At 54.1% G+C, this 130162-nt stretch overlaps 1 protein-coding gene across 2 annotated transcripts; it reads left to right on the top strand.

Moving 5' to 3' along the window:
• The first annotated feature begins 23033 nt into the window (after positions 1–23033).
• Positions 23034–129837, top strand: GTF2IRD1 (GTF2I repeat domain containing 1). 2 transcript variants are annotated; one of them, XM_054589711.1, is made up of 27 exons: positions 23034–23081; positions 53842–53970; positions 56936–57077; positions 59511–59666; positions 61498–61681; positions 62409–62719; positions 63759–63848; positions 65515–65598; positions 68679–68862; positions 72543–72568; positions 73707–73815; positions 74504–74541; positions 75040–75120; positions 75750–75839; positions 82197–82244; positions 83160–83225; positions 84288–84471; positions 89740–89789; positions 89991–90047; positions 91445–91528; positions 95582–95765; positions 96300–96328; positions 121587–121664; positions 123412–123604; positions 125897–125934; positions 128233–128369; positions 129649–129837. In XM_054589711.1, exons 2-27 carry the CDS (start codon positions 53848–53850, stop codon positions 129715–129717), a joined length of 2835 nt encoding a protein of 944 aa, XP_054445686.1. In that variant the 5' UTR covers positions 23034–23081; positions 53842–53847; the 3' UTR covers positions 129718–129837. The 2 variants fall into 2 exon arrangements, with proteins under 2 accessions (XP_054445686.1, XP_054445687.1); XM_054589712.1 differs by lacking the exon at positions 89991–90047.
• Positions 129838–130162: the final 325 nt, after the last annotated feature.

The following is a 130162-nucleotide window of genomic DNA, read 5'->3' as shown; positions in this document are numbered from 1 at the left end:
TCCCCAGGAAGATAAGATAACCTTGGAGCAGCCGTGTTCAGGCGTGGATGGGGCTGATTCACTGTGGACTGCAGCGAGGGTGAGGCGTGCTCATGACGCCTCTACCCCTGAGAGCGACCCTGTGGGACGTGAAAGGCACCTGATCGGCTTACGGATGAGGCAATCTGGGTTTGAATTCCGGCTCAGCCAATTACCTGATTTATGACCTTCACCAGCCCCTTAAACTTCCCTGGCCTCCCGCTTCCTACCTCCTGTAGGGCCAGGACAATCAAATACACTGCCTGGGGCTGTTGTGGTCATCGAATGCCACATTCTCTCCCCCCAGCACAGGGCCTGTCTCCCAGACGGTGGGTTGTCTCAGGCACTGGGACCTCACTTACCCCACTTGTCTGCTTTGCTCTGCCTGCCCTGGGAGACACCAGTCAGACCATCTAGGTCAAATGGAGGCCTTGAACTTCTCCTCCTGAGGGAACTGGGTGTGAAGCTGGAGGCTGGGGCAAGCACCCCGGCTCCATGGTGACTCATCAGCCAACTTTCGCTGGTGATGCTGCCACTCACCACCAGGTGTCACTCTCAGCCCTCTCACCACTGAGTTTCAAGCCACCACCGGTGAATGCAGAGGGGAGACAGAGGCCCACAGCACAGAAGGCAACAGGCCAAGTTCACAGGCCAGAACTAGATGGGGACCCAGACATCCCAGCTTGTAGCCCTAGAACACTCTGCCCCTATGGCCTCTCAGACTTGGTTCTGGCCTCTACATGGGTATCATCTGGGACAGGCCAACTGGGGGTGGATATGCATTCCGTGGTGGCTTTCCCACCCTGCAGGTCTTAGGAGCCCCTCCTGGTTTCAGGCTCTGCTCCCCTCCATGGAGCTGCCTCCTGGGCCTGGGTCTCTGCCCTGAACCCTATCTTCACCTCCCACTGGCCAACCCCAACCTGGGCACTCACCCTGGCCCCTCTCCTACTCCCCAAAAGTGTCTGAAAATGTCAGAAGACTGAAGTTTGCGTTCCAGTGCAAATTCAGGAAGCAACATGGGATAGAGCAAATAACCAAAAAGACTTCTGGAGTCTTCTCTGAAACCTTGGGCAAAGCTTTCTGCTCTTTTCCTCAAGCAAACTAACAGAGGGAAGGACCTTCTATCTCATCAGCTGCCCCACATCCATCTAAACACCCCACATCCACCTAAACACCCCTTCCAGCCTCCCTCCCCTCTGCAGAGACCACCTCCCCTCTACCCCACACAGACAGCTGAGGATCTGATTCCCAGAAGCCTGGAACCTGAAATTTACCAGGGGCATCTTCATTTCCTCCCTCTGGGTGCATGTATCAGGACTTCATGTGTCCTTCACCCCCTCCTGCCTGGATCCTCCTGGGGTATCCCCACCCCCCTTCTCTTGGCTCAGCCCTCAGACCCTGGCTCAAATCCAACATCCTCTAAGAAGCCTTTCCAAGTGAACACACACACACACACACACACACACACACACACACCCTTTTCTCCCTCTGCACACTTCCACCCCCTCATGGCATGCATCACAGTCTGAAGAGATATTCTTTCTCCAGGGGGCAGTTACCATGTTTGGCTCACTCAGACCCCTAGCTTTTAGCTCAGTGTCTGGCACATAGTAGGTGCCCAATAAACAGTTCCTGGATCTATTCCTCTACACACGCACACCCACCCCTAAATCTTTAACCTCGCCCTCCTCTTTGCCGTCTTCTCTGAGTTCCAAACAGTCCCGGATTTGCCCTCCATTATAAAAGAAAAGTTCCTTCTCCTGTAGCCTTTTACAACTCACTTAATTGTCCTCATTTTTTTTGTAATCTGAGTTTACTTGACAATCTGCATGTTCAAGCTTTTTGCTATTGCTTCCTTTAAAATAGATTTCTCTTAATTGTCTTTAAAGTTTACTCCTTGTTTAGAAGATACACATAACTCTCTTCATTCCTAATGTGAGTTTCGCATGCACTGTGCTGTCCTCTTGAAACTCTCTTCATCTCCTGGGTGGTCGTCTGCATCTTCTTAAACTCTTACATCTTTAACTTTCATATGTTTAATCTTTTAATCTCAGACTTTAGGCTTTGATCTTCTAACTTAAATTATATTCATTTTGTTGCTTTATTTTATCAATATTTTAAGCCTCTTAACTTTCATCTCTTGTTAAAGGTAATTTTTAAATCCGACTTCCTGGTTTTTCAATTTCATTTTGTATTTGCTAATTTTAACTTTGCATTATATTTTAGTTCGTCTTATATTTATATTTTAAAGTTGCCATGTCATTGGGCCTAGCCTTTTATTTCTTTCATGTTAAAATTTTCTCGTTATTTAAAAGGAAAATTCTTGACTTTAAGTCTTTGCTGGCTTTTGATTTTCTCAGTTTCAAATCCTTATTTCTCTCAGTCATTACTTCTCCTTAATCTTCCAGGCATTCAGTCCTCACGCATGCACCGGGTGTTCAACGATCTTCATCGGCCTTGTTCCACAGATGAGCAATGAGACCCACAGAGGGTAAGCACCCTTGATTCACTGAAGCACATGCCGCCTCGAATCTCACGCCACCTGGGCCTTCTCCAAACACCTGCATGTTTTAGAATCTGTGGTCTCTGACACCCGTGGCTGTTGGAGTCAGGGTGGACTACGCCAGGAGAATGCCGGGAACCCAGAGGGAACACTGGGCATGAGGTCCCACCCATGTCCTGGCCCTCTGGGGGGAGCCCGGTCTGACCCGACGCTGGAGTCCTGAGAGGCGGCATGAGGGAGAACAGGAGAGTGCCTACCCCAGGCCAGTGGCCCACCTTTACTTCTGGCCGCCCTGACACACTGATTTCCTGGATGGTCCGGTCCTGTTCTCTGGAAAGCTTTGTGACAACCGGGCCACCATATTGCACAACTCCAGGGGTGCTATTCACGTAGCGCCGTGTCACGATCCCCTTAATGTGCGAGGGTCCTCCTAATGAGCTTAGGGTCAAGGAGCGCTTGACTCTTGCAGAATTTATCCTAAACAGGGATCATCTTTAGGATCACCTATGATTGGTTCATATGCGACTCATGGCTCAGGCCAGCCGTTAGATACCCCGTCCCAGCTCTTTCCTGCCAGGACCAACACCTGTCCCAGCATCCTCTAGAATGTCTACCTGTCAAGCTCATTCAGCTCTTTCCTACCGTCCCCCAGCCCCAGCTATAAAGAACAGAAAACTAGTAGACAATGGAAAAAACAGTGCATGCCGTAGGAGTCCATGTTTGTAGGGAATAAAACAGACAACAGTAATCTATGCTGTTAGAAGTGCAGGTACTTTTCCTCCAGGGTGGTGACTAGCAGGGGGTGTGAGTGGACTTCTGGGGACCTGGCACATTCTACTTCCTGGCCTGGGTGCCGGATACGTGGAGCTGTTCAATTTATGAAACCCAGCCTGCTGCACAGTTATGATTTGTGTACTTTTCTGTACATAATACCTCAGAAAAACTTCTTTTTAAAAAAGGAAGGAAGGAAGGAAGGAAGGAAGGAAGGAAGGAAGGAAGGAAGGAAGGAAGGAAGGAAAGAAGGAAGGAAGGAAGGGAGGGAGGGAGGGAGGGAGGAGGCATTCCCCTGCAGGCAGAGGATATGGCTTCCCCAAGGCCTGGCCCAGGTCTGGCCTGACTCCAAATTGTCACCGTCAGAGAGCTCAGACCTGCCATTCCAACTGGGAAATGCTCAGAGTTTACGGACTTTTAGGTAGTGGCCCACCGAATTCCCCAGGCTTGATTTAGAGTCAGTTGATTACACAGGCCTGCCAGGAAGCCGTACGTTCACACCCACACACCTATGATGCCTTCCGGGGTGTTCTTCTTTGTTCCCCTTTTATTTTTAAACAGCTTTCTTGAAATAAAATTCACACACCATATAATTCAGAGGTTTTTCAGATAGCCACAGAGTTGTGCAAAACATCACAATCAATTTTAGGACACTTTCATCAGCCCCAAAAGAAACCCCGTGTCCCTTAGCCTGCATCCCCCAATCCTTCTGCCAATCCCAGGAACAGCTCTGTTTACCTGGTAATGATGTGCTTCTGTCTTTTAGATAAAAATTCGTCATATTCCCCTCTGTGTATCAGTTGCCAAAAGTTTAAATGGAAAATGTGTGGCTCACCTAGGACAATTACGCTTCTGGCTTCATCTTATTTTCCTTACCTTATTCTTCCTAATTTTCTAGCTTGTCTTTTTTATTTTTTTAAATTTTATCCTTGCATATAACTTGAAAAACCAACAGCAGGATTTGGTTGGGGTGGCACTGAATTTATAGATTGGTTCAGGAAAGAAGGATCTTCCCATCCTTGAGCATGGTATGCCTTTTCATTTATTTAAGCATTTAAAAAACTTGCATTTCTAAGTTAATTTTACAATGTTATCCATAAAGGTCTTAAGCAAGTTTTACTAAATTTATTCCAAAATACCTTCTATTTTGTTTTGGACTATTCAATAAATGATGCTAGGATTAGTTGTACAATACATATGGAAAAAGAATAAAATTAGATTCCCACCTCCCACATAAGCAAAAATCAATTCCAGATGTATTAAAGAACTATGTGTGAGAAGTAAAGTTGTGATTTCAAAGAAAATGGAAAATCGGAAAGTGTGTTACATAGGAAAACCTATAAGCAATAGTGGCTTAAGTAAGCTCTCTTTATTTAGGATCATATCTATCTCGGGTATGATCATTCTAGAGGTAGGGAACAATAACAACAACAGCCAAAAAAAAAAAAAAAAAAAAAAAACAAACCACAAAAAAAGAAACAGAAAAACTGTTAAGACTGATTTACAATGATATCAAGAAATAGGCTTCTAACTTTCTGCTCTGCCATTACTCAGCACACTGCTTTCATACTAAAGTTACCTCCAAGTCCAGGATGACTGCTGGAGCTCCAACCATCACGTTTAACTTCTAGATGGCAGAATGAAGAAGGTGAGGGAGGGACATATCCTAGAAGTTCCACAAAACACTTTATTTACATTTAATTGGTCAGATGTCTGTCTAAAAACCACACCCAGCTGGAAAGGAAATGCATTCTTATAGCCAGGTGGCTATAAGTCCTGCTAACACCTGGAATTTTGTTACTAAGGAAAATGAGTAGAGTGAATATTGGACACCACCAACAGAATTGGACATAGAAAGTTTTTCTGAAAAAAAGATACAAAAAGCACAAATGTTAAAGGAAAATATTGACAAATGTGACTGAATGAAAATCTAAAATTTCTAATAAATAGAATATTTGAATCCTCTTAATAAGTAAATATTGAGAAAAACATGAAAGAAAAATCTTAGTTTGGGAAAAGATTTGCAGTGCACATAACTGACAAGGAATTTGGATCTAGCAAATGTAAAGAATTCCTACAAATCAATAAGAAAAAGATAAAAACCCAATACATGCAACTTCCCCTCATGCACGCACCAGAGACCAGAGAGGATGGCTGCGGCCAGACAAGCCAGTGGTGCTAGCCCTGAGCCTCTGTGTGTGAGCAGCACGAGGCTGAAGTGGTGACCTTAAGGACCGAGCCCCTGCAAAGGGTCACTGTTGCTTCATAAGGCACAGGATGACCCCACATGACATGAGTGTTAAAAGTGGCTTCACCCTGACCAGTGTGGCTCCTTTGGTCAGGCGCCCCACAAAGCGAGAGTTTGCCGGTTTGATTCCTGGTCCAGGAACATGTCTGGGTTTTGGGTTTGGTTCCCGGATGGGGTGGTGCAAGAGGCAACCAATGGATGTTTCTCTCCCCCTCTCTAAAAATAAATTTTTAAAGTTTAAAAAAAAATGTTTTTAAGTGACTTTAAGTCCTGTCTGAAACAAGGTGCAGTCCAGATCCCAGAATAAATGAAAGGGTGAAGGTGCTGCTGTGTCCACAGACTCTTACATCCGGGGTGTCTCAGCCTTTATAGCTGCAGACACCCCCTTCCCCGGGGCTCCGGCCGCCCCTCCCTCCCGAGCTGCTTCTCCCACCTGTCTGCAGTGCCTGTTCCCCTTCCTGGCCGAGTCAATCCCAGAGAGATAGGAAAAGTCACTGTCTTCACTCGGACTCCCCAAGATTTGGGCGCGAGTGATCGGAATGCTCGCTGGGATGCTCGTGAGGTGCGGGAGGGAGGAACTCAGTGAAGAATGCGTTAGAGAGCAGGTGGCCTTTGGGGCTCTGTCCTGTCCAGGACCCTCTGGAAGCTGAGGAACATTCCTCAGGATTGTCCCCCTCAGTGGAGGCAGCCAGCAGGTTAGGTTACCAGCTCCTGCCCCTGCACATGGAGGGTCCCCGAGGGCAGTAGGCACTCACTTGGGGCCAGACATCGCCCTCAAGCAGAGTCACAGGAAGCTGCTGGCACATGACTTCAGGTTGTCCACGGGCATGTGGGAAAGACACCAATAGCCTCAGCCACGTGGGTAAAAGTACCACAAACCCCTGCCATGTCCCCTCCGATGTTACAACTGAGCCCCTCCCCCACTTCGAGCCCCTCCCCCACTTCAGGCCCCTCCCAGTGGGTCTGCAACTTCTCTTTCCTGCCTTTTCTTCCTGGTTTGGATCAAGCCGGACAACTCACTGCTCTGTCTCCTGGTTGTGCCCAGGCTTCCCCCTCCTCCTGGTCTGGCCTCCTCCTCCTCCCATCACTACGTCAAGCGCAGACACCAGGGTCTCTCCCAGCCCCTCCCTCAGAGCCCCGCGGCCTGCTACTTGTCCTCCTCAGAGCACCGATCTAATTACCTGGTACTTTTCCTAGATGTGTTGGCCTCCCAATGAAACTTAGGTTCCAAGAGGACAGAGATGGTCAGCTCTGCTCGTTCTGTGGGTCCCAGGGTCTATCACTGTGCCCTGCACAAAGCAGACGCTCCGTAAATCACTTGTGAATTCTCATTTTCCAGATAGGAGACACGGACCTGAGAAGCAAAGTGACCTGAGCCCCCTGATGTTTTACTGAGCACCAACAGTAAACAGCACAATGGGGTAGGACTTGCGGCTGAAAGGAGAAAACACAGCCCCTGCCCTCAGGGCACATCCAGTCCCCCCGAGGAAAGGGTGACCTGTGTCTACACCCCGTCACCAGGCACTCACTCATGAGTCCAGAGCACGCGGAGTGTCCTGCCATGTGTGGGAAATGCAGGCATCTGGGGACAGCCAGCCTGTTCGCTAAGCCACACCTGGGACTAGAAGGCAAGAAGGGTAGGAGCAAAGGGGGTTCCACCCTGCCCTGGGTGAAGCCTTAGCCCAGTGAGGTGATAAGAGCATCCTGGGAAAAGAGGACAACCTGAGGGATCAGGTAATGGTGGGCAGCAGGCACAGCAAGGAACAAAGTAGTTCAAAGAGTCAAGAGATCTGGGAAGACGTCTTGGGGCTGAGACCTGGGGAACAAAAAGGAAAGATTTCCTGGCTGTCCCAGCCCTTAGGGACTGCGCCCTGGCCTGCCTCATCTTTCCTTTCATCGTTTTCCGATGGGGCTTGGTCTCCCCAAATAACCTGGGAGCCCATAGCGCTCCGGAGACCCTACTAGGTGAGGTGGTAGGACTGGGTGTGATTCTGCCACCAAAGCCCTGAGTGACATCAGGAAAATCCCTCCCTTTCGCTGGGTCTGTTTTCTCATCTGTTAAATGGGTTCATCATCTTCACCAGTTTTCTGGGAGGGAAGGAGACTGTGTGTGTTTTCTGAGCCCGGAGTGCACGGAGCTCCTTGGGGGTCATGTTGCCAGCCACCGCAGTTCAAAAATGGGGAAACTGAGGCCTAGAGAGGCCAAGGGCACATCCAACAGCATTCAGTCAAGCTCAACAAGCCCCGGTCTGGGCGGACTCGGCTTTCAGGGTGCCGGCAGTGTGCTCCTCTCCTGAGAAGCCAGTTGGGGTTGTGTGCCGCCTTCTTTGGCATCTTGGAAATGTTAATTGAGGGAAATTATGCAAAGGAGCCCAGATCGGAGATGCTCATTTGAATCTAAACAAGGTGCTACATTAAAAATAGCAGGAGGGAGGAGGTAACTGTGGGAGTGGAAGGAGGCTGTCAGGCCCTATGCCCCAAGGTCCAGGCCCCTGGGCCCCTGGTGGGGGGGCGGTGATCAGGCCTAAGAGCCAGAACCTCCAACAGCCAGGGACCTCTGCACAGTCCTGCTCCCACTAGTCCCTTTCATCCACTGGACACCTGAGCAGTGATTCCCACAATCAGATCGGACCGCATTGTGCCTCTGTACGTACCTGCGAGGCTGTCTGGTGCCCTCAGGATAAAGCTCGGCTCCTAGCCCTGCGCTCGAGCCCCTCCTGCCTGGCCTCCTCATCTCCAACCGCGTCCTGAGAGCTCCCCAGTTCTCTAGCTAAGAGAATACCTGCTCTGATCAGCCTGACCTCGCCCCGACTCTGAGCCTTTGCATAGGCCATTCCTGCTGCCTGGATCAGCAGCGTCTCCTCTTTTCCAGCAGGAGAGCTACGGTCAGCCTTCCAGCATCCGCTCAGGGGCACCTCCCCAGGGCCTCCAGGCTGAGCTGGTTGTTTCTGGCTCTGCTCTTCCAGAGACTTCTGCTGTAGCACCTGCTCTTGGTATCAGTGTGTCTGTGGGCCTGGCCACCCTGGGCTACTTGTTCCCAAGGTCGTGGCCACATATGAACCCCCGCCCCCGGTCCTGGCCTCACCCAGAGCTGGCTCTTCCAACCTGCAAAGGGAAGGTCTGGGGTACATGTGGGCGAATGACCAAGAGCCACCTTCCTGTGCCCTGCCACACACCCCTCCCTCCAGAGATAATCGAACAGGCTTGGGCAACTCTGTCCTCAAGGACAACAGGGGGAGGGGAGGGGAGTGAGGAGGGAGACTGGTTATTAATTAAAAAGCAAGTCATGTGCAGGTCCTGCTTCGTTCCAATAAAAACCATCAAGAGTATTAATTACCAGATCTGGAGATAGACACAGGGTAGGTTTACTCAGGCTAGGTACAGAGCCTGGTGGTCAGAATGTCAATGAGAACCCAGCTGCTAAGGCTCGGTCTGGGCTGAGGGGCTGGCAGGTGAGGGGCACCTCGCGTGGATGACCAGTAACAAATACAACATCGCTACCACCAGTTACCTCTTGCAGAATAGTTTCCGAGTCACCAGGTAGGGGTCATGTGACCACTTTCACATGTCTTCTGTTACCTCCCAGTAGTCTCTTGAGATTGGTCCTATTTTTATCTCCATTTTGCAACTGGGGACATCTGGGCACAGGGAGGTTTTGTAACTTGACGGGGTCACACGACTGGCCAGTGGAAGCTTGTGCTCTTAATCACAAGGACACAAGAACCTGGACATGCTGGCTGGCATCATCAAAACTGTGTCCTTCATGACACAGGTGAGGAAACTGAGGCAGGAGAGGGTGTCACCTGCCACAGTCATACTGCACATTGGTGGAACATAAACCATGTTCCCTCATCTCCAGATACGTGTGTGTCAGGGGTGTCCACCGGGAAGGGGCAAGGTGATGAGGCTTTAGATGGGCCAGAACTTGGGGGCTGAAGCCACCTACCCCTTCCTATCTCCCTCCCCCGTCCCTCTGCCACCTCCCCAAACTTTGGCAGTTCAGTTGTGTTACGCCAACGCAGTACCTCTCTGCGTCAGCTCCGGAAGGTGATCTCAGCCCAGCACCAGTCCCAGCAGAATTAAAATAGGCCTGACCTAGTCCTGACTGCTATGGTTCAGTGGGTTGGGCATCGTCCTGCGAACTGGAAGGTCGCCGGTTCAATTCCCAGTTAGAGCACATGCCTGGGTGGCTGGCCAGGTCCCATTTTGGGGGTGTGTGAGAGGCAACCGATCCATGTTTCTCTTGCACATTGATGTTCCTCTCCCCCTCTTTCTTTCTCTCTCCCTCCCCTCTCTCTCAAAATAAATAAATAAAATCTTTTGAAAAAATAGGCCTGACCTAAATACAAACAGTGCCAGTGCTGAAAATACAGCTGTGCCAGTGGAAGCTCCAGCTGGGAAGGAAACCAACGCACCGTGGGACAAATGCCCCTGCCCCTAAACTGCAAAGGAGCTGGGCTGCCCCAGACCCAGGGTCAGTGAAATCTGCATGAATGACCTTGAACAGACCTTTCCCTACACTGTCCTCAAGTAGAGCAAAGAGGTGGAGGAGAGAGAAGGAGGACAGCTCTTCCTGCCTGGCTGATAATGAGCTCACAGAGCAAGTCAGGGAGCCCGTGGCATCGCCCGTCCAAGACTCAGAGATGGGACGCACCCACCTAAGGTTGCGCAGATCGTTAGCAGCAGGGGTGGGGAGCCAGGTTGCTGGTTTCTGGGTGGGAGGAGGTCTGGGAGAAGGGGATAACAAATGGGCTCTGGAAGCCGAAGCTTGGGCCCATGAACAAGGGAGACCATGCTGGGGACAGTGGCTTTGACCGGCCTCAGGTGGGGGCCCCAGGCAGGCCTGGGCCGGTCCCCTAGGGATCTGGCAGGAAAATGCAGTCCAGTGGGTACACGTGCAAACAGGCGAATGAGCAAATTTTGCTCCCCTCGGCAGGGCCACTGCTTGGGCCGCACAGAGCCTTGTGCTCAGAAGGGCTCCATGCTTGGTTAAGTGCTCTGCTGTTGCTATCTTGAAAATTCTTAGTAATTTCCTCTTTGACTGTGTGTTCTCTAAATGAAGTCCAATAAGACAATGAGGAACGGGAACAGAGGGGTACCCAGCACACGTGTGTCCTTGTTCCATGCCACCAGATCCACATACAGGCTGGTGATGCCCCAAGGACACGGAATCCTGGTGGACCCAGGACAAGCGGGAGTTCAGCAAGACGAAGCAAGCCCAAGGTGAGCACATGATCTCAGGGGGCCAGAGAGCCTTGAGAGGCCCCTCTTTCTGCTCAAAGCAGACCCTGCTCTGAATGCAGAAAGGCAATGGCTTTCCAAGAACCACAAAGGACTGAGGATCCCTACCATGTCCTTACTAAGCTGTTACTTACTGATATTAGCAAAAATGATTACATAGAAGGAAAAGGAAAGATGGGGAACTCATACATTCTTTTCCTTTCAGTCCTTACACCTCATTAGCCAAAGGTAGAGGGAGTTGGGTAAAACCAGTCACATCAGTTTTGTGCAGTGTTTCCATTATTGGGGTGAGACTGTAACACATATGCACGTGCAAGCCGCAATATGAGGTGTGTAAACTGGATGATTCCATGTGCAAGTTAAATGCTCTTATAGCTGCATTCAAGCCTGGCATTGAACAACATAAAGACAAATGGTAAAGGATGAGATGTCAAAATGCAAATAATTAAAATTTTTCATTTTCCTTTACTTAGAATGACATCCAATAGCAAATTGAAAAAAAAAAACAAAAAAACAAAAAAACACAAACACCATGAGAAGTTGAAAAAGACACCACAGAAGAAAGGAAGAAAATGTTATGCTTTAGTACTTAAAGGAACATTTTTCCAGCTTGTTGAACCATGTGCCACACGTTCTTGTCCTGCAGTTATACAGCTGGGCCCAGCCCCTTGTGGGAACCATTCAGGGGCCAGGCAGGAAGAGAGGCGTGTCTTGTGCGGTGTTCTTTTTCTTCCTTTATCCAGTTCTCTGCAAAGAAGATTGAGCAGAGCCAGAGTCCTCGGGGCCTGCGGGGGCCCAGACAGGCAGCTGACCAGCCTGGGGTTGGGGACCTCTTCCTGGAGGCAGTGGCAGGAGAGCTGCACCTGGAGAGGAGAACAGAATGTTGGCAGGCAGACAAGGGGCTTTTGAGGACACCCAGGGATCATCCGTCAGGAGCCTCGGGGTCCTCTGAGTGCCTGGATGCCCTGGCACGTGTTCTAGGAGGACTGCGGCACTGGCCCCAGCGGGCCCATCGCAAGGCAAGCCTGGAAGATCATGCCTCAGAGATGGGGGGCCCAGGGCTCTAGGTCTAGCCCCTCGATAGTAGGCCTACCCACCCTTCATTCAATGAACACACATCTACTGAGCTCCTTCAGGTGTTCTGGGTGCAGGACATAGAGCGGAGGGCAAGACAGACCAGAGTCCTGGCCTTGGGGGACAGCTAGCTGGGGAAGACCAGGAGTCTGGCCCTGGCTGGTGTGGCTCAGTGGACTGAGTGCCGGCCTGCAAACCAAAGGGTTGTAGGTTCAATTCCCAGTCAGGGCACACACCTGGGTTGCCAGCCAGGTCCCCAAAAGGGGGTGCACAAGATGCAACCACACAACCACACGTTGATGTTTCTCTCTTCTCTTTCTCCCTCCCTCCCCTCTCTAAAAATAAATAAATAAAATCTTAAAAAAGAGAAAAAGATCAGGAGTCTGGGGAGAGACAGTCTCAGCTGTCAACAGTGACAGGAAGGTCCAGGTCCGGCAGGGCTGCAGATGGTGTGGGCCTGGACAAACTGCTTCTCAGAGCTGGGTGTTGCTCTCAAGGAGTCTAGGCAGGAGACCCAGATGTCCAGAAGGGTTGAGGCACACCTCTAAGGAGGGCCCAGCAGGCAGGGGGTTGGTGGCTTAGGGGTGGTGAGCTCTGAAATAATTAGAAGGCAGCTCTGCTCCGGGCAGATGCCGAGCTGGGGTGCTAAGTGTGACGAGCTGACTGTGGAGGCAGCTTGGCACCACTGAGGCCCAGTAGGGCAAGCCTAGAGGTCCAGTGTGTCTGTCCTCTCGGGCCTCTGCCCCGCATCCCCACTAGGGTCCCTCAGGCTGCAGGGGGCTGGGGCCGAGGCCGGGAGTAGGGCCCTCGTAACTAATGCCGTGGAGCCTTCTACATGCCAGACAGCACATAGGAACTCATTTAGCTCCCATGGCACCTCCTTCAGGTGGGCAAGCTCCTCATCCCCTTTTGATTAATGAAGTCACTGATGCACAGAGAGGTGAAGTTATTTGCCCAAAGACACACAGCTAACAACGGGCAGAGCTGGGATTTGCACTCTTAACCACTAGGCCAATGAGGTCCTTCTCTTTATCTCTGGGTTCCCTTTGGTTCTGGTTAGATGGCCCCTTTTAGACCATTTAGAATGAAGCCAAGGGAGATTCGTTGGAATATTAGACTCTTCTCATTTTACAAAGTGACCCTAGGCTCGGAGAGGGAAGGAAACTTGCCTACAGTTGCACAGCAACTCCTGCCTCCCTGCTCCCGAATGGAGTGGATAGTCCCTGTCTGTCACCTGAAGGATACTTCCATTCTGAGATCTCAAAGGGTCCCAGCCCTCAGCCTTGGGGGACCTGGTACTTTGTGCCCGGGGCAGATGGGGCTGAAATCCAGCCCACACTCAGCTCACTGGTGTCGGGTGTGACCTGTGGCTCTGAGGAGTCGGAGAGGAGACTCAGCAGGCGAGTCCCTGGCTTCCTGCGCCTGTATGCTGCTCTCCTTGTCACCTGGGGAACAAGGACACGAGCTTTGTCGTCTCCTTGAGGGCTGGAGCTGATGAGTTAGCTGAGTGCATTGTTCCACATTCTCTCCCCGGGTGACCTCCCCGTCTCCTTCCTCACCTGAGCAGCCCAGCCCTGACAGCAGACCAATCCATACCCCGTCTAGAACTTCAGACGGGCAGTTCTCTTGCTGTTGAAACCAAGGCCATTTTCTGTGATCTTGGTCCAAAGCACTGACTTCCTTTCAAAAAATCAAAGTTGCTGTGCATTTAACTAAATAAACATTTCCATCTTTGATGCTCCCTCTGCAAAAGGTCCACCCTGGAGTTCAGGCTGTCTGTGGGTGCTGAGGGCCTCCTGGGTGGCGAGCTTCTCTGGAGGGGGGCTTGGTGGAGAAGTGCACAGGCAGCTCAGGGAGGCAGGGGGCTCTGGGGCATCTTCCACATGATGGAGGCAGCAGCATGGCGCCTCTTTATTTTTTCGGCCATAAAAGCACCAGTTAAGTGTGTAGCTGCCTGATTCTGGCAAGGAGCCAAGGCATTCTCTGGGCCTGACCAGCTTCCTAGATCCTGGAGGATCCCCAGGTTGTACCAGCTGCCCAGGAACCAACAGGTCCTAAGAGTCACAGTCACCTCAGATGTTGGAGGCTGAGCTGTCCCCAGGCCGGGACAGGAAAAGTGGGCAAAGAGGGGCACATGGCCTCAGACCCTCCTCTCGGCTTGGCCCTGCTTGCCAAGCTCATGGGTCTTGGGCCCTGCCATTCGGGGGCCTTGGGTGAAGGGACAGAAATAGGCCATCTGCAAGCTTTCCCAGGGCCCTGCGGAGTCTGGGCCCACCACCTCCATGTGTGCCGGCATTCTCTGCTCATTTATTTTCAGAGCAGGCAAGTGGATTTGAAACGCTCCTTCTGAATGTTTACCCCGGGGGGAATGTGGGGCTTATGAATAATGCAGCACATCGGGGACTGGGGCCGTGCTGGCTCGTCCTGTCGGGAGGCTCCAAGTCACCTCTAGCAGGCACTGGGCAAATCCCCCACCCTGCCACGTGCTACACTGTGCAATGGGGCAAGTCTCTTTGAGCCTTAGAGCCCCCAGATATAACACCGGGGCACTGAGCCTCTGCTCGCCACCCACAGGGTGGCCGTGGACTGCGGGTGCCATCCTGAACACTGCCTCGGCCCTACCTGTGGGCATCACTGTCCCTGCTCGTGGCCTCACTGACTCAGAGGCCTCCGGTCTTTCCTGAACATGGGCGTCAGAGCAGCAGAGACTGACGGTGATTCCAGGCTGCTGGCAGCCAGGCTGGTGATTCCGGGGCGCAGGTGGAGTGAGGGCTCAGTTCCACTGACACTGAGGGGCTCAGTTCGGAGTGGGCCGTTGGGAGGCAGCAGTGGGCACATCTCGCCATGGCCTTGGGTTATCTGGATGGGCTCTCTTAATGGGGCTATTTTTATGTCTAAGGCAGGTTGCAAACTTTGCTGCTACCCTGGGCCTCCAGCCTCACTTCTCCCAGGCAGGAAGGAGGTCTCTGGATGCTAGAAATGTCCCCTGTCCCTCAGGACCTGTGCCTAGGGCAGTGGCACTATCCTGTTCTTAGCCCTCTGCCAAGACGCCTCAGACCACCTCTCAGCTCCTGGGGGCCTGAGCCACCAGTCAAACCTAACCCAGACGTGGAAGGACCATCTTCTCTGAGCCACCTCGTCTCCCAGGTGGAAGTCACACCACAGCTCTGGAGTGCCCTCTTTTGGAGGGGCAGAAGATGACATGCCTCCATATCCAACAGCCTTCTAAATGGCTACTGCTGAACCTAAAGCAGGAATGATTTAAGTTAGACATGGGGAGGATTGTTGGTTGTTAAATGGATGAGCAAATGATGGAGCTGCAAGTGTTCTGCAGACGGCTGGGTGGGTCTGGCTGGGAGCAAAGGAGGGGCCATGTAATGGTGCAGCACTCCCATCCCCCTCGATATCTCTAAGCTCTGGGAGGCAGTGACCTCACGCTACTCTCTATCATAATATTTACCAACAGCACTGCAATTGAACCAGGCAGCTTGGCAATTATAATCATGTTATCATTATTGCTGATAATTCTGATCATAAGCATAAATTATAAACAGGAGCGGGGCACAGCGGGTAGGAGCAGAGAGGCAGGAACACCTCGGGGAGAGTGTGGGGGGGGGGTGAGACCGGCCTCCCTTCCCACTCACCTGCACCCACCCTCCTCCTGTTTCTGGCTAAGGCCAAGTGTCCCCTCCACAGCCTGGCCCAGGGGTTCTGGGGGCTCGAGGTGGCCTTTTCCTGCCAGGGTCCCAGGGTGGTCCTGGCCACCTCACACAGAGCCCCACTCTGCCTCACAGAAACTATTAAGGCACAATTATTACAGAGACAGTCATTCCAAATTGATCTTTCAGTTACTCCACAGCTGCAACCATGGAGACGGCCCCAGCTCAATTACATGCCTCTTGCTGTTCTTGAAAGATTCCGGCAAACAGAACCAGAGGAGGAGGCAGAGAGCAACAACAACGGAGACAGAGGTTCGAGGAGAGAGAGACAGAGAGCAATGGACATGGAGGTCCCCAGCAAAAGAGACAGAGCCCCAGAGACAGAAAGGACAAACCGGAGATCATTGGGAGCTAAAGGTGCAGAGAGACAGACGACAGCAAGCATCACAGGAAAGAAAGAGCTGATTTAGACAGAGAGACAAAGACAGAGACAATTGAGAGAGTCAGCTAGGATCAAACATGGAGAGAATACGTGAGGAGAGACAGAGGCTAAGGCAGTGACAAGGACATTAAATCACACCCAAGCACGTATTTTGCTGGTGAGAGCTACCTAGAAAGACAGCAACAAACAGATGGAGAGAAATAGAAAATAAAGTCCAACAAGTCACCTGAAGACAAACAAATGAATCCCATACTCATTCATTCATTCATTCATTCATTCATTCAGCAAGTGTTTGTAGAGCCCTACTGAGCGCCAGGCTGGATGCTGGGGACACCAAGATGCTTGAAAACCATGCCCAACCACCTCTCCCCTCACATGAGCTTAGAGTTTAACGGTGAGTAAGAAAGGAATCAAATAATTGTTCACCTAATGTAAAATTTTGACCAGGCCAAGTGCTCAGAGCTCCTAAGGGTCTCTGGGATCCTTGGCAGGGTGGGTGCAGTCAGGAAGGCTGAGATGGGGAGGACGAGGAGCTGGTCTGGGGGGGGCAGGCAGGGCCCTGGGTTTGGGACTGCGTGTGCAAAGACACTGGGCAAAGGCCCACTTCCGTTTGCTGATGCAAAACCAAGACCTTGGGCCAAGGCCTGGGCCGGACCGCCCCTCAGAGGGTGGAGGCTACAGAAGGCTGGTCAGGGAGAAAGGGAGACCAGTGTGGTAAGTCTTCTCCTGGGGTGAGGCGGGTGCAGCAGGGCCCTGGGTTCCCAGAAAATCCTGGGGTGGAAGAGGACTGTCTCAGCATGTGCTGGGGCCCTGAACTAGTATGTCTGGGGCATGGAGGCTGGAGTCCCGCTGGCTCACCCTCCCTCACGGGGCCCTGGAAACCCCATTCCCTCCTCTGGCTGAATTGGGTGCCCCCTCTGGCTCCAGTGCCAAGGGCCCCTTCTGCTGGCCCCGGGCTCCCAGGTATGGGATGGGTATACACGACGCCAGGTGCAGAGGGGGTGCTGGTGTGGAATTAGGGCCCTACCATCTCAGGGCCAGTCTGGCAGCCTGTGACAGAGGAGCCAGCGTCGAGGGCCCCACGGCACCAGGGAGGCGGCTGAGGGTCAGTACTGTGTGGCGATGTGGTTAGACCACACGTGCCACAGCCTAAACAGCTCTCTGAGAATATGAAAGCCAGTGCTCCCCAAACTTGAATATGTGTCAGAAAGGCCTGGGGACGCTGTTCTAAAATGCCAAGTCCCAGGCTTCTCCCCTGCCCCTCCTGTCTGAGCTGACACTTCTCCTGGAAGGGTCCAGACCTGTGCTCTCTTTTTATAAAAAATTTTTCAAAAATTGACTTCAGAGAGAAAGAGGAAGGGAGAGAAAGAAACATTGATTTGTTGTACCACTTAACACATTCATTAGCTGATTCTTGTATGTGCCCTGATTGGGGATCGAACCCACAACCTTGGAGTATTGGGATGATGCTTTAAGCAACTGAGCTACCTGGCCAGGGCTGGACCTGTGCTCTTAACAAGCACACAAAGGGAGAAAACTGAGGCCCAGGTCCCCCAAAGTCAGTCAGTGAGCTGAGATGGAAGATGCTCCCAGATGACTCCCCCCTCCACCCCGTTCTGCTGGCCCACCTGCTACATCTGGTCCCTGTCCTCAGTGCCCCAGAGGTCTCACCAGGGCTGGCGCTGAGCTCACTGTAGGCCTTGGGCTGTGGCAGAAACCCCCTCTGCAGATGAGAAAGCTGAGGCTGAGAGAAGAAACCACCCCACATGATGTTGCTGAGTTTCAGTTATGAGCAGGGAGAAGGCGCCTGGCTGCATCGTGGCCCTTCTCCCCGACCCTCCCCCGAGGCACACATCAAAAAGAAGTCCCCCAGAGCTTTCTGATAAACCTTGGTTTTTTCCAACAGTGTCTAGGGGAGTTGCTTGGAAGTGCTTTCCCCTGTTTTTCCTTTTCTGGCCCTGAAGTTGTTCCAAATATTCACTAATTTATAACTATTAATAAATATGCTTGGTAGAGCAGCTGCCTGGTACTCGCTGGAAAACCAAGCCTGCTGGTTCCTGCCAGGGTTGAGAGGCAGGCAGAGCTGGGGCCTGGGGGGCAGGGGCCCGCGTGGGGGGCGATGAAAGGGGCAATGAGTTTGTTCCCCACTTGTCCCAGCTCCTCCCAGCCAGGGGGTCCGAGGGCCCCACAGGCAGCCTCCATGAGTCCTACTGCTGGGTGGAACGTGGGATGTGGGAAGCTGACCCTCTAACCCGAGGCACCAAGCCGAGCCCATTTCTTCCTTAGAATGAGCATGACGTGAGAGGTTTAGCACCACACCTGGCTTACAGTAAGCATCCAATAAATGTCAGTTATACTATTAGCAGTATCTTCAACGTCTGCCCTCAGGAGCAGTTCTCAAAGGACCCAGCAGGTGAAGGGGCTTGAGAGGGCAGCACCAGGACCCACTCTCGCTCCCACCCCAGCAGCGCCACGTTTGTCTCTCACATGGGCTGACTGTCTACGTGAGACTCTGTTGGAAAAAGTCTCTGCGGCATAAACAGGGTTAGAAAATTATCCTCCAGACCTGCATTGTCCAGTACGCAGCCACTAGTCACATATTACCGTCTGTCTCATTCAAATTGAGATGTGTTGTGAGTGTAAAAGAGACATTCCATTTCACAGACTGAGTACAAGAGAAAAATTGTAAAATACTTCAATTTTTAAAAATATTACATGTTGAAACAAGCACATTTTGGATATCCTGGGTAAAATAAATTATTAAAATTAATGTCACCTGTTTCTTTTTACTTTTTTTTAACATGGCTACTAGGAAATTTAAAATTTCCTCTGTGGCGTGCATTTGTGGCTCATGTCCCATTTCTTTTGGCCAGCACTGCCCTAGACTACTCACCGGCGCCACCCCTAGGGCCCGCGGGCCGGGCTGCAGGCTGCGGCTCCACCTGGGTCCTAAAGGAAGACCTCCCTGCGTCCAGGTTGTCCCCGCCCCAGCTTGTCAGGCTGCTTGAAGTCCCAACAGTAGGGCTTTATTTTTCAGATTCCAGAAGGCTTGGAGGACTCTGAGAGGTTACTGTGTTTATCAAATACTCCAGTGAGGGAAACGTTTTCTGTCCTTAGCAGCCCGGACAAGCCATAGAGACAAAGCTCCAGGAAAATGAAGTGCAGGCAGGGGATGAAAGGCAATGCCAGGAGGCGTGGGGGATGGCCCCTCGTTGGGGGAGGAGGTTGGAGACTTGGTCACAGACTCTGGGACCCCCAAGCAAGCCCATCGCCTACGCTTTGCTCCCCTGTGGCCTCCACACACTTGAGCAGACTGGCTCAGGGCCTTTAACATCTAGGTTACCGTGTCGGTGGCCGCCCGTCTGCCCTTGTTTCATGGACCCTGCATGCTGCCTTGAAAACATATTTCCAAACACTGAATTTTATTTTTCCTTTGGTTTCTATGAGGGAATAGGAGATATGCTGGTCTGAAAATAGCTGTTGATTCCAGAAGCCATTTGTCTCATTTTTAAAGGATAAATAGCAATTACCAGATAAAATATAAGAAAAGCCACAGAGATGGTACAAAGGAATGACAAGCGGGGATGGGCAGTCCTGAGGTCCACCCTGCCGCTCACCCTGCGCGGCTGTGGGCCAGTCTTTCGCCTTCTGGTATTGTAGTCTCCTTATCCAGAGGGTGAGGGTTTGGGGTTCACTGTCTTTACCCTTGGTCCCTTGTGGTCACATACAGCGCAACACAACCCAAGCTCCCTCTGGGTTTGCCCTAACGTTCAGAGAAGGGTAACCTTGTTGGGGATGGCTGGGCTGTCCCTCTACCTGCCTCCCTGCTCTCTCACCCCCACATCGAATCTTACCTCCAAAGAACAAGGAGCCAGAGGGATGGGAAAGTATTCATGGGGGAGGCCAGGGGCTCAGGACTGGGACCAAATCCCTGGGGAGCAGGGGGCTGAGTCCACAGGGGCCTCTGCTAGCCAGTTTTCTGGTCAGAGAATCTGGAACATACACGCCGGGCCACGGGGAGGAGACCAGCTCCTGCAGTGGGCATCCAGGGCTGACAGGGAATATACACTCACTCACTTCTGCAAATGACCGAGTGTCCTACATTCCCATCTGTGAAGTGGGGACTCTTAGGCCTGCCTGGCTGAGTGAACGAGGGCTTAGAAAGGGTTTTGCAACAGGAGAAGTCCTATGGCTTCAAGGATGCTGAGAGGAAGGCAGCCAGAGGAGCCTGTTTCCGCACCTGCATAGTAAGGGGACCTGGTCAGGCCTGGGGGACGATGTGGCAGGGCCAGTGCTAATGTGCTTCATAGGATGGGCAGGAGAAGGCCCTGAATGTGGGGAAGCCCAGCCACTGGCAAGGACTTCTCAACCGAGCTCTCCTTGCAGCTGAGAAGCCGCTGCTGCCTTTCTCAGGAGAAGGAACCGAACTGGACAAAACTGTGTATGTCCATGACCTTGTCCTTAGCATTTCTACCTCCCCAGGAAGAGCAGTTCAAGCAAAGACTCTGAGTCTGACTTCGTCCCTAGGTGAAGCCAACAAATTAAAACAACTGAGAACTGTACTTTACTGAGCACCCAGAATGCTGCAGGCACTACACTAAACATTTTCCTGTATTATATGTCACTTAATCCTCACAGCAATCTTATGAAGGACTATTTTAGCTCCATTTTACAGATGAGGGAGCTGAGGCTCGGAGAGGCCTAGGGCACAGCCAGTGAACCAGGAGCCAGTTGTCATGCCCCGGTCACATGTGGCTGAATGGGGCCTAGACATGCCAGGCCAGGGTCTTCTGGGGTACCACACTGCTCCCAGTCTCTGCTTGTACAGGGTTAGGGTCAGGCTGTCTGTTCCCAAAGGGAACAGAGACCAGAGGCAGAAGGGTGGCTTCCACCCCCAAAGGTCCACTTGTATTACTGCTGTTCAGGATTCTGCCTGCAGAGGGCAGTACTGAGCCTATACCAGGCCTCAGCTCCCCCAGGTGCTTGGCCTCAGAGGCTTTTGGCTTTCTGCCCCAGGAGTTGGGGTCTGGGAAGCATTTTGCCCAGAAACCAACACCCTAGCCAGCAAGCCCTTCCTGAGATCAACTTCCCCAGCAAGGCCCACGGAGGCTAGCCTTACTCCTAGTACCTCCTGGGTAGATGGGGATATGAAGGAGGGACCGCCAGTCAAGGGGGAAGGATGAGGGATACAGAGCCAGTCACAGCAGTGCCACCCACATGCTGTATGTCCCTAAAGCAAGTCACTTCACCTCATTGTAAAATGAGGCCAATAGGACACCCTTTGCGGGTTTAGTGTAAGAAATAGAGCTCTTATATGCAACATGCCCAGTGGTTCATAGACGCTTAACAAACGTGGCCATCATCATTTTTATCCAACTGCGGCCCCATTGCAGTTGACTGAGAGGCTTCAGGAAGGAGTATAGAGACTCAGGTGAACTGCCTTACCCAAGGTCACACAGTGGTGAGAGGAAGAACCAGTATTTGAACCTGAACAGTCAGCCTCCTGACCATAGCTCTTCTCCTCAGCCAGGTTGCAACACCAGGGACAGCACAGGGCAGGTGGTGATACGGGTCTGAGAGGGACCACACGGCAGGATACCTCAAAGTGTCCCCAGGCCTCTTGGTGACAAGGGAGATGAGGAGGTACCCCAAAAGGGCAGAGGGCAGCAGGGATGGAGGGAGCATCTGTGGCCTCATTCCTAATCCCCACTTCTCTGGCCAACACCCTCCTGTGGGTAAGGCGTCCAATGGGCACAGGAGCCCCTCTGGCTCTGCCTTGGCCTGGGCATTGCCAACATGGCCTTCCTGGGAGGAGCTCTAGGGCTGACGGGTTTGTGGGCTTGCCAGGGGGAGCCCCATCCGGCCAAGGTTAGTTAGCCTTTACCAAGTGCCCACTGTATGTCCAACAGGGCCCCAGGGGCTGGGGGTAGACCCTGTGGGCTTTGCCAGGACCTAGTAGATTCTCAATGTACATGAGGCTCTCTCCATCTAGGCCAGGAGCTCCCTGGGGATGGGGCCTATCTGGTTTGGGTCCCTCCCTGCAGTGTCCAGCAAAGCAAGGGCCAGGGTGCTTCTTGGGCTGAGTTAACATGCATGGTCTTGGAAAGAATGGGACCCATCTCCCTGATTCGGTAGGACGCCTGGTATGGGCGGGCGGGGAGGGGTGGGTACGGGGACGGGGAGGAGGGGGTTTAAGTGGTGGCAAAAACCTGAGTCAGGGGATCAGGAGGGCTGCCCAGAGAAGATGAGACCTGGTGTGTCCAATTGGATCTGCTGCAACCCTGGACATGTCACCGCCTTCCTTCATATCCCAGAGGACAAAGACTGAAAGAGGTACCTGGGCCAAGCCACCGGAAGATAACCTGGGGAAGGCTGGAGTGACCAGCTGCTCTCACTTCAGTCTCCCCAGACGACGCGCCGGGCCTATGGTCGCTCCAGGCCCTGGACTCTCCTCCTGGGATCCTCCCTGTGCCCGCTGAGTGACCTTGACCCTGCGGTCGGGTCCCCGCGCCCCTGCTTCCTAATCCGCCCTGGCCGGCGCTGAGGCGATGGAGGGGCCTCGCTGGGCAGCCAGGGGGCGCCGAGGCCGCGGACGCCCCTCCCGCAGGCCCCCCTGGCGGCGGGCACTGGGGCGGCGCGCGCTAGGGCGGCGCGCGCGTGGGGCGCGGAGATCGGGGCGGGGGAGCGGCGCTCCCCCCGCGGTGCCCAGGCCTGGGCGCGGGGCGGGCCGGGCGGGCTAATCCCGTATGTAAATGACAGCCAATGGAGGGTGGTGTTGCGCGGGGCTGGGATTAGGGCCGGGGCGAATGACTGGCAATCTTACTGGGATTACAGAACAAAGAGCCTCCCCGCGCTCCCGCTCTCGGCTCCGCTCCCCGCGCCGCGCCCCGCCCTCCGCCGCAGCCAGCGCCGGGGGTGGGGGCCGCCGAGCGCCAGCCCCCCGGCCGGCCGAGAGCCCCCGCCGCGGCCCCCTCCCCGGCCCGCGTCCCGCTCCCGCCCTCCCCCGCCGTGCGCGCCGTCCCCCATTCTCCCGGATTAATTAAGGAGGCAGCGGCAGGAGGCTGCGTCCTGGCCGCGGGCCGGGGCCGGGGCGCCGCTGGCAGGAGCGCTTGGGGATCCTCCAAGGTAGGAGAAACTTTTGCGGGGGGCGGGCGCCCAGGCCCTTCTCCCCTCTCCTCCCACCCTGGTGGCCCCCGCCCCTCCCCCTCAAGGTGTTACAGAATCTGGGTCCGGCTTTTGGGTGCATTGGGAGGCACGTGACTGGGATTATAATTTGGGCCGGGCGAGGGGAGGGAAGGGATGACCTCCCCCACCTGCCGGGAGGGGGTGGGAGCCAGGAGCTGTCACCCCTGGCCCTTCCGGAGGTGGGGGGGGCTCCCCAGGAGGGCAGCGGGCGGCCGCAAGGCTGCTGCAGTTGGCGAATGAGGTCAGTTGTGCTGCCCGCGGCGGTAGGCGCCAGTGTGGGAGCTGAGGGGGCTGGGAAGGCTGCGGCCCCCGCCCCCCCAACCTCTGCTTTCCTCGAGCTGGGCCATCTCTTGGCCCTTGCCCCCCACTTGCAGGCTGAGTCCCAGACAGCGAGTGCTGCCCCAGCACAGTGGTTCCTGTTAGAGTCTCCCGGGAGGGACTGGCCTGAGGGTGGCAGCTGAGTCCCTGGGGAGGGAGACAGAGGATGGCGGGGGGCGGTGGGGGGGGGGACGACAAAGGGTTCAGAGGAGCAAGTTGGGGTGTCCCTTCTGCGGGCAGTCTCTTGAGTTCTTGCAAATGGGCGGGGAGGCTGGGCTGGAGCACCCACAGGGTGCTTGATGCCCACCCCCAGTCCTGAGTCCCTGGGAATGATGGACTTGATGCCTCTCCTGGACTCTCCAGCCTCATCTGGGGCCAGGGAAAGGGACAATGCCCTGGTCTGGGCCCGGGGCAGAGGGGGAGCACACAGCTGAGAGTTCAGCCCTCCTGGTAGTACTGGATGGAGTAGGCTCGAGATCTGGACACCTGGCCCTGTGACCTGGACTCCCAGGACCAGATATGGGGTGGGAGGCTCCTGTGTCCCCATCACAGCTGGAATCAGGGAGCACACTTTGTAGGGAATCTGTGTGCCTGACATGTGGGTGAAACACCAGCCTTGGATGGAGGGTGGTACCTACTGATGATGTGGGGTCTGGGGCTGCCCAGGGATCACCCTGGGCCTGGCAGCTTCTAAATGCCTGGGAGTGGGCATTTGCAGAGCTTCTCTTCCTGCTCACTGCTGGAGGCAGGGGTGGTCAGAAGCTGCTCTCACCCCTCTGGACCGCATCTTCCTCTGTGTATTTGGTGACCCTGTGGCTCAGACTGCTCCCTCCTTGGCATTGGCCTTGGGCCTCAGGGCTTGGGAGGTGCCTCAGAGCAGCCCATTTGTTTCAGCAGCGTCATTCCCGAAGGGAAAGGGCACTGGCATTGATTACCTATTCGGAGCAGGAGGCAGTGACTGGGAGGCTGCTGGCTGCTGACTCGGGGTGGGGGGGGGGTGCTGGGCACAGGGCTGCAAGGATGGGGTCCATCAGGTGACCATCATGAGCCACCCATTGCAGGGCCCAGGAGCATGCGAGATGGACTCTGATCTCTTCTGAACAGGGACCGGGGGCCAAGGAACAGACCCTGCTCCAAGGCAGTAAGATGTCAGAACCCCCAACTGCTTTTAGGATGTGGGAGGCTTAAGACCACACCCCATCTGGAGCCTGCTCTCAGGGTGACCTAGAAAGTCTCAGCTCTGACTCAGAGGGTCTCAGAGGGCCCCACCAGAGGATATGGGGAAGGATTGGAACTCTGTGACCACTCATTCAAAATGTGGGAGATTTGGGGCCGAAGGTGGCAAAACTGGTCTTGAAGACAGCGTTGTAGGGGCGCACTTAACCTACTTAATAAGAGGACTGTTCTTTAGATGCTGGAGGGAGGGACGTTTATTGCAGTGAGCTAACCACAGATACTTTTTATGTGTTTATTTAAGGTGGTCTCTTAGACCGCCCCCCCACCCCCCCGGTCCCAGCCCCTGACACAGTGGCAGGTAGTGCTTGGTGCTTAGAAATAGGAAGGCAGCCGTGAATGTGAGGTCTCAGAGGCAGCTGTCCTTACGGTGCGCCTGTCTCTAGCACCCAGGGTAGCCACATCTGGTACAGGACCAGTCGTCAGAGACCCCAGATGAGAATCTCAGGTTGATGTGGTGGGTGACAGTTCAGGGAGTTCATGTCCTAAGTGTGTCCTTGGAACCACAGACCACATATCCTGTTCCACCCTCACTTGGTTCCGGTTCACCCGCAGCTTGCTTTGCTCACTTACTGAATCCTGCAGTTTTCTTGAATGTTCTTTACACATGCTATTCTCTTACCTGGAAGGTTCTTCCTAAGCTTCCCTTAAGGGGGATAGGGGCTTCCTTCAGTCGCCCTGCCTAGCCAGGATTGAGGGAGGGCAGGGGTTGTAAAACTAGTCTTTTTCCTAGCTGTCATGTCCCCAGGGCTGGCCAGAGTGCTACCTACCACTCTGTCCCAACATGAGTCTCACTCAAAAGTCACACAGCTGTCTACTCAGTTGCCTTGGGGACAGGGTAGGGCCTGAGGCTTGCTTTTGATTTCCTTGGTGCCCCAGGGTTGGTACCCAAATACTTGTCAAGTAGCTACGCAAGTGAGTGAATGAATGAATGAATGAATGCAGTCCAGCACCTGAGCCTTGGCCCACATTGCTAAGCAGACTCTCCTGTTGTTCCCAAATTTCCATCTCCGGGACAGGTCCGCCACAATGGTAGGAATTCTAGGTTCTTTTCCTGAGCTTCCTGCCCCCCATCCTACCAGGGGCCCCCTCTGTCCCCATTACCCCAGTTTGTGTCATCCCCCGAACCTGAGCCTGTGGTTTTGTTCCCCAAGTGTCATCTGTTTTGCTTCTCTCAGTCCTCTGACTGTTGGCCATCCGTGGGCATCTTTCTCTTTGCAATCCGGCAGCCAGGGACACAGTCAGGTCCTTTGGGACAAGCCAGTAATGTGTGCTGAGCACCGTGGAGCCTGCGGAGGCCTCAGGAGGTACCTGGGAACAAGACCTGCGGGGTAAATTCACAAACACTGGAGAGCGGAGCAGGGCATAGGGCTAAGGGCTTAGGACCTTTTTGAAGGATGTGGACCCAGGAGCCAGGGACCTTGAGGAGACTGGAAGGGAATTCCCAGGAGGAATTCATCAGCAGGGGTGGAGTGGTGGGAAGGGTTGGACTGTGTGGGAGAAGGAGGAGGCGAGCCTGGTCAGAAGGCAGTGGGATGTCCCCTCCGTGGTGTGGCGATGTCTGTGTGGAGGCTTTGGGGGCTTCAAGGGGTTTAAGGGGGTCTCAAGAGGTTGGCGCTTTGTCATTTCAGACTTGGTGCTGTGGGTTGCAGAAATGACAGCGAAGAGGCTCAGAGCCCTGGGGGGAGGGTGGTGTGGGGGGCTGAGCCCTTGCTCTCCGAGTTAGATTTCCTGAAGGAGCTGGTGAGGTTGTACTTTGTAGTACAACCAGGCTTGGGGGGCTGGTGGGGCTGTTTCAGGCGAAGAGCAGAACTCTCTCTCTAAACACCCTTTCCCTTGGGCTGGAGCTTGGCCTGGCTGACCCAGAGCTATTTGTGTGCCCACCTGTCTCCCTCCTTCAGGACCACCTGCTTCGGGTTGCCAGATTTAGCTAATAAAAATAGGGATGTCCAGTTAAACTTGGAGTTCAGATAAGCAATGGCTAATACGGTATTGGGGACATAACTTAAACTAAAAACTTAATCAGTGTTTACGCAAAGTTCAGACTGAACCAGGGTCTTATGTTAACCTGGCAACCCTACAGCTTTGGCCTCAGGGCAGTGAGACTGCTGAGGGCTGAGGAGGGGCTCTGAGTGGGGCCAGGGGCCGGAGTTGGGGGTCAGGGCTTTGGGGAGTCTGGAGTGAGTTTGAATCAAGCAGCTTTCATTCTCATTTCCTCGGTCGGGCATGCCCTAGTCTGTGGTCCAAGGTCCGGATCTCCTGTTAGGCCTGGAGGTATCTGGGCTCAGGGTCCCCATCCTGGGCAGCCCTGGTTTGTCTGCTGTGCCATTGTGGTCCAGGGGACCCATTAGGAGATGCTGGGAGGAGGGAAGTTGCCAGGAACACCCTGTCAGGAACCAAATCAGGATCTGCAGGCAAGATCTGCCAAGCTGGGCCTGAGTACTGGGAGGTGGTTTTTCTGATGCCAGACCAAGGTTTGGAGATCCTGCCTCTGGACCCCTGTTCAGGAAGGGTTTGAGGGGTTGTCCTCTTCAGTGGGAGGCCAGGTTAGTACAGCCTTGTGGATGCTGGAATTGCCGCTCTCCTCCTGCGCCCCCCTCCACCATGCTGCCATCGAGGCAGGTCCCCCCCACCCAGTGCCTGTGCTTCACTCAGGCCCCTATAATGTGGGGGGAGCATGGCCAGGAAGTGAGGTAGGCGGGGGTCCCGTGGCTCACATCCCTCCCCCCCAGTCCAGGCGTATGCTCGTATAAAACATGGAAATGACACCAATCCCCTGCGCCCCATCCTGCCTCGGCCCCAAGGTAGTGCTGTGGTTTTGGGGGCTCGGTGTTGCATGGTGGGGATTGCATAACTGCTAGTGGGTATGTGGGTCACCCCTGTGCAGGTCTAGAGTGGAGACAGGCTGGGAAGCCAGAGGTGAGTGATCCCAGCTTGAGGGCTGGGGTCCTGGGTCTCTCTAAGGCTCATAGCCAGGCTGTGGCTGGGGAGGGTGGTGAGCCGTGAGCTGGAGCAGCTGAGCCCTTGTCCTTCCTGGGCCCATGGCTGGCGGAGACTGTTCAGGCTGCTTCTCTCCTGGAGGCTTCAATGAGGGGCCAGGCCTGTTTGTTGGCTAGGCTCTAGCAGTATCTCAAGGTACATGTTCTGGCTACTGACAGGACTGCCATGAAGGCAGGTAGTCTTTGTCCATCTATCCTTCTGCCTGTCAATTCACCAGCTAGTGAGAAACTTGCACAGGTGCCAGATCTTCAGGGTCTCAGGTCCTGGCATCCAGCCTCAGGCCAGAGGGTAGAAGGGGCTCGGCCGCCTATTATATATGTGGTGGAGGAATGACAGACAGCCAGAGAAATGCCCACATCTTAAGTATGCTGTCCAGGGAGCTCAACCAATGCACACCCTCACATAACCCAGACCTTCTCAAGACATAGAACATTCCATCTCTCCCAAAATTTCCTCAAGCCCATTTGTAACCAGCCTCCTCCTCTCCCAGCCCCTGGCAACCACTGGTTGGTTCTCTCTCTTTATAGCATCTTCCAGAAAGTCACATAAATGCAGTCACACAGTCCGTAGCCTGTCTGGCTTCATTCACGGGGTATAATGCGTCTCCCCTTGTATCAGGAGCTGGTTCCTTTTGGTTGCTGAGTAGTATTCCATCGTATGGGTCCACCACGTAGCTCCGCCCGCTGTCTTGGGGCAGAGATGCAGCACCCCTGGCTTCCCAAGCCCTCCTGCGGCTCGGGACCACCCAGAGGAAGAGGTGCCTTTTTCTCATTTCCACAACGGCGCCACCTGCACCCCAGCCCCACCCCCACCGGGGGCTGACCTGCGCCAGGAGAGCTGCATGCCTCTGTCCCCAGAGCTGGAATTTCATCCTCCAGTTCTGGTGACTCACATATACAGCAAGCCCTGGATGAAATTACACCTGCCTGCGGCTGCCTTCAGGGCTGGATGCTCTGCCATGCAGGTGGGCTCCTGAAACAATGGATGCTCTGGGGCCAGGACAGCTGGGGGCCAGGGGCGGGCCTGGAGGGAAGGAGCAGTCTGTGCCCTGGGGTGTCTTAGCCATCTCTGCGCCTACTCCCCGAGGAGGCTGGAGGTCCCTAGCCATGTGTCTCCAGTCTCCACTCCTGTAGCTTGTTAGCTGGGGGGTAGAAGTTCTGTGTTTTCCCGAAACAAGGACAGGGCTTCTGGGGATAGGGAGGGAGAGCGGTAGGGTGCGTGTTAAGGTCAAACAAAAGGGCTGTGTGACTTTGGGGGAGTGACTTCCCGCCCCTGAACTTCTGTTTGGTCATCTGTAAGCGGGAGAACCAGAGCATCTGGTGTGCAGGGCCGGTGTGAGACTCAGCGGGGGTGACCCAAGCTGGGGGCGCTCCTCAGGGCCGCCTGCCCCGGGGAGAGGAGGTGGGGCCTGTAGGTCTCCAGCCCCCTGTGTCCCGCTTTGAGCCAGCCTGGGGCCCCTTTTACCCAGGCTATCTGTTAGGGCTCTAAATAAATGTTACCTGATAAAAACGTTTGGTTGGCCCTGTGTGAACAGTGACCTTTCTCCTAAACATTTGAGCAGCGCTAGGATTTTGGTTGGTCACAGAAGCTTCTAGCCAGACCGATTCCAGCCCTGCTGCCTGCCCGCTCCTTGTGGCTTGGGTCACAAGCTGCCCGATCAGCTGAGCCTCAGTTTGACCACCTAGAAAATGGAGGCCTCAGTCCCCTGTGGGGTTCCCGAGTGGGTGTGGCGAGCAGCAGTGCCTGAGTGAAGAAGAGCTCGGCCAGAGGTTGCCCGTCTCCCAGGGCTCGTGGCTTCCTAGGAAAAGGGAGCTCCCTGGGTGATAACCTGGCCTCTCTGGGCCCCTTCAGAGATTTGGCAGTTTCGAACTTTTTTGTGTAGAAGACATTGGCTTTTCCTGAAGCTGGGCTGCCCCCAGTACCTCCCCGCTGCACTCTACCATTCCCTCCCCGCCCCCTCCTGCCGTGTCCTCAAAGGCTGGACTCCTCAGACCGATCCACGGGCCGGACTCGGCAGGAAGCCTAGAAGGACCGTGGCAAGCCTAGAAGGGGCCTTGGGTGCTCCTGGGTGGTGCCCTGAGCAGGCAGGACCCCTGTCCACCCACCCACCCAGCTCCAGGGTGGTCCTGGCGGGCTCCAGGGGGGTCTTGTGACTGGGCCAGTCTGATGTGTCTCTCATGTTTATCCAGGAGCTGGTTTTTCAGGTGTGGCGGCTTTCAGCAGAGAGGCCCAGGTTGGGAGAGAGAGGGCATTTGGGAAGGAGGTGGATGCCCCCCGTTCTCTGTGGGCCCTGGCTCAGGGCAGGTGGGCTAACCACATCCTCCCTCTGATCCTGGGCCATCCGGCCCAGGGCCAGCTGCTCCTTGAGACACTGTTCTCAACACTTTGTAGATAGAGAGACGCTCTCAGTAGGAAGCTAGTGCCTCTCCTTGGGGGGTCCCCCCTTGGCTCCCTCAGGGCTTCGCTGCTTCGCAGTAGGGTGCCATGGAACCACCAGGACCTTTGAAGCCAGACAGACAGGTTCAAGTCTTATTCCTCCCACCGACCTACTTGGCCTCAGGCAAGTGACTTCACCTTTCTGAGCTCCATTTGAACAAATGAGGGTGGATATCCCGACACTGCAGGGTTCTTGGGAGGGTCAGCAGTTCAGTCAGGGGAAGCTGGTTGACATTTCAGTTAAGAGTCTGTCACTTAAGGAACCGCCAAACCTGTAAAGAATTTTTTTTTTTTAAATCCTCACCCGAGGGCAGGCTTATTGATTTTAGAGAGAGGGAAAGGGAGGGAGAAAGGGAGAGAAGCATCGATGTGAGAAAGAGACATCCGTTGGATACCTCTTGAATGCACCCGGAATGGGACCAACCCTGCGACCTTTCAGTCTATGGGACGATGCTCCAAACAACTGAGCCAGTGTAGCCAGGACAAGATTTTTTTTTTCTTTTTAAAGATTTTATTTATTTACTTTTAGAGAGGGGAAAGGAGGTAGAAAAAGAGATGGAGAGCAAAACATCAATGTGTGGTTGCCTCTCGCACACCCCCAACGGCAGACCTGGCCCACAACCCCAGGCGTGTGCCCCGACTGGGAATTCAACCAGGGACCTTTCCATTTGCAGGTCGGCACTCCATCCACTGAGCCACATTAGCCAGGGCAAGAAGTTTTCTTAATTAAATATTTTACTTATTGATTTCTAGAGAGAAAGGAAGGGGGAGAGAGAAACATCACCTTGTTCCACTCATTCGTGCATTCGGTGGCTGGCTCCTGTATGTGCTCCGCCCCGGGGATCAAACCCGCAGCCCTTGCGCATCGGAACAGGGCTCCAACCAGCTGAGCCACTTGGCCAGGGCTATAAGGAATTTCTATAAAATCTGATGACATATGCTGGGGAGCAAAATCTCAGATGCTCCAGAGAATAACAGTTTGCAGTTTTTTTTTATGCATTTGATGTTAAGGAGGAAACGTAAGGAATATTACAGGGAAGTAGGAGAAAGCAAGACAAGGATTGGATTACAGGACAGTTAATGAGATTACGTGTTTGATTGAGCGTGGTCTCCTTTAGAAGGAGGAGTCTGAAAGGGGTCCTTCGAAAAGTGTGCTCGTCCAGATGCACGGAAACAATGGGCGGGGCTTGCTTAAGGCAGAGGTAGGCCTTTTCCTAAAGAAGTTTTGTGTCAGAGCTTGAACCCACCATGACCTGCCCAGTTAGGAATTTATGATCAGATCACCCTGTGAGGTCACTTACCATAAAACCCCTTTTTTGTCCACAAACATTTTCTTCAACGGGTCACATAACGACTCCAGAGGGGAACTGGATGCCATCATTTCCCGCTTGACTCTTAACCCCTTCCCTAGTGGAGCCTGGGGCAGGCTGTGCCTCCGTGTCTACTTCTGCCAGCTGGGAAAGCCCCAAGGGTAGAACTGGTTAGGCCCTTGGCCTGCCCGCCCCTCAGCCCCTTGGCCTGTGGGATCAGGCCCCATCATGAGATGGCTGGGGCTACCCAGAGGACGGCCCCTGCACCTGGGTTTTGGAGAGCCCGCCCCTCCGTGTAGGTGGGACAGACCCATTCAGGGCGGCCTGCAGGAGGTGACTGCTGGGCCCTGGAATCAGGGTGGGATTGGACCCAGGGGTAGGCAGGGGTGGGCGTTACGGGGGACTGCGGGAGCGACAGTGCGTGTGTGGCCAAGGGAGTGTTCCCCTGCAGCTTAGGGTGCTGTGCTGGGTGCCGGCGAGGGCCCACGTCAGGCCGCGTCACTCCCAGGCTAGGCGTGGCCTGGCCTGTTTTCGTGCTAGCCTCCCCGACCTTCCCTCAGTTTCTAGGACATGCTGTACTCTCCCATGTACTGTTGCTTCTCCCCAAAACACATATTAATGCTCCCCCTCCAGTGGACTGATACTCCCTCGCAAGTCTCATCTTGGATGCCCTTCTTCCCAGAAGCCTTCCTGGGTGTCCCTTCTCATTCTGTATTGGGGACCCCCTTCTGTGTCCTTCCAACACCCTGCGTAGCCCTCATCACGCTCTGGGTTCCACCTGCCCTTGGACTTACCTGTCACCTTGCAGCGGGTCAGGGCCATGCTGCCTGTCCCTCCGCATGCCCAGCCCCTAGCACGCCACCTGGCACAAAGAGAACATCTAGTAAAAACTTTTGATGTGAAGTATAAGTGAGCGAGGCGTTGGGGCGTTCGGGGTGAGGCCTTGGAGGGTTGGGGAGGCTTTCTCCACCCTTCTGTGCCAACCCCTGCCGACTCATCTCTGTCTGCCCCAGGGGCTGCCTCTGCTGGCCTGGCTGTGGCTCTTAGGCGTCCAGAGGTGGGGGAGTGGTGGGGAGGGGACATGTCATGTCTACTCGGCCGGGTGCAGCCCAGTTTTGGGGGTTTTACCTCTGGGCAGGGCAGCTGGTGTGCATGAAGAGAACACAAATGTGCAGCCTCAGAACAGTTAATCCCCTGGGCTATTTGGATACACGCTCTTGTGTGCATGCACGTGTGTGTGTATATGCACGTATGTGTGGCATTCTGGAGGCCGCCGCCATGATCGTGCTGGATAACTTGACGTTTAGCTGAATCCTGACTGTCAGCCTGGGACCAGTGCTGCCCGTTGCACAGAGTCCCCTCTGGTTTCATTGGGTGACGGAGTGGGATGAGTCCATCAGTGAGGAGTGTGTTTGGCTCCAGGTAACAGAAAACCTGACTAGAGAGGCCTAAACAGAGAGGGGCTTGTGTATTCCTCAAGAAAGAGCTCATGGGTAGGTGGTCGCAGGCTGGGATGGGGGCGCAGTGATGCCTTCAGGGGTTTTCCTCCCTGGCGTGACGGTGGGATTTTTTTTTTGTTTCTGTGTTTTTGTTTAATCTTATTTTCTTTTCCGTGTCCTCTTCAGTGTATTTTTATATATTCACAAAGTTGTGCCATATTCACCACTCTATAATATCAGGACATTTTCATCGCCCCAGGAATAAATCCCGACCCCGTGGGTCACCCGCGTCCCCTCCCCTCATTCCCTAGCAACCACTGATTCACTTTCTGTCCCTACAGATTTGCCTCTTCTGGACATTTCGTAAATGGAATCATAACATGGGGTCTTTGTGTCCAGCTTCCTTCACTTAGCTTAATGTTTTCTAGGTTCGTCCATGTTACAGCATATGTCAGAATTTCATTCCTTTCCGCGGTAGAGTAGTAGTAGACTTAATGGATAGACCACATACTGTTTATCCATTTCTCAGTTGGTGAACATTGGGATTGTTTCTACCTTTTGGCTCTTGTGAATAGTGCTGCTGTGAACGCTTGTGTACAGGTTTTTCTGTGAGCTATGTTGTCAGCTGTCTTGGCTAAATAACTAGGAGTAAAATTGATGGGGTCATGATGGCAATTCTATGTTTGACGTTTTGAGGAAATGCCAGACTACTTTCCAAAGTGGCTGCACCGTTTTATATTCCCACCAGCAGTGTAATGAGGATTCCAGTTTCTTAAAATCTTTGCCAACACCTGGTATTACCCATCTTTTTGATCGTAGCCATTCTAGGAGGTGTGATGTGCTATCTCCTGTGGTTTTGAGTTAGCATTTTGTGTTTTGTCTTCATGCTTGTGCCTCATGGTCACAAGATGGCTTCACCCCCTCCAGCCCTCACACGCACAGTTCAGATGGAGATGGGGAGTTAGGGCGGAATCCTCCTCCTCTCGATATTTTGCCTTTATGCACGCCTTCCTCGGACTTCTCCAGTATCGCACAGGTTCTACCCAGCTTCCTTCACTGCAAGGGAGCTGGAAAGACATGGAGACATCAGCTACCTGGCCTGCTGGGAGAGGAACAGGGTTGGGAAGGCTAGTGGGTGAGCCAATCCTTCATCTTTGCCCTCCGCGGCCCAGGCCAGGGAGAATGCCTTCATTTCCCCAGGAGCAAGAAGAGGGCTATGGAACCCTCCCCCAAAGCGTAGGGTGGGGCCTTCCTTAGATCATGGGTGGTGCCTGGCTCCGCTGCAGCTCACAGAGTCGCCACTGCCCATCAGATGCCCCCTGCCCAGGAGTCCCGCGGAGCTCACCTTGTGGAGGGCAGTGTCAGTCACCTCCCAAGCCACCGTTACTTCCCGCCCCACGCAGAGACCTTCCTGCTCAGCCCAGGACAGGGCTCCCTCCGCCTGACTGCCTCGGGGCCTTTGCCCCTTCCTGCTTCCCAACCCAGCACGCGCCCTTCGCCCTTCACTCCGGCCCGGGCCAGAGTTCTCATGAACTGCTGCTAGCAGCGTAAAGTGCTGCTGCCATTTTTGGAAAAGAGTTTGGCAGTTATTTGTTTATTATTGTTGTTTAATGACATATCAGTCACACCGTAACATTCACCATTGTAAGGTATTCAGTGGTTTTTCGTATATTCACAAAGGTGTACAATCATCACCACCATCTAATTCCGGAACGTTTTGATCACCCCAGGAGAAACCCCACACCCACCAACAGGCGTCACCCATGCTCCCCGCACTCCCAGCCCCCTGGCAACCACTAATGGTGCCTCTGGATCTTGGCATCTCTTTATAAGCCTAAACGTGCGCTTACCATGTGACCCAGCAATTCCATCCCTAGAGATTTACCCAAGAGAAATGAAAACTTAGGTTCACATCAAAACCTCAAGAGAAATGTCTATAGTGGCTTTAATTACAATTTCCCAAACTGGATGCCATGTAAGTGTTCCACCGGTGCATGAATAAGCAAACCCTGGTACGTCCGTGCCGTGGAATGCTAGTCGGCAGGGAACACGAGTGAGCTCTTGATGCAGACGACACGGCTAAATCACAGAAGCACTGAACTGAACGGCGTACACCCAGAAGGCTACATCCTGCACGGCTACATGCATACGACATTTTGGAAAACGTAAAACTATAGGGACAGAGCAGATCGGGGTTGTCTAGGGGAAGGGGTGGGTTGGTTGACTTGGGTCACAGTGGAGTTTGGGGTGCTGATGGGACTGTTCTGTGTCTTGATGGTGGTGGCAGTGGTATGGCTCTGCCTTTGTTAAAACCGATAGAACTGTGCTACAATAAGTGAATTTAGTGTATGAGTATCACACCTGGACTTGGAACCAGCCTTCCCAGATTCACCGTGGGCGGGGTTAACCTTTCCATTTGTTCTGGTTGGTGCCACCTTCCCTTTTACGTGTAACCATCAAGTCTGAGTCTGTCTTTCCAGAGGGCCAGCGTGACCTGTGCCTAGGGCTGGGGCCAGGGGTTGCTACGGGGCCTCCTGCCACCTTCCTCAGACACCCTACTCCGTCCCGTCCTAAGCCTCCTAGACAGGATATGCCGTGTGCTTTTGGGCCCCGAACTGTTAGAGCTGGAGGGGACCTCGGAATAGGCTGACCTCTTTTCCTTTTCAGATGGGGAAACTGAAGCCCAGGGCTAGGAAGACACTTGGCTAAGTTTCCAGAGTTACAAGAATCAAGATCCAAAGGCCACATCTCATGACTCTTGATCCAAGGCTCCTTGCCCTCGTGCAGGTGCCACTGGGCCTCCCTCATCTGTTTCAGGAGGCTGGGTGGGAGCATGATGACAAAACAGCTGGCTCGGGAGCGTGCCGTGGTGGACGGGGAAGGAAGGGAGCTGAGAGCGGTCAGGGCCTCCGGGAACCTCCTAATGAGACAAGAGTCCACAGTGGGCTGGGGGGCTCAGATTCCGCCTCGGAGCAGGAGGGGGCAAGTGCTGATTGCAGGGGAGTCAGGGAATGGCCGATGGCCCCCTGGGGACAGGCAGGAGAGTGGGACGCGGATTTCTGCCCCGCCTCATTACTGTCCAGCTAAATCCCAGCAGGCGCAGTCCTCAGGGTCTGCCAAGTGGGGCTGGCGACCTCACTGTCGGAAGTACCTCCTAAAGCAGACACCGCAGGAGACTTGGTGGGGCAGGTGGACCTCTTGGGTGGTGACTTCCTGGAAGAAGTGGACCCAGTCTCAGTGACTCAGGCCCAGGTTTATCCTGCTGTTTGTGTTGAGTCACTGCCCACGTGGGCCGTGTCTGCCAGCTCAGGCTGCTGCTGAGCACCCTCAAGAGTTCAGGGAACATGGGGGGCAGGGCAGGCATGGTGCTGGACAGAGCCGGCTGGCATCCAAGTGCACGCTGCCCACCATTTCCTCGGGGAGCTGGCTTGGATTCATGGTGGCCCTGTGAGGAGGCTCCTCACTCTGTAAGCCTTGTCCTCAGAGCCCATGGGCGGGGGCATGAGGGTGCAGGGGCAGGGCCTGCGACCCTCCCCACTGACCTGCACTTCTGCAGGGATAGAACTTAGGAAGAAGAGTGACTTTCTCTTCCCAGGTTTCAGATGGGGTGTCTTTTTGGGCATGAAACTTGTTCCCTTTTTCTTGGCTTGCTGTTCACTGCTGCTGACGACGAGGACAGAAGGGGCAACCCGGAGTCGGGTCTGCTCGCAGGGCCAGCGGCTCCTGGAATTCCCCTCTGCTGTCTCCATGACCCACCCAGCGCCCCAGAGGGCCCATGATCTTGGCAGCATGGCCCCATTTTTGGTTCAGAAAATAACATCCTCATACCTTTAGGGTCCCTCTGGTTGTCAGAGCCAACGATGCCTCCAAGAAGCCCGCCTTGGACCTCACCGTGGCCCCAGAGAGGAATTCCCACCCCTGTCTAAAGCCCCTTACCCACTTTCAGGGGGACCGCCCTCAGAACCTGTAGCCCAGCTCTGATTTATAGAGGGGGAAGCAGGCCCAGAGAGGGGCTGTGCCCAGGCTTCCTTTCGGAGTGGTACATGGGGACAGAAGCCAGGTCTCCTGACCCCTTGGCCCACAGCAGGGCTCAGCCGTCCCTGGGACTCCTCCCCGCCACCCCTAGCAGCCCAGAGGTGGGCACTGGGTTGAGCAGAAGCCTGCCGGAGGAGAGGGAGCAGCACAGCTCAGGAGTGTGGGGCCGGGTTGCCAAGATTAGATCACTCACAAGGGATGAACACTGCTCTGCCCAGCCTCTTCCGACAGGAGAGGGCCTGGTGCTGCCTCATCTACATTGCTCATCGTTCTGAGGCCTGTTCCTCTCTGGCAAGGGGACTCTCCGGGACACGATTGCCCCAGCGGCTGGCACAACCCCACTACTGGCTTCCTCCCACCATATGCTGACACCCAGCCCCCAAGCACTGCACATGCTGAAAAACCAGTACATTTTTACGCACTGTGCTGATGAGCTGCTGAAGATCAGCTAGAACTTGGGGAGGGGGGTGCCGGGGTCCCCTGCCTCCCCACTGGGTGCCAGGCCTGCATTTTCCACTCATGTCCCCCACATGTAGAGGAACAGAAATGTCACTGTGCTGCCAGTCAGGACACGAGTTGAGGAGACGCAGTGAGCTCCTCAACTCACTGGGGAGGACAGAAGCTCAGCAGGTGATGTCAGCACCAAGCAATCGTTGCTGCCATTCCTTTAAAGAGCGCTCATGATCTTCAGGCCCCGTGCCAGGCACTTTTCACGCGTTAGCACCAGCCGTCTTCACGGTGCCGAGAGCAGTGGAATCTGTGGCCCCCTTTTGCTTATGAGGAAACTGAGGCATGAAGAGTTCAAGTGCCTCAGTGGACGCCACCAGCTGGTGATAGTCAGGGGGAGCACCCAGTCCAGCTGTTGCTGACTCCAATGCCCAGGCGTTTCCCCCTCCTCGGGCTGACCAGCCGTGGGCGTGTGGGGTTGGAAGTGCCAGGGGAGGGCCTTGGGTGCCAAGGACACCACGTTTGGCCCAGCTTCGTTTTGCACCTCCCCTACTCCTGGACCTCCTGTTCACTTTAGCTATTTCCTCACCACCCAGCAAGTATGTTAGGAGTGCCTGACCTGGTTCTGGGGCACACTGTGCAAATAAATCCCTTCCCATAGGTGCGCGTGTCTGCTGTGGAGGCTGGCGAGACCACAGGCTCCTTCCACCTGCCCGGGGTGGCCCTCAGTACCAGTCTCTCCATCCTGCACCCACCTCCTTGCCAGCAGAATGAAGCAGCCACAGGCTGGGTGCCCTTCCTTGTCCTGGGTTGACAGTCTGAGTGTAGGGGCTCTTGGCTCAGCGTTCGGACCTGTGTCCTGAATTTAGAGGCCTCGGGACCCATCTAGGAGCCGGCCCCCAGCTGAGAGGCTGTGTCTCCATCCGCCTCATGGGTTTGGGTTTTCTCATCATAAAGAATGAAGCCCTTTGGAGCCTTCTATACCCGTCGTCTTTCTCTACTTCCTTTCTCCAGATCCTACAGTACGCCCTGCCCCCGTTTGCCTCCCTAGCCCTTGTGTTCCTCTGGGTTTCTTGACCAGCCTCCTGACCTCAGATCTCCCTTGTCTGGGACCCCCCGCTTCCCCGCTCCCCTGACTCTCCAGCTTTCCCTTGTCCTCAGTTTCCCTCCGATTTCTCCCACTACATTCTTCCCAGAGACTCTTATTTCTTTGAGTACTGCCACACACACATGCCCCCTCCAACCTCCCCCCCCCCCCCCCGGCTCCAAATCTCAGATCTTGTCCCTTCAGCCCAGAGTCCCCGCATACTCCCAGCCCCTGACACCACAGGTTACAGGTGGCCTTCTGGATCTCAGGCTCAGCCCCCTCCCTTCTGTGCCTGCTGAGTTGGGGATGCCATCACCTACCCCGTCATTGGAGCCAGAAACTCCAGGTGCCTCCCCCTCAGGACTCCCCCACCCGCTCTCACACGGCTCTGCCCTTCCGCGTTCTGCTGCTGTCATCTGCCTCACACTTGACCATCTCTGGCACAGACTGTTGCTTGATAACCACCAGTCCTCTGGCTCCAGTCCTGCCACCTGTAGTTCTGCAGCCATATCCTGCCTGAACCCCTTAAAATGACCCTGTCTTGCCCCTGCTGTACACCTTTTGGTGGTTCCCGTCCCCTAAATGATAATCTTCCGGCCCCTGACCTGGCCCTGGCTGCTGAGTCCGTCTCTGCCCCGCCGCTTCCTGGCCTGCCCTGAATGTTTGAGCCTTGTGAGCCAGGCCCAGCGACCCGCCCCATCTACCAACCTGCCGGCGCCCAACTGCGCCATGTGGGCGGCCCAGCCTGGTGGTTGGGTTTCCTGGGCAGCCAGCAATTGGCCATGCCTTCAAATGCTTTTGCTCAGCATTTACTTCTAGGGAGATGGGTCCTGCTGGGGTCAGGAAAGTCATCCCCTGTGGAGAGGAGCAGCGTTTGGCACAGTTCCCTGGCCCTGCCCCTCCCCTGCAAACTTCTCCCCTGTAGCTTCACGTTCTACTCAGCTTAGGTGTCACCCCCTCCAAGAAGCCTCCCCAACTTCCCCACCAGCCATCCTGTGCTTGTGTGTCACTTATTTTTAACAGAAGTATAATTTACTCAGAGTAAAATGCATAAATATGAAGTGTCCAGCATAATGACTTTTTAACCTGTGTATATACTCATGTGTATACCACTCAAATCAAGATATGTCATACTGTGTTTTAATCTTTTTCCCCCCACATAGCCTATTTTATTGTAACTTCCTCTGCTCCCAGCCTGGGACTCTGTCAAGGGCAGGAGCACCTGCTGTCTGCCCTCGTGCTGTGAAGGATGAAGTGTGATGATGTTGCTCTGTGTGTGTGTGTGTGTAGCCATGTCCCCATGTCCTCGCATGTGTGACCATGAGTTGCGGGGGTCGGGGGTGGGAGGAGAGTGGCGGGGGCTGTGGGAACTTGGGTGTTTTGAGCCTGGCCAGGGGCCCCACTGCCAGGTCAGATGCCCCCTTTTCAGGGGGCAGAGGGGCTGGTCCCATTCCTCAGCCGCGGCCTCAGCTGGGAGCATCGGCCCTGCCCGGAGAGGCCCCTGCTGGCTGGCAGCCTGGAGATTAGTCTCCAAGGCCACGACGCCAGTTGCCATAGGCACGCAGGCCCCGTCAGGATTGCAGTTTCTCATCCTGATCACGCAGGCGGCGGCTGCCCCTGCCTGTCCTCCAGGAGCTGGAGCGGGGCTTTAAATAAAGGGGTAGAAACCTGACCCCAGAGAGCTGTCTGCCTACTGGAGCCAAGGCACCCCTCTCATCCCCTTTGGGGCAGCAGAGAGAACCTGAATTTGAGGGGTCCTTTCATTGTCAGAGCACCCAGGGCATAGGCCTGGCCCTGGCCTGGGGAGCCCGGTCTGAGAGGAGACAGCCTACCTTCATGAACCCCTTCTCTACCTAAGAGGGATAAAGACCAGCCTTCAGGAATCCTGAACTAGGTAAAAGGGCCTGGGGCTTCCCACAGCCAGGCCACAAACCTGCCCAGTCCCCAGGATGCAGCATCAGGCACATTCTTCCCTGGGTCTGCCTTTTGCCCCGTCAGGGGCCAATTTCCTGCCCTAGGGGTGGGGCAGCTGTGGGGTTAGTGATTTTTAATATTTTTCTAAGAGTGAGGTTTCTGTTATTTCTTTGCAAATGGCAAAAGTGATACCTCCTTATCTCAGATAGCTTATAAAATACGGAAAGGCAGAGGAAAGAAAAGCCCCTCATGATCCAGCACACTGACATGAACTGGCTGTCGGGAGCCTGCCCAGTGTGCCTCAGGTCCGCCTGCCGTGGCGGTTCAGCGGAGGTTCAGCCGCGGGGTGCTGGGAGTGTCTGCTGCTTCTTTTTTGTGTGAGCCATTTACGCATGTGTGACCTGCTGTGGTGCAGCACCTTTGCAATTTCATCTTCGTGTTTCAGATCCCTTTCTCAGGATAAATTGATAGAAGTGCTGGATCAAGGGTAGGAACTTGGTTAAACCTGTTGAGACATGTCAAGGCAACTCTCCTGTTTGCTGCCTGGCTGGAGGATCCCAGTACCTGGTGTCGTTTGAAAACTTTGTTGAGGAGAAAATGTTATTTATTGTAAGTCAGCAGCTGAGTAAATTTTAGAAGCCAAATCACCCAGGTAGCCAGCACTCAGATCAAGAACAGAACATTCCTGGCCCCTCAGAGCCCCTTTCCTGCCCCAGTCTAGTCTGCCCCATGCCCCGCAACGTGACCACCATCCAGACTTCTGACGTACCTGTGTTTGTGTACAAATAGAACCCTGCAGTGTGGCCTCTTGTGCCTGAATTCTTCGATCATATTTGAGAGATTCCGTGGTGGTGTTGCATGTAGGTGTAGTTTGTTTATACCTCTGACGTCTTTTTCAACAGATCAGGCACCAGGGAGAACACAGTAGAAGCAAACACGTGGGCAATACACTGAAAACAGAATGCTGTCTGAATTGTCGCCCATTTTCAAAGAAATAAAAGTTGGTTGGTTTCCTTAAAGGACCTGCTCCGGTGAATAGGAAAGAATCTGTAGCCAGCTCAGCAGATGGGCACACGGGAGAGCATGCTGTGTTGTGCCGCAAGCCTGCACTGGGTGTGCTGGTCTGGGCTGCAGTCCTCCCGCTCCAGGCCCTGGTTTTCCCACGTGCTTGTGGCGGTGGTTGGTTAAGGGGTCGGTCCATTCAGCTCTGAATGACATGATGCTAAATGTATCCTTAGAAGCACTAAGGGTTTATTTTCTAAAGTGGCGTTAAGTTTGCTCTTGCAGTCCTATTTACCAACTTGCCTCACTTTTTTCATAAAGCAAACTACACTGTCCTTGACCTCCGCCACATTATCCCCAGGGCACATGATTGGCGGAAGGATTCTTATAGGTAGTCCAGTCTCCTTTAAGTGCATGCACAGACTCTCTTTAAAAGATCTTAATACTTGGGTGATTTCCACTTTGAAAATCCCCAGGGATGGGACCGATGGCCCTTGAGGCAGCTTGTTCTTTCATTTGGGGATAGCCCTCCCTGGGTTGAGCCAAAGCCTGTACCCTGAAGCTTCTACCAGCGCAATGTAAATGGACCTGGACTTAGTGTGGGACTTCAGGAGCCAGTCATGGGATCTGGGATGGGGGAGCTGATACACATCACCAGACCTGGCGGAACAGGTGCCGCTTGACAGCACTCGGTAAATGGTAGCAGCTACTGTTACTATTTTTACATTGTGGTAAAATACCCATCACATAAAATTAACCATCTTCGTCATCTTTTAAGTGTATAGCTCAGAGGTGTTAGGTACATTCATACTGCTTTATAATAAAAAAAAAAAAAATCTCCAGAACTATTTCCATCTTCCCAAAGTGAAGCTATACAAATTGGACACTGTCTCCTTCTTTCCCCTTCTTGGCAGCCGCTGGCAACTTCTGTTCTACTTTCCGTCTCTGAATTTGACTGTTCTAGGTAACACATACAAGCAGAATCATACAGTTATCTGTCCTTTTTATGACTTGCTTATTCACTTAGCATGATGTTGTCAAGGTTCGTTCATGTGGCAGCATATTACAGATTTTTCTTCCTTTTGAAAGCTGAATACTATTTCATTGTATGTGTATATCACATTTTCTTTTTCCATTCATCTGTGGATGGACCCTTGAGTTGCTCTCACCTTTTGGTTATAGCAAATAATGCTGCTATGAGCATGGGTGTACAAGATTTTGGGGGGACTTACTCTTTTATTATCAACATTGCTTTAATATAAGATCCCGAACAGGGAATGGAACTGAGAAGTCACCTCTTTCAACCCGTTATCCAGTGCTCGAGTCTGCCCACCCAGCCCCCCACTGAGACTTCTGGGCTTGGGGACATGAGAGGCGCATGATGGGAGCCCCCCTGCCTTCTACCACTTCTGACTGAGGGCCAGGAACTAGGGTGGCTTAGGGTGGAGGGAGGAGCCTTCACGAGTGGGATCGTGGCCGAGGGAAGGACACCCGGGCATCCTCTTTGTCTCCAGAGACACCACTAGGAGGAAGCGGGTTGAGGGTTGTGGCAGAAGACACACAGATTTGATGCTGGGACAAGCTCTCCTCAATGGCGGGAATGGAGGGACAGTGATGTTTATCAGGAGAGCCTTGGAGGCTGAGGTCTTTCAGAATGGATTCCACTTCAGCTAACATTTAATGCCCCCATGCAGTGAGGTGGGTCTGATAAGCCCCCTTTTACACACAAGGAAAGCAAAGTTTGGGGAGATTAAATCACTTGCTCATTAAACTCATTCTCAGGAAGGCAGGACTTTCTCTCCTTGAACGGTGCCCACCACCAGGGCTCCTGAAAGGTTAGTGGCTTGATTTGTCTTTATTTATAGCCTGCCTTATCTCAGAAGTGATTTGAAAGACCGATAAACTGTAAAGGGGATCTGAATTTGAAAATGCCTGCTGTGGAATCTGTCGCCACTAGGAATGTGTTCAGTTGTAAGAAACCCGATAAGCAGAGACTGGAGAAGTGCGGGGTTGGTTTTCTCCTGTGAAGAGAAGTTGGGAGGTAGGCAGCCGAGCCCTGGGGCAGCTGCTCAGGGACATCACAGTGGCTGGCACCTCTATCCCCTGTTTCTTCCATCCTAGGCAGTGGCGTTGGCCCTCGTGGCCTAAAGGGGCAGCCAGTACCTGCTCTGTGGGCAGGGGAGCAGGGTTGAATGGGGGTTGCGTGAACCAGCGACAGTGCCTGCTACTGAATTCTAGATTCTTGCTTTGGGTAGATTACCAAATGGGGTGTACGGGTATGCACACTCTGCAGCCACCAATCAGAAAGGGGATCTTGGTCTGGTATAAAATAGACCAGGAGACAAAAACAAATGGGTGACTTTACAACTGGTGAAGTCCGATTTAACTGGGATGCTTAAAAAAAAAAAAAAAAAATCTTTAAAAAAGTGTGATGTTCAGCCTGCTGAGTTATTACCTGTATATACACCTGCAAGGAAAAGAAAGTTACACTAAAAGTGGCTTAAGCGGCACGGACTTCTGTTAGCCAGCCTGAAGCCCAGAGGCGGGGCAGCCCGGGCCGCAAAGCGTCGCATTCTTCCTCACATCCGCTCTGCTGTCCCGCCACGTGCTGGCTTCACTCATGGGCTGGCTCCTCCTGTCCTCAGATGCAGTCGTGGTTGGGAATGTCGCATCAGGAGGAGGACATCCATGGCTGGAGTCCCTTTCTGAGAGCCAGAGAAACTTTCCTGGAAGCTCCTTGTGTCTCAGTGGCCAGAACTGGGTCACCTGCTTCTCCTTACACCAGTCCCAGGTGAAGGGATGATGGGCTTGGGGAGTCACCCAGATTTGCTGGCCCAAGCACCTGCCTTTAGATGGAGGACACAACGGGGGCTCTGCTGTCAGGGTCCAGGGGCGAGGACTTGGGGTCAGGGCAGGGATTTGAATTCATTTGTCTTGACCACAAGTCTGGACTGCTACCCATTGCACTGTGGCTTGTTTAATACCCGCTCGAGCTGCCCTGTGGTGTGGTCTGCTTTGTTCTCTGCCAGCTGCAGCGATGGGTGGACAGTGGGGAGGGAGCAGGAATTAGGGCCCAGACAATCCCATCCCCACTGAGGAGACCTGAGACAGGAGATGGAGTGTCCGGTGGGGATGGGGCTTCTGGGGAGGAGGGATGCCCCTGCCCCGCCCCAGGAGGAGAGATTTCTTTTTGTTTGTTCTCTCAAGCTTCTTTTTCAAGAAACACAAGCATATGGCAGCGGCTGGTGCGGGGGCCGTGTTTGGGTGGTGTGTACGCTTGCCTTTTGCATGGTTGAGTATATTTTTTCACCAGCTCTAGCACCCAGCTGGTACACAGAGGAGTGAGACTTGAGTCAGAGGTGCTCCCCTGGCATCCGGAAAATTCTAGTTCTTTCCAGTGGTGGTTCTGGGGTTCCCAATGGGGAAGGGATTAGAGAACTTTTTGGCAAACCCAGGCCTGAGCTTTGCAGAGGTCTGAGCTGAAATCTGTGTATCCAGATGTTGAGGATGTGGACGAGGATTTGTGACTGGGGTACAGGGAGTGGAGGGGTCCTGGACTCGTTTCCTGAGGCTGTTGTGACAAATTACCATGAACTTTGTACCTTAAAACATCCAAAACTTACTCTCTCTCAATTCTGGAGGCCAGAACAAAATCAGTACTGCTCGGTCGATTCAAGGCGTCAGCAGGGCCATGCTCCATGCAGAGGTTCCCAGGAGAATCCGTCCCTTGCCTCTTCCCGCGTCTAGTGGCTGCTAGCATTCTTTGGCTTGTGGCTGCATTACTCCAGTTGAAGGCCCGTATCTTCAGATCTCTCTGCTCTGTCTTGAGCAGGCCTTCTCTTCTGTACTTGTCAGATCTCCCTCAGCCTCCTTAAAAGGACATGTGTGATGGCACTTAAAGCCCACCTGGATAATCTAGGATAACCTTCCAGTCTCATGGCCGTAATGTAATCACATCTGGAAAGTGATTTTTCCATAAAAGGTGACATTTCAGGCTCCAGGGGATTAAGGCATGAATGTCTTTTGGGATCTATTTTTAGGCCTGTCATGTCCCTAAGGGCAAATATGAGTGGCCATTCTTGTAGATGGGCTCTCCTATAGTACATATTGGCTAGGTAGATGATGGCAAATGGAAATTCCCAGCTGACCTACCCCTTCTCTTCCCATCTCAGCTCTCCCCTACACTGTGGACACCCCAAACATATATCCAAGCCCAGTCCTCCCTCCTAGCAGCTGGCCCTTGGGGGTGCACCTGCATCTGCATGGCCTGCCCTCGGGGGTGTATCAGTTATTTATCGCTGTGTAATAAGTAGCCCCAAATTTAGCAACATCAAACAACAGTCATTTCTCACTTTAATCTCTCGCTGGGGCTTTACTGGGCTCAGCTGGGTGGTTAGTTTTCAAGGTCTATCTTACAATTGCATTCAAAAGATGGCTGGGGCTGGGGCTGGGGCTGGGGCTCGTGTGGCTCAGTGGATTGAATGCCAGCCTGCAAATTGAAGTGGTCACTGGTTCAATTCCCTGTCAGAACACATGCCTGGGATGTGGGCCAGGTCCCCAGCTGGGGGTGTGCGAGAGACAACTGATTGATGTTTGTCTTACACATTGATGTTTCTCTCCCTCTCATCCCCTCTCTCTAAAAATAAATAAGTAAAATCTTAAAAAAAAAAGAAGAAGAAGAAGATGGCTGGGGCAGGGGTCATCTCAAAGACTTTCTTATTGGTCTGATAGTCAGACTGGGGAAGCGCTGGGCCTGCTCAGCTGTGTCTGGATCCACGTAGCCTGTGCAGCACGGTGGCGTCATGATAGCCAGACTTCTTACTTGTTGGCTCCCCATGGTGCGTGTCCCAAAGGGAGGAGCCTGGAGAAGCTTGGTGCCTTTTGGGACCTGGCCTTGGAGGTCACATGGCAGCACTTCCAAGCACTCTGCTGGTTAGAAGCAAGTTGTTAAGGCCCATATTTGAGGAGGGGGGTTGCATGTCACCACTTGATGAGCAAAGTGTCAAAGAGTTTGCATCATGTTTAAAGCCACTCTGGGAGGACACAACAGAGAAGAGGCCCCAGGGACCCAGGATGGGGATTTGTTTGCGCAGGGAATTCTGGGGGACTGAATACCCAGGTGATGGCCTAGGACAGGTGTGGTTCCTGTGGGGCGAGTCCTCTTAGGCTTGGGACTGCCTGCCTCTTGGAGGAGGGCTGGAGCAGGACCTTCTGAAATGCGGGCCCAGACTCTGGGGCTATAGAGGGGACAGTGCGAGGTATTTCCTACTGGACAGTCCCAGAATCTGACCACGGTCTGTGTCCACAGCGCTTCAGGGGTCTGCGCCTGCTTCCCTCTCGCCCCGGTGAGGACCCCACGCCGCATCGTGCTCGCCCATGCCTCGGCCCGTGCTTCCCCCTTTGTCCGAGGTGCCCCTTCCTCCCCGTGCACCTTCTTCACATCACCTGGTTCTCACAAACCTGCCCCTCCCCTCAAACGCCTTTCCAGGCCCAGTTCTGTATACCAGGCTGGTGCTGGGTGGACCCGGGGGCGCAGAGGAGCTGGTGGTCTTGTGGCCGCCCAGGTACCTCTGCCTCATGGCAGAGGAAGAGCTGCAAGGGAGGAGGGAAGGAGGAGCTGCGGGTGCCCCTCTAGGGGGCAGCAGGCCCCTTGGAGGGTTGGACAGAAGGCACCTTCATGCCTGCAAAAGCTAAGAGTGAGCCAGGCAAAGGGGAGGAGCATCTCTTAAAAAGGTCACAGAAGTGCTCAGATCCAGAAGCTGGAGAACAGACATGTCTAGGGACCTGGAGACTCAAGGGGCAGGACCTGGGTTCCCATTTGGGCCACTAGCTAGGGAAGGCATCTTCCCAAAGTATCCCTGGGCTCTGACTACAAGCCCTTTTCCTCCAGGCCCAGGCAGGAGGAAGACCCTTCGGGGGGTCTCCTTACCTGCTCCTGCCCCGAGACCCCATGGGCAGGGAGGCAGAGTGCTAGATGGGGTCCTCTCCCCAGCCTGCCGAGCCCACTGATACGTGGGTATTCCAGAGGGGAGTGGGCTGAAGGTTTTGTCATGGGGTGAAAGGAACGTGGGTTTAGCTGTCAAGATCTGGGGTAAGGGACTGGAGCCTCCAAATCCTCTGTAACATGAGGGTGGTTGTGAGAATTAACTGTATACCAGGGGCTTAACCAGTCCTGGATGCTTAGGAAACGGCCCTGTCGCTCCTTCCCGCCCTCCGTCCGCAGAGCCCCCCTCAGAGGGAACGGTGGTCCGGCCCACCCTTGGCACTTGCTTTTCGGCTCTCGTGCTCTTCGTGTGTTTCCATGTGCATCTCGGAGGCCCCGGGCCCATGGTGTGAAGGAAAGGCCCCTGGGCCCCCGCCCTCAAACGCGCAGACCCCGCCTCGGGTCCTTTCTGTCTCCAGCCAGGAACATGGCCTGCCCTGCCGGTGGGTCTCGCCGGCTGCCACGCTGGCCCGTCACCGCACCCGGGGTTCCACCATTAGCCCCTCAATTAGAAGCGGGCCGCGTGTTCCAAATCTCATCCTGGCTTTGTCACGCGCTTTGAGCAAGAATGTCCTGCCTCTGTGTCTTGGGTCTTCACCCTTAAAATGGGCGCAGTCCCCCTCGCCCTGGCGCGCTCCCTGGCTGGAGGTCCTGAATGTCAGAGTGCTCGGAAGCAGGACTGCTGCCTCCAAGGGGCGGGCGGGGCCCCGCTCGAGGGCGCCTGGCAGGCAGCCATGATCGGCTGGCGCGAGGGGTGGCTGTACAGCCCGGGAGAGGAGGAAGGAGCTGGCAGTGGCAGCAGGGCAAGGAGGGACGGGGGTGGGGGTGTTGAAAGCCTGGATGAAGGGGAGCATCCGAGGTGGTGGGTGGGGAAAGGGGATTTTTAAGTGGGCCAAGCTGGGAGGTTCATCTGTAGCCCTGTACCCCTTTCCCTCCCCTGATCCCATCAGCCCCATTCACTTCTGCGGGACCTCGGATCACTGGGGGTGGTCGGGTGCTCACCAGAGCAAGCACCTGTTCCCCCAGGCACTCAGGCCATCAGCAGCGGAAAGGACAGGCTGGAGGACACCTCTCAGCTGGCCCGGAGCACCCAGTGCAGGGTGTTGGGGATTGGAGACCTGGCTAAAATGATGTCTACTTGCCCTGGCCCCAGGGCTGACTGGAATGGGCTTTCTGGGCCCATCTCTGTGGGTGCCTCCCAGCTGCAGGCAGGCCTGCCTTGGGCAGTGGCAGCAACAACTCAGGCACGGACACAAGCGCCTGGCTCAGGGACCGGGCTGGCCTCCAGCTCTCACTGGCCGGCAAAGCTGCCACTGTCTAAGGAAGGAATCCAGCAAGGGAGAGAGGCGGCAGGAGGGAAAAGCTGAGGAAACTGGAGTCAGGATGTCGGCGGCGCTGGAAACATCCTCAGAGAGCAGCCTGTACCTGGCTGTCTGTCAGGATGCCCTGGGAACTTAAAAATACATTTGTCCTGGGCCCCGCTGTGGACCTGTTGGCTCTGGGCTCCTGGGACCCAGGAATCTGGGGGTTGGACTGGCAGGTGTTGGCAGCAGCTGTGCTTCCTGCTTGCTTTCCTCACAGACGGGCAAGCAGGGCTGGAAAGCTGAGTGATGGGGCAGGCTTCACACAGCAGTGCTCCCGCAGACCAGGAACCCGGCATCTCTCCACGTGACCCGGCTCTGCATTTTGAGGCTCTGTCCTCTCTGGCCCTTGCCAGACTCTCAGACACATCAAGAGAGTAGCTTCCTCCTGTGACCTCCCTGGATAAAATGGCCCTGCTGCTTGCTTTGGGAGCCCCCCCCCTTTGTCCCGTCCCTCAAGGAGCCCCCAAGCCCTTCTCTCACCTTACGAAGTGAAATTGAATGTTTCGGACCTGAAGGCAGGTCTGAATGTCCACCACTTTCTCTTCTTTATTGGTGTCTGTCCTTGTTCTCAGAGGCTGAGGGGGCATTTGGGCTCCTGGTCTTGCTGGTCCCTGTGTCCTGGGCTGACCAATCTCCCTGCTTTGCCTGGGACTAGGGCGTTTCTGGGCTAAATCCAGGAAAGTGCCGGGTGAACCAGGGCGAGTGGGTCAGCCTGAGTGTCACCTGTGGATCTGATCAGCTGGTCATTCTGTTCCCTGTGTCCTAGCAAGTGAGAGGAATATAGTCCTCCCAACAGGAAAGAGCAGGCCTAGGGACAGACAGACAGACAGGACAGGACAGGCCTCATCTCCACTACCCAGTGGCTGGGGGTCTTGGGCTAGTCCCTTCCTGTCTCTGTGGTGAAGGCAGCTCACACACAGTGATGCTTTACCCCAGACATTCTGACAGTGTCTGGGCGTTGCTCGTGCTGCAGGCCCTGGGCCCGTACTTGGGAGAGCACCTGTCCGGCCACCTGTCCGACCCAGGAGCCTCCCTCGCTTTCCGTTGCAGGACTCTTCCTCCAGGATCGAACTGTATGTGGAGCTGCAGTCTCCCACAGTGCCTCTTGTTTTCCTGAGAGCCAGGCAAGCCAAAAGTTGTCAGACACTCTGCTGATAGCTTGCAGATGTCCTGGCTCCCACCTGAAGGGGCTGACTGTCACACTCGTTAGTTCTTAAATATTCGTTAAGTGCCCGTGAAAACCCAAGCAGAATATGAGGCAGTGGGGATACGGTAAATCCGAGACGCATGGCCTCTGGACTCCCAGAGCTCACGTTCTCGTTGGGGGAAATTAGGCAAGAAGCCCGCGAACAAGTCACTTCAGATCCACAAAGAAAATAAAAGAAGACATGGGGAGTGAGTGTATGGGATGGGGACTGCCCGTGGGGCCCCATGGTCAAAGAAAGCTCCAAGGAGCTGGTGATTGGACTGAGCCACGGTGGAGCAAAGGAGGCAGTGGGAGGAGGTGGAGACCTGGAACAGCCTTCCCCAGGGAGGAACCGCGTGTAGGAGGCCCAGGGTGGGCCCAGGTCACTGAGGGCCTGCAGCCAAAGGAGGTGTTGCTTTCCATTCTGCGTGCAGTGGGGAAATCGCCAGAAGCTTCTGAGCAGGAGAGCAACATGAGATTTATGTGACTGCTGTTTGCAGGGAGGACCAGGGTGGAGGGGGCACAGAAAGGTCGGGCAGCCAGTGAAGAAGTCCACTGCCAGGGCGTGGGCAAGCGAGGGTGGCAGCCTGGGTGGGCAGGTGACAAGGAGTGGACAGATTTAAGTGCACCCTGGAGCCGAGCAGTGACACTTGCCCCAGACTGTTCTAGAAATGACAGAGAAGGAACTCCGGGATGAGGCTTCAGTTTCAGCCTGAGCACCCTGAGCAGATGACCAGAGAGAAGCAGGTCTGAGCGAGAAACAAGGGGGTGTGTTGCCTTTGAGTTGCTGGTTTGATGTTGAAGAATAATGGAGGAAGCAGGCAGGAGGTGGCATCTCGGGAGAGGAAATGACAGAGAAATCGAGTGTCCCCAGCATATGTGTGATATTTGAAGCCAAGAGATTCCCTAGCAGTAGGTGGGTTGGCAGGGATGAGGTGAGGGCCCAGGACCCAGTACCACTCGGCAGTCAGTGCCAGGAGGGGAACCCAAGAGGTGTGGCGCCCTGGCAGCCTCTGGAGGTGTATGAGGACCAAGCGGGTGCTCATGCTCTCCCTGCCTGCCTCTTGGCTCTTGCAGACCTTGCCCACGCAGGAGCCTGGGGGTGGCTGGAAGTCCCTTGTCACTGAGGGCTTCCTGGCCACTTGTGCCCCAGGTCAGGAGCGAACTGCCTGTCACCCCTCTGATGTCCTCTCCCAGGTGCTGCAGTGGTATTTAGCTGTCTCCAGCCTTGCCCCTCACCTGGCCCCGCCCTCTGTTTCCCGGGGCAGGATGGCTCAAGTTGTGGCCTTAGTTCTCACAGGTGCCCTCCTCCAGGGACTTTTCTCCTGTTCATGCTTGGGCACTTGCCTCCTGGTGATCTGCCTATCGTGCTTTGTGTTCTCTGTTCCTTAGAGTTTTTTGGTTTTATCGGGTGAGTCTCTTTCCCTCCCTCTTTTTCAGTTGAGAACTAGCCCCAGTTTAAGCAGTAGATTCAGCGTGGTCCCAGCAGCCCTGGGTCTGAGTCTCTCCTGTGCAGGGGTTGCGGTTCACGGCTCCCAGCCCCGCGCTGTTGCCCTCTTCCCCAGCCAGAGCAGCTCCTGCCACTGGGAACCTGACCTTCCCTCAGGCTGGGCCTTTGCAGGAAGATCTCCTCCCTCCTTCATTCCCAAACATACCCCCTTGCCCAGGGCTGGGCCTCCTTGGGTTCTGGCTTAGGACAGAGGGTCCCTGGGGTCCTGATGGCCAGGACAGGGAGGCTGGGGATGGCCCACAGCCCAGCCTCCCTTCACTTCCTCCATCACCCCTCCCTTTCTGACTCCTTGGATCCTTCCTAAATGGATTAGGAGTCAGCAGCTGACTGGGACGATCTGGAGACCCGGGCTGGAATGCTGTCTGGTGCCTCCTACTTTGCCTTGATTCGATTTGGGCTCCCGCAGCCGGGAGGCTGGCAGGCAGAGGCCTTTCTGGGAATGGGTCAGAGGCTGCTGAGCAGGGTTGGCTGAGAGGGGGGGACAAGCCTCAAGCGCCACAGGCTGGCAAACCTCGCGTCTGGTTGTGCTGCAGAAGGCCCCTGCCACAGCGCCGGGCTGCCTCTTGGTCCATTAGCACGTCGTCTTTGTGGCCTGTCATACCCTCGACATCCTTACTACTGTGGATTTTGAACTTTTATAGCACTGCAACCTAGGGGAAGAAGTACATCTTACAAACATCTAGAAGTGAACCCAATACACATTTGGCCCGCTGCTGTTAAAATCAGTATTTATCCACATCCAAACAGCAGACTGAGGCCAGAGCCAACTCTGATGCCTCCCTAATTTCTTTGAACGTTTCTGTAACTGATGTTGGACACCTCTCACCTTGTTATATGTGATGCGCTCGGACATTTGCTCTTCGATGTCATTGATTTCATGACCCACTTAAAGGCCTCAGTTCTCGATTTGGACCACAGTGCCTTGGTCCCTCTTCTATGTTGGGCCTTGAGCGGTGCCCTGGGCGTGCAGCAGCGACAACCAGACTGACCCCTGCGCTCACAGAGCAGAAGGTCCAGGGACAGCTGCAGTGTCAGAAGACGCTCAGGGCTTGGCGTCATTTGAGGCGCCAGGCCCAGCTGTCACCTGCCCCGTGCTGCCCCCATAGTCATGTGCACAGACTCCTTCACCCTGATGTGCTGAAGTAAAGGGGGCTTCATTCGCAGGCTCCCTCCAGCCCCGGTCTCTGCTCACTCCCCTGAACTGGCTGCCCGAGACCTGTGCACAGAGCACTAGATGGGGCTGAGCCCCGAGAGGGAAACTGACAAACCTCTGCCCTCTCTTTTGCTTGGATTGGTGAGGGGGCAGCTGCCTCAGAGGATGGCACTGGTGCTGGGGAGGCCTGTGGGTGGGCTCCCTGGACCTGTTTCCTGGGGTCAGAAAGGGAGGGGCAGGATGGAACAGGAACTGAGGGAGGCCAGCCTTTGTATCTAGTGGGTGCCCAGGCCAGGCTGGGTGGGACAGGGGCCGCAGGCCTGTTTCCTGCCTGGGGAGTTCCTGAGAGGAGGCCCTGGTCTGAGGGTGCCTCAGCAACGGGGAGGATGCAGCTCTGTTCTCCAGGGACCTCATGACAAGGGGACAAAGTCCTGTGTGGAGGAAACTCTGGTCTGAGACAAGCAACCTCTGGACCTCTGAGACTGAATTCCAACAGCCAGAGGGTAGACTGTGGCCCAGAGGCCTCGGGGTAGTGGCCTTGCCCAGGGGAGCATGTGGCTTGATACAGTGCTGTGATGGAGGAGCTCTGGGACATGTGGGAGGCCAGCAAGGGCCCCCGACCCAGCCGCGGCAGGAGGCCGGGGCAGGGGGTGCCTTCCCAACAGAGGCAGCCATGGAAAGCTGAGAGTGGGCAGTCAGTGGATGACGAAGGGCCCATGAAAGGCACTCGGGGCAGGGAGAATGGAACCTGTGACAGCTGGGGCGCCATAAGAATGTCGGTATGTTTGGGAGCTGGTGACACTTAGAATACCCGGAACATGGGAGTGTAGACCAGGAACCTTGAATACCAAGCTGAGTCAAGTACTACTGTGGGCAGTAGGGAGCCGCAGAGGGTGTGTGCAGGAGAGAGCCATGGCTAGAGCGGTGTGCACGGGGAGAGGCGATGGTTGGGGTTCTGGACACACTGGTCATGGTCTTGGGCTCAGTTCTGGGGCTGCAGACGTGGGGGACGTGCTGTGGGCACACCTCTCAGTCACCCTGCCATCTGTGCCCACACCATTAAAGACCACGTATGAGCTGTGGAGTCCAGACCTGTCAAGGCTCTAACTCCATCGTGCATATGAGACCTCAGGAGAATGGAAGGCCAGTTCGCGTTCGTCCCACGTGGGAAGGAGAGGCAGCCCTGCAGTCTGGGGCCAGGCCAGGTGGGGTGGGCACCCACCATGTGGGCCAGGCCCTGTGGCGCATGCCCATCTCTGTTTACTCCCTCTCTTTCTCTCCAGGTGACCATGGCCTTACTGGGGAAGCGCTGCGACGTCCCCACCAATGGCTGCGGGCCTGACCGCTGGAACTCCGCCTTCGCCCGCAAAGACGAGATCATCACCAGCCTCGTGTCTGCCTTAGATTCCATGGTGAGTGCCCCTGCCCGCCCCTGGAGGAGAGGGACACCCAGCTTTATTACCAGACATGGTGCTTGAGTTCCACCTCTGCCACTTAGAGCAGCCTTCATGGACCCCAGCCTCAGGGTTCCCACCTGCATCAAGGGCCTCGGCCTGTGTTGGGGTGGGAGAGCTTGAGTGAGATCAAGAACGTAAAAATCCAGTCCTGGGAATAAACCCTGGCTCCGGCCCTCATCCCCTTGTCCTCATTTCATTACCTCTTGCCGTCCAAGGCCTGTCACTGGCACGGTCACAAGTCTCCTCTGCAGCACCTGAAGGGTAATGTGTGGGCAGTGATTCATTAGAGAGCTGTAATCCCAGCATTACAGCAAGAGCTGAGACTGCATCCCGGGGCTGGGAGACAGACACGGGACTCCATACATCACACCTGTGGCACCACGGCCTACACACCTAAGCTTGTAGCCGTTTACCCCAAATGAGGAAATAGTAATGTCGTTTTCCCCTAGTCTTTTACTGGGGGAAAGTTCTGTGGTGAAGGGTAGGCAGGTGTTTTTTAAAAAAGCCTGCATTTAAGGCCCTGGCTGGTGTGGCTCAGTGGATTGAGCACCAGCCTGTGAACCAAATGGTCACCAGTTCAATTTCCAGTCAGGGCACATGCCTGGGTTGCAGACCAGGGTCCCCAGTAGGGGGCACGCGAGAGGCAACCACACGATAATGTTTCTCTCCTTCTCTCTCCCTCCCTTTCCTTCTCTCTAAAAATAAATAAAATACGTATTTTTAAAAATCAGCACTTTATGATGGTGAAGTTGAAATCCAGAGAGGGCACACAGTGTGACCAGCTTTTAAAGTGGACTCAGGTGCAAAGTCTTCAGTTCCTCTAGGACAAAGGAGCTCCTTCCAGACTGTTCCTGCTGTAGGCAGTTCTAGGGCAGCTTCGGTGGTGTTCGGGCCAGAGGCTGGAGGCACCCCGGGGAGGCCAGCTGGGTGCGCCCCTCCCACGTGCAGGAGCTCCGCCCTCTGTCCTGCAGCATGTTAGCTTGGTGGTAGTGGGACTCTAGCTGACCCAGGCAGTGATGGCCCCGCTAGTCACAGTGGCAAGTGACATTTAAATGGGAACTAGTTCAAATTAAGTACAGTAAACAATTCCGTTGCTCAGTCACACTAGCCTCATTTCAAGTGCTAGTGGCCACAGTATTGGATGGTGAAGAAACAGAACTTCTCCCTCACGCCAGAGAGTTCTTTTGGGGAGCACTGGTCCAGAGGGGTTTTCAGAGGCTCCTTAGAGCTTGGAGGAGGATGACCCTGTAGCCAGCCCGGTGACATGAATAAAACAAGCTGTCCCAGCTCTGGGGCCCTTAATGAGTTTCCTGAGGGACCTTCATGGGTGACATGGCCCTTGCTTGGAAATGACTGAACTTGAGCATCCCCCAGGGCTCAGGGCCAGGGTCCTCAGGGGGTCTGCAGGGGTGTGGGGCCAAAGTGCTGTCTGTTCATCACCACCCTCCAGCCCCTTGTCTCAGACCCCGCTCCACGCATTTCCTCACGGCCCCCATTCTCGGTGCCTTTAGGCGAGTAGGCTTTCAGCGGTGGCCTCCGCTCCTCCAGCTAAGACGTGACCCCTTAACAAGGACCCTCCTCCAGCTCTGATGGCCACTTCTTTGTTAGAAACCACCAGATCTATTTGTCTTCGTTTGTTAATATTCTACAGCATTGCTGCGGGGAAAGGGAGAGGCAGATTTTTGTTTTAATCTTAGAGAGTGGGAAACGAAAACACCCCTCAGTAGGGGGTCCATGAGGACAGGCCTGCTGGCAGCTTCCTCACCCGAGTGACCCCAGGTCGGAGCTGGCACAGGAGGCATGGGTATGGCCCACAGAGGGTGTGTGTAGGTCACATAGCTGCAGAACTGTGATTAGAAGCCAGGCTTCCTGACTGTCAGCAAAGCACTACCTAACCCATATGAAAACCAGCATTTATTGGGCACCGACTGCATGCCGCAAGTTTTACAGGCAGGGTTGTCCTGGTGAGGTAGGTCAGAGGCCTGAGATAGTGGTGGTCTTGGCTGAGGGCCCCCTATGTTAGGGCTTCCCATGCAGTGGGCCTGCCAACCCCAACTCGGGGGCTGCAAATATACCTCTTTGCCTGGATACCTGCCTGGGATGCCCCAGTTTCTAGATTCTTTCCCGCCAACCAGCCCTCCTTGAATCCCCGCAGCCAAACCCGTTGAAAACTCTTCAAGCTCTGGCTGGTGTGGCCCAGTGGGTTGAGCGCTGGCCTGCAAACCAAAGGGTGCAAGTCTCAGTCAGGGAACACGCCCGGGTTGCGGGCCAAGTCCCCAGTAGGGGGCATGTGAGAGGCAACAACACACTGATGTTTCTCTCCCCCTCTTTCTCTCTCCGTTCCCCTCTCTCTAAAATAAATAAATAAATAAATAAATAAATAAGATCTTTAAAAAATAAAAAAGGAACCCCTCCAGTTCAGCTGCTGATCTCCATTGCACAGATTGAAAACTGGGGGCCAGTGAAGGACATAACTGCTCCGGTCTTTCAGGAAATGGCTGAGGTGGGATTGAAGCCTGGATCTGTCTGAGCCTTTGTTTTCCTGGGGCCCATCCCACCTTCTCCTCATCCGGGACTTAGAGAGCCCAGGACAGGATTGTCCCTGGGGCTGGGTCCAGGCTTCCCATAGGAAGCCCACCCCAGAGCGAGGAGGATGTGGGAGGAGAGAGGGCCAGAGGCCTGTGTCTTTGTCCTCCCCAGCCTCCCTACACTTCTCCCCTGACCTTGGCCAAGCTCGAGGTGGGGGGGGGGCAGGGGTCATTCATCGACCCCCTCTGCAGAATCTAAGACTGAGAATGTTGGAGGAGCGGCCCCTCCTTGGAGTTGCTGGCGGGAACTCACATCCCACCCCCAAAGCTGCACGGAGGTGTGCGGGGATGGGGGACCTTCGCCCAGTTCACACGCCCTGCTCCTCCTGTAGTGCTCAGCGCTCTCCAAGCTGAACGCAGAAGTGGCCTGTGTCGCGGTGCATGACGAGAGCGCCTTCGTGGTGGGCACCGAAAAGGGGAGGATGTTCCTGAATGCGCGGAAGGAGCTGCAGTCAGACTTCCTCAGGTTCTGCCGTGAGTACCCCGGGACTCCGGAGGGCCAGGGCACTGCATCCCCAAAACAACATCGGGGTGACTCGGTGTGGGGGGACGCCCCGGATAGGTGGCGTTATCAGGGGCGGCCCCAGTTTTAGTTGTAATTGTACGGCAGCCCTGCAGTTGACAAAGCCTGGCTGACTGAACCCCAGGGCCAGCCAGACCCAGCCGACCCCGTCTGCTCATTGACAGGAGACACTGAGGCCCAGTGTGGTTGCCCAGTTCCTGTGCGTCTCTGACACAGGGGCCGAGCCCATTTGTTCAGCTAATACTTGTTGAGTGCCTTCTGCGTGCAGCACCCTTCACAATGCCAACACATTTATCCTGACGTCAACCTTATGAGGTAGGCACTGTCACTGTTACAGTAACATAATCTTGGAGCCACCTGGTGGCTCTTGGGGATGGAGTGACTGAGGACACGCCCAGCTGCATGTAGGAAATGCTCAGTGAACGTGAGCCGTCAGTGCTGCTGGCCCGGGCCATGTGCTGGCGCTCCGTTTACTTTTCCCAGCAGGCTTAGGGCACGGTGACCACTGGTTTACAAATGAGAAACTGAGGCTCAGTGAGCATAAATGACAAGAGAGTGCGGAGGGGTTCCAGGCCAGGCCTTTGGTTCTGAAAACCATGCCCTTCCCACTACACCCCTTCAAAATCAGGGAGATGCAGCACGGGCACCCCCAGGAGCCCTGCCACAGGGCCCTCGTTGCGCTCGGCACAGGCCAGCATTCAGGGCTTTGAGCTGGAAGCCCCGAAGCAGAGGGGTTGACCTGAAGCCCCCAACTCTTAACTGTTCCCCAAGCCTTTGGGGCCCCTACCACCCAGGCCCTGCCCCTGCATCCTGTCCTCCCGGCATTCCTTGCAGTCACCCCGGCTGTGTGGTGCTGCAGTGTTAGTTCGCCAGCCTTCTGTGTCCTGTCTCACCTCTGCCTTTGCCCCTGTTGTTCCCCACCTGGAAGGGTCTCATTCTCTCTTCTATCTGGCAGGTGCCTTCCCAGCCTCCTGCCCCAGGTCCCTTTTGGACCCCCAACCCTTTGAACCTATGCTATGGTTGCTCCCCACTCCACGCCAGCCTCCTGCGCCCTAAATTTCCACCAGTGCCTGGTGCTTCAGCTTGGCAGTACGCGGGGGGCGGGGGTCACCTTCACTTTTCTGGTGGATTAGGTCCTACAGGGTTAGGACCTGGCCCCAGCCCTGAAGGTCAGCACTCGATTGACATTCAGGCCCGCAATTTGGGACTCAGAACTCTTGGGTTAAGAACAGGCCCTGTAGTCAGACAGCTGGGGACACATCCTGGCCCTGCCACCTGCTACCGACTGGGCCTCAACCTCCTCATCTGTGAAAGGGGAGAACAGTCCTACCCTCCTCACAGGTCAGTCTAAGGATTAAATGAATTAATACATGGCAATAGAACAATGAGGATTAAATTAATTAATACATGGCAATAGAACAATGCCTGGCACTGAGTTCACACTTGGTAGATGCCAACTGTTGTCTTACCAGTACTGGGATTTTCATTACACCGCAGACCTGGACCCTAGGATCAGCCATTTCAGGGAAAGCACTGGACATGTCATTACTGGGGATCAGCTGCTTCCCCAGCCAGCCTACGCATCCCACTCAGGCCTCAGAGTCTGCACCCTAGGGTGGGGGCTGGGCCAGGGTAGGGTGGGCAGTGGCAGGGTCTGTGGCCCCTAGTTGGCCAGGCTGGGAGCCAGACTGGGGCCTGAGGAAGGTGCACCTGGCTTCCCGGAGCCAGGCAGAGCCACTATTTATAGCACTGGGAACTCAGCTGGTTTATTTCAAGCTTCACAGATCCCCGGAGGAGAGCAGGCTCCAAGCTGGGAGGGGGCCTCTGGGCCCTCCTCTCATCTCCCTTTCCCACACTGTTTCTAGCACCTTCCCCACCCCAGGACCCACTGACACTCTTGAGCTTCCGCCCCAGCCTAGCCTAGCGTGAACCTGCCTCTTTGCAGCTTCTCAGCCTCCTGGGAGTGTCCTCATCATCTCCCTTAGCAGAGCAGAAAACTAGGGCCTCGGTTGTTTAAGACAGAGCATTAATGTCAGAGCACAGGAAGGGGTGGGTGGAACAGACATTTGTTGAAACCCAGTTCCGAGCCAGGCCAGCTGATCTGCAGCGAGAGTTCACAGACTAAGGCCCAGAGAGGAAACAGACTTGCTTAAGGTCACACAGCAAGTTAGAGGTGACCAAGGATAAGACCCAGGCCCCAAGACCAGCCCTGGCCCTAGGCAGGGTTTGCTCACTCATTAATTCGTCATTTGTTTTTTCATTCATTCTTTCTTTCTTTCATTCATTCTTTTGTTCATTCATTTGCACCAGGGACATCACAGCTCACCAGGCAGGTGGGGAGATGGGTGCTCACACCGCCCTGCCGTATGCTCTGTGTCCCACAGGAGGACCCCCATGGAAGGAGCCAGAGGCAGAGCACCACAAGAAGGTGCCTCGGGGTGAGGTTGGTGGCCGGAACATCCCACGGTCTACCCTGGAGCATGGCTCAGATGTGTACCTTCTGCGGAAGATGGTAGAGGAGGTGTTTGATGTTCTTTATAGTAAGATCCTTCCTCATTCCATTTGGGGCCCCCAGGGGGGTGGGCGCCCCAGGCCCTGCCCCGATGAGGAGGCTCCCTTCCGCCCCACTACAGACCCTGGGCAGCACATTCAGGCATGGGGTGTTGCCCCCAGCTCTCCTCTAGCCCTCGTCCCTAGGCGTGGATCTTCTACCCCAGCCCCTTTTTCTGACCCCACCATCCCCTCTGCCCCTGCCTTGGCATTGCTCGCTGCCACCTCTCACCTGGAAATGGCCCAAGGCCTCCTCACCCCCCTGCTGCCCTCACCCACCTGTGACCAAGGGCATCCTCCCCAAGCATAAATCTGACCCTGCTCCTCCCTCCACTGCCTGCGGGGGCACTCTGTCACCCTCGGTGTAGCATAAGCCCCCACTGCAGCCCCTCCCTGCCTACCTCTGGCTGGGCTGACCCACCCCACAGAACCACTTCCTGTTCTCCAGCACCTCTGACTTCGTTTCACACCGCCTCGCCTTTGTGCCACTGTGCCTTTTGAGACTGCCTTCTCCTTTGTGTGATGGACACCTTGTTACTCTCTAAGGCTCAGCTCCAGGAAGCCCCCCCGGCCCCCGCACTGATCAGGGCTCCCTCTGGGAACCCACTGTGCCCTCTCCCCTCACTGCTCTCAGCTGGGTCAGAGACTGTCCGCTCCTGCCGTCTCCGGCCTGCAGGTCAGGGCCCAGCAGCAGCAGCGAGTGTTTGAAGGGCGCTTGTTGAATGACTGAGTGAAGGCTAACTGCTCAGCCAAGTCCGTCCTGGGGCATTGGGGAGGGAGAGGCCTGGCCTTTCTTGGGAAGTGTCAGGCTGCAGAGTCTCGGGACCTAGCGGTAACCTTCACACTGCCTGGGTGACCCTGGGCAAGTCCCTAAGAGTCCCCCCTCATTTACCTCTGACTTGCTTTATTCCTTTGCCTATTCACTCTTTGGTTCTACGGAGCAAAGGTCTGTGAGGAAACTCTTGCTGTTGTCTAGACGTCAGAAGGAGGCTGAGGGTGGACAGAGGCTCCAGGGGTCCTGGCCGCGCACACTGGCCACCCTGGGACAAGAGGACTTGTCACTCGTGGTTGGCTAGGCCACTGTACACGCTAGCCACCTGCAGGGCTCGTGCCCAGAGCCCCCGGTGCCCCCGCCGACTCTGCCCTGGCCCCCTTCCCCACCTCGGGCAGAATCGGGGCGATGAGGTGGTGGCCCCTTTCTGGCTCTGGGTGGGGGCTGTAGCATGGGAGCAACAGCAGCTGTTTCTGAGCCCAGGCTTCTCGGCCCTCCCACTCCCTCAATCCCCAGTCAGTCTCCCCTGTACTCACCCCTTCACTCATCCTTACCATCTTCTCAGTCTGCCTCTCCTCTCTCTTTTTCTGAATCCCCTCTGCTTCCTCTCTACTTCCTGTCTTCCTTGTCTTCTCTCCCTCTCTCTCATTCTCTCCCTTCCTCCCTGTGGTGTTTTGCTTCTCATCTCCCTGCTGTGCTCTTTCTCTCATCTCTCACACCCCTCCTCACCTCCTGCCCACTGCCCCAGGCCTCCTCTCCCCTCCACTCAGCTGCCCGGAGTGGAGAAGAGCAAGGCAGAGGAAGCCCTGGCCCTCAGACAGTGGCGCCTAACCCTCCGCCCCCATCCACCAATCCACCCACCTCCGGTGCTTATTCTGAGTGAAGTTCGCATTTAAGGAGCTGATGGGGTTCTTCCCCGCCCACCCTGAACCCAGCACCGTAGGGGGTCAGTCACTCAACATGGCCTCAGTCCTGGGGCAGCCTGGCCCCCACCGCATCCTGGCTTCCCTCTCATACGAGGCCCTCTCCTCAACCACCCGCCCCCACAGGTGAGGCCCTGGGAAGGGCCAGCGTGGTGCCACTGCCCTACGAGAGGCTACTCAGGGAGCCAGGGCTGCTTGCTGTGCAGGGGCTGCCCGAGGGTCTGGCCTTCCGGAGGCCGGCGGAGTATGACCCCAAGGCCCTCATGGCCATCCTGGAGCACAGCCACCGTATCCGCTTCAAGCTGAAGAGGTGAGTGAGGCTGCCTCTTGAGCCTGGACGTGGGCCAGGGTCTGGTGGCCGGACCATAAGGGCCGGCCCCGGAGGGTGACCTGTTTCCATGCTGCTCATCCCCCTGGGGTCACTTACCCAGCCAGCGGGGAGGGGACTTCAGATCCTCACAGGGGACCCTGGTTGTAAAAGCTCCCAATCCAGTGGTGGAGGTGAGGCCAAAGCCCTGTCATGGGAGTGACCTGAGAGGCGCTCGGTCCCTGCAGTCCTCCCAGGGGACCACTGTGTTGCAAAGAGGCTGGAAGAGCCTTGGTTGGGGGAAAAAAAGCACCAACAATACTGCAGATGTCAGGAGCGAGCCGTGTAAATGTGTGGCGGTGGGAAGCCAGCCTGAGGGCTGTCAGTGCTTGGGGCCACCGTCAGCACACAAGGCGGGAAGGAAAGAAATAGGGTGGGAGATGGGAGACAATTACCTGCAGCTGGAAAGACAGTTGGGGGACAGAGGCACAGAGGCTGCAAGCAGGCAGGGCTTGGGTCCTCTGGTGGCCCAGCCGTGTGGACTGAGCACGTCACGTCACGTCCCTCCGCAGGCCTGTGCCTGCACCTGTAAAATGGGAAATGGCTCCTGTCCTGCGTACCTCACAGGCTGTCGTCCTGCGGACAGAGGGCCGAGGGGCTACAGCGCAGGAGGTGCAGCCAGTGAGACAGGTGTACAGAGCTGTCCTGTGTCCTTCTCTCCTTTACCCAGGCCACTCGAGGATGGCGGGCGGGATTCAAAGGCTCTGGTGGAGCTGAACGGTGTCTCCCTGTTAGCCAAGGGGTCTCGGGACTGTGGCCTGCATGGCCAGGCCCCCAAGGGGCCACCCCAGGACCTGCCCCCCACTGCCACCTCTTCCTCCATGGCCAGCTTCCTGTACAGCACCGCACTCCCCAACCACACCATGAGAGAGCTCAAGCAGGAAGTGCCTGCCTGCCCGCTGGCCCCCAGCGACCTGGGCCTCGGCCGGCCTGGGCCCGAGTCCAAGACTCCTGCTGCCCAAGACTTCCCCGACTGCTGTGGTAAGCTGCTGCTGGGGCCCCCAAGTGTGGGGGCGGGGCAGAGGTCACTCATGCAGGGCAAGTCAGGGTGCTCAGGCCCTCCCAACCTGAAGGAAGAACATTAGGGCAAGGGGCTGGGGCAGGACAGATGGCATTGTAGCTTAGACCCAACCAGATTCCAGGCCTTCCCTCAGCCATCTGTGAACAGTGTCCTTGGCCTGGGACCAGGAGACACCCAGAGGACTCACAGAGGAGTCTGTGGAAAACATGCTAATCGGTCATGTGCATTTACTAAGCAACTGCTGTATACCCACTGGCTTGGGGACACTGGAAGCATCAGAGAAGGAACAGCTGGGTGTGAGAAAGACCTGTGTTCCTCTCCTGGCCTCTCTACTTAGTGGCTGAGTGTCCTGGGGCAAATCTCCATCTCTGTGAGCCTCAGTTTCCTCATCTATAAAATGGAGATGCCAGAAGTACCCACCTTGCAGTGTTGTTACCATGATTCAATGGCATAGCATGTTAGAGATGCACATCCTCAGGCCCCACCGAAGTCCAGCTGAGTCTGAAGCTTTAGGAGCGGTGTCTAGCTGTCTGCACTTTGGCAAGTCCACCAAGTGCTTGTAGTGTACACTCAAGTTAGAGAACTGCTGTATTAAAACGCATCCAAAGCTTGGTGCCTAGTGTGTGCTTCTAAGTTAAATTTACTGCCGTTATTATAGGTAGGAGAAAAAAGGATGTTTTCCCCCTACCCCTGACACAAATGTGTGGGCTGAGCAGGGGGATGGGACTTACATGTCTGAAACAAGTGTCCCCACCTGTAAAAGGTGACCTCAGACATCCTGCTCTACCTGATCTGCCATTTGGGTAGCAGACTGTTAAGGAATGTCACAGGCCTCTGGTCAGGGAACTTGCCTAGAGTTCATGGTCACAGGACTCAGTTCCGGGGTGTTTGTATTGGGTGAGATAGTTACCCCAGAGCCAGTGCCTGTGCATTGAGGCTGCATCTGGGGATCCCTCAGGAGCCCACCTTAAACCTGTACTTTTCCTCTTCCTTGTCCAGGACAGAAGCCCACCGGGCCTGGTGGGCCTCTCATTCAGAACGTCCATGCCTCTAAGCGTATTCTTTTCTCCATTGTCCATGACAAGTCAGGTAGGACAGTGCCCATGGAAGCACCCAGACGAGAGTGGGGATCCAGGGCTGGGGGTGGTGCTTGAGGAAATGGGAATCTATCCGTTGACTCTTGGTCAGAGAGAAAGGAGGAGCAGTCTGCACAAGGGACTTGTGAGTAAATATTGCTGTGTACCATACTGCACCAAAACTTAGCTCGAACCAGCAAGTACTTATATCTTACATTCTCTGTAGGACAGGAATTCAGGAGCAGCTCAGCTGAGTGGTTCTGGCTCAGGATCTCTCATGAGGTTGTCACCAAGGTGTCGGCTATGGCCGTCGCTGTCTGAAAGTAGGGGCCAGAGGACCTACTTCCTAGCCCGGTGGTGTGGCTGTTGGCAGAAGGCCGATTCTCACTATGTGGCCTCTACAGGGCTGCCTGGGCGCCCTGGCAGCGTGGCAGCTGGCCTCCTGAAGTCCGTGATCCCAGGGGAGTAAGGAGGAAGCCACGTGTGTGTTGTGGCCTAGCCTCAGAAATCATGGCCACCTCTGCCATAGTCTGCCCACCGGAAGCCAAAAGCTCAATCCAGTCCGACTCAAGGGAAGAGAGAGGAATTAAACTCCACCTCTTGAAACAAGGAGTATCCAAAAAATGTGAACAGATTTGAAAGTACCTCCCAGAGAACGGAGAGCAGGAAAATCTGGGATTCATTTATACTGAAAAGGGATGAAGTAAGACTTTCTAACGGTCTTGCCTTGTGAAGGTCTCAGCGTCACCTTCAATGAGAGGCTTTTTTAAGGAAACCTAGCCCCCTGGGCTGAGAATTGAAACCCCGCTGCCCCAAACAAAGTCCACCCCTAGCAGGGAGGGAACGTGGATATCCAGGTGAAACAGCACGGTGGGAGGCCATGGTGGGCCCAGGGGTGCAAGCTGGGATAGAACCTCACTGGGTAGGCACTAGCTGAGTGATCTCAGGCAAGATGCTGAGCCTCTCTGAGCCTCAGTGTTCCCATCTGAAAAATAGAAATAATATCTATGTTTAAATGTCATGGGGGATTAAGTAGGATATTATTTAGATATAAAGGACCTAGCACCGATTGAGCACTTAATAAATTAAAGATGTCACGGTATAACTATAATGACAAATGATCACTCTTGTCATTGAGTGAACTGAGGCAGAAGCTTTGGTTTTAGGTAAGAGGCCAGCAGGGGTAAGGGTTTGGGGGAAGCTGACAAGGCCAAGGCTCGGTGAGGCCCCAAATGTATGAGGCTTGAGGCTTAGGTCTTCGAGGTCAGGACTCGGCTTCTCCATACTCGGAGGGAGCCTTCTCCCATCCTCCCACATGTCTGCGGCACAAAGGGCCCAGGATGGACAGGCCGCGCCTGCGCAGTATCCACTGCCCATGGCGGTGGACAGAGGCAAGAGGAGAGAGCAGGTGGGGAGACCGTCAGAGCACCCTGGATTTCTGTGGGGCTGCTTCCTGGAGGAGGCTAGAGTTCGGGTCCAAGGTGGGAATGGTAGAAGGGCTGAGGCTGGTCTCTGGGGCTCTGGAGGGGAAAGCCCAGGGCCACCGGGGCCATGGAGGGAGGGTGGCTGTCCCTAGGGCACAGCCCCAGGAGGGAACAGGGCAGGGGCGCTCGTCACGAGGTAGCCAGGCCGTGGGATCACGTCTTTGGCTTTCACTTGTACCTCCTCTGTTTTGATAGAGAAGTGGGACGCCTTCATAAAGGAAACTGAGGACATCAACACACTCCGGGAGTGCGTGCAGATCCTGTTTAACAGCAGATATGGTGAGTGGGTGGCCCGGCTCACTATGTGGCCCCAGCCGCGTGTTGAGCATCTCATTACGTGACAGTCACTTGTGTTCCCTAACATGACAGCGGGAGCCATATGCTGGCACCCGCATGCCGTCAGTGCTAATGTCATCTCCTGTCTGGGCAGGGGGTGGTTGTATCAATATTTCCCTTCTAGATTCTCCAGGAGGCGGGGCCGATGGCAAAGCCCCAGACCTTGACTCACCTGCGGGAGGCAGGCCATTAAATGAAAAATGGCTGCTGTCCTCACGTGCTTGCAAATTCCCCACAGCTCCGTGCCGCTTCCAGCCCCCTTGCCTTTGCCTGTGCCGTGCCCTCTGCCTGGCATGCCCTTGGCGTCTTCTGGGAGCAAACTCCCACTTGTTCTTCAAGGCCCAGCCTGGGCTCGGTGGGCCCCCACAGCCCTGTCAGGTGTGCCTGAAAAGGGTTTATTGTTTGAATAACAAGAGATGCCCTTCTCACCTCTATCACCAAGAAATTACAAGGGTTTTATGAGCCCTGTGCCAGGAACCAGAGTTGAAGACCACATATGTACTCAGTACATCACGTAACAGTCTGGCTTTCTTCCCTTCTTTTTTCTTCACACACCTTTACTGATTTGCTCAGTTACCAGTCATGCATTTTGAGCTCCCACTTGTGCCAGGTACTCAGACCAGCTCTGGCCTCCAGGTGCTTCAGCAGTTGCCTGAAGATGTCTCCAGGAGCAGGCAGTGGTGTACAGTCACACAGCCCACTGTGCGGTAGCACACAGGGATGGGAGCCCTCAGAAAGACGGGGCAGCTCGAAGGGAGGGGAGTTCTCAACAGGCCCAGAGAGTCATTGGCGGCTGGGTGGAGGAGGTGCCCTTTGATCCAGCCTGGGGCTCAGGCGGCCTGGGCATGTGGGCTTGGCAGTCCCAGGTTGGAATGGGGGCCCTCGAGACCTGAGGGAGGAGTCTGGGATGGCCTGGGTGCCTTTGATGTGGCCACCCTGGCCCACCCACTCAGCCCCTCCGCCCAGCACTGCTGTACTGGAGGGCTGTCTGCACCTGACTCCTGTGGGCCTCAGGCAGGTGTGAGCTGGGTGGGAGGCGGGGGAGGGAGCTGGGGAGGGCTCTGCCCCAGCCTAGCTGGCACACAGCCAGCAGTCTCCTCGCCTGTTGTGGGCTCTTGATGTTTCTAGAATGTAGAACCTTTCCTAGACATCAGCACCTGGGCCTCACCATGGCCAAATCCAAGGAGCGTTGGGCTTAGCGTGGTCCAGGTCTTGCCCCCTCTCAGCTTTCCCTTTAACTGCCTTGGGACAGAGGAGGTTCTCTGGGAGTGCTGGGGCGTCCCGTGGGTGAGGACATTTGGCAACTGGAGGCACCCTGCACAGCCTGGATAAACAGATTCTGCTCCTGGTTCTCTCAGCCCAGTTCTGGGTGAGATTATGGGGCTGGGGGTGCAGAGGGGAAAAGAAAGAAAGAAAAGGTACAGAGCAGCCTTCAGGAAGCCTCAAGGACATTGCTACCTGGAAGGAGGTTGAGGCTGGACGAAGGATGTAGGATTGTGTGTGGTGGCTTGGTTCTCCCTCCCCAGCCCTGCTGCCGTGGCAGGCTGGGCGGGATCATGCCTCTCAACCGGATCTCGTTGCTACTGAGAAGACAGGGTCAGCACCTCTGATGAACTTGAGTGGAGGTGAATTCACGTAGGCTCAGGGAACCCACTGCTCAAGTGCTGGGGCTGGGGCATGGTTGGTGCTGTTGGAGGAGGGAGTAGCGGGGAGAAATGGTTTGACAGCTGTTGAGATTTCGACGGTTTAATTTGACAATGAGTTAAGTGTGACTTCACAGCGGGAGCTGGCTGCCAAAGCCACCGACGCAGACCTGGGCTGCGTCAACAGAAAAAATAATGTCGACAGCATCCCAGGGAGGCCCAGCGCAGAGCTGGTATTTGTCAGAACACGGGCAAAACCTGGTGGGGACACAGACAAGGCCAGGATGGGGAGGGGGCTGAGGAACAGTGAGGAGATGTGGGGCCCTTGGGAGAGATCAGAGTGACAAGGCAGGAGTGGATACCCAGCCCAGCTCATCCCCTGAGACCTCCCCAGCCTTGGGGAGAACAGGGACACGTGAAAACGCCATCAGGCACGCAGTGGGTGTCAAATAGTGTTTGGTGAGTGAATGAATAAACACATGGAGCTGGGGTGTAAGAGGATGATTGAAATGCACAAGACCAAACCTAATAGTCTGGAAGAAAAGAACAAGTGACCACTCATGAGCCCAGATTCTGTCTACACCGCTGTCGGCAAAGCTGTCAGCTTCATCTGCACCTCATTTATGTCACTGAAGAGTGAGAGGAGTGGGGGACCCCTCCCTGGAGGAAAAGGCACACCTGTGTGGCCAGCGGCATCCTGCCCAGAGCGTCCTCCAGGCTGGGAGCTTCCCGGAGCCCTTCCTTCACTCACTGAATATGCAGGCAGCAGCTGCTCTGCGCCGGCCCTACCTACATCCCAGACATGGAGCAGGGAGTGAACACCCTTGCTCCCACGGAGCTTAGGTTCCAGACAGTAAGCCAGTCAGCAAGATGAGTGTGTTTGTAATGTCAGGTGGTGATAAACGCAGGATGAAAAACAAAGGGGGTGGGGAAGGTGCTGTTTTAGGCTGCTGAGATGACATTTGGGGAAAAGGAGGAAAGGAAGCTTATGGTTTATCTGAGAGAAAAATATCTGAACAGATGGAAGACCAAGAGCAAAGGCCCTGGGGCAGGTGTGCGCTTGGCATGTTAGGGAAGCAACAAAGGGGCCGCAGAAACCAGGGTGAGCAAGCAGAGGGGTAAAAGGAGGGAGAGAAGGCTAGAGGCAATGGGGTCTCGGTCACATCCAGCCTTACAGGCCCAGGTAGGGCTTTGCCCATCGCTGAATGAGATGGGGGCCTGTGGGCCTTTTTTGAGAGAAGTAACATGATTCGACATTTCAGCGTGGCCGTTGGGTGGACAGAGATGCCAGGGAGGTGGAAGGTGATGATGACCGCGGCCGGGGGCCCTGCGTGTCCTGCAGCCTCCATCTTGCACTCAGCCTTGCCATTGCCCTTCCAGCGGAGGCCTTGGGCCTGGACCACATGGTCCCCGTCCCCTACAGAAAGATTGCCTGCGATCCGGAGGCTGTGGAGATCGTGGGCATCCCGGACAAGATCCCCTTTAAACGTCCCTGCACCTACGGGGTCCCCAAGCTGAAGCGGATCCTAGAGGAGCGGCACAGCATCCACTTCATCATTAAGAGGTATGGGGCCGTTGCACAGCCATGGCCTTTGCACCAGGCTGAGCCTGGGTTCAGGGTGTTCCAGTGTGAGGGCTGGACAGGAGCAGCAGCAGCACGAGGCTGGGCCATGGGGAGATGACGATGGGGCAGAGGCGGAATGAAGGGGTTCTCTGACTTAACAGAGAATCAGGCAGACCTGTGATGGCGTTCAGACCCCTTAACAGCTGTACGGCCTCCTCCTCCCTGGGGTGGGTGTTGGCCCTCATAGCTGGCAGGGGAGTTGCCCTTACAGCTACCTGTATGCACCACCAAGCCCACACCTGCATTTCCAGGTGATGCCCAGACTTCACAGTGCTCCCTCCTAAGTGGCTAGAGATGGAAGGGTAGCCAGAGACCCTGCCTCCGGGTAGCAGTGCACTGGTCCCTTCCCAGGCATCCGTTCCTGAATGTTCCCTCTCTGGGGGCACGATCCCAGTGCATTTGTGTACTCATGTGCCTGCTCACTTTTTTGTTGCCACCGGATTATAACGTACGCAGGGACTCCACACAGGGCTGTGTTTGGCTCACTGCTGAATACCCGGTGACCCTAACAGTCCCTGTTATGTAGTAGATGCCTAGTACGTACCTCTGGAATGAATGAGCGAAGGAATGAATGGACAAATACATGCTTGTCCAAACTTGGGCTCCTACCTTCTGACTACTTAGAGCTTAGGAAATAAACAGGGTAACGGGAGAAAGAGAAATGGGAATGGGGGTCTTATTTAGGGGGGTCAGGGAGCTTCTGAGATAACATCACATTTGTTAAGCCAGGGTGGGGAGTTTGAGAAGTTGGGGTGGGGGTAGGGCACCTCATGGGATTGGACAGTGTTTGGGCAAAAGGGCAGCCTAGATGCTCAGAGGTTTGTGGAGGCTGAGGCGTGAGCAGAGGTTGAGGATCCTTCTGGAGCAGAGAGTAGGACCTCTGCAGGGTTGCTGGAGGCCAGAGTCGGGGTCTGCCGGGCTCTCTGGCTACTGAGGGAGAGCAGACTTGGGGAGACTTGAGCAGAGGCGGGGAGACTTGACAGGGGGCAGCAGTGGTGGACCAGGCCAGGGCAGTGGGTGAAGGCAGAGAAGCGGCTGGATTTGGGACAGATTCTCATCTCTGATGGGGGATTCTCATCTGTGATGGGATGGGGAGTGGGAGCAGGGAGAGGAGCGGGGAGGCAAGAATCACCCCCATGTTTCAGAGTGAGTTCATTTTGGATACATTAACTCAGGGAAGCTCAGGGGATGGAATTCTCGGAGGCCAAGCTGAGATGTCAGAAGCCCTGGAGAGAGGCCTGGGTTGGAGATAGAAACCTGAGCGTTGTCGCACGGCCCGGAAGGGATCACAGGAAGGAGAGAGGAGGAGGGGAGAGGAGAAGAGGGCCCAGGTGGACCTCTCCCGCGTTTTTTCGACGTAAACTGAAGAAGTGGACATAACGCACCTGACACGTAGTAGATGCTCAATAAACATGAGTTCTTTTTGTTGACCTGACTTCAGCACTGACGGCCTGGGTTCCAATCATGGCCCTACCCAGCTGTGTGTCCTTGGGCAAGTTACTTGTCTGCTCTACGCCTCACTTTCCTCGTCTGTAAAATGGGGCTAATGGTTGTCCGTGCCACATAGTGCTGATCGGAGGCTAAATGACTTGATACAAGTAAAGTGCTTAGGACAGTGGCTGCTCCGTTCTGAGCCCTCTGTGCATGTCCCACTATTACACATCCCCACCTCATCCACAGAGCATCTGAGGTCAATCCAGCAGATGTGGGTTAGGAGAAAAGGGGACTTAGGATGCGGCCAGAAGGTGGAGCCTGCCTCAGCCGAGGCAGGGTGCAGGGAGGACAGGGTGCTCTCCTACCAAAGGGAGAAGCCCCTCGACAAGGCCTGTGGTCTTGTTATTGGTGGTAGGGGGCGCTCTGGCCCCCAGACCCATACTTGTGCTGAGCTCTGGGCTTCAAATTCCCTGTCCCTCCAGGACACAAGCCCCTAGTGAGGGCATCTGAGTTCACACCGGGGGGGGGGGGGGGGGGGCGTTGACATGTCAGTTCTACCTAAGGCAGAACTTAGGATAAAAAGAGCCTGGAGGGCCCTAGACGGGGGCGTGCTGTGGACGGTTGACGGCGTTCCTCAGTCCGCGCGCATCAAACAGCCCTTCAGGCTGCACAGCCCACGAGGATGTCATAGCCGTGGAGCCACCACTAGACCTTCTCCCTGTCGTCTGCCCCCCGACTCCACCAGGGTGCTGTGTGAGCCCCCATCCCCGTGCTCCCTGATAAATCACTAAAACCATAAACAATGAAACAGCAGGTGATACTGGCAGCCTCTGTCGTGGGAGGGGCTGAGGAAGCCGGGCTCGGGAAGCAGCCACTTTTCCCCAGAATGGCCCCCTTGGCTGCTCCTTGGCCTCTGGGACCCAGAGGAGGGTGGGCCTTGGGAGCAGAAGGGGGACCGGGGGCCTCTCAGAATGAGAATGGAAAGTCCTGCTTGAGGTGACATCCTGCTTGTGGTCTCGCTGCCTGGGTGACCCAGGCCTCGCCTCCCGTCACTGACTTTTTTGCCTTTCTTTGAATTTTCTGCTGGGCCCGTGTTAGGTGTTACCCCCTTGTATTTGGAATCAGATACCCCTTCATTTGCGCCATGTCACCTCTGCAGCCTGGGTTCAATGACCAAGACCCTGTCCCCTCGTCAAGCTGTTCCTGCCACGCAAGCTGCACTGCAGGCCCTCAGACCAGCTACCCCGGCTCGCCACCCAGCGGGTGCGGCCCTGGCTGGGGCCGGGGGCAGAACAGGGAACTCCAGGGCAGGAGACTAGTGGGCAGGTAACCCCAGCTCCCTTGCTCGCCTTTCCTCCACCCTCATCTTCCTGGCCACATTTCCAGGTATCCCACCAATGTGACTCAGAGGTCTCTCAATGGCCCCGCACTCGCATCTCTCACCTCCCCCCCATCTTCTGATGATGCTCTGACGGTGCCCTGCCCTCAGGGGCTCCCCATGGCCCACAGGGTGGAGACCGTGTGCCTGAGCACAGCCCGCCAGGTGGAGGAGCCCCCGCCCTCCCCTGTGCCCTTCCAGGAGAGCCTATCAGCTATCCCACCTGAGCTCGCGGTCCCCTCCCCTTGAAGTCCTTCCCAGCTCCCTTCCCACTTGAGCCCCCTTGGCTTCTGAGACACATGTGAGGGGGCCCATGTGTCATCTTGCATGTCTGATCTGGTGACAAGCCTGGCATGGGCAGTTGACAGAAAGCTTCCTGGGCGGAGCTTCTCGCCCCATGATTGTCCCTGAGACACAGGCGGTGTCAGGTAAAGGCCTGCAGGGCCCTGGTGGGACAGGGGTGTGAGCCATCCAGCGGCTGTGGCCAAGGAGAGCACGGGGCTGAGGAGGCCCCTGGGGCATCGTGACGAGCAGGCTGGGCCCTCCACAACCACCCAGGGGCTTGCCCATGCCTTCCCTTGCAGAGGAGAAATGGTTTGGGGTGTCAGGCTATTTGGGGGTACCCAGCTGTTCTGGACCGTGCCCTCTCCTGTCCACATGCAGCCAGCCTAGGGCCCAGGTCTGCAGCTGTAGCCATGCATGTGGGACTCAGTGGCCGTCACTGAGGGGACCTGGAGGCGGGCTCCCTGAGCCTGGGGGAGCCCTTGGGCCTGCACCGCTCTCATGCCCGTCTCTCCTCTCTCTCCAGGATGTTTGATGAGCGAATTTTCACAGGTATGTGTGGGTACCATCGTTTCTCTCTGCAGCTACCAAGCAGATGCCTCCATGAGTGCTTGAGCTGCCATTGCACTGCATCCTGGCACAGGGGGATCCTGGGTGTGGTTCTGCGTCCTGGGGCCGACGCAGGCCCCCAGCTCCAGGAGCAGACAGCCCCTCAAGACTTGGATGCTGTGAACCAGGGAATAATAAAGCTAATGTTTGCTAAGTGCATGAGGCAGGCGCTCTTCTAAGCTGTTAGAATACATGTTTTTTTAAAGATTTTATTTATTTGTTTATAGAGCAGGGAAGGGAGAGAGAAAGGAGGGAGAGAAACACCGATGTGTGAGAGACACATCGATCTGTTGCCTCTTGCACGCCCCCAGCTGAGGCCCGGCCCACAGCCCAGGCATGTGTCCTGACGCCAGCGACCTTTTGGTTCGCAGGCCGGCACTCAGTCCACTGAGCCACACCAGCCAGGGCTAGAACACATTTTAATTTAGTCTTCAACAGTCTTATAAAGTGTTTTGTTTTTGTTTTTATTTTTCTTTTCCTGAAGCCCAGCTAGTGAGCAGTGGCTTCAAACTCAGGCACTTGGCCCCAGGGCCCGCGCCGCAACCCGCAGGCGCACGTCTCTCAGGAGGAGGCCAGCTCTGCTGGGTTCAACAAAGGGAGCATGGACCTTGGGGTGCAATGGACCCAGGTCCCAGATCCAGCCCTACTTCTCACTAGCTTTGTGACTGGGCAGCGTTTTATGGACCTCAGTTTCCACATCGGTGAAGTGGGTGTGATGAGAGTACCTTCCTCTGGGTTCCTGGGGTAACTAAATGACAGAGGGTCCCGTGATGTGGCCTCAAGGGAGACCTAGCCCCTTTCCTGAGGGCTCCCTCCCTCTAGCAGCGTATGCGAGGTCAGGGCCATTGTTTTTGGTAGCCTCTTCCTGCTTCCCAGCCCTTGCAGATCCCTGGTCTGTGGCCCTGTTGCTTCTCCCAGGGACGGCATCTTTCCCTGGGACCCACTCTGGCCCCTCTGGACATAGAGGCCACAAGAAGGAGGGGCCGAGGCCAGACCACACCCAAGGGTGCTCCCGCGGGCAGGAGGAGGCTGGTGTGCCTTTGCCCTGATCTGCCCTGCCCCTCCCCGACTTTCCACCCAGGGAACAAGTTTACCAAAGATCCCACGAAACTGGAGCCAGCCAGCCCACCAGAGGACACTTCTACAGATGTCTCCCGGGCCACTGTTCTTGACCTGGCCGGGGCTGCTCGGTAAGGCCCACCCCAGCCCCTAGCCCATCGGCACCCCTAACTCTGGACTGAGGTAGTGCCACCTGTGGGTTGGAGCAAGGCCTGGGGCTGGCCCGGGGTGCTGCGTGCAGTGTCTCCCAAGCCCCCGACACCCTACACAGGCACAGGGTCATCCCACACAGACACCCTAACACACACAGCGGGTCCTCACCCCACTGGGGCCAGGGAGAACCTAAAGGGACAGAGAAGGAAGACAGAGACCGCCAATTTTCCTCCCCCTTGGAGAACTCTTGTCCCTTCTCGGGACCTGGCTACATGTCACCCGGTCTCAGAAGCCTTCCTTGGCACCCAGGCGTCTGCCCTATGTGTCCACAAGGCCCTGCACTCAGTTCATGGCCCGGTCACCATCTGCCAGTGCTCCCCGCCCATGCTGGGGGCCGGGGTGGGCCATTTATCCCAGATCCCCAAATCCAGCCCAGGCCTTCCCAACAAGCTCAGCGAATTGACTGAATCGTCCATGCCAGGGGCCCTACCCAGCTTTGCTTCCCATCGGTCTCCTCAGACTCTGGGCTGGTGCACGGGGGAGCTTAGTAGGGGAAGGGTCATTCTGTGGGGGTGGGGGTGAGTGTGGTCGGGTTGCCCTCTGAACTGGCAGTCCGGAGGGGAAAGTGGGCTGGCGCCATGTCGTTTCTCGTCTTCCTTTCCACAGGACAGACAAGAGCGGGACTTCTGAGGACTGTGGGCCAGGTAAGGAGGACCAGGTCCCTCCAGCATCCACCAGTCCCACCCAGCAGCCCAGACCAAGAGCCTAATGGGAGACTAATGCATGCCCTCTGCCCACCCTGTCCCCTCACCTCTCCCCAGGCCTCAGAGCATTCTGGGAGTTGCAGAGCATGCTGGAAGCTTACAGGCAGTGGGGTGTGGGAGGGGCAGATGGGATTTGGGTAGCACTACGAGGGAGTTGGCAGACCTGGATTCCGGCGTCACCACTGCCTCCTAGTGTGTCTGGTGAGTGGCTCTCCCCCCGTGGGTCTCAGTTGCCAGGTCTGTACGTTGGAGACACCAGGACTGACCTGACACCCTGCCTGTCCCTCCAGTCTGGGTCTGGGCAGGAGCATGGGGGCTGATGTGACTTTTCTGGGTGTTACTAACGAGTCACAGACATGAGAGTGGTTTGGAGTGGCGCGCCTTGCCCAGCCAAGCTCATGTCCACGTTTGACTGGATCCCCTGCTTCCTTCTCGCAGGAACCTCCGGGGAGCTGGGTGGGCTGAGGCCCATCAAAATTGAGCCAGAGGATCTGGATATCATTCAGGTCACCATCCCAGGTAAGGGACAAACATCTGAAGGGCTGCCCCTGCTGCCCCAACCTGAATGTATAGGAATCGGGCACCTCCCACAGCAGGGCCCCTAGACCTACAGGAACCTCTGTGCTCCCTCCTAGCGTCACTGGGCCTGTCCCCCGTCTCTCAAGGGCCTTCCCTGGCTGTTGTTCCCCTAGTGTGGTCCTGAGGATGGGGGGTATCACATATGCCGCCTGCAGCCACACCTGTCCCATGTGCCAGGAGTCAGGTCTCAGCCCCGGCTTTACCTCTCTGGCCCGGCTTCCCTGGGATTTGGGAGGCGGGAAGCAGAAGGAAGGAGAAGAAGAGTCACTGGAGTGAGGGGATCTGACTTTGACTCCAGACTTAGAACCTCTAAGCCTCAGTTTCCACATCTGTGAGGAGGAGGAGGATATACTTGGCTCTGGAGGTTCGGTGTGGGGTCACCACTGGGAGCCCCCTGGGGCCTCGGGCCCGTGCCTGGCCTCTTGTCATTAAGGCCACCCTCCCCGAGCCCAGGGAATGACTTCCTCAAGGCTCCTGCTCTGTGAGCATGCTGGGCGAGTGTCCCTGAGGGACTGTGATGAGGTGGGACAGGCAGAAGATTGTCTTGTCATTTGGAATTTTATCTCCAGATCCTTCGCCAACCTCTGAGGAAATGACAGACTCGATGCCCGGGCATCTGCCCTCAGAAGATTCTGGTTATGGGATGGAGATGCTGACTGGTAAGAATGGGCTGGGGGTTGTGACGGGAAGGGGTTCAGGAAGTCCCCAGGCTTTTCTTGGCATTGACTGATCTTGGAGGAAACCCGGAGTATACCTGATCCCCCCGTCCTGCCTTGGTTCCTTTCTGAAAACTTGACCCTGACCTTGATTTACATTAGGTCTGATTACTGATCTTTCCCAGAAGCCGTCATTCGGACTAATTTGATCATTTATTCAACAACTATTTGTTGAGCACTTGCCACGTACCAGATTCTATGTGAGGTTCCGAGGACGGAACAGTGAACCAGACATGCAAAGTCCCTGCCGTCATGGGGCTGACATCCCAGTGCAGGGAGACAGACAATACGTAAATCTGTAAGTAAAATAGAAAGTCAGGCGGCGTTTAGGTGGTCCACGGGCAGGAGGAGGCTGGAGGAGAAGTACTGGGGGCAGGAGAGGACACTGCTCTCTACAGGACTTGGGTGGTCAAAGTGGGCTTCACTGGGAAAGTGACATTGGAGCAGAGACCTGAAGGAGGGGCAGGTTGGAGCCGTGTGGACATCAGGAAAGAGCTTTCCAGCCGAGGGAACAGCGGCGCAAAGGCCCTGAGGTGGACTATGCCCAGTGTGTCCACAAGGAAACCCAGTACCTAGAACAGATTGAGGTGGGAGGGTGAGGTCAGGGAGGTGATGGGGTGGTTCTGCAGGGCAGGTACATCAGAGGAAGGGACCGGGGCCTGATTCTGAGGAAGCGGGAACACCTGGGAGCTTGGAACTAACAAGGGACAGTTTAACAGTATTTACTCTGACCGTGGGGTTGAGAATCAACTGCAGAGGAGTGGGGACAAAGACAGAAACACAGTGTTGCAATAGTCTAGGCAGGAGGAGTGGTCTTCTGTATGTTTTGTTTTTTTAAGTTGATGTTAGAACAAAACTGAAATGAATACTTTGGTGTATCTTATATGCCCAACTCCTAGCTCCAACCATTATCAACAGATGTTAATAAAGGTAATAAAAATAAGAATGATTATAGGTAGTTAAAGCTTTTAAAATGTGAATCATTGTAAAGCTAAATAATGTGTAAATTTTATAATGTAAATAGTATGTAAATTTACAAAGTATGTAAATTTAACAGAAAGTGGTGGATATGGCAGAAAATGGTACCAGTACTCAGGGGACTGAAGTTTGGAAAACTCTGCAGTAGGGCTGCAGGACCAGGCCCAGGGGACTTTAAGGAGAGCGGTGGCATTTGTTGCTCTCTCTGTGTGTGGTGTCCAGTGGGGGCTTGATCAGGAAAGGAGGGGAGGGGCAGGTACTGCTGAAGGGTACCATACAAAAGCACAGTAGGCAGCATTTAAATGAACAGTGCAAGGAGAGGTCAAAAGTGGAATGTTCCGTGTGGAAAGCAAGTGCAGATGCATATGGACAATACAGCATTTATCTAAATTTGGAAACAAAAATGGTAGTATTTTAATGTTTTATTAAAAAAGCAGGTGCAGATATGACCAAATGCTAACATGTATTGTGGGTACATGTCATTTGTGATAATATTCTGTATGCTTTTCTGTACTTTTTAATTTTTCCCTACCAAAAATAAACAAATGACTGGAAAAATACATAAGGCATCCTGCAGGCTCCGGCGGGCGGGGCCGTGTGAATTGGTGACAGAAAAAAGGCAGGACATCGCTGCCCCTCGTTTGTCTCCATCTCTGTCAGGGAGAATGGTCTGGAAGTGGAAGAGTGAGGGGGACCTGGGGGTCCCATTCATTAGGCTGCAGGAGGGACTGCAGAGCTGCTGTGGGTGGGTGCAGGTTTCCAGCTTCCGAGGAGTTCGGTTCCAGGCAGCTTGTATCCAAGACCCACCATCCCCCGCACTTGAGAAGTCGTTGGTAGATGGAAACGGAGTTGACAAAAGAAAACAAGAGTCCAAGCTGAAGGTTGGGCCGTGGCTGGTGTGGCTCAGATGGCTGGACTGGCTCAGATGGCTGGAGTGTTGTCTTGTAGACTGAGGGGTCACAGGATCAGTTCCCAGTTGGGGCAGATGCCTGGGTTGCACGTTCAGTGCCGGTCGGGGTGCATGCAGGAGGCGGCCAGTCGGTGTTTCTCTCTCCCTCCCTTCCCCTCGCTCTAGAATCAGTGGGCATGTCCTCAGGTGAGGATTAAAAAAATAAAAAAGATGAGGGTTTCCCCAAATTGCAGACAGGTAGACTGGGCATCAGTCCCAGGCACAGTTGTGGAAGAGATTTCTACAGAAATGACTGTGAGTCATCAGAAGGCACCCAGTCTGGGTCACGCATGAGGAGTGGGTTGGCTCATGGGCTGGCCCTGGGCCCGCTGGGGAAGTAAGGCTGCATGGGTACCCCCGCCTCGACCTGGGGGAGGGTTCCTGTGCCATCCTGAAGGGCTCGGACCTTCCAGAAATACTCTTCCGTTAGTTGGATAAAGGGAACTCAGGCAGCAGAATCCTGCAATTTGAAGATGCCTCGGGAAGGAACAGATAGTCCACCCAAGACTGATGTTCTTTGTGACTTTGACAGATCAGAATGCTGGGCTGAAATGCACAAGAATTCACAGCCCAAAGACGTGTGTCGTAAGTTGTATTCCCCAGGGAAGACTCTGAGGTGGAGTTTAATGTGTGGAACGTTCACTGGGGGCTGCCCCTGGGATCAACACCTACATAAAGGAGGGGACGGAAGCCCAAGGGGGCAGAGGGAAAGGTTGAGCCATGATGTGGCCCCAGTAACAGTCTCCGCCAACCCCACAGGGATCTCTGGAGCCAGAATAGCCCCCTAGAGTTGTTCTGAGTTGAATCAGGATGTCCTGGCCTTTATATCCCCTCCTTAATTAGCTATGGGATGTGGCCCCAGGAGGGCGGCCCTTGAAGGGGCAACTATCCTGCGCTGCCAGCTAACCACAGTCTCTGCCTCTGGGCGACAAGCGGGGGATCCTGGTGGTGCATCCGTGTCCACCACAACATGAATGGATGTTTATGTCGAAAAGAGACAGCGAGAAAACCAACACAGCGAATAAACAGGCACAAAGAAATGAGGGCTGGCACAGGGGCATCTCTTTCGCGCCTTTTAATTGGACAGAACTTTTGTTGAGTTTATTGGGAAGTGGGTACTCACACAATGCAAATACAAATGCACAAACTGCTTTTTAAAGAAACTTGTCAGCTTGAAGAGCCAGGAAAATGAGCTCCCCGGGTCGTTCCAGGAATCCATGCTTAGGAAAATATCTGAAATATGGACAATGTTTTCTGCACAGAGGTGTTCATGGCATTGTTACCGATGACAATGAAAAATTGGAAAGAGTCCTGGCCGGGTGGCCCAGTAGTTGGAGCCTTGTCCCATACACCAAAAGGTTGAGGATTTGATTCCTGGTCCGGGTTGTGGGTTCAGTCCCCTGTTGGGACTCAGGAGGCAGCCAACCAATGTTTCTCTTTTTCTCTCTTTCTTCCTCTGTCTCTAAAATTAATAAACATATCCTCAGGTGAGGATTTTTTTTAAAATTGGAAAGAATCAGTCCAACCACCAGGGCACCGTTAATGGTATCCTGACACAGCGACTAAAAATAGGCAACAGGGGAGAAGGCAAAAGACACAAAAATGAGTGCGCGCGCTCTGTTGACAGCTGTGTTGAAAATGTAATCACTGGTTTAAAAAAAAACAGAAAACAAAAAGAAACTATCAAAACAGTAGCTGCGTTAGGTTAGGTGCATTGTCTTCCTTGTGTCCTAAATCAGTTGTGATGTGCTTTCAATCCCGGGATAGTGAAGAAAGACTATTATTTGTCGGGCACAGGCTGGCAGCGATCAGACTTGACAGCAATGTGTGCGACTGTGGGGAGTTTGCTGGCCAGAGGCCCCGGATGAGCTGCCAGTGTGGCCTGGCCGCTAAGAGGTCCTGTGGCCCCTGGCTGCGCCCACAGCAGCAGAGGAGACCACAGGGGTCCCAACTCAGAGACCTCGAGGCTGGTGGCATGAGACGGGTGGGGGCCATGGACCGGCATGGTGCCATTTCTGTTGGAAAGGTCTCTCTCTCCTGGTTTGACAGCAGGAAACAGATCTGGCCGCACCAGTCCACCTCCCCAAAGTCACCCAGCTTGGGGCTGGAACCCAGGTTTGCCAGCTCCCTGCCCAGGGCTCCTTTCAAGGCACCTCCTTCAGAACTGATGAGTTTGGAAGATTCTGAGGTTTTCGGGACCACTGTGGGTTCCGGAGCAGGGGGGCGCTGTGGTTTTTTCTGTTTACACATGGACAGAGTTAAGATAAGTGATACGGAATTCTGTAACACGTAAAGGAAAGGCTCTTCTGCACCCCCCTCAGGCACCCCTGAGCTTAGGGTTCGTGTTCTGTGTTTTTCTGCACACGTGCTCATGCACGTGGTTACTGGGTACGCTCCGTCCCTGGTTTCCTCACCTTGGCCATCTCTGCAGAAGCCTGGTATTCTCTGTGTCAGCGTGTCCTTGATCGTTTATTGAGGTTGTTTCCAGTTTCTCCTCATTGAAACGGGGGCAGTCGGCTTGTGGACAAGTGTGTTCAGGGTAAATAGCCTAGTGGAGAACCAGGCAAGCTCCCTTCGTTTAGAATTTGGGCCCCCAGCGCACCCAGGCTGTCTCCCATTGCCTTTGAAAGGCCCCCCTCCCCAGGAGAGGACCTGGCCCAGTATGGGGATCTAACAAAGCTGGCAGAAGCCCCTCCCCGTTTGGGCCCCAGTGGATGGCTGGTTCAGGCCCTCCCGCTCCTGGTGCTCTAGAATGTTGCCTACTGGAGGGGGGTGGCATTGCACATGGGCAGCTCACAGCAGGGACAGATTCCAGGGCCATGTCTCCCCTCTCCTGTCCCTCACAGGCTGCCTGGTGAACTTAATTAGGTGTTCCAAGTGTGGCTTCTGGGTAGCTTCCTTCACCCCAGGATAAATGTGGTTCCTGAATCCTTGTCGTTGGCCTAGGAAAACCCTCCCAGGCGGCCCTGCTTGTCGCTCTGTCCCCACCAGATGCATCTCTTCCTGTCTGCTCACTATCCAGCATATTAATTAGTGGGATCCCCCAGAAGCTGACCTGAGACAAGTGCATTCGTTCATTTGGGAGGAGATGAGGGAACACCAGTACGAGGTGGGAAGTGGGACTGAGGCAGTACCGGCGTGTTACCAAGCCTGTGATTCTACAGGCAGCTGAGCTGAGGGCCCGTGAGAGCCCACTAATCACACGCCTGAGTTTACGCAAATGGATGAGGAGGGAGCTGAGGTAGTGATCTGTCAAATTGCCGCCCATTATTGTCTGAGAGCTCTTTCCAGGACATCAGCCACACACTCACAGGTAGCCGGTTCTCCAGGTAGTCAGGTGGGCCGGCAGGTACTGCCCACAGTGTGTCCATTTCCCTGAGGAAAGTTTAGGCCTAACCCTCAGGGCCAGCCTTCCACCTTTTCCAGTTGGCAACTGAGCAGAGATGAAATCTTCCAGAACCTTCCAAGCTGAACCCCAAGGCTCAAGCCTGTCTGGTGATCCCCGGTGTGCTGGTTCACCCTGTGACAGCTCCCATCTAGCTGCCACAGAGGTCAAAAGGTTGCAAGGGTTGAAAACCCCTCAGTGCCTCCTGAGCCCTGATGATAAAGGCTGCTGCCTGGGCCTGTCCCCGTCACCCCGCTCCCACTGTCCACACCTGCCTGTCATCCTCCAGCCCAAACACATCACCTGAGTTTGCCCCGCTCCCCATGCTGTTCCTCCCTCCCTGCCTGGGTCCCTCCCATCCCACTGCTTTTCCCAGATACTGGGGTCCGGCCCAGGTGCTCCCCTCCTGCAGGAAGCCTCCCCTGTGCGCTGTCCTGCATCCTTGCCACCTGTGGACAAGCATCCAGAAACAAGGTTGGATCCACTGCTGCCAGCCTGGATGCTACCTCATCAGCCCAACCCACCAGCCACCTCACCTGACCCAGGATGGCTCTGTGCCCCACACCTGCCCCTCCCTCTGTCCCCTTATGAGAATCTGTTTCTCTTAATGGCATCATCACCATGTGGCATTGTGTGTTGTGTCTGAATCACATCAGGAGGGCAGGGCTTTGTCTTGTTCCTGAGCATCCTTAGTGCCTGGAACAGAACACAGCACATTGCAGGAGGGACTGGCAGGCGCCGGGCTGGCCACCAGGGGTTGCTTACCAAATGGGATGGGATGCCTGGTCTCTGAACCCGCCTTCCCCGCATGGAGGCAAGGGTGGGGTGCCTGTACTAAATTGAGATCCCTGATCCCTGCTAGGGGTCACGGTGCTGTGCCCCAGTGTCAGAGCCCACCAGCCTGCCATTCCCCACCTGTCTGCCTGACTTTGGCAACAAGGCGCAAGGATATGAGCGTGGCTTCCCAGCATCCTCTGTTCTCTTTCAGACAAAGGCCCCAGCGAGGACCTGCGGCCCGAGGAGAGGCCCGTGGAGGGTGAGGCGAGGACCATCTCCCACATTTCACCCACCACCCCATCTCTGCTGTCCTCCCCTGCCCCTCATCTCCCCTTTGTCTTTCTCAACACCCCATTGGGGGGTGGGAGTCCTGTGAGCTGCCTGAGGTGGGAGGTTTGCAGACCTGTTTTCTAGAACCAGGAGGTACCTGGCCAGAGGTACAGCATCTCTTTCTGGTAAGGGAAATTGCAAGACTTTCTTTTTTTGTTTTTATACACATCATGCTTCTTTCCACAATCTTATGGGTGAGGTCTGAGCCAAGTCTTCTTGAGCAAATAGAAATTAGGCTTGGAAGCACAAAATTGGCTTTGTGTCGATCAGACATGCTCATTCTCAGGAATACAGCTCCTTCCCTTCCCGCTGAGAGTTGAGAGTAGGCCAGGATTGGAGATCCAGGTGAGGATGGGCCTGTTTCATCTCAGGAGTCTCTGTCCCTGAAGTGGAATGAGTGGATGTCAGAGAAGCGTCACTTCCAAACCCAGCCGCACAGGGGAACCATGAAGTGTTAACAGTCTACTGCCACCTGGTGGCGGCATGCTCAATTTGCAGGCTTAGTGTTTCCTCACCAGTTAAGTAACTTCCTGAGCTGGCCTGGAGTGACACTTACCTAGAAAGGCCCATCCATGATCATTCTTAGGCCACAAAACCTTTCAGGTCTCCACTCAGGCCTGGTGATGCCCTAGATTGGATTTCACAAGCAGATATTTGAGCCCAGGAATTGCAGGCCTGTCTGGGGGTGCCATTTCTGAGGGAAGAGGTTACCTGCCGTTGCCACCCCACCTTCCCCATTCCAAGGTCCCTCCACAGGGTCACGCTTGGTGTCAGCAGAGCTGGGCCATGCACTGAGGTGCTGCCGCCGCCAGGGAGGCTCAGCAGGCTGCTTTTTGCCTTTCAGACAGTCACGGCGATGTGATCCGGCCCCTGCGGAAGCAGGTGGAGCTGCTCTTCAACACGAGATACGGTGAGCAAGGGGCCGGACAGGGTTGGGGGTATCCCAGTCCACCCTTCAGCTGTCCTGTGTTCACAGGGACTTTGGGCCCAGCCCCCCCATCCCAGCAGCGCCCCCGGCAGGAACAAGGTTGGGGAGGGGAAGGAGGGCCTGAGACCCATTGAGAAAGGGATGTGGGCCCCCAGGGAGAAGGAAGCACTGCCAGAAAACCCCACCCTCTGCAATGCTATGCCTTGTCCTTCTTGGTCAGCGCGCTCACACTCACACACACCCCTCTGCCTCGGGTTGGAGAGGTCGTTCACTCCCCTGCCCGAACTGCCCCTGTGCTCAGGGGCAGCCCGTTCAGGGTCCTCAGGAGGACTCATGCACAGCAAGAGCTTGCCTACTGGAGGGACCAGGAAAGAGGGTGGGTGGGGAAGCAGGGTAAAAGCTGTTCTTTTTTAAGCATCTATGTTTTGCCAGGCACTGGCTCAGTGCCTCACACAGGTTCCCTCATCCCACCTCACAGAATCCCTGTGTCCTAATACCCATTTTACACGGAGGGAAGTGAGGCCTGGGGAAGTGACGTGGCATCTCTGAGGCCCCACAGCTAACGAGTGGCAGTGCCTAGCCTGGACCTCAGATCTGTCCTCCTCCCAAAGTGTGATGTTGGGCCACACAGAGTTTCGGGGTTCTTTATGGTGGCGGGGAACCTCTAGAGGGGACACAGGGACAGACACCTGGTCTTGGGTGGAGCCGACGCCAGGCCTTACCAGCCGTGAGTGGTTTCTCCTGCACTGCCTGGCTGTGAGGGCATGGAATGAGCAGGAGTTTGGGATTCACACACCTCAGTTCTGGGGCTCTGGGACCTGAAATGAGCCACATCCCATCTGAGCTCTAGATCTCTTACCTGAGACAAGGTAACAGGACTCATGTCTCAGGAAAGTTGGGAAGGTTCCACTAAAAGTGCAGACTCTAAAAGGGCTCCGGCACCTGTGGCTGCCCCAACCCCGCCCCCCTGCAGATGTGGGAGGTGGGAGTTGAGACTGGTGGCCCTACAGCTCTGGGTGGCCTATAGCAGCTGTGTCTCCACAGCCAAGGCCATTGGCATCTCGGAGCCCGTCAAGGTGCCCTACTCCAAGTTCCTGATGTACCCAGAGGAGCTGTTTGTGGTGGGGCTGCCTGAAGGCATCTCCCTCCGCAGGCCCAACTGCTTCGGGATTGCCAAGCTCCGGAAGATCCTGGAGGCCAGCAACAGCATCCAGTTTGTCATTAAGAGGTAAGGCCAGGAGCAGCACCAAAATGCTGTCTTCCTCTTCAGGTCAAGGCAGGATTTTCCTTGTTTTGTTTCTGAAGAGTGCCGTGTGAACCAGGGTTTGGGCACAGCTGAGCAGGCAAAAGGTTACCCAGGCCCAGCCCAGGTCTGCCAAACCCAGAGCAACCAGACTGATGTCCTTTTAGGCTCCAGTTTGCCAACACGTGGAATGGGAACGTGTCTGCTGGCTTGCTCTCCTGGGCCGTTCTGAGTACCCTCTGGGCAACTGGGTGGGTGTCCTGGACCAGAGGGCACGAGGACGCTGCCAAGGGCAGCGCCAATTATCCCAGGATTGGAAAAGATGGCTGGGGCATTTCCAGGTCCTTTTTGTTTCCTCAGGCATCTCAGTTTTGTCAGCGAGGGCCCAGTAGAGCCATGTGCCCAGCTCAAATATAAATTCGCTCTGGAGGAGGTGGGGACGGCTATTAATTTTTCAAAGAAGGGGGAGGACTTGGGGCGACCAGTTTTGTGTTTCCTGCTTCTGTGTGTTACTATCATGTCTTGTAACTTTAATTTTGGTTTGGTTGAAAGTGGCAAGAAAGAGGAGACTCTTAAGGGTGTGATCCCCTTAGAGGAGTAGATGGTCCCCAAGTTGGGAGAGCCATGGTATTCTTCACGTCTAGAGTGGCAGGCTGGCGATGGAGCTTGGGGCAGGGAGGTCTCCCATGGAACCTGGGTGGTATCGGAAGTAGGGAAAGTGGTGCTTCAGGAGATGAAAATAGTGGACCCCTGGTTCCTTCCTTCAACGAATGCACCTTGAGTGCCAACCATATGCCAGGCTGTGATACAACAGCAAATGCCATCAAGTCCTGCCCTTGAGTTGGCCAATCTCACTGAATAAAATGACAATATAACATCAAGTAGAGATAAATGTTGTAATGCAGGGTAAGGGGACGGGGGTGGGTAAGAAGGAACGAAGCGAGTCATGTCAGTATGGGGTGGAAGAGTGTTCAGGCAGTGGGAACAGCAGGTGCAAAGGCCCTGAGGCAGAGACATGCTTGCATGTTTGGAGACTAGCAAGGCATCGGGTGGCTGGTGCAAAGTGAGCAAGGGAAGCATGGTGAGTGGTGAGGCCCAGCAGAGAGCAGGGACCAGGTTGCAGAGAGTCTTCGGCTGGTTTAAAGAGTTTGGGTTTTATTTCAAACTTAACAAGAACTCACTGGAAGGTTTCTAGGAGAGTAACATGATCTGGTCTATTTTCTGTTTATAATTTTCCAGCTGTGAGACAGAGGGGACTTGGGGGGGTGTGGGCAAGGGATGATGCAGAGTCCAGCAAGGAGGCTTTAATCTGGCCCCCGGGGGACAGGGTACCAGCTTGAACTGGGTAAAGGTAGGGTGGGAATATGGAAAGTTGTCAGATTCAGGAAAGATTTGAAGAGTTTGCTGATATATTAGATGCGAGACCTGAGAGGCTTAGAGGCCTGAGTGACTCCCAAGGTTGCAGGCTACGCACCCAGGCTGGCGGGGTTGCCATTTTCTGAGAGGAGACAGTGGGGGTGGAGGCCGCAGCCAAGAGTCGGGTCTGACGTGTGTTAGGTTTGAGATGCGTCAGGCCTTCCAGGGAGGGACAGCAGTTGGATAGCGGGAGTCACAGTCCCAATGCTCAGTGGAAAGGTCAGGGTGGGGACAGGATGTTGGGAGCTGTCGGCACTCAGGAAAGATGTAGCCCATGGAGACAGCTTGACACACGTATCCCTCAGACCCAGAACCAAAGCACTTGGGCAGCTCGAAGCAACAGCAAGTCCCCGTGAGCTGATCTTCCTCTCCTGTGCCCCCTCTGTTGGCAGCCCTCGCCCCTGGCAGCGCTGATCCCTGTGCCATTATCATCTTGCCTCTTCTACAACGTCATGTAAATGGAGGGACACCGGCTACAGCCTTTGGCGTCTGCCTTCTTTCACTTAGCTTTGGAGATTCAGCCATGTGGTTGCCTGTATGAGGAGTTCATTTCTTTAAAAATATAGTCATTTTAAAAAGTGAATTTAACGGATTCCAGTTTCCTGAAAGCCAAGTGAAGAGAAGTGATTCAAGTAGGAGAGTGATTAACCTTGTCGAGTGCAATGGGCGGGGTGATTTTAAGAGAGGGTGGGAGGGGAGAGATTGAACATCTGAATAGCTTTATTTTGTTATTCCTCATTTTTTTAATTAGCAAAAATACCATTGGGACTATTAAGTGAAAAATAGCTACTTCTCATTAATCTTACTTTTGAAAAGGATACATTTTGGAGTTGATGTGAATGTTTTAGAATTAGGTAGAAGTGCGGCTACATAAATAACTCTGTGAATATACTAAAAACCACTGATCGGCATACTTTAAAAGTGACTTTTATGGTTATGTGAAATACCTCTTGTGTATGTATATGTGTGTACGTAAACATTAGTCTGCTGGGGCTGCCATAACAAAGTACTCCAGGCTACATTGCTTAAATAGCAACTTTCTTGCTCTCAATTCTGGAGGCTAGAAGTTCAAGATCCGAGTATTGGCAGGTTTAGTGTCTCCTGAGGCTTCTCCCCTTGGTTCACAATGGCCGCCTCCTTGCTGTGTCTTCGGATGGTCTTCTCTCTGCGAGGCACCCCTGGTGTCTCTCTCAGCATGACCTAATCTCCTCTTATAAGGACACCAGTCAGATGGATTAGGGCCCATCCCAATGTCCTCATTTAAATGTAACCAACTCTTTAAAGGCCCTATTTTCCAATATAGTCAAATTCTGAAATACTGGGGGTTAGGGCTTCAACATACGAAATTTGGGGGAACACAATTCAGCCCATAAAAATATATGTTGATATAAATGAGAAATTATCACCTGCAGGAGATATCACTAACTGATTAACACTCTTTCTGCCTGAACCTGACCTCCATATCCTCCTAAACAATACTCCAGACAACCAGTACCTGTTAATTAGAGTTGGCACAAAATCAAATTGAACTTTCTAAACCTTTGGTCAAAAAAACATTAACCCAGATTCTTCAAGTTGTATGCAAAATTTTTGTATTCCTTTGTGCATTTTTCTGGAGACAGAGTTCCTTGCTTTCATCAGATTCTCCAAAGTTAAAGAACCCTTGGGAAATTTAAAACCACAGGTGGACACCTCTCATGGGTGGACACCTCTCACGGGTGGGGGACTGATGTCCAGGGAAGTAGTTGCGGAAGGTTCTCTCTGCATGAAGTGCTGCAGTACAGTCCCGGCATTGACCACCCGGAGTGAGCAGATCCCACAGGCTCAGGGCACAGACCCCAGCAGGAACGCCCCCACCTCAGACACCAGCCACAAGTACAAGGGCCCTGGGCCACTTACACTTCTGAGCAACTGGCTTCCCATGACTCCCACAGGTTCAACAATTAGAACAATTCACAGAACTGATGACAGGCTGTATTAGGATTACAGCTTTATAGAAAGGATACAAATCAGGACCAGCCAATTGAAGAGACAGGAAGGCTGAGATCTGGGACGGCACTGGACACAGAGCTTCCACACCCTCCCCCTTGAAATCAGGGCACAATGTCACCCTCCCAGCACATTGATTTGTTCTTCGAACAGGCAGCTCCACTGAGCTTCAGTGTCCAGAGATTTTATTGGGATGCATTACGTAGGCTTGGTTGGGCTATTGGACACGTGATTGAATTCATTCTCCAGCTTCTCCCCTCCTTAGAAGCCAGGAGGTTGAGCTAATGTCATGTGGCTCCAAGCCCCAGCCCTCCAATCACATGATTGCTCTTCCTGAATCCTGAATCAGCTCAGTACAAATGTAGATGTGATCCTAGAGGCTTACCATGAATAACGAAGACACTCCAGTCATTCGAGAAATTTTAAAGATCAAGAGGTTCTCTCCCCCAGGAACCCGGGACAAAGGCCAGACAAGCCCTTGCACAGCACTGACTCTGCTCTATTTTCAGTGCAACCTTGTTCAGCTAGTGCAGGGCTGTCTGGGCGGTGGGGGCCTGGGGTCTGTGGCAGCCTGAGGGCACTGGGGGGAGGGCCGGCCAGAGGAGGCCGCGGTGGAGTGGGACAGCTAACAGAACCACTCCTTCACGTCTCCTGAAGGGAAGGGATGCTAGACCAGGTCTAGTGTGAGGATGTGTTTGTGCTCAGGCTGCCCACAAAGGCGATGAGCTCTCCACCACAGACGTGGCCAAGCGGCAACACGGGGACCCTGCCTGGGAGGGAGGCCAAAGGCCAGGCTCTCAGGGCATTCTGTCCCCCGGTCAGGCAGCCAGTGGATGGGGATTGGATGCCTGTCCTGGCAGCAGGCACCTAGGCAGAAGCTCGTTGCCTGGCACAGAGCTGGGCTCCCAGGGCCAGAGAGGGAGGAGGCACAGCCATGCCTTGGCCCATAGCCTCGGGAGCTGGAAAAGGCCTCAGACTTTGCCTCTCCATCACCACTCCTCTCCCCCTTCTCCTTCTGGGGGAACTGAGGCTCAGAAAGTGGAATGATGTCCCCTCAGGACTCCCTGCTCCCAGGCCAAAGCACCCTCCATAGCCTGGCGTCATCTCCTCACACTTGGATTTGAAGGCCTGCTCCCCTCTCTTTGAGCCAGGAACCTGGCTTTGAAAACGGGTCCAGTTGGGGAGAGGATGTCCCTCAGCTGGAGAGGCTGTGGGCGTGGAGGAGAGGGGAGTCTAATTTGAACTCTGTCCCTTGAGCTGTGAGGCCCTGGGCATGATCCCCACCTTCCTGATGCCACAGTCTCCTCATCCTGAGAAGGGGATGATGGAAATAGTACCTACCTCCAGGACGCTGGCAGGTTACCTCACGTCTGGGAAAGGCTTTGTGGAGTCTGTATAGATACAGACATTAGGGGAAAGCTGGGCCTGGTGCCCGAGGCCCCCAACTCCAAAGTGAAATGGCAGCTCTTAGGTGTCAGCCTGAAACCTCGGGCCTTCTTTATGCCTCCGAGACTATGGTGCCGCATAGTCATCCCCGACGGCTTCTGCACTTAAAGCCAGCTCTATGGGGAACCCCTCAGACCATGGGCTCTGATGCTGGACATGGCAGTGATACAACATCCTGGAACCGAGAGTAGGGTGTCAGCCCCACCGGGCCAGGACCAGGCTGGTCTCACTCCCAGCCGAATCTTGAGAGTCCAGCGCAGCACCTGCTCCCCTAGACCTGAACTGTCCAGAGGCAGAAGGGCCCATTGCACAGATGCGTAGACTGAGGCCCAGGGAGAAGGGCTGTGCAGTACAAAGGCAGTTTGGAGAGACTTTGACAATAGCCTCACTTGTATTTTCCAGGCCTGAGCTGCTCACCGAAGGAGTCAAAGAGCCCATCACGGACAGCCAAGGTACCCTGCACTGGGCCATGGGCTAAGGTGCGGGCTGGGTGTGGGAGGGGTCCCAGGCCTCTGCCACCACCCCTCCTTCTGCTTTCTCGGTCCTCCCTGGCACTCCCCCACTGCCCCCCGCATCGGGTTTGCCCCCGCCTTTGTCCCTGAGTATTAGGAGCTAGCTGCCTGCTCACCCTGGCTTCTCTCCCCCGCCCCCAGAGAGGGATTCCGGGGACCCTTTTGTGGACGAGAGCCTGAAGAGACAGGGCTTTCAAGGTAAGGTTGCAGCTCAGGATGGGGTCGACAGTCCCAGCACCACAACCTTGACCTGGCTTGAGTTTGGAGGGCCAGGCTGGGGGTGGGGCTGGCCACAACCTAGGGCCCTGGGGGCTGGATGAGGTGGGTCGGCAGTGGGGGCAGGGCTGTAGCCTGCCATCTCTGAATAAGAGGCTCCCCAGGGGCTTTGAGGGGGGTTTCCACAGAGTGCAGGAGCCACCCGCTGTCCATGTGGGGAGTCAGCTGACCTTCCTGCACGCGGCATGTTAGGCAGTCAGCCTTGCTCTTACTGCTCTGAAAACAGGTGCTGGACGTCTCCCAGAGCAAGGAGGGCTCTCTAGAGGAGGGGAACTGCAGCTGGGCCGAGAAGGGGAAGGAGGAAGTGAGGGTGCAGGGAGAAAAGGGAAAGCTTGAGCAGAGGCGTGGAGTGTGCACCGCAGCTGAGAAACAGAAGCAGGACAGGGCCAGCTCTGAGGGGGCGGCTCTGCCCCTCCCATCTGTGGGGGTGCAATATCACCTCTCAGCTTTTTGGTTGGGATCAAGCGTAGCATCAGTGAAGGGTGGAGGACAACCATCCGAGGGCCTGTAGGGCAGCCCTGGGTGTGGCTATGAAGGAGTGGGCATTTCCTAGGTGGGCCCTGGGTGGTCACTGTGGCTCTGAGGAGAAAATGGGTCAGCGAGACCAATGGCAGGAAGAGGGTGGGGGAGCCCTGAGAGACAGGACCCAGATCCCAGAGCGGTGGCTGCTTGCTGTCAAGTCTCTCACTCCTTCCCTGGCAGCTGGAACTTCTCTGACGAGGGGAGTTGAGTCTCTCACCGCACCCCAAGGCTCTTCATATCCACTCCTTTTATATGACTGGGCTCCTCACTGCCCCACCTCTCTTCCCACAAGGCAGTGCCAGGCTGTAACCTCCCCAAGGGCAGGGGCCCATCTGGGGTCCCCCTGGCATGTGCCGGCATATGGGCTCTTTAACAAACACCCGCCAGGTGAGTGAGTGACCACCGGCAGCTGCTAGGCTGGCTCCCTGCCTCTCTGGGGGCTGCCCAGTCACCTGAGCTCTTACCTCCCCTGCTCCAAGCCCCCCACGGCGCAGGAACCGATCCTCTTCCTGGTGTCTGTCACCTCCAGGGCTTATTGATCGCTGTGGTGGTGGTTTTCAAATGTCAACAATTAACTTAATTTCCAACTCATTGCTGTTGTCACAACAGCGTGCGTCCTTCCGGAAAAACACATCCCTGTCAAGATATTAGCTCTGAAGGACCGGAGGGGCCCACTCCAAGGGTCTGATAATTACCAGAGAAGGAGGTCCCTATAATTAGAAAATCATATTCCTTAAAATTCACTAAGTGCCTTTTAATTTAACAGCCCAAATCCATAATTGTTTTTCACTTTGCAGAAAATTATGACACCAGACTCTCCCGGATCGACATTGCCAACACGCTGAGGGAGCAAGTCCAAGATCTGTTCAATAAGAAATACGGTGAGCCCCGGGTGCCTGGGCAGAGGGGAGCTGGCAGGGTAGGGAGCGAGGCAGGAGCTTCCCATGTCCGTCGTGGTCACCCCTGGGAAAACCTTTCCCCCACTGACAAATATTTCTGGAGCACTTACTACGTGCCAGGCACTGGAGATACAGCAGTAAAGAAAACACATGGCCCCTGCCCTCATGGGCCCCAAAGATCAGTGAGGAGAGAGGCTTTCAACAACTACCCACAGAATCTCATAACAATGAGGAATTGTTCCACGATCATGCAGGAAAAGAGCAGGCTACTCAAGAAAGAATAACTTGGTACTTACCTCAGATTGGAGCCCAGGGAAGGCCTTTTAAGGAAAGAGCTGAAGGATAGTTAAGGACTTAATTGAGCGGAGTGTGAAGGAAGGACATTTCAGCAGAGGTAATGGGCATGTGCAAAGGCCCTGAGGCTTGTCCTGATACAGGGGGAAAGCTGAATCGTGGAGGTGGAGGTGGAGGTGGAAAGATGGGCCATGAAGGAGCTGGCCAGGAAACAAAGCAGATCATCCATGGTATAAGCTTCATATTTTGTTAGGAAGAGTGAAATGTTTGGTACCACTTTGTACTCTTGAAGTATCTTCCTGGATGGGACTTTGGCTGGTGTGGCTCAGTGGATTGAGCATCAGCCTAAAACTGAAAAGTCACCAGTTCAATTCCCAGTCAGGGCACATGCCTGGGTTGCAGGCTGGGTCCCCAGTTGGGGGTATGTGAGAGCCAACCAGCTGATGTTTCTCTCGCATGTTGCTGTTTCTCTCCCTCTCTTTCTCCTTCCCTCCCCTCTCTATAAAAGTAAATAAGTAAAATCTTTTATTAAAAATGCAGGAAAGTAAATGGGTGCAAGAGGATGAGGATGGATGGTGGGAGACCAGCTCAGAGGTTAGAGCAGTAGTTAGACCAGAGTGTGCTCTTGGGCGGGGCTCTGGCCTCAGTCCTGGAAGAAAGTGGGTGGAGTCGCAATGTGCTCAGAGAGAATCACTGGTGCTGAGTTGTCAGGGACAGGGAAGGAGAACAGGCCTCCAGCTGAGTTCTGGCTGGAGGAAAACAAGCTAGACTCAGTTCAGATGCTTTTTGGCCTCAAGTAACTAAAACTGGCTTGAACGTTAAAGGGGGCTAATTGGCTTATGATTCAGTTACTATGACTACAGAACAGCTCCCCCCAAAACGTGGTGACCTAAATAACAATGATCATTTATTATCTCTCCTGGTGTCAGTGAGCCACCTTGCTCAGGGTGTCTCCGAGGGTGCCATCAGAAGGTGGCTGAGGCCAGGGTCACTTGGGCAGCTTCCTGACTCACATGTCTGATCCCTGGGTTTGGGCTGAGGAGACTGCTGGAACAGCGGGGCCCCTCAGGCATCTCTCTCAGTGTCTCTGAAATCCTCCACTTGGGCTTTCCAGCACAGCAGCTCCAGGATTGCTGGATCCCTACTTGTCAGTCAGGGCTCCTGAGGCCCGTGTCCTAAGAGACAGAGCCGGATGAGAGTTGTTTGCCTTTCACAGCCCAGCCCCAAAGGCCAGGCCGTGTCCTCTCTGTTGTACTATATAGGTCAAGGCAGTTATAAAGTCCCTCCCCCGTTCTCTGGAGGGGGAGTGTAGATGTTACACTGTAAGAGTATGTGGGATGGGAAGAAAATTAGTGCAGCTATCTTTGGACATTATAATCAGCCAAAACTCATAGCATGGGAGGTCCAGCCATAGGATGGCCTTCAGGGTCAGCTGGATCCAGCAGCCCAGGAATGTCCTTGGTGTCTTTCCACAGTGTCAGCATCCTCTCAAGCTGGCTTCCTGCTTGTTGGCAGAATGGCTGCAGCAGGTCCAGATGTCCCATCTACACACTATGGAAGGAGGGACAGGGCTGGCTCTTCCACAGGCTTTCTCAAGAGAGCCAGGTTATTTCTTTCGCAGAAGTTTCTGAGCTCTCCCCTTGTTTCTCATTGGTACCTGTTGAGTCATATGTCTGTTCCTCACCCAATCCCTGTGGCAGGGAAATGGCCACGTGCTCACTGGGGTACCTGGACCTGTCACCATGATGGGGGAAGGGGGTAAAGCACATGGCACACCAGGGACAGGTGGGCACCCAGACTGTCAGCCAGGAAGAAGGGGCAGCACCGTCACGGAAGCGGGTAGTTAGAGGGGAGAGGTAATGGGTTCCATCTGTGACGGCTTGAGTTAGAGGAGTGAGTGGAGACGAAGTCTGCTCTTCAGAAAGGTGTCTGGATTGGAACCAAAACTTAGGTCATGGGAATAGAGGAGACACCACGGGGGATGCAGAGTGGACAAAAGAGGACCCAGACTGAAGGCCAAGAAGGCTGTGTTTAGAGGTCAGGTCCAGGAGGAGAAGGAGTGGCTGGAATGAAGGGAAACCAGGAAATGCAGGGTAGTGGACACCAAGGAGAAGGCTTCAAGGAGGAGAGAGGGGTCACGTGTGTTGGATTTTTGCCAAAAGAGTGCAAGTGTCTACAGGGCTTGTAACGTGGAGGCCACCGGTCATTGTGGCCAGAGCCGTTTTGGAGACGAGAGGAGAAGTGGGAACGGCAGTGATCTCCTTCACGGATTATGGGTATAAATTTCCCTTTCTGTCTGATTTTTTTTTTTGTTTCAAAAAGGTTGTCATGGCAATAATAGCGTATAAACCAGTGTGCAACAAAATCAAGATAAAGAATTAAAAACAGACTGAAATCTGTAGAGACAGAAAGTAGATAGTGGCTACCAGGGCATGGGGAGAGGGGCGGGGCGAGTATCCGCTCATGGGCGCAGGATTTCTTTTTGCAGTGATGACAATCTTCTGGGATTATTGTAGAGATAATTTCACAACCTCATGAATATATTAAAAAACCACTGGACTGTACACTTCAAAATGATAAATTTTATGGTAAGTGAATTACATCTCAATTGAGTAAAACCAGACAGGCTGAAGCAATGGCACGCATCCAGGGGTGACATGAAGTCTCAGAAATCCTGTACTTGCTAGAGGCAGGGCACACCTCAGGTTCTGAGTTTCCTAGGAGTCAGAGCAAAAAGGGGAAGGAGGCAAATTTTACCATTCTGTGTCCATGAGGTAAACATTAGTTTAGTGCATGAAAGAGCTCAGCTGTTTCTTATAGGGCAAGACATGCAGAGATTTCTGCAGCATTTCTTCATAAAGGGGCACCCTGTGGCACCGAGGATGATGCTGCCAACCAGCCCGTCAGCGGGTCACAGCGAGCTCTGCCCTGTCTCCGGGTGGGTCCCCAGTGGAGGGCCCCATCTAAGTCTAGGAGAACTACGAACATTCAAGTCAGCCTCACACCACCCAGGGCTGTGCACCCGGTCCTTGGTGCTGTGGGCAGGAACCATGGGAGGGCCAGCTGGGCAGCGCCTCTGGGATGGCCCCTGGCGGCGGGGAGGCCTCATCTGGGAGTGGGGCAGCAGTGCCCCGCCCCCCGGCCTGCCGCGGGGCCAGCTGTGAGATGTGAGTGCTGTCACTGGGATGGGCAAGCCGCAGCCCTGCACTGAGGTTTGGTGACAGGAATGAGACCAACACCCATATATGGAAAGAGGGCCCTGGGGTGTGAGTTGCGCTGTGGCTGGGCTCAAGCTGCCTTCCTTGCTCCCAAATGCAGTCTGTCCTCTCAGGCCAGGCCGGTCGTGAACCAGGGTGAGGCAGAGCCCTGGGGCTGATGGAGGATCGGGCATTGTGGGAAGGGCCAGCTGTGCCCATAAGGCACTATCCTTAAGGTGTGCTTTCAGATTCTCAGGCTAGGATGCTAAGAAACATTAGCCACTGCCCTCTCCCCAGCAGCTATAGCTACACGCCCCCCACCCACTCCTCAGCCCAGCCCAGCAGACTCTCATCCAATCCCCTAGGGCCCCTGCACAACACACCCCCTAACTCCCAGCCCCCCACCGATTATGCCTTTCCTTGGTACTTGCATGACAGATGTCCTCTTTCACACTTGTGCATGGAGCACCCCGCACACGTCCATGTCCACGCACCAGCACTCTCTCTGGCTCCTAATGACAATTCCTCTGTCCATCACCCACAGGGGAAGCCTTGGGCATCAAGTACCCAGTCCAGGTCCCCTACAAGCGCATCAAGAGTAACCCAGGCTCAGTGATCATCGAGGGGCTTCCCCCAGGTATCCCATTCCGAAAGCCCTGCACCTTTGGCTCCCAAAACCTGGAGAGGATCCTTGCAGTGGCTGACAAGATCAAGTTCACAGTCACCAGGTACGTGGGGGAAGAAGAAGGGTGAGGAGGCAAGACTAGCGCGGGTGGCGGCTTGCACCAAGGGACCCTTGGCCTTTCTTTCAGTCGGTCCTGCCCTCCCTCAGGACAGTGAGGCTGTCCCAGTGCCATCCTGGGTCCTGGGGGTTGGAGGGAGGACTGCAGGCCAGTCAGGGTGCAGGGGGCCCCACAGAGGTGAGACCAGCCACCGCACCACAACCACGATAGCAGGGGTGGCCTTCATGAGCACCTTCTACCTGCCCACTGCACTCCCAGCACCCTGGGAAAGGCGTTAGGCCCACATCAGAGGGGAGGAAATGAAGACTCGTTATTTGCCCGAGGTCACAGAGCCAGCCAGGGCAGAACCGGCAGGAGACTCTGGTCACCCTCCTCCTGCACAATGTCCCGTGCACACAAGTCACCACCACCTTGTTGCAATGGCAGATTCTGATGCAGCAGGTCTTAGATGTACCCCAAACATTTCTGATGAGCTCCCAGGCCCTCTCCCTGACAATCCCGTCTCTATTTCTCTTCCAGGCCTTTCCAAGGACTCATCCCAAAGCCTGGTAAGAGGCATCAGCTGAGGGGTGGAGGGTGCTGCTTGGCATGGGGGGCCGGCTGTGGTGCTGGGGGCCAGAGACTGGAGCCACGCTTACAGTGGGACACAGGCCGTGGGTCTCTGAAGCAGGAGCCAGGCCATGGCCCTTCTATTCTCCCCCCCTCACCGGGCACCACCCCCAGGAGGCAGGAGGAATGCCAGGCTGGAACCTGGGCCAGAGAAGGGGGGCACGGCACCAGCGGCTGTTAAGCTTCACCAGCCAGAGCTCCAGGGGAAGGGGCTGGGTCTCTGCCTCCTGAAAAAGGGATCCGGTTGCCTTTGGTGAGCAGATGAGGTGGTTGGTGGGTTGGTTTCCAACCTCAGAGGGAGGTCTGCTTAGGGACCTGAGAGCATGGTCGTAAGGGGTGCCCACCCATCTTAGATGGTCTGTTGACTCCCCTAACCCCCTTTCAAGGCATCCGCCCCCTTCCATCGCCGCCATGGCCTGTGTCCTGTTCTTCCCACGGCATGAGTGCGGTGACATAGCCGAGGGAGCCTGCAGTACGGGGATCTGACTTCACAGTCCCGGAGACATTGCGTGTCTCCCGCCCTGACCCCTGCCACCTGGAGCTGTTCACTCCCTATGCCCAAGCCTGGCTTGCTGGGCTTCTGGGGAAAGGTCAAGAGACCATCAAACTGGAGGGGGCAAGGCTCCCTGAGGGGCATGGTGATGCAGCAGCTGCTGTTGGGCTGCAGGTACCGGCAAGGAAGGGAAGCAAGAGTGGCTGGGGAAGATTTCCTGGAGAGGAAGTCTCCAGGTGGGCGTCCAGGGAAGGCAGGACTTGGAGAGGAGAGGAGAGGAGGGTGTGTGGTGGTAAGCAGCAGGGATCCAAGGCCCACCTCAGTGGTGTTTTCCCAGAGCTCTCAGAGGTGTGAAAACAACGGCATGGAGATGCAAGGTGGAGATGGTAGAAGTAGCGACAAAATGCATCTGGGGTAGCCCTTACCAAAAGATTATTGGGTGTCAGACCTGCTTCATGCGACGTCACTTTACAGTTATTTCCGAGGCCCTCCTAGGGCCAGCAGTGCTCAAGACACTAGGGTTATAGCAGCGAATGCAGAGGAGGCATCGCATTCACTCCTCGGACCTGTGAGGCAGGCACAAGAGCCCGACTCACTGAGGGAAACAGAGGTTCAGGGTCTCAGCAATGTGCGGTGTGCCCATGTCACACAACAAGCAGGTGGCCTTAAGGTGGGACGAGGATGCCCCCTGATTCAGACAACCACGGTGCACGCGAGTGCTTCCCCAAGAAGCAGGCTGGGGACAGCAGGGGCAGGGCAGGGACATGAATGCCCAAATGCTCCTGAGACCCTCACAGGCCTGTGGACTTGCACAGCTCCCTTCTCGTTGGCCCTGGGAACCAGAACACACCGTCCCGGGGACCAGCAGCCCATCCCCCGGGCTGCCCAGCCCTCTGTAGGCCTGTCTTGCTCCAGGACCAGGTTGGCAGCCTGTGGTTCACTCGCCTGGCTCCAGGGCTGATAGACATCAGTGCTGGTGCCACTGAGTCAGCTTCCTGCCGCTGCCAGTGCCGACTTGGGTTTCATCCTAAGTTGGTGTCAGTGCTGGGCCTGATCCCATGAGCAGCAGCGGGAAGCGTGCCCAGGCCTCTCTCTGCTGATGACGAATAGAAATGCAGTGAGGCAGTCCCTTTGCCTCCCCTCTGCTCCCCCTGTGCTCCCCAGCCCCTTCTCCCTGGACGGAGGGGCCCCCTTGCAAGACTGAAAAGGGGCCTGGGCATTTTTAATGAGCATGGAAAGCAGCAAAGTGAAAGTCGTGTATGACACCTGATGTGCACTGGGCTGTAAGTTCAGCACGTTGCACTGTCACCTCTTTCTGTCCCATTTTTATGAATGTCAGGAACTTCAGTGACTTGCCTGGGATGCCCCACCTGTAGTGAGGAACTGTTGGCTCCAAAGCCTGGCTCCCCACATTCTGTCAGGGAGGCCCGGGATTAGGGGCAGGTGGCATGGAGTGTCAGCCTTTAGAGAGAAACACTTGGGCCCTGGCTGGTGTGGTTCAGTGAATTGAGCTCCAGCCTGTGAACCAAAAGTGTCGTCAGTTCAATTCCCCAGTCAGGGCACATGCCTGGGTTGCAGGCCAGCTCCTCAGTAGGGGGCAGTCAAGAGGCAAGCACACATTGATGTTTCTCTCCTCCTTTCTCCCTCCCTTCCCCTCTCTCTAAAAGTAAATAAAAAATCTCTTAGAAAGGGAGAAACATTTGGGGCAGAGGGTTAGCCAGCAGCCTTCACACAGACCGTAGAGTTCCTGGGTCCTTCTGGGGGTGACCTCTTTCACTGGCCGGGCCTTAATCTACAGCTAAGAAAACTCAGCAGCTCATCTTGCCGTTTAAACAGTTTCTGGAATCTCAGCCATCACCCTGCAGTCTGTATGCCAGTCTGCCTGCCCACCCACCCATTGGCTTTCCCTTTACTCCTCTGTGTACAGACAGGCCTTGGAAATGCTTTCTCTTCCCACATGGTGTGGGAGAGGATGGCAGGCTGCCTGGAAGAGGAGGTGGGAAAGTGGCCTTGGCCCCAGCCCTCAGGGAGGGAACTGCCAGCACCTTTCCAGGCATTGGCACCCATACTGGGTGGCAGCCTGGAAGGGCCAAGCAGACTGGCTTGCGGGCCAGCTCCAAGCCTACTCATGCTACTTGTCATGCTGTGCTGGGAAGGTGCCCAGGCTCCTAGGAGCCTCTGAGGGTTCACTAGAGGTCATTGAGTGCTGTTTCTGCCCCAGGAAGGGCTGTTCCAAACCTTCCATGAGAAAATCCTTGAAGCCTGATACGGGCCAGCATCTGGGGGTAATGTTGGAAGAGGAGCTCAGGTCTCTGGGGTAGGTGGAATGTTAGCTGGTGCCCTGGCCACGTGGAGGGGTAGCCGAGGATCTCTGGGCAGCATATGGGCTGTGGGAAAGCACAGGCTGGTGCCAGAGAGATGCAGTTCAAATCCCTGCACCCCTTTTACTAGTCATGTGACTAGGCTCATTGCACATCCTTGAGCCTACACTTCCTCATCTGTAAGATGCAGCGAGCCATACCTGTTTCCCCAGGTGACCGGAACTGGACAAATGGTGGGCAGTGGTGGGTAAGCTCCAGAGGACAGTTTCACCCTGCTGCCCTGTGGGGCCTTGTCCTCACACTCGAGTGAGATGTTTTAAGGCCTTCAGCCCTGGACAATCTGTGGGAAGTGCTCAGCCCATGGGGGTGGTGGTGGTTATTATTCCTGGGGCTCTGAAAGACTTCCTGGAGGAGGTGACATCGAACTGGGCCTTGGAGGTGCAGAACAGAGTGTGGGGCTGGCAGAGGGTACAGAGGTGTTTGGGGGACCTGGCCAGGGCATCAGTAAGGGATGGAGCCTCTGTGGCCAGGAGGGCATGGTCTGTCATGACAAAGAGGCGGTCCTTTTCCCGGCACAGTGGAAACTTGGAGCCTTTTTCCTTTCTCCTTCCCTCTCTTCTAAAAACAGGGAGTGGGCTTTAGTTTGCTACCTCAGGAGTGTAAGACATGAACTTTGTTTTTAGTCTTCTAAAATGGAGTAGATTTCTACCAAAAACCTCCAAAAACAATCTTATAGTGGCAGAAACTCTTATCTGAGTCCCTTTAGGATCCCCTTTTCCCTGGACTTGTGTCCAAGTCCCAGAGGGTCTTGCAGTGCCGAGAAGTTGGGGGCGGGGTCCCATCGAGTCTTAAATGTCCTGTGTCCACATTGGTACCAGAAGACATCCATGGACAACTGTCCACTCAGGTGATCAGAGAGATGCTCCTTGTTCCTACCTATTGAGGCCCCTCCCCCAGGGCCCAAAACCTTCCATGGAGCCCACCTTTGCAGCTACTACCACGCTGCAGAGTGTCGAAGGCGAGCTGGCCCGCGCCTGGGGAAGCCAGGTCAGTGGGAGTGCGGAAACAAGGTGCTCGGGGGGTGAGGCTTAGAAAGGAGGGGGACTTCCCTAGGTAGGGGAGGGATCCTTTTAAGGATGGCTCTCAGATTTTCTACATCATTTATTGAAGGCTCCCATAGAAACCTTCCCTAACAGATCTACCCTGAGAAGGTGAATCATAGTGAAGGAAACTATGCTTTAAAGATAATGTAGTCTTTAAATCTGGGGCTTTCACAGTGCAGCCTGGAAGGGTGGGCTGGCCCAGACTGGGGCGAGGGCTTAGCCATTCCTGGGCCAGCTTTGTTCTGAGTCCAAAGAGGTGACTCTAAAAGGCCTTTCATGTTGTCCCATCTGGGTATATATCTGCCGTCAGGGCCTCAGTTTCCCCACTGGTGTCTGGTTGCCTTTCTAGCTCATGCTGAGTGGTGGCAGGCACCTGCCTAGAAAGGAAGAGCGGCTTGAATTAAGCCTCGGAGGACAGTGGGAGGGATATCAGGGCTCTGGTCAAGGGAACTGTGGGCCAGGGGCATCACAGGATCGGGGCGGGGGGCGGGGAGGGGCGGTGCTCAGGCGAGAGGAACCTGGGACTGCAGAGGATGATAGGGCCGGGCCCCCCACTGTACTAGAGTGAGCTCCAGCCCTAACTTCAAGGGGCCGAGGTAACCCAGGCCTGACCCCAGGGCCCCGAGCCGTTGAGGCCTGCAGAGGTGCATACCACTGGCAGCTCCTGCTCCCCGCCGCACCCACCTGCCTGCCTGCAGTAGCACTGGGCCAGGGGCCAGACGAGTGGGTAGCTGGGGACAGCAATGGGCGTCTCTGCCCTTCAAGTCCCAGGGGCCACAGGTCACTGAGCCCCCGACAGGCACGTGCACAGAGCACGGCTGTGGAAGGGGCTCCAGGTCAGCATGGCATCACCCTCTGTGCTCGTCAAGGTGACCTCTAAAACCCGGAACAGCAAAGGAAGCTGTTCAGGATATGTTGGGAAGCAGCAGTAGTGAGAAGGGGCAGGCCTCTGCCCAGATAGCGGGTGTAGTAATAACCACGGAACATTCTAGTAGGTCATAAAAACCTAAGAGGAATCACAAATACATGCCCATGGTAAAAATTTTGAAAAAAAAACCCCAGAAATTTGACTGCCCAGATAGCTGTGCATTTTTATGGCGATACATTTCTATCAGATTTTTCCACGGGCTTATTAATTTTACATTTCATTGTTCTTTCTATAAAATTTACATACACACAACCTTAAAACGCAAGCATTTGCCCCTGTCTTTGAAATGCTTTATAATATTCCCTCACGAGACTGCGTCATAGTTGTAAAACTACCCTGTCCCTTAACTGTGGACGTTGGGGCAGTTCCTCACACTGTGCATTCCATCCACCTCCACACTGTGAGGTGGATATTAGGTAATATTGCCTACAGTTTGCCAATTACAGAGACTTCCCATACCAGCACATGTGACCTCCCCCAGTAACCTTTCTTACAGGAAGAAACAAGACTCTGAGATGTTAAGGGATTCGTTAAAGTCACTCAGCCGTGCACATGCTCCCCGCCCATCCCCTCCATCCCCGTTCCCCCGCCGCCCCCCCCCCCACTTTCATCCACACTGGGTAGCTCTTTGCTGCCCCCTTCTGGCTGCCAGCGGCTATAACATCGATCCTACCTATCTAACCCTTTAGGCACACAATCCTTTGGGTTCATTTATTTGTACGACAAAAAATGTACTGAGTCCCTGCTCTGTGTCAAACAAGATACAGGAAAACAGAAATCACTCGCCTTGTGGTGCTTATATTCTGGTGGGGGAGGCAGGTAAATAAGAAGAAACAGTACATTCAAAAGTGACTAGTACCATGCAGACAAATATTGATACAGCAGAGACAGGACTATCATTTGAGAGGACAACATACAGAGTTAAGGCCTAAAAGAAGTGAGGGTAGAAGCCAAGTAGAAATCCAGGTCAAAACATGGGGAGGGGGACACCAGTCAGTACAAAGGCCCAGGGGCACTGGACATATTTTGAAAGTAGAGTCAACAAGATTGCTGATACAATGGATGTGGGGAGGAGAAAAAGGGAGAAGACAAAGATGACGTTGTGCGGGACGAACAACCTTTCCTCTACCCTCAAGGTTCTTCTGGCTGTTTTATAATTAAATAGACGTGAGACATATTAGCAAGAGAATAAAACCAAATTTAATACATACATATGTACGGGAACCCTGCATACATGAAAGAGTCTGAGGCCCTGCATACAGGAAAGGGTCAGAGATAGGAAAGGGGATTGAAGTACCATATTTTGCTGTGTATAATGCACATATTTGGCCCAAATTTTTGAAGGAAAAATAAGGATGCGCATTACACATGGGTAGTACTAATTCCGTATCTATATAAATGTTTTTAATTATTCTGTTTATGCTCATGCATTAAAAGTGTAACTCTAGAGAGCAATAACGATATCCATATGCAAAATAACACCCTGGAATACGGTAATAGGTTTTGTTTCTAAATATAAATAAACATTTGAATTAAAAAATTAAAACGAAAGATCTTTTTCCTGAAGATCTGGGCCAAAAACGTGGGTGTGCATTGTACATGGCAAAAAAATGAGACATTCGGAGCTAATGAGGTAAAGTGCCTTGGGGGCTTAAAAGAGACATTGTAGGGGGATAAGGGCAGACAGTTAGTAAATACGCATTTGCCTTGCCCTATCGATAGGTCAAAAGGAAATGTGGTAGTTGCCTTTAGCTCAAAACAATCTGCATACCACAGAGGCACATCTAGGGGTGACTCATTTTGAACCTCCACAACATCAGGATTTAGTCCTGAGCAGCAGGAGAGAGAGAGGGCAGAATCTGAGTGCTGAGCAAGTGTGACCCCCAAGTAGGCAGGCAGCTCAGGCAGTTGGATCCACACATCAGGGAGGGTCCTCCTAGACACATGCAGCCGGGTACCACTGTGTATTTGTTATGAAACTAGATCACAGTGAGGATGAGGACAGTCTGATGTGAACAGGGTCCAAGGATGAGCCTTGGGGCCCTCTGGCATTTAGGTGCTGGAAAGATGAGAAGGAGAAGCAGGTGGGTCACCTGGAGGGTGTGGTGTTCTGGAAGTCTAGTGAAAACCTGTTGAAGGAGGGGGATCACCTGGGCCAAGTGCCACGAGAGGTTAAATACAGGTGACCTGAAACAGACTGGGATGGAGCAGCCCAGAGGTCCCAGGAGGCCTGGTTAAGAGCAGGTTCAGGCCGGGTGGGAACGTTTGGGGTGGTGGGCTCAGGAAGGAAGAGCAATGGGACTCACCAGGGACAGATGACCTTTTAGGGTCAGGAAGGACAGGGAGAGGATTTTAGAGGTGGGAATAGCAACAGCATAATAGAGAAATGAATGATTAGCAGAGAGGGTGTGAAAAATGGCAAGAGGCGGAATATCCCCCCAAGAACCAGAACAGAGAGAAGGAGAGCTGAGAGCTGGTGCAAGAGCCCCTCTGCTGACGCCTTAGATGGGGACGGGAAGGGTGACCGGAGCAGGCGACTGTAGGTCCCAATGTGGGTAAAAGACTAGAAGTGGTGGCTAGAAACATGGGAAGGGACTGAGAAGGAAGCATGATGTGGACACCAAGGAAGGGCCATTGTTACTGATGACCAAAAGGTTAGCTGTGGCAGGAGGGAGGAGAGGAGGCGGAGACAAGAGCGCCAGGGGCGTGCAAGGCTTGTCTGCATGCAGGTCAGTTCCCAAGAAACATGAGGGGAACAGTGTTGGTTTCCTGAGCTGCAGCTGCTGCTGTGTGAATTCGCTGCCACCTGCAGGCAAAGACCACACTTCTCCTCCCCTGGGGGAACCAGCTGCACCTGGGGGTCAGGGCAAGCTTCCCAGAAGGCTGGGGAATCCCAGACTGAGAGCAGCACCACAAAGGTAGGGAGCCACGAAATGACCACAGTCAGCCTTTGCTGAGCGCAAGGCGTGCCAGGCCCTGTGCCTCTCACACAAGCCTGTGAGGTCAGTGCTATCATCACTCCCATTTTGCAGCTGAACACACTGAGGCTGAAAAAGGGAAAGTCACATAGTTAGCACGGGGTCAAAGGCATACCCAGGTCTGTGCTGTTCTGGAGCCCGAGCAGGGGTGGGCAGGGGATGATGAGCAGTAGAGGAGGAGGGTAGCAAAAGAATGAGGCCAGAATCATTAAAGGCCTTGACCCAAAGCCTGGAGACTCATGAGTTTGGTCGTGTCCCCTCCCCGCCCCCCCCCCCCCCCGCCGCCCCCGGTCTGGCCTGATGGGATCCAATGTGCATGATCTTATGGTTACCACGGTAACCACATTTACACCCACCTTGGGTGGATTGTGGAAGGCAAACTCATGCAATGAAGCCAGGCAGTGGGCTTCAGGACCCAGCGGTGGGTGGAGTTAGGATCTAGAGGTAGGATCTGGAAGGGTGATTGCAGTACCTATGCCCTAGGCTTGATCCGAAGGCCTGTGAGACAACCAGCAGCAAATTGAAGTTCGCAGGTCTTGACTGGTATTTAGAGCTCGCAGCTAGCAGCATGGTGATGGGGCTGGGCACAGTCGGTATGAAGGTGGCAGATGAGGGCCCAGGGTGGAGCCCAGAGTACAGTGACCTCTAAAGGACCTTGAAGGAAAAGAGCCTGTGAAGGAACAGAGGAAGGTGGAGCCCAAGGAAAGGAGGTGAAATAATTTGTGAGTAAAATAAGTGAGTCTGGCATGTCAGGCTGCTGTTTGCAAATCCTGGGAGAGCTGAGTCCTGGGCAACACCAGAGGGATCAAAGAAATAAAGAACATTCTAGTACTATGTTCAAATAGTGGTGGCTTTGAGCCCTGGCCTGTGTGGCTCAATTGGTTGGAGTGTCGTCCTCCAACAGAAAGGTTGCAGGTTCGATTCCCAGTCAAGGCACATACCTAGCCTTGCAAGGTAGGGAATCCCCTGTTACTGGAGGGAGGCATTTGAGCTGAAGTGAAGCATCCTCTCGCCAGAAAGGCCGCTTCCCACAGGGTGCACTGCAGGAGAGGACAGAGGGGCTTTCCCCGACGGAGCTGCCTTTGGTTGGTGCATCTCCCACCTGCCTGGGGAGACAGGGAACAGAGCCCGTGCCTTTCAGAACCAGGGAAGGTGCAGAGGGAAGGGCCTCCCCCCGCACCCGCACACCGAATTACTTCCCTTACGCTGTTCAGATCCAAGCTTCCCCACTGCTCCTCTGGTCTGGGAACCAAAGAATAACCAGAGTTACAGACCCAACCGCCCTGCCCCAGCTTCCTCTCCTTTTGGTTTCCCCCGACCCCAGCCATGTAGCCCTCCCTGCCAGCTTGAGGGAGCCTTGGGGAGAGCAGCCAGACTCCCCTCCACCCCTCCCCACCCTAGAGCAGGGGCTCTAGGCCCCAGAGACACAGCAGAGCTGCTGACTTCCTGTCTGACTCCAGCAAGTCAGGTTTGCCTGCCTGGGCTTCGGTTTACCTACTTGTAAATGGAAAAAGTCCCACACCAGGGCCGTCCTGGAGCGCACAGCCAAGGCAAGGAGGAGAGGAGTGCGTGGCCTGTCCAGAGCGGAGTGGGGCAAGGCAGAGAGGCCGGCCAGGCCGGAGTGTGGAGGGTCTGGAAGGCCTGGCTTTGCAGCGTGGACTAGACCCTGCAGACCCGGCCTTGGCAAGCTCTTCCGCTGATGTCCCCGAAGCCGGAGCCCGAGCTCTGCTGTGGGCCAGGGCCAAAGTGCTTGGCTGACCCCTGTTTTATCTAGGAAGTCCTCACATAGTCTACTTAATAAACTCTATTTTAGTTTTAATTTAAGGAACTGCAGTGTATGTTAAATTACATTCTGCTGAGGAAAATAGGTGTAATTCTACTTCACTCACTTCACACCCCCCCAGCGTTGTCTGAGGCCCAGTCTGAGAAGCTCCTCTGTGGGTGAAGGGCTATGACCTATTTTCAGGGAGGGTGTAAATAGGGAAAAGCCCTAGGCCCAAGTGGGATGGCAGACACATCTTGTCATTGTCCCCATTGAAACCCCTGCTAGGTTTGTCTCTTCTATGGGGTCTCCTGTCATCCAGCAGGTGCTGTGTGGACTGGGCTTACTGGAAAGAGGCCCCAAGCTGGGCCTAGATGCCAGGCTGAACCGGAACAAGAACAAGGCCCCTTCTGCCTCTTTGGAAACTGGTTCTTCCACTTCGGAGCTGTGTGATCTTAGATAACTGTAATCCTGGATAAGTTAACACTATCTGTGATCTTGGATAAGTTAACTGTCTGTGCTCTTGAATAAGTTCACTTGCTGTCTTTGATGTCAGATAACTTACTGCCTCTGGGCCTCTGTGTTAACCTGGAGCTGGAATGCCTCCATGGTGTCCCTCCCCAGCTCCCTGCCACCAACCCCCAGCCCCAGTCACACACACTCTCCTCTGGCTTCTCAGCCTTCCCCACCTTCTCTCCACCCTTCCAACTTGGTCAGGCTCTTGAGAACTTAAAATAAAACTGTCCTTTCTCAAGTTTCTAAAAATATCACAATTCCAGCACCAGCCACATGTTTCTCCACTTAATTATCTCTGCTTTTCTTTGTTAATTAGGATCTAGTAATGATCTTCCTCTGCCTTCCCCGGGAGGAGCAGGCATCTGCTGGGTGGGGCTGGAGGCCTCTGTGGGCAGACAGACGCCTGGCTGCCAGGCCCAGAATTGGCCCGCTGCCTCCTTTCTTCTAGGAGAGGCACGCAGTGGGTGATAGAAGGATGTGATGTCAGGCGCCCCCGCCCTTCCCCTCCCCGCCCCCCTCCCAGCGCCGTGGGGGCCCACCTGGGTCATTGCAGCCCCTTCCTGCCCTTGGGTTGGTTGGTGGCCCCCAGCCCTGCCCAGATGGGGGAGGGGGACCTCAGGGTTCCCGCGGTTGTTAGACAGGGGACTCCACAGTTCCCAGAAGGAGTAGCGGGGGCTTCTGACTCTTCTGCAACATTCCAGAAAACCTCACTGAAGCTCTGTCCCCAGCTGGGACCACCCAAGCTGACAGGAACAACCATCGCCTTTATTTGGGCTGGAACGAGATCAGCTGAGGGGTCACCAGGCACTGCATGCTGAACAGAAGCTCTTGCTGGCTGATAAATGCCTCTTTGAGCCACAAAAGTGGAGGCGTGGGGGCGGGGCACTAAGTAAGGCTCAGCACAGGGCGTTTGCTGGGTGGACTCAATCTTTCCAACCTCCTGGGAGGGGTCCGGTGACAAAAGAGGCCTCGTGGTGGGGGCGGTGATATGCAGCCCTATCCTTCTGGAGCTCCTGGGCACAGAGACCAGAACAGCACAGCGTGCAGAGGGGCACCTTCACGGCTTTGGGAGCTCAGACGCAGTTACTCAGTCCATGAACAGTTCCCAGGTGTCTGTGGGGCCAGGCACTGGGCTGGGTGTTGGACTTGTAATCAACACTGCTTTAAACAAACAAACAAAAAAAAGAAAACCCTGCCTCACAGAGCTTACATTCTGGTGTGGCTGCAGAGAATAACTAGTGTGTGAAGTATAAAGTGAGTTAGATGTAGCACTCAGGAGAAGCAGGGAAGCCGGTGATAAGAGGTTGTGTTTATTTTTAGGAAGTTACAACAGATGGGTGGGTGTCCAGTGAAGGCCTGTAGGGGGCGGTAGTGAGCTGAGGAGGGGGCAAGAAAAGTACTGCGGGCAAAGAGAACAGCAACTGCAAAGGCCTTGAGATCACTTGCCAGGGTTTGGGAGGAAGGAGGTGAGGGACATCGTAGGAGATGAGGTGGAAATGGGGAAAGAAGGCAGACTGTGTGGGGCTGGATAAGAATGCTGCCTTTCGTTCTGAGTGAGGTGGGAGCCAGTGCAGACTTCTGAGCAGAAGAGAGAAAGAATCCAGTTTAGAATTCAACAGGATCGCTCTGGCTGCTGGGTGAGGACAGAGAGGATGGAAGCAGGGAGAAACGTCAGGAGGCGAGGCCCAGTTGTGAGTCATTGGCTCCAGGTGTATTTTGTAGCTAATGAAAACAGAACTTGCTGATGTGACTGAGAGAGAGGAGTCGACCTTGACTTCAGGGATTTGGATTGAGCCGGATGGAAGCAGGCGCCTGTAGCTGAGATGGGGGTGGTGCAGGGGGAGCCAGCTGCGGTGGGGGCCGGGGGGCCCGGTTTTGGGACGGCTGCGGTGTCAGGCGCTCATTCTGTGGCATGTTCAGTCTGGGGTGTCATCCAGTAGCAGGTCCATGCACAAGTCGGGAGCTCAGGGAGCAGACCGGGCTTGAGGTGTAATTGTATAGTTTGAGGAGTCACAAACATATTGCTAGTATTTAAAGCCCTAAAACAGGATGAGATCATTGGAAGTGAGTCAAGTCAGTGCCGGAGTGCTGGTGCCTTCAGTATTCTTGGGTCAGGAAGATGAGGAGGAGCTGCTCGGGTGGGAGGGGCCCAGGAGTGGGTGGTGTCCTGAGGCCCAAGGGAAAAACCCCATTTCTCTCTAGGGGAGACCCTTCTCCCCTGTGACCATGAAGATCCCACAGCCCAGAGACCTGGCTGAGTACCTTACGGGGATGTTGAGGTCAGGGCCTGAGCAGTGGTAGTGGCTGCTTAGCAGGATCCAGTCTTGGGGATTGTAAAGCAAAATAGGAGCCAGAGCGCCGCGAGCTCACAAAGTGGCTGGACCCGCAGCGGCGGGTGGCAGGAGCGCGGGGCAGCGAGAGGCCCGTCAGCCTTCACCGCGACCACGCCACAGGAGCTCGGGCAACTCGGCCGCAGAGATCCGGTCCGGCCCCCAAGATGCCGCCGCCGATCGCCAGGGTGCGTCCTCCAGGTGGAGAGCCGGCACCTGGAAGCGCTCGCGAGAGGCGCCGGGCCCAACGGCAATTTCCTGAGCAACGACCAGTGGCTGAGCACCGCTCCCAGTACGACCGCGACAGGTACTAGAACCACTTTCCAGACGATGACTATTTCAGAAACTGGAATCCCAACAAGATCCCATTTGATCCCAATCAGCTCAGCAACAGAGACTGTCTTGCTCAGGAACTGAATTTCACAGATAGAGGATTCATTTCAGTAGCACAGACATTTACCTAAAGAGCTACTCAAGGACCCTGTGGAAACTGCAAATGGATATTCAGAGAATAAAAGCACCTTGCAGCCTCACTGGAGATCCAAACTCATCGCCTCCTTAGCAAGTGCCTCTGGAGGGAGGGACGAATCATCTTTAATCTTCACAGCAAGGCTCCTTCCAGTAGGCCTTTTCCCCAGACTCACCAAGTGCCCGCGTACCTGGGAACCCAGACTTCAGCCTCCCTCTTTCCTATTTTATCTGTCCCAACAGTGAGTGAGGACAGAACATGAATTTTTAGGATACTTTATGAATCACCTTGATTAAATAGTTGGACATAGTTTTTTGTTCTCCCAAACTCTTCTATTATCAATCCAGTGAACAAATATTTATTGAACATTTACTTGGTAGCCTCTCACTGTGCGGGACACAGCAGCCACTGCAGTCATGCCCCTCCCTTCGCAGGAAGGACAGACAGTGCCCAAGAATCAGGTGCCCTGTGGTCAGTGATGTGAAGATGACAAACATGATGGGCTGGGCGAGGCAGGTAGGAATGAGGGGGGTCAGGGACGTCCTCTCCCAGCAGGTGGTATTTGAACTGAGGCCTGGTGCATGAGAACAAGTCAGATCTATCTTTTCCTTCTTTCTTTCTTTTCCTTCTTTCTTTCTTTTTTTCTTCCTTCCTTCCTTTCTTTTGCATCTTACAGATTTTCGTTTCTTATAAAGTAAATATACCAATCTTTAATATCTCACATAAAGAAAAGGTATTTGGGGATCCTTATGGTCTTTTTTTCCAGAGTAAAACTATCATGAGACCAAACAGTGCGAAAACCACTGTAGTTTATCCCCAGCCAGGATTGGCCCACTTCGCGCTCTGACCTCATAAGGCGCCATTGTGATGGGTCACCAACCGCTCCTATATAATAAGGCCCTGGCTGGGCGGAGGTCTTTGTCCGTGACAGCCCAGGGAGCTAGTGATGGTGACCTGTTGGAGTGGGATAAGTTCACTCGTATTCTTGCTTTTTTCTTTTTCTTTTTCCTTAAATTTAAGGAAATTTGTTTTTTATTTCAGGGGGTTTTTTTTTTTCAGTTTTTTATTTTTCACATTTTTTGTTTTACTTTGTTATTTTTATTTTGCTTTTTTTAATTTCTCAGGTTTTTTTTGTTTCAGTTTCTTTTTATTTTGTTTTTCTCAGTTATTTTATTTTTTTATTTTCTGTATTCATTTTTTTGCTTGTATTTTAAAGTCACCATGTCTGGTGACTCTGCAGCCTCCTCTGACGCCGGAGAGCGCCACATCGGTGGGTATGTCCTGCGGAGCCCTCTCATCAAGGGGTCCTATTCCCAGGTGATTTGGCCCATCACCTTGTCACAGACACCAAGGTGGCTGTGAAAATCATCAATAGGCAGGTCTCCTGTGCAGATTTTCAAGAAACTGAAAAGTCTCAAGAGCTTAAATCATTCCCATATCACCCGGTTGTTTGAGGTGATTAACACCTAAGACCAAACTTTTCTTATAATGGAGTATGTTAGCGGAGGGTGTTTACTTGAATATCTGTGCGAATATGGTACCATGCCAGAGGAGGAAGCCAGAAGGATGTTTCGACAAATAACAACAGCGGTACATATTGCCACCTTAAAGGAATCACCCATCAAGCTCTCAAGCCAGAGAACATCCTCCTAGATGGTGAGAAAAACATAAAACTGGTGAATTTTGGTTTTAGAACACAATTTTCAGACCAAAAACTACGTACCTTCTGTGGCACCATGTCTTATACAGCCCTAGAAATTTTGCACCACCAGCCCTATCACGGCCCAACGGCTGACACCTGGAGCCTGGGGGTCATCCTATACTGTATGGTGACGCACGGACAGCCATTTAAGAAGGTGAGCTATGTGGAACACAAACACAAGATACTGAGTGGTCATTTCCAGATGTTGGACTTTATCTATAGCATGTCAAGAGCTGTTAAAAAAATTACTAACTGCTCACCCTAGACAAAGAACAACTTTAGACAGTATCATGAAACATCAGTGGATAAATCCTGGGCCGGAGGAGACAGCAATGCCATATAACAAGCCTTCCCAGGATGGCATCGACCCTGAAGTGATAGACACCATGGAAAACCTGGGATTTCAGAAGGAAGACGTAGAGGACTCAGTATCTCAAAGAAAATATGGTAGCATCATGGGCACATACAAGATCCTCCTGTACAACAGCAAAAATAAAATGAAGGGCTGCACCGTCAAGGTAAGGCCCTTCGCCTCCCCTGACTCCAGCAGCAGTCCTGCCACAAGCCAGGGGGTTCAGGCCTTCGGGAAGAAATTGATAAAGTCCGCCAGGTTCCCACCTTCCAAGAAAGCAAGGGTGCCCAGCCTCCGGCCCCGCATGGCAGGGAGGACCAGCTCTCTTCCCCCTAGCCTGGACAGAAGCACGACCTTGACCGTTCCCCTGAGCCACCTCTGCCTGCTGTCAAGGACGGTCATCCCCCCAGCCAGTCTGCACAGCCCAGGAGCACCACGCACCTCCTAGCGCTCCAGTGTGGCCCCAGGGGCTCTGCCGCCACCCGCAGCAACCGCAACAGCAGGTTCTGCCTACAAGCCTCCCAGTCTGGCCCCAGCCAAGGCCGGGGGAGGGCGGCTAGGAGGGCCCTTGGATTTTTCTTAAAATGCCTATGTTTTAGCCCGTCCACTCACAGGCGCCATCACAAAAGAACAACAGTCCGGCCAATGTAATTTAAAATTGTGGATGGCCTAAAGCATAGGCATTGCAAGAAAAACCCGAGGACCCTGGGGCTGAAGCAGGGGCCTGCCTGGTCAGGCATGTGCTCGAACCAGGAATCGAACCAGGGACCCTGTGGCTTGCGGGATGACAACCCACTGAGCCACACCAGCCAGGGCCACACTCCAGCAAGGCCAGCCACTGGTGCGGGAGATGAGCCAGAGGCTGGACACAAACAGCTGCGGCTACGAGTGGTGCCTCGCCCTGTCCAGCAGACGACGGAGGTGTGCAAAGCGCCGCAATGTTCCCACACGGGATTCACATCAGCAGAGTATCCAGCATCTCCAAGGCCTGCAGGAGCATCTTATCCAAAATATCTTGCGATCTGAGAGGACGGCCTCGAACCCTCTGGGGGTCAGGAAGAGAGGCCGCCCTCGCTGTGGGTCACCCCTTAGCCCCCACCAAATGAAACTTCAGAGACTGGACTGTTTTTCCTGGGACCCTTCTCCCCTCCCCTGCTCTCCTTTGCTCCCATGTTTGTGGGGGTGGTTCTTATACTACTTGGTTTTTCCAAATTTTTTAATAAACTTGATACTCCAGGGGGGAAAAAAAAGGAAAAATAGCCCTTCATAGGTACAGCACCGCCATGCAGGATTATAGATGCCACACAGGGCAGGGCAGGAAAAGAACTTCCCCCCTTCACAGCCCATGAAGCAGGATAGAATGAGTCCATTATCTGCTTCATGAAACTGCACAGGTTTCCCATGACCCCTCAGGTGGGGACCTGGCGAGTGGCAGGCAGAACACATTACCTGGGCGAAAAGCAGGGAGAGTGGTACCAGCAGAGGGTCTTGTTTGCCGGGGGGCGGGGGGTTGAGGAGGACAATTTGCCCTGGGGACAACAGAGAGCCCTCAGCGGGTTTTAAGCAAGGGAACGGCGAGGTCTGATAGACTGTTCAGAAAGATCAGCGTGGCTTGCAGAGCAGAGAATGGTTTGGGGAGGCCAGGTGAGGAGTCCTTGCCACAGTGAGGTGAGAGCCAACTGATCCATGAGCTGCACCTGTGGGAAGTTTCTCTGGGAAAGGGGCTTGTGGTGACCGCCTGGATTTGTGGATGGAGACAAGGGGACACAGGGAGTTTGTATTAGTTCCCTGTGGCTGCTGTAACGAATTACCCAAAGTCTGAAGTTAGTCTCACAGGGATAAAGTCAGGCGTCAGCAGGGCACGTTCCTCCTGGAGCCTCTAAGGGGGATTCATTCTCTTGTCTTTTCCAGCTTCTGGCAGCCCCTTGAACTCCTCCATCCTCAAAGCTCCTCACTCCATCCTCTGCTTCTGTTGTCCCATCTCCTGCTCTTGACCTTCTTGCTTCCTTCGTGAGGAAAAGTTTGTTCTTCCATTGTTACTTACTATTGTATTATTTTCCATACGAACAACTATAAACCTACTTTGCCACACCCTGTATTTAGGGCCTGAAATCATCCAGGATAATCTCCCCATCCCAAGATCCCAAGATCCTCAATTTAATCACAGCAGCAAAGTCCCTTCTGTTATATAATGAAACACAGTCACAGGCCCCAGGGATCGGGACAGGCACAGCTTTGAGTGCCCTGCTCAGCCTGCCAAGGGATCCCTTGAGCAGCTGTGTGGGATAGTGGAGCCTGCGGTGCGTGGAGAGGCCATTTGGGGAAGTGCAGAATCCAAGTTTCTCAAGGAGGCAGTTGGAAATGAGGGTTTAGGGGTTGCAAGTGCAGAAAGAGTGAGAGGGGGCAGCATGGGCAGGGTAGAAGGAAAGTCTACTCTTCCCTGCCCCACGTGTGGAAACAAGGTCCTAATAAGCAGTCAGCATGATATCATAATAAGCCTGGGTTTTGGACCCTCCTCCGCCATCCATGCAGCCAGGGCAGAGAGGCTGTACTACAAGGTGGTTAGGAGTCTGGGGTAAATCCTGGCTCCTGCACTCACTCACTGTGTAACCTGGGACAGGTTGCTTTTTCTCTGTGTCTCAGTTTTCCCATCTGAAAAATGAAGATACTCATAGGGCCAACCTCATAGGGTTGTTGGAAGAATTAGGTGAATGAATCCTAAGATGCAAAGATCTTAGGATAGTACCAGGCACATGAAAGCTTGATCTTTCTATTTATTGAGCAGCTATGATAATAGTGTGTCAGGCATTATTATAGGGGCTGGGGTTAGAAGCATGAACCAACAGCTGAAAACAGACAACCACCTCAACCCGCAAGGAGTGTCCGTTCTTGAGCAATTGGCTGTAGCGCTGGCTGCTGCTGCTGCTGCGCAGCATGAGGACCAGTCCTCAGAATTAGCCAAGTGATGCAGGAGAGTGCGCATCCTTTCTGCCCCAGCCTGTGTGGTCAGCTGCCCCGTTCTGTCCACCTTTCCCAAGAGAGAGGTGCTAATGCCCTGCTCATCACGCTGAGTGCATGTCATCCTGTGCCTGGCCAGTGTGGCCACTGTTCCCTGTAGGCCTTCGCCAGCCTGGGGTCAGTACCGTAACTGTCCCTGTGTACCTGGGACCTGGGAGGGAGGGAGAAGAGAGGAAAGGAAGCATGTTCCTTTGGGAAGGGCCATGCGTTTGGCTGGCCCCAGTAATATCTGTCTGGGACAGACCCCCACGACAAAACGTGGCTCCTGCTCTGTCTGCCCAAGCTGGCTCATAGCCTCCAGGACTACAGGAAAGTTTGTAAGACAGCCCTCCCAAAAGGCCCGGGGCTGTTCTGAGTCAGGAAAGTAGCACCTAGGGGTGAGAGAGACCTGGCTTTGAGACCCAGCACCACTGATTGCAGACTGTGGTCCGTGGTGGCTTTGGGCAGGTGTCTTGACTGCTCTGAGCTTCAGTTTACTTATCTATAGAATGGGGATATTGACACCTAGAGCTCAGGCTTGTCCTGAAGAGTAAAGGGCCTCAGTGCATAAATTTCCAGGCAGTCTCCTGTGGGTGTGTAATCAGCAAATAAGGGATTTGCATCCTGATACAGGCAGCTGAGGGGGCAGTGGAAGAGCCTGGTGGCCCCAACAGGGCAGGCTCCAGCCAGAGAGCCCCCTTGTGCACAGCTGGTCAGACAGCTGGTCAGGGAGGAGCTCAGAGCACCTGCTCGGCAGGTTGCGGCCCACCCAGCACCCACCATCCACCCCAGGGAAGGGAGATGGATTGATGGGGGCGCAGAGCCCAGCCTGGGGGAACTGTCAGGGAGAAGGCTTGCTTCCTCCCCTCCTCTCCGCCCCAGGGGACCTCATGCACCCATCGCATCAGTCACTCTGCCATTGATCTTGCACGTAACAGTCAATTGATTGCAATAACTTTTTATTTTCAAATGACTTTTTTTAATTTACAAAGAATTGCAAAGATTCAGAGTTCCCAAATACTGTTTGACCTGTGTAGAACGTCACATCTTACATAACCACGGTATATTTGTCACAGCTAAGAGGTTGGTGTGGATTGATACAATGCGATTAACTAAACTACTGACATTAAATTTCATCAGTCTTCCCACTAATGTCCTTTTTATGTGTCAGAATCCAGTCCCCGATACCACACTGCACTTGGTATTCATTTATTTTTATTCTTTCATCGATATGTTCCGATAGTTGTCTGCTAACTGGTTGATATATACTACACTGAGCACCCATGAACCCAGCACCCATCTAAGAATTAGAACAGTACCAATAATGTGTCTTGTCCTGTCCCTTTCTTTCCCCAGAACAAATATCCTGAATTTTATATGTACCATTCTCTTGGTTTCTGCCTCCAAAATTTCAAAACTGCAGGAAAATAAATGAAAGAATAATGTAATGACTACCTGTAAATCCTTCCTCTGGGTCATTAATTCTTAAATTTTTGCCATGTTTCCCTTCCTCCTGCCTTTGTCTCTCTCCCACACACATGGACCCCACCCCATTTATTTCTGTCTCTTCATCTTTCTTCCATTTGAAGTTGCAGACATCTTGACTCTTCACGCCTAAATATTTCAACATACATCTCCCACGTCTCCTCAGAACAATGCTGTTCTTTTACATAGCCACAATTCTATTATAACACATATAAAACTTAGTAACTCCCTTTTGTCTAATAAACAGTCTATATTCAAATTCCCCAGAATGTCTTTTATGTCTGTTTGCCCCCGTGATATAACCGTTGTTCACTGGTTGACATTTTACATTGTTGTGTGTTCTATGGCATGTAACATTTGCCTAAACCAAAATTGCTTCATTTGCTTTTTTTTATTCTTTTTGTTTTTATAACCAAGGTACCCTACTGTATCAAATTTGGGACATGCTTTTGTCACTTAACTTTATGTAACCTAATGTGGAAACGTGTAGCCGTTGCGCCTTTGTTTTCACTGCTCCATAATACTCCATCGAGCTCTTAGACCACCTGAATTCAGCTGTCTTCCCGTCGTAGGTTGTTCGGGTTGTTTTCATGGCCTTAAACGTGTTTCCTTTTGCACACGTACAAAAGTTTTCATACAAGAGGTCACGGGCCTGGGCAAGGGCCTCGACCTCACTGTAGTATAGCCATCCCTTCTCTGAGCTCAGTTTCTCCATCTGTAAAACAGAGATGACAGAATTCCTGCTGCACCTACGTGCAGGCCGGAGAAGGGGTTAAAAGGTGAACCCAAGTGCACCTTCTTATCCTGGTGAAGATCTAGTGCCAGGCCTGAGGGAGGGATGTGGCTCCTCTCCCACCTGAGTGGCAGTCAACTGTTCCACCAAAGCACAACACCCTCGTCATACATCCTCTGTTCTCCAGACCCGCCCCGGTCTGCCCGATGCCTGGATTGCCCAGGTCTAGCAGAGAGACAGAAGAGGAGGAATACTTATTCTTCTCTTCTGGAGAGAGCTCTCCCCTTGAAGCAGCCCTTCCCTTCGCTGCTGCCACTGTGTCTCTGGTTACAATCGTGACTATCAGCATACAGTCAGCATTCTGAGCTGCAGGCCTCAAACTAGGCTTTAATTTCCTGAGAAAGACCAGGCTGGCTGTTCAGGGCTCTGCGCTCTGCCCCAGGAGAAGGCTGTGGGGCCACTCCAAGCATCACCGCAAGCTGATTGGTCTAAAATTGTGAACATAGCAGGGCTGTGACTTAATAAGCTTGGTTGCTTTCTTTCCCCAGGCAAAATTCAGTTAATCCTCAGGCTAACAGACAGCAGATTAGAAAGAACAAGATGAGAGCTTCTGAAACAGACAGACATGAAAAAGAGGAGACCAGGAAACTGGAATGAGCAGAAAGAGGCTGGAGAAATGCCTGCAGGGTGGGGCAGGGGCCTTGGGGTACAGGTCACTGCATCTGGGGCAGGACCAGTGGCACTGTCTAGATGGCCCTAGGTGGGACAGATCATGAGGGTACCTCCCCCACGCTCCCTACTATGTGCTTGACAAGAACAGGGGTACTTGATATATTTTAGAAAATGTTCTACCTAAAATTAGTAAAACCAACCCAGGGAATTAAGAGAATAAATATCCATTATCTGGAAGAGTCTCATGTAAAATTTAATTTCCTGAGACCACAAGATAATTGGGGCATTGGTCTTGTAACACCATCAAACAACAATTTGACTTTGATGGCCTGAGAGAGCTTAAACTTCTTTATGTGATATAATTGGATCCCAATAGGCTAAGATTCCTATTTGAAAGATGTGGAAACTAAGGCCCAGAGAGGTTGGTGATTTTCCCAATATCACACAGCACTAGGCTTATAATCGCAATTGCCATATAATCTACTGGGCCACAGACCTTCCCTGTCACCATCCCCAGGAACCCCCTTTCTCCCCACTGTATACAGGCATTCAAGCAGGTACATTGGGGACACACACATAACATTCTTCACTGAGCCCTAATGATGATGTTTCGAAATGGAGATCATTCTGAAATGTTGCAACTATTGGTGTCTCATACAGCCAGCCTAGGTTCAGAGGAGCTCAGGAAGCAAGGTTTATTCTAAACCCCCAGAACAGGTTTGTTCAGAGTTCAGAACAGTAGTAACTAGCCTGTAGACCATGGAGTGTAATTGCCCACTGCCCAGGCCCCCATTCTCCACCCCAGGGGTGACCAGCAGGCCAGGGCAAGCTGCATCGGCCGTGGGCTTTGACCGCAATTCACATCAGAGGAGACCAGCCGTTCTGCGTGGCACATTCTCCTCTCCCTACACGGACTGGATGTGTTGGGGCTGGAGCAGGAACATGGAGGGGCCTCTTCACCTCTGGTTCAAGTTCCCTCCCAGAGAGTGGGTCACTCCTTTGCCCACACAGCCCGAGGAGCTGCCTCCTGTTTCCCCTGAGTACCCAGAGGGCCAGGGGCACTCTCCCCTCCAGCCCTCCTCCCTCCCCACTCCAGAATCTACTTGGCCCAATTCATTTATGAAAAATGGGCCCTGGCTAGTGTGGCTCAGTGGATTAAGTGCCAGCCTGTGAACCAAAGGGTCGCCAGTTCGATTTCCAGTCAGGGCACATGCCTGGGTCACAGGCCGGGTCCCTGGTGCGGGGTACACGAGAGATAACCACATATTGATGTGTCTCTCCTTCTCCTTGCCTTTCTCTAAAAATAAACAAAATCTTTAAAAAAAGAAAGAAAAGAAAAATGGAGCTTCCTCCAAATTAAGTAAAAACAAAGAGGCGGGGAGAAGCTGAGAGGCATCCTTTCCAAGGCTGAGATGGAGAGCCCAGTGATGGCACGTGCTGTGGGCCTGGCACAGTCCTTGCACAGCGTGTGCTTGGCACACAGCAGCAGCGGTGACCACTCTCCAGGGGTGTTCAGGGCGCCTCCCAGTGTCACCGCCATCCCTGAGGCAGTCCAGGTCCCACTCTACTGATGTTTAACTGCTCCCGCTGTTGCTGTTTTGCTGCCTAGGACTCTAGTTCGCCCTCTGTCGGCTGTCCCATGGTGTCACTCCTCCCTGTCAGCTACTGCCTCGTTCGGGGGAGCTTTCTCCCTCAGACCAGGCAGGACTTGGAAAGAGAGGGGCAAGTTTTCACGTTTTCTAGTATGTGTTGAGTGCCCACAGGATGTCTGGAGCCCCATTGTTCCGATGGGGCTGTGTGGCTGTCACCGTCTCTGGGAAACCTCTGTGGTCCCCAGCTTGGTTGGGTCCCCCACAGGCCCCCACGGGCACTGCACTGACAGTGTTCAAACCTGGGAGCTCACCGAGCATTCCTCACTGTTTCCTGCCTCAGACTGGGGCTGTTTTCTGTACTCTGCTAAGTGTCCAGCAGCACGTCCAAGTGGGACCGTGCTCATGAAATATTTGTTCAGGGGACAAAGGAGCAGTGAGCAGAAATGCTGAGGAGTGATGTCACATGACCCACAGGTTTCTGACTGCCAAGTTCTGTGCCCTTTCGGGGCCTGGCATCGCCTCTCCCAAGATGAGGAGGCTGCCTGGTCTTAGTCTCTCTCCACCCCCACGGCAGCAGGAGCCTCGAGGGGAAGGCAGGGCGGATGCAGGAGGCGGGCTTTCTCAGACTCCACAGAGACCGCCCTGGCTGACCACGGCAGCCCTGGTTTGCTGGACTCCTCGTTGAGTGCTCTCCACTTCCTTTCAGTCCAGCGGGTTTTGTTGAGAACTGCCTGTAAGTCCGGCCCTGTCCTGGGCTCAAGAGGAGACACACTTGAAACTATGAGCTGATAAAGCAAGAAATAAAAGAAAAGATTAACTTTTCCTTTTATAGATTGGGTGGCAGAGACTTTAGGAAGCCCAGGGTTTGTGGGGGAGTGCAAGAGCAGAGCTTCATGGTCAGACAGACAGAGTATTCCTGGCATTTAGCAACTGTGCGAGCTTGAGCAAGTTCCTTAACCTCTCTGAGCCTATGGGTCCTCGACTATGGTGAGGAGCGGCCCTGAGAGTGGGAACGCCGCCAGCCGCGCGTCTGGCCACATTGGTGTGACCCAGGACCCTCTTTCCCTGTCCTGTGCAGTGCTATGGTGCCTGTGCAGAATCCTGGCCACCAAGGACTCCCTGCTGGCAAGGGGATGGGTGGAAAGTTCTGCCACCTCCCTGAAGGCTCCAGGTGGTCCTTGGGCCCAGGACTCTATCACAGCCTCTTTCCGAGGACCTGGAGAAGGATCAGGTCAATTCTTGCCATGTCTAGGGTCCCGGAGACCGTCGGGAAGGGCCACATTGGGGCCTGTGAGAGGGATGTTTCTGGGGGTGCAGAGTTTGGGGTCTTGGTGCAGCTGCATAGAGCCATCATTCCCCAAGATGGGGACACAGGAGGAGGATATTAACTGGGAGGCCTGGTGTTTGTGGTGTCTCGGGCACCCAGACAGCTGAAAGGAGACAGGCAGGAATTCCAAGATACAGCAGATGCAGATTCCAGTCAGGAGTGTGGCTATGAACAGGCCCAGACAAGGGGCCACGGGTGAAGGAGCAGGGGGCGCAGGCAGTACTGAAGCTCTCTGCTCCCAGGGCGCCCCCAGACTGGGGGTGTGTGACGTGCAGGCAGGGCAGCAGATGCTGAGAGAGCGCGGCTGCCGGGGAGATGCAATTCCCAAGGTGGCCTTCCAAATGGAAGCGATTCCTGTGCGATTTTCCAGATTACATCAGGAGTTGTTTTTCTCTGCAGACCTATCCTGTCTGTTCTGCGCCTTATCTCCCAGGCCCTGGCTCCCTGCCTGAGTCCAGCTCCACCCCGCCCACCCCCACCCCAGAGGCCCAGCCAGTGTGGTTACTGTGTGGTGGTGCAAAGTGCCCTTCCTGGAACTCCAGCTCCCTCCCCAACCCAGGCCACAAGCCAGCAGACTGCTCTGTCGGTCTGCAGCCCTCTTCATGCCATCCACTCCCCTGGCCGCTCCTACACTCCACATTCCCCAGCCCAGCCCAGCCCAGGCCCAGTCTCGGGGGCTCTCCTGACCTCAGCTGCTCCTCTAGGCCAAGGAGGGGGTGAGGGGAGCGCAGGGTCCAAGCAGCAGGGCCCAGGAAAAGCAGCGCTGCGCAGGGAGAGTGAACAGCCCCGGTGCCCAGAGTGCTCCGTCTCCCTGCCACAGGCCTGAGGCTCTTGGTCTGTGAGGCAGCCAGGGTGGGTGCCTGTTAGCCCAGCTCAGTCACACTGGTACCCTCGGCATCACCGCCACTTCCCCTAGCACCCCCCTGTGCTTCGAGCACATCCAGTACACTGTGATCGTTTACCTTTCTGTACCATGCGTGGGCCAGACCTTCTGCCTGGGTGTCTTTTCCCAACCCCACTCCATCCATCAAACCCTTTACTAGCCGTCTGAGAGAGAGAGGCACCGCTTAACCGTGTCACTCTCCATGGACTTCTCCAGACTTGCGCAGGTGGGGCTGAGCATCACAAGTCATGCCCCGTATCTCCTTGTAAGTGTCTCTTCTCGGTGGGTGCTGTGACTGTGTGCCACCCCTCTAGGCTGTGAGTTCCTCGGTGGTGGGGCCCCGCCTCCCACTTCTCAGGGTGCTGTGTGCCTGACGTGGGGCCTGTGTTAGGGCAGCTGTTCAGAAAATGTGGGATAGATGGATGGGGGCAGAAGCAGGCTGTGGGGGCGGGGCCAGGAGACCCTGCTTCAGCAGGTGAGGGTCACAGGAGAAGAAACAGGTCCAGTGGCTGAGCCCATGCCAACCCTCACATCCTCTTGCCTTCCTCTTGTAGATGAAGATGATGCCAACAGACTCGGGGAGAAGGTGATCCTTCGGGAGCAGGTGAAGGAGCTCTTCAATGAGAAATACGGTCAGTTCCCTGGGCAGGGCCCCTGGGGCAGGGTCTGTGGGGCCAGTCTTCCTGGGTGGCCCCTCGTCCCTCGGCATCCCGCCTGGCCTCTGTTGCCCCTAGCCGTCCGCCAGCTCCCTGAGGACGTAGTCCTTTGTCCTTGACTGATAGGAGCTGACCCTCCATCCCCTGTCAGAGAAGGGGGAAAGCAGCCCAGTCTGCAGTGCGCAGGGCAGCGACAGCAGTCAGCATTTCTGCTCCTCCGGGGCCGCGCGCTGTTGCAGAGGTCGTGGCCCATGGCCAAGTACTTACTTATGCTCATGCCCGTCTGCCCAACCAGCACTTAGCCCTGAGGACTCCAGAGGAAGGAGTCTGCTCCAGCCGTCAGGGGCTCAGTCTGCAGAGGAAAATGGACATGGAACAGATGAGAGCCCGGAGATGCCAGGCCCTGTGCCAAAGGCATCCAGGGCAGAGCCCAGGGTGAGGCAGTGAGGAGTACAGTTACAACTGATGCAGCACTTTCTAGACTATCGCGTGCCAGGCTCTGCCAAGTACTCTACATTCATTACATTGTATTTGTGATGAATTTAGTATTGTCCTCGTTGTGCATTGTAGCAGAGGAGACATAACAATGAATAGTTTACAAAGAAGAATTTCAAAGAGCGAGAAAGGATAAGAAGAAAACCCATAGTGTGACCAGGAATGCGGGGGAGGGGTAGGAGGTGGAGGCCCAAGGCCTCTCTGGGTGGGTGAACAGGAAAGCACCTTGAAGAGGGGTCATTTTAGCTGAGACTTTACTATCAGGAGGGGACAGACACTTGAGGGAAAGCTTGCCAGGCAGAGGGAGTGGCTCTGTGACTGGGGACCAGCGAGAAGGCCAGAGGGCCAGGAGCATGAGCAAGCAGGCCGGGGAGGTTCCTGGTGAGGCAGAGAGGTGCGCAGGCCTGACAGGAGTTAGGGTTTCACTCTGAGTGTAAATGGGAAGCCTCTGCTGGTAGTTTGTGCTGTTGTCTTTTTCACTTTTTATTTTGGGACCAGTTTTCACACGTAACACAAAAGCAGAAAGAATGACATATGCCCCACCCAGTAGCCCAAACCCAGCTTCTGTGATTGCCAACATTATGCCAATCTAATTTCATCGACTTCCACATACTCACTTAAATATTTTTAGTACTTTAAAATAAATCCAAGACATCATATCATTTCATCCATAATACTTAAGTACTTAATTTTTTCTAACATAAAAGTAATGCATTTTAAGCAGATATCAAATCCTCATTTCAGTTCTCAATCTGCACATTTAGCCAGTCATTGCACCAGGCACAAGTGACAGTAACTGTTTCATTCTCAACATTGGGTATTAGATTTTTAGTTTTGCTCATTGGATTTTTAAAATGGTGTGTGTGGAGGCCCTGGCCGGTGTGGCTCCATTGATTGCAGCAGCATCCCATCGACTGGGGGATGACTGGTTCGATTCCCTGTCAGGGCGCATGCCGGAGACGGCCAAATCAGTGTTTCTCTCTTGCATCAATGTTTCTCCCTCTCTCTCTCTCTCCATCCCTTCCACTCTCTCTAGGATCCATGAATGTGTCCTTGGGTGAGGATTAAAAAAAAAAAAAAAAAAAATGGTGTGTGTTTGTTGATTTTTAAACTCTCTGGGATGAGATGGCTGCTCTGCTTGGCTCTACCAGGTTCCAGCCCTGTCCGGGAAGGCTTGGCCTTCAACAGGGGACATCTTCTCCTTACCCTGACCTCTTGTGCCCTCTAGGTGAGGCCCTGGGCCTGAACCGGCCAGTGCTGGTCCCTTACAAACTGATCCGGGACAGCCCAGATGCCGTCGAGGTCACAGGCCTGCCTGATGACATCCCTTTCCGGAACCCCAACACGTACGACATCCACCGGCTGGAGAAGATCCTGAAGGCCCGGGAGCATGTCCGAATGGTCATCATCAATCAGCTGCAGTGAGTGCCCCCAGCACCTGGGGCAGGGTGGGAAGAGTGGGCAAGAGCCATGGGAGAGGGTGCTGCATGGATCCGGGAGGGGAATCCCCAAAGCAGGCCTGGCCAAGAGTTGGGGGAAGGGGGGGGAGAGATTGAGAGACCTATTATGCACTTGCACAGAATCCAGGAGATGGGCTAGCTTAACACTCTGATCTTAAGATGAGGAGACTGATAGCCAGATGGAGGAAAGGGATAGTAGAAGTCACAGTGGGTCAGCTTGGCTCCAGACCGAGGTTTCTCACACTCTCCAGGCTGCTCTAACAGAATACCATCAACCAGGTGGCGTAACAGAAATTTATTTCTCATAGTTCTGGAGGCTGGGAAGGTGCTGGCAGATTCGGTGTCTGGTGAGGGCCCACTTTCTGATTTATAGATGGCTACCTTCTCCCTGTGTCTTCACATGTTAGAAGGGACAAGGGAGCTCTGTGGAGTCTCCTTTATAAGGCATCAATCCCATTCGTGACAGTTCCACCCGTCTGACCTAATCAGCTCCCAAAGGCCCTGCCTCCTAATACTGTCACATTGGAGACTGGGTTTCAACATATGAATTGCAGGGGGTGGAGGGGACACAGACATTTAGTCTGTATCACCAGGGGTCCTGATCACAATCCTCAACAATCATGGATGTTTGTTTATTTTTAAAAGTTTAATTAAATTTGACTTTCTGACTCATTCATTTATACCTATTTTTTTTTTTAAAGAATCTATTTATTTTTAGAGAGAGGGGGATGGAGGGAGAAGGAGAAACATCAATGCGTGGTTGCCTCTCACACACCTCCCACGGGGGACCTGGCCCACAACCCAGGCATGTGCCCTGACGGGGAATCAAACTGGCGACCCTTTGGTTCGCAGGCCAGTGCTCAATCCACCAAGCCACACCAGCCAGACTCATTTTTACCTATTTTAACGGTATTTAGAAAATAATAGTCATTGAATACTCCCATCACCCAAAGATAACAACTGTCCATATTTTATTTTTGTTTTTGTCCATATTTTACCATATAGCCTTATAGTCTTAAAAAAAATAGTTTATTTGGATTATTTTCTGATTTAAAAACAAACTAGGGAAATCCAAAAAGGTAGAAGAACAGAAGGTAACCCGTAACTCTCCTTTTCAGAGTTCACATTGTGGTGTGTTTCTTCCATATTTTTTCCCTATGCATATTTTCTTTTCAATCTTGCACTAGATGTTTTTAAATTAAAATAATATTTGCATGTGTACAAAATAAATAAATCATTCGGAAAGGTCTCAAATGAAGAGGAGAGGTTCACTTCCCTTCCCTCCATCGCCTGAGGTGACGACTGGAAAATACAGGCTGGCCATCGGAGAAAACACCCGCCTCCCTCACGGGCGGACCTCCCCGAGAACACTGCCACAGACATCCCGGGGCTTTCCTCCCGCATTTCCACTTTTCTTTTCATGCTTCTTAGACATGCTTTGGGAGGAAATGAAACTGAAGTCATACAGCATTTATCTGAAGACTAAGTAAAACTTGATGTCCCTGTCTGGCTGTTTTGACTGCACTTGAGCGTTATTTGTGCCCCTGAGAGTTCCCTTTAATAACTGTGCACATGCCCCACGTTGTCTCTACTAATTGGCATTGGGTTGCATCTAATCTTTTTTTTTTTTTTTTTGGTTCATATAAAGAATGCTGTAAGTAAAATAGTCAATAAAAGAAAAAAGAAAAAATTTGTTGCCCTGACGGGTATGGCTCAGTTGTTTGGGCGTCACCTGCAAAGAGAAAGGTCGCCAGTCCCATTCCCAGTCAGGAAACGTGCCTGGGTTGTAGGCCTGGTCCCCGATTGGGGCACGTGCAGGAGGCAACCGATCAATGTTTCTCTCCCTCTCTTTCTCCCTCCCATCCCCTCTCTCTAAGAATAAATAAATAAAATCTTTTTTTAAAAATAATAATGGAAAAAAAAATATGCCATGATGACTATCCATTTACGTAAATCTAGGCACTCATTTCTGATCCCTTGGTCAGACCACATGCTCACTTTGTAGATGAGGGAACCAGGCCCCAAGGGGCAATTTGCCTGGCGCAGCACTTAATAGGACCAGGCTGGCAGGCATTGGCCTGCCTGCTCTGGGGGAGGGGGCTTTGCTGACCTGTTTCATCCAGGTCTTGCTCAGCTAATAGTCCAGCAGCAGCAGTGGCATCTCATCTCACAAGAGGTGTCCATATTCAGGGAGCAGGTGAGAAGCAAAAGAGAAATCCTCATTTTCTAACTGCCACCTCATTTCTTTTCCAGACCTTTTGCAGAAATCTGCAATGACGCCAAGGTGCCAGGTAAGTCACAGGCTGAAGAAGCTACCCTTCTGCCTCTCAGGAACCAATCTGTGGACATATAAAAGGTGGCATGCAACAGGGGGCCAGCCACCTAGAGAAGAGCATATCCCTCCCACCAAGTACCTCTCCAGATAACCTAAGATTTCCATCTGCAGAGCCAGCATTCCCAGAAGGCCCCAGGGAGCCAGCGGGCCCCCTTTGGAGGCAGGGCCCTGCCACAGCACAGCTGAGCATATCAGATCAGCCAGGGAGAGGATGAGGGACAGGCTAGAGCCGGGAGGAGGGGAGGTCAGGCAGGCTCATGGAAGCCACCTGAGGAGAGAAGCGGTGACATGTGACTGACAAGGGGAAAGTAGGCAGGTATATGCTTCCTGAGACCCCCTGAATTCTGCCTGCATTTGCAGGGCACGTGCCTGTACCAGCCCCTGGACATTTAGAACCTTTCAATTCGCAGAACCTGGGAGACTGTCTGATTGAGAAGGTTTGCAGTAGGACTCAGGAGGATGTACCTCTGGGTGATTGGGAGGTGCACCCTCATTGTACAGCTGGGGAACTAAGGCCCAGAGAAGGGGGAGGACTTGCCAAGGCCATGTAGTGAGTTAGTAGCCACTTGGAGTTCTGTGTCCAGACTTCCATCTGAACCACAGGCCACTGTGGACTGCAGGCGCCAGAGTGGCTGCCCAGTGGGAACAGTAGTGGGATTCAGCAAAGCCACCCCACCCCAGCCTGAAACCTGAGGTCCCAACTCCAGATTGGTCTGGGTTCTCCTGAATCTCCACTGCCTGGGGTGGCAGAGCCCAACCCGAGACCACCTCCTCCTATCATGTGCCAATCGAAAGGGCCAGGCTGGGCACCAGGTGCCGGGGTAGGAATGTGACTGGGTTTGGGAGCTGCTCCCAGGTCAAAGGCAGAGACGCAGAAACCCCTGAGGAAACCTCAGAGAAAAGGAACATTTGAGACAAATTATCAGAGGGTAGGCACAGTCACTTACATCCACCCCACCATGGCTGTCTTTGAGGTCTTAGGTGACCCAGGCGGGCCACAGTGCTGGGCCAGCTCCTCTGGCTTCTTTTTCATGTGGAACTGAAAACGGTCTCCTAGTAGGTACCTGCAAACTGTAAGGCCCTAAGAGCCCACGGTCTGGTGCAGACACATGCCCTGCAAATGCAGGCACAGCCCAGGGGCCCAGCCAGCCTCCAGCAACCCCTGCCCGCCTCCCACAAAATTCCCTCCCCCTTGGCTTACAGCCTGGTCTCCTCCTGCTTCCAGAGTCTTCTATTTCCTGGGGTCTCTATTTATATCATATCACAGACCCCCAGGTTCTGGTTTTTCTTCCCCAACTGGACAAACAATTGCCCCTGGGCCAGCCTGCCCTCACGCTGTGTCGTCGAGACCCTTCTGCTGGACTCTAGTAGGTTTCTGTTCAGTAACCTGTTCACTCAGTCAAGCCCCAAACCTCGCCTATGTAGCACACAGTTGCACATCTTACTTACAAGTCTTAACTATTCACATGAATTTAATTTAGCAGCAACATCAGCAGCAACAAAACACCTGCGGGGTCCTGCTCTGTGCAGGACTTGGTGCTGGGCTCTTTCACACACACAGTCTCCTCTGAGTCTCACATCACCCTGTTTTCCCATTTTGGCTCAGAGAGCTTTATCTGTGTCCCCGGGTCACACAGCTAGGACATGGCAGCAATGAAATATGAACATAGGATTTCAGTCTCTAAACCAGAGTTTTTTTACTCTGGGACTGCCTTGTCTACTTGAGTGAACCTACGAACTGTCATCTGTTACAACATTTTCAGGTTACGGTCATCACACATCTGCAATCACAGTAGCAATAACATCGATACCAGTTGTCAGTTTCTGAGTATTTACTGGAGGCCAGGCACAGTATCTCAAGGGACCCTCCCAGCAACCCTGCAGAATCTTACTGGCGTTTTACTGGCAAGGAAAGGAAAGGGGGTGAAAAACATTAAGTGACTGTCCCCAAGGTCCAAATCTCTGTGGCTCCAGAGGTGGTGCTCTTCACTGTGGGATTCTGGGAGTTCTGGTAGGTGAAGACACCGTGTTAGCAAAGGCAGACAGGTAAGCAGAAACAGGAGGTGGTCAAATGAGCTGTGGGGCCTGGTTAGGGAAGGAGGCTGGAGAGATGGGCCTCAGCTGGCGGATTGGGAGCCTTGAATGCTGGGAATGGGACTTTAAGCCTGAAAGCAGAGGTCTTCTCCAGGGGTGTCCGGAAGGCTGAGACACGATGGTCTTGGCATCCAGTGTCAGCAACCTTTTCTCCCACCAGCCAAAGACAACAGCATCCCCAAACGCAAGAGAAAGCGTGTCTCCGAAGGAAACTCGGTCTCCTCTTCCTCCTCGTCTTCCTCTTCCTCATCCTCCAACCCAGAGTCCGTGGCATCCACCAACCAGATCTCACTCGTGGTAAAGTTGCACAGATCTGGACCTGACCACTCTTCTTTCTGGCCTTCGCCCTGCACTCGGGCAGGGCCGCCCACTGTGGGGTGTGGGTTCGGGATGCGGGGAGGCACTGGACTCTGAGTGGGTCCCACAGCCCGGGGTTGCAGGCATCACTGCCTGCTCTGCCCACAAGGTAATCCGTCCCTCTCATCAGGGCCTCACAGTTGCCTGGACACAGTCACATCCTCACTGGGCAGGTGGGCAAGCCACAGCTGAGAAAGGGAAGGGACCTGCTCACTCCCTGGGCAGTGTCAGAGCAGGACCCCGAGCAGAGCCCCAGGTTTCCAGGGCGGTAAGATGCTAGGCTACTCCCTGTGCCCACATCTCGCGCCCCAGCCTCACCACAGCCCTGGGATGTGTGGGTGCTACCCACAGTATGTAGATGAGGAAAACGAAAGTCAGGCTGATGGACTCTGGCCTCACTACAGTCGGTGGTGGATGGAGAACCCGTCTGCAAAGCTCCGCCTGTTCTGCAATGTGGCTGGTTTTGGCTCTCTCCCACCCAAGAGGAAAACCTCATTAAGGGCATACACTTGAGAGTTCTTTCTGATTTCAAAATATTAGCTTTGAAATCCTGAATCCAAATGGGGAGAATACTAGAACACATTTGGAAAAGATTATTTTTTTTTTTTGCGATATAGTTGACATACAGCATTATATTAGTTTCAGGTGTACAATATGATTCAATATTTGTATATATTGCAAAGTGATCACCACAATAAGTAGTTAACACACATAGTTATAGAATTTTTTTCTTGTAGATTTTAGGATTTCTTTATCCTTTCACCACGTTTTCCTTTAACTCCTTCCTGGAAAACCCCAAAGTTCAGGCTTTGCCTCTCTCCCTGCCTGGGCGAATGAATGCCCACAGAGGGCTACTGGCTCCCCTCCCAGAGAGACATGACAGCTTCTTTGGAGCATGAGGCCTGGAGGGGGCTGAATCTATGGGAGTGGCCACCTGGTCTGAGCCAGTCCCCAGTTCCCTCTGGCCCTCACGTCTGGTCCACATGATTAGCCCGTGGACACAGGTGAGAACAGGTTAGAAGGCTCCAGAACCAGCTCCATGGCTACTGGTGAATTGCATGACCTAGATAGAGCAGGTCATGTCCCTTCTCTGGGCCTTGAGCAGCCTCAAAATAAATAGCATCTGAGGAAGCCCTTCAGAAAGGAGAGCTAAGTGTTCTGGTGTTCTTTCTACGTCACCTGGAGTCCTAACTGGGACCCTTTGTCCCCCTCTCTCTAGCAATGGCCAATGTACATGGTGGACTATGCCGGCCTGAACGTGCAGCTGCCGGGACCTCTGAATTACTAGACCTCAGTGCTGAATCAGGACCTCATTCAGAAAGACTAAAGGAAATGTAATTTATGTACAAAGTGTATATTCGGATATGTATTGATGCCTTTTAGTTTTTCCAATGATTTTTACACTATATTCCTGCCACCAAGGCCTTTTTAAATAAGTTCAAAAAAAAAAAAAAAAAAAAGCATTGCCTTTGCTCTTAACTGTTGCGGTGTCTTCTCTTTTGGAATTGCGGCTGCAGCCGTCCCTAAGACAAGGTCAGGAAACGCAGCTCAGGTGGCCTTCCAGTGCCCTCTTTCCTTGCCAAAGTAGTGGTGGTGTCTCTGAACACTGGGCCCTGGTGTCTGAGTACAGACTCCACTCGTTTCTCTGCTGCTGGGCCGATGGGACATCAAGGAAGGCCAAGTGCCAGACCAGCCCCTGAGCACACAGTGTGGTAGGGGGCTGTCTTGGCCCC

Source organism: Pteronotus mesoamericanus, unplaced genomic scaffold (assembly GCF_021234165.1).
Source record: "Pteronotus mesoamericanus isolate MK-2021 breed Mesoamerican mustached bat unplaced genomic scaffold, CSHL_Meso_final scaffold_167, whole genome shotgun sequence".
Taxonomy (NCBI): domain Eukaryota; kingdom Metazoa; phylum Chordata; class Mammalia; order Chiroptera; family Mormoopidae; genus Pteronotus; species Pteronotus mesoamericanus.
The sequence above is the reverse complement of the archived record's forward strand: the minus strand, read 5'-3'. Positions and strand labels throughout refer to the sequence as shown.

What these genes read in the sequence shown, in the direction of transcription:
- GTF2IRD1 (XM_054589711.1), top strand. Translation starts at nt 53,848, where the DNA reads ATGGCCTTACTGGGGAAGCGCTGCGACGTCCCCACCAATGGCTGCGGG. An exon ending in CCTGTTTAACAGCAGATATG is followed by an intron (nt 65,599 to 68,678) that starts GTGAGTGGGTGG and finishes TTGCCCTTCCAG; the next exon opens with CGGAGGCCTTGGGCCTGGAC. An exon ending in GACCTGGCCGGGGCTGCTCG is followed by an intron (nt 73,816 to 74,503) that starts GTAAGGCCCACC and finishes TCCTTTCCACAG; the next exon opens with GACAGACAAGAGCGGGACTT.